This window comes from Myotis daubentonii, chromosome 12 (assembly GCF_963259705.1).
Source record: "Myotis daubentonii chromosome 12, mMyoDau2.1, whole genome shotgun sequence".
Lineage (NCBI taxonomy): Eukaryota > Metazoa > Chordata > Mammalia > Chiroptera > Vespertilionidae > Myotis > Myotis daubentonii.
In genome coordinates this window covers 60269534-60411260 of record NC_081851.1, presented here as the reverse complement: position 1 = coordinate 60411260, position 141727 = coordinate 60269534, and the positions used below count along the sequence as shown (strand labels likewise).

The window sequence follows — 141727 nt, the reverse complement described above, 5'->3', positions numbered from 1 at the left end:
TTACTGCAGTAAGTCAATAGGCTGATAAGACGGATGCTGTTATGTTTCAAAATTGTGCCAAGTTTATGTTGATAAAGTGACTTTCTTCTGGGAACCTGAAAAACATTGCCTATGGTTCTAATCCTGTGTGACTTGGACTTTGTCTTAGATTTACATAAAATGGGAAATTGGCCCAATGTGGCCTCATTCATCTTCATAACCTCTCTATTGATGGAATTTATAGTGAGGGTAGTGTTATTTTTCTTTCACTAGTGAGGTCTAGGGAGCTTAAGCCTTCAATCAAACTAGCAAATTCTGTGTTGGTTCCAGAACCAAGAGGAAAAGAATGGGTCTCTGGCTATATCTACATTAAAAAAGAAACTTAAAAATTGCTATTGTATGGTGGGAATGAGGACATTTTGTTAATCAAAGGCAGTTGAGTCTTACAGACTGAATCTATTCAGGGTATTAGTTAGAACTGACTTGTCAGTCCCATGGAACAACTGGTAAGTTCAACCTAACCACCACCTTGACAGATTTGAAAAAAAACCCCACAACTTAAAATATTTTTTTTAAATATGTTTTATTGATTTTCTACAGAGAGGAAGGGAGAGGGATAGAGAGTTAGAAATATCGATGAGAGAGAAACATCGATCAGCTGCCTCCTGCATGCCCCCCACTGGGGATGTGCCTGCAACCAAGGTACATGCCCCTGACCGGATTCGAACCCGGGACCCTTGAGTCCACAGGCCAACACTCTATCCACTGAGCCAAACCGGTTCTGGCACAACTTAAAATATTTGATTGATTTACCAAATTGACTGCATGTGGACCAACAGCATGTGAACTATTATAATTAAGTTAGTTTTTCTAGTAGCCTTTTAAATTTTATATATTTGACTTATTATGCTCTCTTCGTTATGATTTTCTTTTTTAAATTTTATTTTTATTGTTGACATTATTACAGAAGTCCCCACTTCCCCACTTTTGCCCACCTCCATCCAGCCCCTACCACCCGCTTCTGTCTTTCCCAAATAATACCCTGACTTGCATAGGAGATATCTACTTAGGATATGAATTCAACCTACTTTGAAATTCAGTAACTGCCCAGCTCTGGTTCTGCATTTGCTTTTTGTCCATGACAACCCTGTGACTATAAAATATTTTTTAAAATTATTTAAAATAGTGTGTCTCCTATGATCTCCCTGTTTCTCTAACAATACCTAGGTCTAAGAATTTAAATTCTCTAGTCTGTCTTTTTCTTTCATTTTTTTAAAATGTTTGTATTGATTTTAGAGAGAGAAGAAGGGAGAGGGAAAGAGAAGCATTGATCTGTTGCCTCCTGCACGCCCCCTACTGGGGATCAAGCACAAAACCCAGGATCAGGCCCACAACCCAGGCATGTGCCCTGACCAGGAGTCAAACTTGGGGGCATGTGCCCTGACTGGGAATCAAACCTGTGACCTCTCAGTGCATGGGACGATGCTTAACCAACAGAGCCACACCAGCCAGGGCTGTTCCCCCCCCCCCCCCCACCCCACACTTCTTGTATTCTTTAGCCCCAGTTAATGGTGTCTGTGGGGAAGCAATTAAAAGGGAAGCCAAAACTTTGGCTTCCGTAGACACTTTATTCCAAATGACAAAAGATAATAATTTAAGTTATAGTTTTGCCACCTTATATACCAGGGGTTACTAGTGTCTCCTCATTTAATATACCAGCTACTCACTCACTTTGAGCCCAACCTGGTCAGATAGCCAATCCTTAAAAGACAAGGTTCCATTCTTTGAAGTCTATTGTTTGCCATCACTTATTGTCCAGTTGTTATATTGATCATAATTCCTTAGTTGCAGTCAATGAATTTACTCTGGTTACTTTAAGCAGGAAGGAACTTATCCTATATAATAAAAGTGTAATATGCAAATTGACCGAATAGCGGGATGACCGGTTGCTATGAGGCACACTGACCACCAGGGGGAAGACGCTCAATGCAGGAGCTGCCCCCTGGTGGTCAGTGCGCTCCGACAGGGGGAGTGCCTCTCAGCCACAAGCTGGGCTGACAGCTGGTGAGCGCAGTGGCCTGCCTCTGCAGTAGCGCTAAGGATGGGCGCAGGCTGGGCTGAGTGACCCCCCTCCTGAGTGCACTAATGTCATGCACTGGGCCTCTAGTTAAAGGATAAAGAACTTAAAGAATTAATACAAAGGCTGAAGAAACAGACTCAAGATGAGCTTCTGAGAATAACCCCACTGTGCACTTCCACATTCCAAAATTACTTTCTAAGACAGCTACAGCATCTGCTATGATCAGGGAGCCACCACACTACTGGTTCCAGTTCATGCTAGAAATATGAGTGCCTCATATTCATACATCTGAATCGGTCTAAAATGGGTGCTGATTGATGGAATCACAATCACCCTAGCACAAAGAGGACTGAAAAATATAATTATTTATTTATTTGTTGTCGAGAAGATCTACAGAGTAGGGAACTATCAAAATGTTAAGAAGGTGTTCAAAATGTTTTTGGAGATCTGGTAAAAAGATTGGAGAAGAGAAAAGATGAGAGCAATAGCAATTTACTATTGGGATTGGGTGGGAGGATCACAATTGTGCATTTCTTTCTGGTATTTATATGGTCTTAGTTTGGGTTCTTCACAGTAACAAACCAATAAGATCTCTTTTCCTCTCTTCCTTTCCCTTTCCTTCCCTTCCCTTCTCTCCTTTCTCCCTCCTCCTCCCCCACTCCTCCTCCTCCTCCCCCACTCCTCCTCCTCCTCCTCCTCCTCCTCCTCCTTCTTCTTCTTCTTCTTCTTCTTTTCTCTCTCTCTCTCTCTCTCTCTCTCTCTCTCTCTCTCTCTCTCTCTCTCTCTCTTTCTCTCTCTACTATAAGAAATTGTCTCATGTAATTTTGGATGCCAAGAGGTCTCAAAAATCTATACTCAGCAATCTGGAGATCCAGGAGGGCCAATGGTATAGTTCAAATCCAAGTCCAAGTCTGAAGGCAGGAGAAGACCAAAGTCCCAGTTCAAGACAGTCAGGCAAAGAGAAAACATTCTTTCTTATCCAGCTTTTTATTCTAATCAGGCCTTTAAGGGATTGAGGGAGCCTCACCCACTTAGGGGAGGGCAGTATGCTTTACTCTGTCTATGGATTCAAATGCTATCCAATCTCATCCAGAAGCACCCTCACAGAACCTACCCCAAAATGGCATTTAACCAAAAATATCTGCGTACCCCATCACCTAGGCAAATCAACACAAAATTAACACAAAACAAAATGTTGCCTTCTTAAAAAAAATATATATATATATCAAATAATATATATTTTTTGGTATGAGATACAAAAAATATTTTGAGGCAACTATGAACAACTGATGTCTCCTACAGAATGTAATCCCTTTACTTAAGATTTTGATTGAGTCTAAGTGCAAATGCCTGTGAAAGGAGTAGTTGTTTAAGTTGCTATCAGTCATTTGTGTCTTGCTTTGCAGGAGAATGAGTAGGCTTTGAGTAGAGTTTGGAGGGAGAATTTAATCTAGGTATTGAAGGGTGGAGGGGTTGAGAGCACCAATTAGGAATAAAAGAATAAGAGTTTGAGAGCTCTAAGACAGATTTTTGCTTCTTCACATTTTGGTTGGAACAGCTCTCTTAGCACTTGCTTGATATCTTTTTTCTTTTTTCATCTTAAGGGATATTGAAATGTGCAGGTGCCTAGTAGATTAATTCCAATTTGTTAGGTATCTATCAATATGCCCAGCTTTCATCTTTTTACATACATGGCAGGATGCTGAATTAAAACCCACTCTTCCAACCTCTCTTTTTGGTTCTCTGGGCATTAGTTTACACCAGTGGTCGGCAAACTGGGGCTTGAGAGCCACATGTGGCTCTTTGGCCCCTTGAGTATGGCCACAAAGTTTCAATCGTACTGTACGTGTGCGCCCGCACATGGTAGTTTGTGGAAGAGCCACACTCAAAGGGCCGCAGTTTGCCCACCACTGGTTTACACAGTTTGAAAGCACAGGTTGGGCGATATACTTCATTATCTGCTGGTATTTATTTCAATCTTGGATTGGTGGAGCCAATGAGCAGAAATTGCACAGGGGAACTTTTTTCAAACCTAAAGTTCATGAATAATGCATAACTCTCTGTGACTCATCGAAAGCAATGGTAAACAAAACCCCAACATTTGGCCACCCCCTCCGCAATCCACAGAAAGTGGTCACACCCCTCACAAACTGTGAACAGTAATATTTGAAGGTAGCAATGGAAATAAGTGGTGCTGGTTTATCTTTAGCATCACCCATCTGCTTATTGGCACACAGTTAAGTCAGAAAAGTGAGTGCAAGCAAAGAGAAAAAGACGTCCCAACTCAACCGTACCTAGAGTCAGTGGAAATGGTAGGGCCATTCCCCCACCCCCACCCCTGGGTTCAAATTCTGCCTCTGCTACTTATGAGCTGTATGTCCTTGGGCAAGTGACTTGACTTTTCTTTTTTTTCATTTTAGTTTCTTGTGCTTCAGCTTTGGTTTCCATTCGGTAAGAAGGGATAGTTAGCAATATGTATCCCTATACACTCGGCGCTCTTAATTATAAGCAACAGCCGCTGATTTTAGCTGATTAAGCAAAAATGATATGGGGTAGCTCACAAAGCAGCGGGAGGGCCAGAGAGGCAGGTTTGAGGTTGAGCTTCTGAGGTCGAGGCCTGAAATTATGCTGCAGAAGTGACCCAGTAAGGCGTCTGCTGGCCCTCCTGTCCCCCAGAGTATGGGTTGGCTGCCAGGAGCTCACATTCCATTGCATCTCTGCCAGCACTGATACACTGAGCCAGGAACTGATCTTACAACTACTGGTACCTAGCAAAACAGATGCCTCTGTAACCACCCAGTCAGCAAACAGGTCCCAGGCATCTCCTCCTTCTGCCAGTTCATCATTTCTGACTAACCTGTTGCCTGAGGACATCTCTGCGGAAGCACATTTTCTGACTTTACTTTAGGGAGGCAGAACTTATCCGACAGGGAACTCCCCAAACACAGCAAAATGCACTAAGGTGCGAGGCAACCAGAAAGCATGACAGCGATTATCTCTCCAAGAGTTGTGAAAACTGAGTACCTCAAATGTTTGGGGTGCTTCTGGACTTCAATAATTTTTTATTTCCTTTTCTTCTTCCTTTATCAAAAATATTCATGTGCGCATGGGTTTGCTCACAGGATGGCTTCTACCTAGGCAGGAATTGCAAGTAAAGTGGATGAGACATTGCTTTCCCTGTTTTATATCTCTTATGTTTTACAAAGTGAAGGCCATAAAGTACAAATGTGCCAGAGTCCCTTTCTAGCATATAAGTTAACTAAGATTCATTAGTTTATTGGCCATAAAGGGCCTCAAAAAGGGGGGATGGGCAGAGAGAGGTAACTGCAAAGAAGGAACAGGGTTTTGGAAAGGTCTAGAGAGCGTGATACCATGGAAGTGGCCATTCTAGCCGAGTGCCTAGGTTGTGACCAGGGGGCAGCAGGAGTTAATTGGCACAGCCAAAATCATGGTGGGGTGCTCAAAGATAAGTGGTGGGAATCCCTCAGGCTAATTTCATCGACCATTAAATTTTTTCCCTACACTTTGCCCTGCTTAGCATAGTGGCAGATCAGAAAAAGTTCACTATTGATGGGAGTGGGAATGAACAAGTAAGTGTATTTCTAGCTAGTTCGTTTTATGCTAAAGGTATCCATATCCATAGCCCTGTTGAGAAAGGTGATCCATGCTGCAATATTAATTTGTGCATGAATTGGCAACAGAAGCAAGTAAAGCTATTGGATGAGGACCAGTTTGACAACAACCTCTCTGCCCCTTTATCCATGTCCAGTGTTTGGACAGTTGGTCTGGTTAATTTTGTCTGCTGGGCTCGTCAACCCAGCTTCTGGGAGTTCCAGGAACCCATCCCATTAATCTTGCTCTGGGTTTGTTACTGATGACAAGTTCTGAGAACAGCCTAAGACTAGTCAGAGCCCCAGTGCTGTGTTGAGCGTGTAGGTGAACTATTTCCATTATTCCATTTTCATAGAACTGAATGAAAGAACAGGAACGAGCTATTTAACTCACAAGTCCAGGAGAAGCCTCAGGTCTAGAGAGGCGCTGTGATTTGCCGGAGATCACCTGAAAAGTGTTCAGTGGAAATAGTAACTTTCCAAAAAGGAATTAAAACTTACCAGCGGGCATGGTAATTTCCTCTCACCATCAGGCAGAGTTTGTGCAGAAAACTATTATTAAAAAGCGAATAAATGTCTTTCACATATTTCAGGGTTTAATCCACTGACTGAGCAAAGACCATATTGCTAATATGAAATTTTACATGAATTATAGACAGTTATTTTACTAGTTTAACACAGTACTAGATTTCAGGGAAATACCCTTTGGCTTTGGAGGGACAGCAATGGCTGTTTATGCACAGCAAATTCTTGGGCCCTAAAATATTGCTTTGTACTTCCTGTCTTTCTAGGCTGGCTGTGACTCACAGTGTAAGAATCCTTTAATCATTCTCCAAAGGGCTGGCTAGCTGTGTTTTTCCTTGTGTCTTTCCATTTCTCTCTCCATACAGGGCTAGTTCTCTAGGTTTGAAGCTTCCCTTTCTCCCATCCCATGCAACTATGGGAGGTGCAGACATGGCGAGTCCCTCTGCCCCGAAACAGTGCAGGTTTCTCTCTGCAGGTCAGGGAGAGCCCCAGCCTCATTCCCAGGCCTCAGCGAAGACAGGGCCTCGGGGGACACAGAACCAGGGCCAGCCTGCCCCCTGGCTGTGGCCGTGTTTTATTGGCCCATCCTTCGCTTTTCTCCCTTAGATAAAGTCCATCAAGTCTATCGTGGTTCATCTTTACTTGTCAGTTTTTCTTTTCTCACTTAGGATCCGTTTTGAGGGACTTTCCTTATAGCCAAGAAGATGTTGTTCGCTGGCAAATCAGGCTTCTCACTGTTGACAAAAGGGGCCGGACCGCCCTTTCTCCCTCAGTGTCTCCCCTTCCCAGCAGGAGCCAACCACCTTTATGCAGAGAGCTCGTTTGGTGCTCAGGAGACAATCATTCACCGACTCAATACAAGCGTATTGAGAAAGGACAGCCGCCCAGTTTACTGGGAGTGTCCAGCTTTTAGAACAAAAAGTGCTGCATCCCGGAACCCCCTCAGTTTTGAAAAGACTCAGATAGCTGGTGGCCCTAACCCTAAGCTGAGCTCTGTCTAGGAGCTGGGTCTCTAACCGACCACCAGCTTCTCAGGGGCTCAGTGACTTTCTGTGGTTTCAGTTTTTTTCTTTCTTTCTCACAGAGCAAAGCCTATCGGTGATCAGGGTGCGTAGGTAGAATCAAGAACCCATGGATCTGGTCCCAGTTTGCCCGCCGAACAAGCAAAGGGCTCAAGGGCAGATCGCTGACCTTCAGTTTTCTTCTCTAAAGAGTAAAACAGTTGGATTATGTGTTCTTTGACTCTTTTACAACTCGGATTCCATAACTCTATTTCTAAAACAATGTAATAAACCACTTCACACTAACTAGGGTTCCTAGATAAGCGGTAGTAAGTAGCCAGGTTTTGCTGACATTTTCTGATGATGCTAAACTAACATTTACGGGTCCTTATTTTGTGCTAGACACATCCATTATTTTACTTTTTCTTTACAACTCTTGAGGTAGCTGCTTTCTTTATCTCCATTTACAGATGAGGGACTTAAGACCTCATCTTAGAGAGGGAGCGTGAGTAATTTGTCCCAAATCACACGGAAAGTTGTGGATCAAAGATCGGAACCTGGGAGGTCTGACTTCCAAGTCCAAACTTGAACTGGCAAGAGATAAGTCAACAGTTAAAATGAACGGGCTAATTGTTCCCCTTCAAAGGACTGGAAAAGGGAAACTGGCTGTTTGGAATGAGATCTTTGCATTCTGGGCTGCTGAAGGTTATCGTGAAAAACAGAGCACGGTATTTGGGAAATTAGCGTTCTTAGCTCATGTCTCGCCCCCTCCCTGCTCTTTAGTACAAGCCTAAGGATGGCAGAACCAATTGACAATTAGAGCATCCTTCACCCCGACCCCCCAACTTCCCCCTTCCCATTTCCCCCACCCCCCAACCTCCCCCTTCCCATTTCCCCCACCCCCAACCTCCCCCTTCCCATTTCCCCCACCCCCAACTTCCCCCTTCCCATTTCCCCCACCCCCAACTTCCCCCTTCCCATTTCCCCCACCCCCCAACTTCCCCCTTCCCATTTCCCCCACCCCCAACTTCCCCCTTCCCATTTCCCCCACCCCCCAACTTCCCCCTTCCCATTTCCCCCACCCCCCAACTTCCCCCTTCCCATTTCCCCCACCCCCCAACTTCCCCCTTCCCATTTCCCCCACCCCCCAACTTCCCCCTTCCCATTTCCCCCACCCCCCAACTTCCCCCTTCCCATTTCCCCCACCCCCCAACTTCCCCCTTCCCATTTCCCCCACCCCCCAACTTCCCCCTTCCCATTTCCCCCACCCCCCAACTTCCCCCTTCCCATTTCCCCCACCCCCCAACTTCCCCCTTCCCATTTCCCCCACCCCCCAACCTCCCCCTTCCCATTTCCCCCACCCCCCAACTTCCCCCTTCCCATTTCCCCCACCCCCCAACCTCCCCCTTCCCATTTCCCCCACCCCCCAACTTCCCCCTTCCCATTTCCCCCACCCCCCAACTTCCCCCTTCCCATTTCCCCCACCCCCCAACTTCCCCCTTCCCATTTCCCCCACCCCCCAACTTCCCCCTTCCCATTTCCCCCACCCCCCAACTTCCCCCTTCCCATTTTTGGAAGCTTTACGATATTCCCACTCCCTACAGCAGTGGCCGGCAAACTGTGGCCCCTTGAGTGTGGCTCTTCCACAAAATACCACGTGCGGGCGCACACGTACAGTGTGATGGAAAGTTCGTGGCCACACTCAAGGGGCCAAAGAGCCGTATGTGGCTCGCGAGCCAGTTTGCTGACCCCTGCCCTTCAGGATCCATGAAGTATTTTAGGTGCTGGTAGCACGGATCAGAGGGTCACCGCCAGCTCTCCCTTTGCCTCTGACTGTTGATCTGAAAAATGATTCCATGTCAATGCAGTTTGCCTAAACGTGTGAGAGTGAAGGAGTATAGAGAGATTCTTACTAGGCACACTTCTTCTCTTTCTTTACAAAGGATGATTTGAAATACAAACAAAATAAGGCTGTGGGTCACATTCACAACCGCTGGCAGAGTTTCACTTAATTAAACTACTCTGATTGCTTTATTCTTACAGTTCACTTGCTCCATTCCCTTCCTCTCTGACTCCTTATAAAGAAAATGCTATTTCTGGGGGGTGGGGGTGGGGGGGCGCGGAGGAGAGAAATTAAATGCTGTTAGTCTTTAGGACCAACACTAATTAACAACGTTGATTTTACTGTGCTTGCCTATGTGAAAGTATGCAAAAGTAAATTTATATTCTGAGACGGTGCCTTGTTTGTACTGAAGCATTAACAGGAATTAACGGTTCCTGGGCACTCACCATCATTTGCTCTAAATTTTCCAGAGTAGTGAAATAACCAGTGCCACGGGCAGGAAATGACAGCAAGGGCCAAAAGCTATGGTCATTTGAGCTGCCAGCTGCCAGCATGACCATTCTAAAACCCAGGTCTGATCCACTTTCTCTCCTGCTGCAGAACCTGAGGCAGGTCTCCTGCCTGCTGGGTCAAGTTCAAGTTCCTTATCTGGCATTGGAAATATTTCACAGTCTGGCTTCTTCTCTCTTCAGCCTATCCTCCTACACTCACCACTACATGCCAAATGCTCCGATCTCATACACCACACCACACCCCCAAACCATTATTTTTTCACACCTCTATGATTTTTTCCATAACCAAGTCTTTTTCCTTTTAATGCCTTCCACACCCACCCCAACCCTGGCACCTGGTGAAATTCTCTCAACCTTTAAGTTGAAGCCCAAGCTTGCTTCTTTTGGAAGGTTGTCTGGACTCCCTCCCTCTTTTGTGCTTTTATATTATTTTGAGTATTTTTATCCAGGCATTTATCACAACGTGTTGTAATCTTATGGCTGTCTCCTTCTAGGCCAGTGATGGCAAACCTTTTGAGCTCGGCGTGTCAGCATTTTGAAAAACCCTGACTTAACTCTGGTGCCGTGTCACATATAGAAATTTTTTGATATTTGCAACCATAGTAAAACAAAGACTTATATTTTTGATATTTATTTTATATATTTAAATGCCATTGAACAAAGAAAAATCAACCAAAAAAATGAGTTCGCGTGTCATAGGTTTGCCATCACGCTAGGCTATCTTTTTTTTTCTTATTATGATTTTATTTTTACATCTTTGGGTCTTTTTTAATATTAAATTTATTGGGGTGATGTTGGTTAATAAAATTATATAGGTTTCAAGTGTACAATTCTAGGGTCTGTATATTGCATTGTGTACCCACAACCCTAAGTTCAATTCTTCTCTCACCATATATTTGACCCCCTTGACCCTTCACTACCCACCCAGCCCCTTCCCTCTGATAAACACACTTTTGTCTGTGTCTATGAGTTTTTGTTTGTTTTCATTGTTTGTTCATTTGTTGCTTTCAGTTTTATATCCCACATACCAGTGAAATCATATGGTTTTTAACTTTTTCTATCTGACTTATTTTGTTTAGCATGATATTCTCAAGATTTATCCATGTTGTTGACCAGGGGTCCTCAAACTTTTTAAACAGGGGGCCAGTTCACTGTCTCTCAGACCGTTGGAGGGCCGGACTATATTTTTTTAAAAAAACTATGAACAAATTCCTATGCACACTGCACATATCTTATTTTGAAGTAAAAAAACAAAATGGGAACAAATACAATATTTGTATTTGCATGTGGCCCGCGGGCTGTAGTTTGAGGACCCCTGTTGTTGGCAGTGGCAGTATTTCACCTTTTCTTATCGCTGAGTAGTATTCCATTGTATATATTAGCATGTACCACATCTTCTTTATCCAATCATCCATTGATGGCTACTTAGGTAGCTTCCATTTCTTGGCTATTGTAAATAATGCTGCAATGAATATGGGGTGCATATATCTTTGCAAATAAATGTTTTCAGGTTTTTCAGATAGCTACCCAGAAGAGGGGTTGCTGGGTCATATGGTAACTCTATTCTTCATTTTTTTGGGAGCCTCCATACTGTTTTCCATAGTGGCTGTACCAGTTTACATTCCTACCAGCAGGGAATGAGGGTTCCTTTTTCTCCACAACCTCTCACTTGTTATTGCTTGTCTTGTTGATAATGGCCATTCTAACAGGTGTGAGGTGGTATCTCATTGTAGTTTTGATTGGCATTTCCCTAATAGCTACTGCAGTTGAGTATCTTTTATATCTGCTGGCCATCTGTATGGCTGGACTGTGTCTTATTTATCTGTTATCCCCATTCCAATTCAGAGTCTGGCACAGCCTGTCACATAGGAAGTCCTTAATAGATGCTTATTGAGTGAGTACATCATGGCTCTTATGATCTGTCAATTGATATTTGTTGTGTGTTTACTATGTGCAAAGCATCATGTGGGTGCTATATATGCATTTGTATTGAGAGAGAGAAATAGAGAGAGAGGGGGAGAGGGGGAGAGATCTCAAAGACATGGGTCATAGTCCTTTAACACACAAAATTCTGTGTGAGACAAAGAATTTAAAAGCAAAGGAGAATCAACATTATGCAGAGATACTGGTACTTGGTTATGAGAGCTTAGAAGGGAGGAATTGTGTTGGGATGGGAAGGAGGCATCCCAGAACAGGTAGCACATGAAAGGATTTAGACAGATGTGGAAATAGTGGAGGCGTGGAGGCATCCAGGCTTAGGAAACCGTCTGACAAAGCAATGTAGATGAGGATAGCAATTTCCTTGGGGGGAAAAGGAAAGTTCTCACTGTAACTGGAGAGGCTGCACACTTTTTAAAAAATTGGAAATAAATCCCATTAATATCAATAAATGCATTTTCCCTGGTTGCCTATATTTGTATCCTCTAAGCAGGAGTGATGGTTAATCATCTCCAAATTGCTCAGGGATATGAAGCAGAGTGCTCATAAGTCTTTAGCAGCAGGACATGCTTGTCGCAAATAAACTATTTACTACTTACTTTGTGAGCATCATTTCTGATGTGACAGCACAGCAGATAACAGTGATAGTAGGTGTTAGCTCAGTCTTAGCAGAAACACAAAAATGTTCATAAGTGGAAGCCATTTCCTGTTGCAAACGAAGTTTTAATGAGACTTTCAAAATATCTAGAGACTTTCACCCTGACCGGTTTGGCTCAGTGGATAGAGTGTTGGCCTGTGGACTGAAGGGTCCCAGGTTCAATTCCAGTCAAGGGCATGTACCTTGGTTGCGGGCACATCCCCAGTGGGAGGTGTGTAGGAGGCAGCTGATTGATGTTTCTCTCTCATCAATGTTTCTAGCTCTCTATCCCTCCCCCTTCCTCTCTGTAAAAAATCAATAAAATATATTTAAAAAAATGTTTAAAGACTTTCAAAATATCTCCAGAAAACGCAGTTGGTTAATAATTTATAAGTGTATTATTATTATTTTTGGTTAATCCTCACTGGAGGATATATATATATATAGTTTCATATATATATATGAAAGTGGATGTGGTGGGAGTGGGGAAGGGGAAGAGAGGAAAGAAAGAAACATTGATGTGAGAGAGCCACATCAATTGGTTGCCTCCCACACTCATCCAGACTGGGCAGGGAACCTGCAACCCAGGTACATGCTCTTGACTGGAATTGAACCTGAAACCCTTAGGTTTGCAGGCTGACACTCTAACCACTGAGCAATGCCACCCAGGGCTACAAGTATATTTTTATTTTTTTAAAATATATTTTATTCATTTTTTTTTAACAGAGAGGAGGGGAGAGGGATAAAGAGTTAGAAACATCAATGAGAGAGAAACATCGATCAGCTGCCTCCTGCACACCCCCTACTGGGGATGTGCCTGTAACCAAGGTACATGACCTTGACCGGAATTGAACCTGGGACCCTTCAGTCTGCAGGCTGACGCTCTAGCCACTGAGCCAAACCAGTTAGGGCTACAAGTATATTTTTTAAATAAAAAGAAACAAACTGAAAATTTATTCACCCCTTTGCATTCTTTTGTGGAAATAAAATACTTAAAATCAGATGCAAATGCTATAAAAGAGCCAACCAGAAACTGTGCATGGTCAGTTTCTAATTTTAGGAGAGAAGGCTTTTAATTTGCTAAATTTATATAATATGTGGCAGCAATGAGCAGTTTAAAGATAGAAATTATAGTTTATATTGAAAAGCTTTAAACTTTACTCGGGATCCACCATTATCAACAATACTTATGAAGTCCCTTATTATTACAATATGGATTTTATAACACGAGGCCTGTTAAAGCAGTATTATGTAGACGTACTTCCTGCATTCTGGGAGTTACCATGTTGGACGTTGCTGGCTTCATGCATTCAGGGACTTCAGCGTCAGAATAAAGATAATCAACCAACAATGGTCTCTTGCATTTCTTTTTCTCCTTACTCTTTGTAAGTCAACATTCGTTTTTCAGTTTTCATAACCCAGGGATGTAAAGAGAGCATGAAAAATGACCCTCACTTTTCAGATGAGGAAACCACAAGGCAGAAATAGTAAACAAATTGTTCACACACACAGCTGGTTATTTCCAGAGAAAGAAACAAAACCCTTGCCTTCTGTCTTCTTGTCTATTGCTACAATATTGTGCTCAAGATTAAATTTACCTCCTGTAGCATGTAGAGATGGGGAACAAGAATAAATATCTGATTGCCATGGAGATCAATATAGGGAAGAATGACAATTCTATGATAGATGGGAATGACTCGGAGGAAGAATGCCTCACCTTTAGGGCTAAAATTTTGATTTAAAATCTCCAAGTCCTTCATAGCAAACCGATTAGCATCACATAGCCAAGGCAGGAGACAGTAACAACCATAATCATAATGAACATCTGTAGAGTGCTTGATCTGTACCAGATACTGTGTTAAGAGCTTTATACGCATCATGTCCTTTAACAGCGACCCCATGAGGAAGGTGCCAGTACTGTTGTTGTGTTACAGGTGAGGAAATGGAAGGTTAAGTAGTTTGTTACGGTCTTACAACTAATAAGCCACGGAGCTAAGAACTGAACCCAAGCAGCCTGCCTCCAAAACCTGTGTGTTTGTGCTACATTATTCCAACTCCTAGGTGCCAACTGTAATGTCTGTGGGGTGGGGGCATAGGGAGTGTGCGGGGGTGCAGTTGAATCTGACCCTGAAGACTGAGTTCAGTGATAGATAACATCAGAGAAGGCACAACCTGCAGGGGAAGCTCTCAGTCACAGAAACCTGGAGCCAACCATCAGTTCTGTAGGCAGGCAAGGGAAGGGCACCAGTATGTCAAGGACCGGACTGGTTCCACGATTTTTCCACCTCTGTTTCCCTCTTGTTCTTCAGAAGTTTATTTCTGCTTTTTTTTTGGGGGGGGGGGGGGGGCGGAGTTTCATTTCAGGGGTAAATTTCTAGATCTTGGTGTGACTGCCAGAAGAATTAAATTCTCAGCCTCTTGAATCTTTGGCATATTCTCTACCTCTCAGAAGATTCACTGCTTCTGATGAGACAAAGAAAATATTTCTTAAACATGGACTGAATGTTCGTGTTCCTCCAAAATGCATATGTTGAAACCCCAATCCCAATGTGATGGTATTTGAAGGTGAGGCCTTTGGGAGGTAGTAATTAGGTCCTGGAAGTGGAGCCTTCAGAAGATGAGTGACCCTATTAGAAGAGGCAGCAGAGGTAGCTAGCTCTCTTTCCTGCCATGTGGGGACATGAGAAGTCAGCTGTCTGCAACCTGGACTCCCTCCTAGTGGCACCCTAACCTCGGGTTTCCAGCCTTCAGCACAGTGAGAAATTTCTGTGGTTGGTAAGCCATCCAGTCTGTAGTATTTTGAGTTAGCAGCCCGAACTGACTCAGACAATGGACTATGGAGAACCTTCCCTCTCCATGCCATGCCTTCTGTTCACCCGCCACGTCCTGCCTCTGCTCTCAGAGCTTGTTGAGAAGCGAAGCTGAGCTGTGCCCCCCGAGAACCCATCATTTACTCTCTAGGGGCCTGACCCATTCCTAGTGAATCTCAAAAGAAATGCTGTACAGCGGCCCTTTGAAATGAAATGCTTTTCTATTGAACCAGAAAATAATTGCATCCTCCCATTTACTCTTTAGGGTACAAATTGATCTGACTTGATTTGTCAGAGAGCCAGACCTGCAGGCAAGTAGACGCAGGAGAAATCAACCAATCTTTTAAGCCAGCAGTAATTGTTCCTCCTGTCAGCTGGCTAAATGACTTGTATCTGGAGGAGATGCTCCGAATGAATCAGAATGCCCGAGGTGACAGAAACACAGAGCATTCCAAAGTGGGTTCTAGCAGAGTAAGTGTTTCTTCATGTTTTACAAGGGTTTGGTTTCATGTTTTCCACCTTTCTCTCTTATCTTGTCTCCTGGGGCTAGTGTCGTCGGACAGAAACCAAAGGCGGAGCATGTGTGTAATGGCGAGGAAAAAAGCTTGTGTGGGGATGAGGAGAGATGACTATTAGCATTTAATCTGAGGATGTGCTTACGTGTTCCTTGTCATTAATCAACCCAGGTAGTTCCTACAGAATAGGCACGACAGCAGAGGGAGTGAAGTCCCTTTGCTGGTGAGCTGTCCATAATTTTTAAATAATAATAAAAAAGTAAATAATTTAAACATAAAACTTTGAAAAGGAATATAATTGACACTCATGCACCAACCAAAATATTAAGAATTGCCATTTTGCCATATTAGCACTGGTTCCCTCCGTTGCCTTCTCCCTGCTTTCCTTAGAAATAAAATGTTGCAGTATAGCTAAATCTCCGTATTTCTACCCCACTATTTATTCCTTTCTCTTTCTGTCCAGAGAGAACTGCTATCATAGCATTAGAATTTATCTTCCTTATTTGTTAAAATTCCTTTTACTATGTAGACATATATTCAGAAAGAATATGTAGTACTTTTGGGGGAGGTGGGTGCCGGGAGCCGGTCCATCCTTGCTGTTTCAAGGGACCTGGCATATATGGCATACTGTTCTTAAGATGTTTGCTCACCTTCTTGGCATTATGTGTTTTAACCAAGGTCTCCTCTCTGAGAAAAGTTGTTTCCCCAGGTAGGGATTTTCCCCTGAAGTTAGGGAGGGAATAAAACCCCTCAACTAAGTGCCAGGCGGGTAATTAATCACTTTAACTACGAACAATCATGCTTAAGCTACATAATCTTTACTCCCTGGAATGGAGATAAGAAACGCCCTAACCTTTGTAATAGAGATTGATAGGATTGAATCAACTGGTATAAATACAGATGTAACAAGACAGCAAGAGAACAGAACTTAGAACACAGAACTAAGAAGAGAGAACCTACAGACAGAACCTACACAGAACCTACAGACAGAAGAACTTCGCTGGAGAGAACATGGCAAAAGATCCTGGACTGAACCTGACTACAGAAATTGGCAAGAGAACCTGACTAGAACCTGGTGACTGAACCTGGCTGGAGAACCTGGACAGAACCTGGCTGGAGAACCTAGTGAGGGAACATGGCTACAGAACCTGGCTGGAGATCCTAAGCAGAACCTCTCTGGAGATCCAGACCAGAACTTGGCTGGAGATCCTGGCTAGGCTGCTGATCAACTGAACACTGTCCCCGTGTCATTCCTTCTTCGCCGACTCCGTCCACACCTTTGGGGACCCCTGGACCCGCTGGGGTTGGACCCCGGCAGGTGGGCTTTTAATTTTAACTCTTGTAGTATACTAGTATTCTACATGTATCCTTTTAAAACTTTATTACATTGGACATTATGTTGTGACTTACCCATGTTGATACTAATAGATCTCATTCAGTTATTTTAACTGCTGCATCATACTGCTTTGGATGAATAACTGAAAATGTATTTCACTCTACTCTATTGATAAACATGTTTTTCAAGGCTACAAGTTATGCTGCAACACATATTCTTGTTGACGTCTCCTTAGGCGCCTGTATGAAGTTTTCCTTTCTGAGTCTACACTTACTAGTAAGAATAGAATTATTGAGTTACAGGTAAACTTTCCTTCAATCTTGCTAGCTTTTGTCAAATTATTAAACTGTGCATTTAAAAATAGTTTATAGCATTCCCTTAATGGTTAGACTAAAAAGGAATAAGTTGTAGAAGACCAATAGCAACAAGATGTTATAAAAAAAATCTAGCTGAATCAGGCAAATTGTGTCTATTTCCTGTAACCAGGCCCATGATACCCGTGGTTGTATTTCCCTTCTTGAAATAAGAATAGAATGCAATCTCTAGACTACTTGAGGTGAAACAGTGCCTGGACCAGCATCTCTAGATTATTCCACCATACACGGACAAAAGGCGGGTAAGCTGGATGCGAGGCCTAACTTACCCCTCTGAGCTCCAAACGTTCATTCCATAGCTTTAGCTTCAAGCTTAGTTGAAATATACACCCAAGTTGGGAAAGTAGCTTCATTTTTCAAATAACCTAAAACACTTGGAGAAAACCAGCTCTTGAAAAATGAAGAATGTGCAAAGCAGCTGGATGCTATCGGAGCATGTGGTGTGGGTCATGGGGATCTCTGCTACCAGAAAGAGAAATGGGAAAAGACATTTCAAGGTGTCACCAGTTTGTGGGTACATGTTTGGACACATGCACGGCGATGCTTTAGACAGACGTCTTTCTGCTCAGGCTGAACCTCTGACACCTTCCCCCTGGGCCTCCTTTAGTTATCTCAGAGCGTCCTTAAGGTGTTGGCATGTCACACGTGCTCAGAAACATGAGTTTGGCTCATGTTCTGGGCCTCCTTTGTCAGGGGACTTTATCCCTATGTTGGATGACTGAGCCCTCAGTGATAACGGGACCCCATGAAACACATCCACCGTCTTTTCTTCTTAGGAAGCGCAAGGTGCTTTGTGTGCCTGGCAGTGAGAAGGCTGAAAGGCGAATTCCAATGTAACCCTGATGTTTGGGGGCTAGCAGTAACCTAATGTGCATTCTTGATAACCTATACTTAAGTCACTGCCCCTTTCTCCACAATCTGGTCTTGCAAGACCTGTGACCCCAATGCTCACATTTTACAGGGGCCATAGCCATGAACAACACACAACCCCCAGAGGGGGTTATCAGCCCTGGCGCCAGGCCAGGCCCTTAGATATGGTCTCAAGGCCCCCACCCCAACACACGGGGCTTTTAGCAAAGCCCATGAAAGGTCCGGAAGTCCCATCCATATTTGGAGGACAAAGAAACCAAAGAGGATAAAAGAAGAGCTTCCACCATATTGGTTTGCTCAGACTTTGGAGGCAACTCCTCTGACACCGCTGTAATAAAGCTGTGTAACTCCATTTCTCTAAGCATTGCTTGGGTTTCTTCAGTCTTCTACAACAGCAGAGCTGGCCAGGGTGAGGAAGGGAACCCTGTTGCCAGCTCTATCCCTGGGCTCCAAAGCAGCTGTGTGCCTAGATTTCCCAAAGGTCTTCCTTCAGCTTTTGGTGTAATTCCTCTTTTCTTTGAGATTCATAATCAGTCCTTTGTGATGGGGTTGAGGTCAGGGTGGGGGGAAAACATTACTCCATCCTCACCCATTGTTATCCTGTTTTCCCTTCTCTCCCTCTAGGCACCCCATATCAGGACTACCCAACTTTGTCCAATCTAACTCCAAAGGCCTCAGGCATAACACTTCATGCAGCGGGGAGGTGTGACCTAACTCTAATAGCTGCAAACATATCTAAGTCCGCCCCGCCCCCCATAGTTCAAGCAAGGCACCCTGTTACAATAGAGTCACTAAGGTGTGAAAGAGGCCCTTCATTGTTTTCCTCACATGGCAAACCAGCAACAAAAGCACATGCAGAAACCAGACTTATAAATGGAGCACGGAGCTGTGATGTATAGAAGAAAAAGCTTGATAGAGGCTTAATCAACTCCTTCCCTCCCCCGCCTCCTACTAACATTTCTTTTTTTAAAATATATTTTGTATTGATTTCAGAGAGGAAGGGAGAGAGAGAGAGATAGAAACATCAATGAAAGAAACATCAACGATGAGAGAGAATCATTGATAGGCTGCCTCCTGCACGCTCCCTACTGGAGATTGAGCCCACAACCCGGGCATGTCCCCTGACTGGGAAATGAACCGTGACCTTGGATTACTAGGTTGATGCTCGACCCCTGAGCCACACCAGCCAGGCACTACTAACATTTCTTAAAACACAGAATCATGTTTGAAGAGTTTTTAGATGTTACCTAGTTTGCCATCCTATCTACCTCTGTTATCTATTGTTATGTAACAAACCACCTCAGATTTTAGAGATAAAAAAACAACAGAAATTTCTCACAATTATTTGGGTTGGCTGAGTGGTTCCTCTGCTATTTTATTTTTATTTTTAAAAAATCTTTATTGAAAGTATTACATATGTCCCCCTCTTCCCCCATTGACCTCTTCTAGCCCTCTACCCACTCCTCCCCAGGCCTTCATCATCTGCTATTTTCATCTGGACTCGTGTGTGTGTGTGTGTGTGTGTGTGTGTGTGTGTGTGTGTGTGTGTGTTGGCGGGGGTGGGGGGTGGTGTGGGGATCCAACATGGCCTCATTCACTGGTCTGGTAGTGGTACTGACGGTCAGCAGGGGTGCCTTGTTCATCTCATGCAGCCTCTCATCCTAGTTGGCTAGACTGGGTTCCTTACATGGTGTTCTCAGGGCAGCATTTCAAGAGGGAAGAAGCTGCAAGGTCTCTTGGAACTGGGCTCTGGAACTTATACAACATTTCTGCCACATTTGACTGGTGAAGACAAGTCACAGGGCCAGCCTAGATTCAAGGTGGAGAAGTGAACTCCACCCCTTGATGGGAGTTGTTGCAAAATACTGTGGCCGTATTTTCAATCTACTATACCACTCAGTCCTTGCTACAGCATGTGTGATATTGTTCTACTTGAATAAGGCTGATGAAGGAGTCCTTACTCTTTTTTGAGGCAATCTGCTTTATATTGACCACCATCTCCCCTTAGAGGAATACTCCCTTGGTTCAAAATCAGCATCAGGGTGCCAACTTCCTTATCCACTACCGGGGAAGTAAAATGTTTAGTGGGATGAGTAAAACATTTACATTTAGGACACATAGATGAAATAACTATTTTGCGTGTGTCTAAGTTGTATTTGAGCTAGGTGTGCCTTTTATGGGATGCAACCTCATGCTGAAGGGCTAAACTGGGCCAGCGTGGGGCTGAGGGGAAATAAAACTAATGAACTGATTGGCCTGTTTCTGGCTTAGACTTTAAGGGAGAAGGATAAAGGGGGCATTTGAGGTTTCCAAGCTGTTCATTAGAGCAAGGGAGCAGAGAATTTAGCTGGGGAAAGAGCTCTAGACAGAAAGAGTGTATCCAGAGCTGTATATCTCAGGAAATTACATTGTTATACGTAGCTGGGTGGCATGAAGATCCATGGGAGGTGAGAGGATGTGAACATAGTTTTGGTCTAGTGCCTTCTTACAGTGTTCCTTGGATCACCAGGAGAACCTTGTCCCGCCCTTTAACTACTGAATCAGAATCTGAATTTTAAAAAGATCACTGAGTAACTCGTATGCTTGTTAAAGTTTGAGAAGTATTGGCGTAGAGAGCCTTCCTGATACTATGGAACCATACCCCTTGGGAGGCCCCACATAAAGCAGGCCTTTCTTCTAATAAAGACCTGTGTTTGGTACCACCCAAGGCTTTCTGAGAGAAAACAGGTCCCAGCCGCACTGTCTGTGGGTACCCACAGTCTACAGCCCCCTTTTCAAAGCAGGGGTTCTTAGCCATTTTTAAAAACAGTCTTATCCTATATAATAAAGAGGTAATGTGCAAATTGACCATCACTCCAACATACAAGATGGCCACCCCCATGTGGACACAAGATGGCTGGCAGGGGAGGGCAGTTGGGAGGGACCAGGCCTGCAGGGGAGGGCAGTTAGGAGTGACCAGGCTGGCAGAGGAGGGCAGTTGGGGGCGACCAGGCCTGCAGGGGAAGGCAGTTGCGGGGGACCAGGCCGGCAGGGGATGGCAGTTAGGGGTGACCAGACTGGCAGGGGAGGGCAATTAGGGGCAATTGGGCCAGCAGGGGAGCAGTTAGGTGTCAATCAGGATGGCAGGGGAGTGGTTAGGGGGTGATCAGGCTGGCAGGCAGAAGCAGTTAGGGGCAATCAGGCAGGCAGGCAGGCAGGTGAGTGGTTGGGAGCCAGCAGTCCTGGATTGTGAGAGGGATGTCCGACTGCCACTGGGATTGGGCCTAAATGGGCACTTGGACATCCCTCGAGGGGTCCCAGATTGGATAGGGTGCAGGCTGGGCTGAGGGACACCTCCCCCGCCCCCTGCCTGTGCACAAATTTCATGCATCAGGCCTCTAGTTGAGATATAATTTGCATACCATGCAATTTACCCATGTGAAATTCAGTGTTTATTTTTGAGTATATTCACAGATATGGGTAACCATCAGAGCCAATTTTAGAACATTTGCACCACCTCAAGAAGAAACCTTGTATCCTTTAGCTATCACCCTCGTCCTCTTATTTGTACCCCCATCCATCCCTGACATAAGTAACCACTAATCTACTTTCTATCTCTATAGATGTACCTATTCTCACCTTCATATAAATGGAAGCAGATAATATGTTTCTTAATTATTTTTTGGATCATAGACAACCATTGAAACTCTAATGGAAGCCATGAACCTTCTCCCTAGAACATACATGTACAAGTATATTTACCCAGCATTTTATATAATTTCATGAATCCTCTAAAACGTTGATGTAGGAAACCGAGAGTAAGAACTCATGCTCTGTGGCCAGTCAAAATGGGTAGTTGTTGCAGGCAAGTCCTAGTCTGGTTTGAGTGCCATTGGCAGAAGGGATGGGACTGTGCAGAAATAGGTCACCCAGGGTCATCACCATCCCCAGGCAGAAATTGACTAACGCAACAAGCAAAGGACTGGCACCAAGTGTTTACCAAGCTGAAGAAACGTTGTTTATAACACACACTTTGCCAAGGAGGGGGTGATGGTGAACAGATGTGTCATTTGCAATTACTCCTAAAGACGTTAATTATGGAAATGGAATCTCTGATTAGGGTTCTAAAAAAAGAACCCTATATATTATGGGGTGTTGGATGTGCACAATCAAGCATGTTTGCTTGACTGTTCCTCCAGGTAATCACGGTGAGTGCCAGACTCATCACCTGGGACTCTTGTTTTCAATGTGCCACCTTGAGAGCCAGAGCAGGTGGGGAACCTTAGAGCTGGAGTCATGGGGTAGAGCTCCGTCCTTGAACAAAGGCAGAAGCTGGGGCTCAGAGAAGTTATTGTCACTTGTCACAGCAGAGTGAGGAGAAGAGCTCATGTCTTTCATATTATTGATTCACTTTCCCTTGCCTTCTTGCATCAAAGAGGGCATAGTCAACTATCAATTTTGTAGTCAGGGTCTACTTTAACTTTACATGGAGTAAGGATCCCTAACCCACCCAGGGTGTGCATGTGAGTCTGTGTGTGGGGAAAGGAAAAGCAGGTAGCTAGAATCCCACAGGGGTTATGTTCTAAGTCATGCTGTTCAAGTAACCACTAGTCATCTGTGGCTATTTAAATAAAATAAATAAAAATGACATCAAATGAAAACTTTAGTGGCAGTAGTCACATTTCAAATACTCAGTAGCTACTTAAAGCTAGTACCCACTATATTGGATGATGCAGAATATTTCCGTGACTGCGGAAAGTCCTATGAAACAGAGCTTTTTAGAGTCCAGAGCCAAATGTTCTGAGTCTGAATCCCAGTTCTGCAACTGAGAGTAAAAGCCTGAGTGCATTACTTAATGTTTCCAGACCTCAGTTCCTTCATCTGTCAAATGGACAGAAGCACAGTATCGGGTTTACTGAGAAGATTATGAGCATAAACAAGATAATGGGTATCAAATGCTTAGTGAAAGGAGCCTACATTATTAAGCACTAAATAAATATTATTATTATCATGAAGCATCTCAGCATCCGGCTTCCAACGGTGTGGTCTCTCTTTATTGGGATGATGCAACTTGTTCCCTGGAGGAGTGAGGACTTGCTTGCCTGGAACTCCAGGAGGCCTAAGTCTTGGTTGGTTTATAGCGGAAGCAGGTCAGGAACATGGAGATGGAGGTTGAAAGAGGTTGGGGTGGAGGGGGGGTAGGGGGATGATCAAGGTTCTGGGAATAAGGAGAAGACAAAGTGGTATGAGTTGTGAGAAGTGATGGAGGGCAGCGAAGATCACCCCTCTTCACTAATCTGTCACGGGCTGGCCTGGCAAGTGCTGTGTGTGGCAGAGACATCCGTCTGTGAGGCTGTTTAAGGACTCTTCACCTGCTCATGTCCGTTGCACTAACTGCTTGCCTGCTTGTCCACAAGAGGGAGGCAAGGGAAGGAGTGAAAGGAAGCCTACATGTCCAGCTGGTTCTTTGCTGGCAGCTCTAGTCAAAGGTTTGCCGTGGAGGAAGCTGAAATTCCTGATTAAAATAAGGCTTCCTTTCATGCAAAAGCTCACAGGTCTCAGCTGTGTTTTCCTCGAACCCATTACCCCAGTAGAAAGGATGCTTCCCAGAGGCGCTGTGTTATTCAGAAACTCATACCTCATGGCCTCTCAGGAGGGCTAGGACATGTCTCACACCTGGCTAGAGGCCGTGCCAACCTTCTAGCAACCGCCCCCAAAACGGGTTTACAAAAATAGGACACAGAAGGTCTGAGTGAAGTGGAAAGATGTGGCAGTTATCCAGGTAATTCAGCCACATGGCCTGCCACTCCACAATATCGATTGTGCTGCCAGGGCTCATAAAGCATTGTGTTAGGCATTGGGAGAAAGTATTAAAAAATAATTCCCTTTGCCCTTAGGGAATTTTCATGTAATTTAGGAGCTAGGGAGCCAAGGGGAAGAAAGGGCTTAGGGAGGCAGAGAGGGAAGAACACCACAATAGAAAATGCAAATGTATTTTGTTCCTTGGTCTGCCATGAATAGTAGCATGACTATGGGCCCTGGCTGGTGGGCTCAGTGGTTAGAGCATTGGCCCTCAGACAGAAGCATCTTGGGTTTAATTCCCGCTCAAGGGCACAGACCTGGGTTGCAGGTTCCATCCTTGGCCCTTGTCAGATTACGTTCAGGAGGCAACCAACTGGTGTGTCTCTCTCACATGCATGTTTCCCTCCCTCTCTCCCTCCTTTCTTCCCTCCCTCCCTCCCTCTCTTCCTCCCATTGTCTCTAAAAATCAATGGGAAACTAGCTAAGGGGTGAGTATTAACAACAAACAAACAAATAATAGCATGACTTTGGGCCAGTTATTGCAGTTGTCTGGGCTCCTCATTTTCATCATGAGAGAATTTAAGCTGATGGACTGGATGATTTATAAGTTCTCCATTCTAGAAGTCAGATGTGGGGATGTGAGTATCTATGCCATGGGGGGAAGATTCTTCCACTAGTGACGTCAAATTTATCAAATAAAAGTATAGGATGCTCAGTTTCATTTGGATTTCAGATAAGCAATGAATAATTTTTTAGTGCATATCCCATGCAATATTTTGGGCATATGTATACTATAAGATTATTTGTTGTTTACCTGAAATTCAACTCTTAACTGGGCATTCTGTACATCATTTGTCAACCTCTGCCTATTACCAAACATATCTGTCCCTCCCTCCATGTGGGGAGGATGTTTCTGCCTCTCTTCATCCTCTTACTGGGACCTTCTGATCAGTCTGATTGGTCAGAATGAGCAACTGTTCCTTTGCCACGTTTGACTGACAGGGATGACTGGCTTCCACTTTGGCTTTCACTACCTGGACCCGAGAGCTAAGAGCTCTCTTCCTTTCCCTCTCCCCTGAGAAAGCCCCTGAGCAGGGCTGCTCATGGGACAGAGGCTAGGAGCTCTCCCTTTGTCCTAGTGCCCACTTCAGACCTCAGCCATTCTGATGGCTGAGTGAGTGGGCTTGTAGCTTGTAGTCGGTCCTGAGTGCCCTTCATCAGAGGCATGTCTGAGCGCTCAGGCCTCACGGTATAGATTTGTGATGGGAGCAAAAGCCACATTTATCCTTAAACTTAATCTTTTCCCCTCCAATCTAGCTTTTACCAGTGAACTCTGCATCTGGGGACTTACTGGACACTCACTGGCCTACTAACAAGTTGACACTTTTGTTCCCATTGGGCCAATGCATTTCTGTGTTTTCCTGTTTGACCTAGAAGGGAGGAGCTTTGAGTCTTAGGTCCCCAGCCTCTCACATCATTGTCACTTCTATGAATCAGACTTATTGGCCCATCTAGATTCAGCCTCATTGATTGCAAAAAAAAATAGTAAGCAACATGTGATGTCATTAGGCTGGAGTAGGAGGAAAGGATCAGATATAGGTCATCCTGAGACATGTTTTGTTCTCATGTAGAAATGATCTGGCAACTTTATGTTGTGAGGAACTGCTTGCTGTATGAAAGAAGATGGGGAGGGCTCTAGTCTGGTTATTCAGCTCTGACATTGCTCATTACAGACTTTTACAATGAGATGGTCATTGAAAGATACCTCTTGAGATCCTTTGCCAGTGGATGTTGTCATCATAGTCATTGAGATTTTCATAGCTCAGGGTCTTGTTTATTACCTAGACCTTTGCCACACACAAAGGTCCTTGTAACTCCTTGACTCCTATACTTGGCTTTCCTAAACACAGATCTGATGATGTCACTATGCTGTTTCGAAGCTGCTCTTTCCTACAGAAGCAAGTCCAAACTCCTTAGCCTGGTACCCAAATCCTTGCCAGACTGATATGACACTCTGCATTTCAGCTCTTCTCCTGCTACCACCCTCCCTGCTCCCCAGCGCTCTAAGTTGTAGCCAAAATTAATTGTTAGTGGTCTCCTAAACATTCTCCTTCACATCTCCAAACCTTTGCATATATTGGTCCTGCTTCTAATGCCCGTCCTCTTTCCTCTCTAGGGAACGTTTTCTTGTGAGAATTAATTCAAGTGTCAGCTCTCCAAAACCTGCTTGAGTTCCCTGGCTGAATGACTGTTCCCTGCCTCTGCTCTCAGACTCTACCATATTGCATTGTGGCCACTGGGCCAGGTACCTATTCCTCCCCCTTGTCTAGGAGCTCCATGAGGGCAAACATCTTATATTATTCACTGTTGTATCTCATCTTCAGTGTCACATGCTTCTCCTATTTCCTCTATTACAGTATAGAAATGACACATCGGGCATTTAAGAAATGATTTTAGTATGCATGAGGACAATAGAATGGGGCCGAGATAACTGATATTTAAGTTGATTTAATTGTGTGATGTGGGTGAACTTTCAGATGAAATAAATCTTCCGGGTGGAAGTGACTGCATTGAAATGTTAGTATAGGAACATACTGCAGCCCATAAAAACCCAGTATGTGGATACTGTCATTCAAATGAGGGATATGAAATCTTTATCTCAAGCCACAAATCAGAATAAAGCCACAGCATGAGACACTTGTAATAGGCTAACATTAGCATTAGTATTAGCACTTAGTAATTTTTTTCTTCTTTTGGATAGAGGATGTCTATTTGGATACCAAACCAAATCTCAACATATGCGTTACACATTATGACTTATGAAAGGGATGTTTTTCCCCCTTTGTTGGGTAAGATTCAATGCATCAGCAAAATATCTCTGTTGACAAGTACTCTGTGAGAGGCTGTGAGACTGATCACAGGGATAAAAGGTATTTATTTGGTACTTTGCCTAAATGAAATTTGGAGTGACACCTCTTCTAAACACTTTATTTTCTTCAATATACACTGAGCTGAAATTGAGCTCTCAGAGTCTAAAGATCTTAAGGGAAAAAACCACAAAGCTTGAAGCAATCTACAGAGCGCTGGAGTTAGTGCCACGATTCCAGTCCCAGCTCTGTCACTAACCATATTTGTGACTATGGGGATGTCACACAACCTCTGAGGGCCTCAGTTTTCCCACTGTTGTGTACCAAGGGAGTTCTACTAATGATCCCTGAAGATGTTTCTCTGCTCTATCATTTGGATCCTGTGTGCCCCTCTGCAGGGACAAATTGACTGTGAACTTATTGTAGCTTAAGCTTCTTGAATCCTTGCTTGTACGGCTCTTTCCAAAAACCCTAGGAGGAGGCCCATCAATATCTTTTATTTTTACTTTGTAAAATATGTTTGTATTGATTTCAGAGAAGAAGGGAGAGGGAGATAGAAACATCAGTGATGAGAATCATTGATCATCTACCTCCTGCACGCCCCCTACTGGGGATTGAGCCTGCAACCCTGGGCATGTGCCCTGACTAGGAATGTGCCCTGACCTCCTGGTTCATAGGTTGACGCTCAACCACTGAGCCACACTGACCAGGCAATATCTTTTATAGGTTCATATATTTTTGGAAAGATTGAAAGTAAGATTTTTATTTTAAAAAATCTGTTTTTATTGATTTAGTGAGAGAGGAAGGGAGAGGGAGAGGGAGGGAGGGAGGGAGAGAGAGAGAGAGAGAGAGAGAGAGAGAGAGAGAGAGAGAGAGAGAAAGAGAAAGAGAAACATCGATGATGAAAGAGAAAAACATCCATCAATTGGCTGCCTCCTGCAAGGCCCCCTACTGGGGATCGAACCTGCAATCCACCTGGGCATGTGCCTTAACTGGAAAATGGAACCAGTGACCTCTTGGTGTACAGAGTGATGCTCAACCAATTGAGCCACACCAGCTGGGCCAAAGTAAGATATTTTGACCAAAATTGTTAAGACAGCTGTCTCTTTCTATTCCCCCTTTCCCTTCATTACATTCCCCAAGTGTGGGGTGGCCTTAACGTAACTGCAGGCATATTTGGGATCCAGATAAAAGGAAATTGAGTTGGGGATATGTTGACTTTGAGTTTAATGACATATCTTTATGTAGTTGATAAAGCCCCAAATAAAAGACTTTTAAACAGGCTATCAGAATTATTGCTTTTGCCTGCTGTGGATTCAGCACTAAACTGTCCGGATATTGTCCAGCAGGGGCTAATGCTGCTGTGTCACAAGTGAACACAGCAAAGGGGTTAACCAATAGTAAGAGGGATTAGCAGAAGCTTCATTTTCAGAAGTGCTGGCTGTCCTCGGGTGGGCACAGCAGGTGAGGACTCCAGCCATTCGCACCAATCTTCTGGCCTCCGTGTTTAAAAGCTCTCAGCTCTGGAAGCCTGCAGGTATGAATGCCAAGCCTTCACCCACAGACTTGAGCTTTCTCATCAGAGCCTCTGCCTGTCACCTTGGGGAAGAAACACTGCAAGAGTTGGCTTCACGTTTCTTAAATTAGAGAAATAATCTGGCTTTTGGAAAATGATCTGATAGCACTTTCTGGAAATTGTGGGAGGTAGGCACACCCTGAGTGCACTAAGCACCATGCAGACACCGGCTCTTTCATTTTTTACTTGGTGTTTACCCACTCCCCCGCTATGTTCCCTGCACTCGCCAGAAAGCATAGATTCTTAGCTTAGTATAGATCAGATTGTATAAAGTTGGGCCTTATGAGGATCTGCCTTTATCTCTGGCCACACACTCCCTACATACCAGGGAACCCACTTAATCATTTCTGAAATATGCCTCATTTGCCGGCGTAAGGCAGCCCATCACCTAAGATAAGGATGGCAAATTTATTTCCGTGCATATTCCAGCTCTGATTAATTGCCGGTGTATGCCTGAGAGATCTCTATGGCAAAGGATTTTGAGGCCTCAGAGGGGCTCAGTAGGAAAGGGTGCTGTGATTCATTAGAGATGTCTGCAATGAGCATAGAAGGGAAGAATGAGGTAAATGGACGTCATAGTTGCCTTCCCTATCCTATGATTTAACCGCATGTTCCATCAGAAGATAGGTAAGACAGTCTTGCCTAAGGTAGTTAGTGATTATCTTAATTTCAAAACTGTCTGACTGGCAGTATCTCACATCTGTTGTTCTTATGTATTCTAATAATATTCGGGACATATATGCTCCCTGACTAATGATAAGAAAACAACAAAGGAAAAATAATGAATACTTATTGAGCATCTACTAATTGCCAGTTTCTTTTTTTAGGAGTTTTAATAAATATATCTCAAATATATTCAAATCCTATAAATTCAGAATATTATTCCCCATTGTTAAAATAATAAAAAAGTTAAGCCTCAGATAAGTAAAATATTTGCCTAAACCAAAATAGAAAATTTCAAATACAAAAATGATATTCATTCTGATATACTTGGGCAGTGGTTCTGAGTCTTAGAAACATATTAGAATCTCTTGGGAGGGTCTTAAAGACATTTGAAAATACTGATCACTGAATCTTGTCCCACATCAATTACATTTAGGATCTCTGGGGCAGGGGAGGCTCAGGCATAGTAGTGGTTTCAAAAATTCCCCGGCGATTCTAATCTGCAGCCAAGGGCAAGAACCACTGGGTCAAGGGAGCAGGGAGCAGGATAGTTAACATTTACAGAATGCCACTCTGAGCCTAGCTTTTTCTTTTTTTACCCCTCCCCATAGTCTTTCTAATTTAATTCTCATACAATTCCTTTAAAAAAAAAAAAAGCATTATTAGGCCCATTTTCTATGAGGGAAACAGAGGCCCAGAGAAGACAAGGAAATTGCTGGAACTCTTGCAGTGGAACTGGGATTTGAATGCAAATCTGTTTGCTTCCAAAGCACTTGCTCTTCCAGGGCGCCATGCTCCTTCCATTTGGTTTCGGAACCCAGGCCCCACCCCTTCAATTTTCTGTTGAGTAAATCTGGATGCCACCTTGTTTCCCCCAGATCTGACCCTCATCTGTCATTCCCTTACAGGACTTCAGTGGGAAGGGCCATTCATAGTCTTCGCATTTGGTTTCATGGCACTCCCGGTGCTTCTGATATCGCCTCCTGGCGGGGATACCTGACTCTTCAAGGATGCCTGCCCTACATCTCTGCCTTGGGGCTGCTGCCTGGTCTGATGATGCTCTCCACTCTGTGAACACTGGGAAGATGGGTTGAGGCATAGGGAGGTTTAGGGACCTGTGTTATTTGAGGCCAAAGTGCAATAGGAAGTAGCCAGTTGGCTAAAATTAAGGTCCTGTAAAATTTGAATAGCCGCTCTGGTCTGCTTTATTTCATTTTATTTTTCTAAAATCTATTTTATTGATTTTTTACAGAGAGGAAAGGAGAGGGATAGAGAGTTAGAAACATCGATGAGAGAAACATCAATCAGCTGCCTGCTGCACACCTCCTACTGGGGATGTGCCCACAACCAAGGTACATGCCCTTGACCGGAATCGAACCTGGAACCCTTCAGTCCACAGGCCAATGCTCTATCCACTGAGCCAAACCGGTTAGGGCCACCCTGGTCAGCTCTAATTCTCTTCTCAAAGACGCACCTCCAACAGTGCAGTCTCTGCTCCACCACTCCTGCTGCCAGAACAGGAGTCAGTGATCTCTTGGAGGAAGTTTTCCTCCGAGCACATGGCTGTGTCTCCACGCAGGGCACAGGCATTCCTTGAAAGGCTTCCTCTTGGAAACAGGCAAGGTCCCAGCCCGCCTTCCTTTCAGAGATGAAAATATCACAGCTCGCAGTGGTTGAAGGCGTCCTGGAAATAAAAATCCTTAGCCCCGAGAAACAGGAATGGGGGTGTGTGCTTTATTTATTATTTACTGAGAAACCTGTCCAAACACTGCATTTTCGGAACTGGTAGGAAACACTGATGAAAATATAAGCACCTGAGGCATAAAAGAGCCTTTGGAATGAGGACAGACTTTCATGGGCGCCTGCCTTGGTGTCTGTGGGCAAGGCAGTTTGCATGCACTACCGTCTCATCCTCATAAATCAATTTTTAAACTTGGTTTAGGCTCTAGAAAACAGTGAATTTGGGGATTTCAAATGAGCCTCTCAGTCCAGATGTGTCCATAATAGAAACCACTGGGCAGGAGGGCATAATTAACCATCTCTCCTTCCCTGGGACCGCAGAATAGCATTCATTTGCCAACTGGGCTTGGTGTGAATCGGCTAGAATGTCTGAGTAGATTTCCAGCTGCTGCTCCTGTAGCTCTGGCTTCCAGCAGAATTTGCATTCCAAATAAAACGAGGCCTGAAATAGATGTGTGATACATGTTCAAAGCTATTTTTAATCAATGATCACTTGATTCGCTGTGAAAGATTACCAGCAGGTCACAGTCCATTTCGGATTTTGCTGTGTCCTGCAGAACTGATGTAAACGCACAGATTTCAGCCCCCCTTTGCTCCCCCCACCCCGCCCCCCTCCCCCGGCCAGGTCCTTGTGCTTCGTCAGCTCTGTGGATAAAAGGGAGGAGGGCAGTTGAGTGGATAGGAGCAACACAGGCGTGCTCATAGTTACAAGTACCAGAGCTGAAGGGCCACTTACTTGGGCTAAGTCCCTGTTTACGTTTGCCCGGGTTCCACAGAGAAACTTGAGCAATCTGAAGCTTGAGGATTCCGTCCCCTGAATATTCATCCTGAAAGTCACCATGTTACTGTCCAGCAAGCCAATCAATTTCAATTCATGGGAGAACTCAGAGCGGAATGTTTAGTTCTCCTTTGCTGTCTCCCATCTAGCTGTGGGGATGCTGTGTGCAGTGCATGTTTCTTTATAGATAGCATCTTCCTGGAAGCCTGAGATTTCTGCAAGGATTGCTGCCAATATCATCCACTGGTTGTTGTTGTTGTTTTAAATAATAGCACCTTACCTTTATTTAGCATGCTTTCTGTTTGCAAGCAAATCTATAATCTCATTTGCAAAAGGCATTTATACAGTATGAATACTTAAATGTTTACAATTACATATTAACTTTGTTTAGCAGAATGTGCTAATATTATTTCTCCCTTTTCTTTTTCTATAAGGTGTTTTCCTTCCTTTTTTGGTTAATTCTCACTCAATTAATGATCTCTCATTAGTGAAGATGATGATATTGTTTATATAACTCTGTCTTTGAGGGAAAGAAAAACTTTTAGTTAGTAATTTTCCCAGCCCCATAAATAGTTTAGACACTGGTAACAAAAGCCAGCATAGAAAAACACCAACTATTGTTTTTAACTTTTTATTTTGAGATAAGCTTAGACTTACAGAAGAGTTACGAAAATAGTACAGAGACTTTCCATATGCCTTCCACTCAATTTCCTCTAATGTCTTACATAACCACAATACAATTATGAAAATTACACAAAACAATTAAGCATACTGCAGACTTCATTCAGATTCCATCAGTTTTCCTCCCACTGCTGTCCCTTGTCTGGCCCAGGAGCCAGCCATGATCTCCTTGAGTTTAGTCCTCCCCAATGTCACAGCACCTCAGCCTTTCCTTGTCTCCCATGACCTGGATGCTGTTGAAGAGTCTGATCAGGTATTTTATAGAATGCCCCTCTATTTGGGTTTTCCTGATGTTTTCTCATAATTAGATGTGACTATACATTTTTGGGAAGGATGCTATATACCCTTCTCAATGCATCATCCGGGTGGATACATGATTCAATATATTTTATTACTTGTGATGGTAACCTTGGTCACTCGGTTAAGGTGGTGTCTGCCAGGTTTCTCCACCATACGGTTATTATTTTCCCGTTGCAATTAATAAACTTTGTAGACAGTATTTTGAGACCATGAAAATATCCTATTTTTCTTCAAGTTTCCATGAATTTGCACATTCATGTTGCAATTATTACTGTAGTGTTCTGGTGATTTTCTGTTTTCCTCATGCCTCTGTATTTATCAATTGGAATTCGTCTGTAAGGAAGAGTGGTCCCTTCTTTGTTTACTTATTTGTTTATTTATATCAGATGGACTTGTGGATATTTGTTTTATTCTTTGGATTATAACCCCATGACATCATTATTTATTTGTTATACAAGTCAATCCAGCTTTGGCTACTGGGAACTCTTTTATTTTTTTAAAAAATATATTGTATTGATTTTCTACAGAGAGGAAGGGAGAGGGATAGAAAGTTAGAAACATCGATCAGCTGCCTCCTACACACCCCCCACTGGGGATGTGCCCGCAACCAAGGTACATGCCCTTGACCGGAATTGAACCTGGGACCCCTCAGTCCGCAGGCCAACGCTCCATCCACTGAGCCAAACCGGTTAGGGCAACTGGGGACTCTTTTAGATTGGCTCCTGTGTGCTTCTGACATACCCACATATTGTTTTTGAGCACTTCCTTATTTCTGGCACTAAAAGATGCTTCAGCCAAGTATGTGGTGTTTTTTTTTTATTATTATTAGACTTTATTTATTTTTATTTAAATTTTTTGTTATTCTTCACCTGAGGATACTTTCCCATTGATTTGTAGAGAGAGTGGAGGGGGGGGGGGGAAGACAGAGAGAAACATCAGTGTGAGAGAGACACATGAATTTGTTGTCTCCTGCATGCACACTGACCAGTGCTGGGGGTTGAGCCTGCAACCGAGGTACGTGCCCTTGACCGGAATCGAACCTGGGACCCTTCAGTTTGTGGGCTGACACTCTATTCACTGAACCAAACTGGCTAGACTTTATTTTAAGAACAGTTTTAGGTTTACAAAAAGAGTGAGCAAAAAGTACTGAGAGTTCCCATAAAACTCCCTCAGTTTCCCCTATTGTTAACATCTTGCATTCATATGGCTTATTTGATACAATTGATAAGCCAATATTGACATGTTATTATTAAAGTCCATAGTTTAAATTAGGGTTCACTCTTTCTGTTGTACAGCTCTGTGGGTTTTGACAAATGAATAATGTCATGTATCCACAATTACAGTAGCATACAGAAAAATTTCATTGCCCTAAAAAATCTCCTATGCTATTCACCCTCTTTCCCCCCACACAAACTGCTGGTAACCACTGATCTTTTCACTGCCCTATAGAGTTGCCTTTTCCAGAATGTCATATAGTTGGAATCATATAATATGCTGCTCTTTTAGACTGGCTTCTTCCATTTTGCAACAAGCATTTAATGTTCTTCCATATGTTTTTATGGCCTTCATAACTCATTTCTTTCTTTCTCTTTTTTTTGCAATTAAGAAGTTTTATTTCATGAAATATATGAATTCCCACATGTCATGCAATATTTACAAAAACTGCCCATATACCAACTATAAAACAAGTCTCAATAAATTCAAGAATTGATCATCTACAGGCCACATACACATACAATACAGTCAAATAACAAATCAATAACAAAGGGTAGCTAAAGGATAGCTAAAAGAAAGACAGGCTGGAAAGAGAAGGATTTGGAAAAATGAAATATCAAATGGCAGTGTTTCTGAGAAGCTGTATCTAAACAAGCTCAATATCGATAGTATACTTGTGGGATGGTCTTTATGTCTTGCCTGGTTCTTGGCCAGGCGTTCCCTTGAACTAGGCCAGTGGTCGGCAAACTCATTAGTCAACAGAGCCAAATATCAACAGTACAACGATTGAAATTTCTTTTGAGAGCCAAATTTTTTAAACTTAAACGAAATAGGTAGGTACATTGTTATTAATTTAATTAGGGTACTCCTAAACTGGCCTTTACTAAAAACATCCTCAATCTGATTGAGGTACGTTCACTGAGGTTGACCCCTTCCAACTCTCCCATCCACACTCGTGTTGTATACTTGTTTCATCTATCTCCTTTCCGAAAACCGACTCCTGCACATGGGCCACGAAGTTTCAATCGCATTGTACGTGCACGCCTGCACATAGTATTTTGTGGAAGAGCCACACTCAAGGGGCCAAAGAGCTGCATGTGGCTCGCGAGCCGCGGTTTGCTGACCACTGAACTAGGCTAATTTTGGTCCTCTCTATGAACTTCTGAGAATTTCTTGTAACTTGGGCAAATTACTGAAGGGTGACTCTTTCTTTGGAATCAGTACATCTCAGCACTTTCTTTTTCTTTCTTCTTGTCCTAAAATCCACATCCTTTTAGCTTCCAGAAAGTAGCGATCGCCATTGGGCCTGCCAAGCTTGTTCTGGTCAGGAAGGAATCTGGGTGGACCTTGGGATGCTGGAACTGTCCTGAATTTAATGTTATGGCAGGAAACAGGGAGCCCCTTGCGTAGCCTGGTCTGGGTGTTAGTGACTTATACTTCTCTACTGTGGAGCTGGCTCACATGGTTGTGTTAGGGAACCAGAAACGGGCCCCTGAATTAAATTACACGTATGGATTGTGAACTGTATGGATGTAGGGTTGGGATGCCAATGGCCATGTTTCCTGTCATGTGAACACAGTCCATCTATGGCGAGAGGGAATGAGGCCAACATAAATAAAATGAAACAAACAAAACAGAAACAAGCAGGTCTGAGAGATGGAGGGAGAAAGAGCTGGAGAGTACAGAATGAGAAAATGAGAGTGGGTCCAGGTGAATTGTTTGAGATCTTTCATCCAGCTGTTATTGAATTCTCACTTTTGAACTTTCCAGTCATACAATTCAATAAATTTCCTTCGTTTTTTTTCTTAAGATAGATTGGGTTGGTTTTCTATCCTTTACAACTGAAAAGAAGAAAAAAAGAAGTCTAGAATTGATGCTAGGAGCAGGCCATTGCTAGAGACAGACTCTACAATGAGGGTTTGGTTGAGGCTAAGCATGGAGGGGATGGAGACACCCCCATACCAAGGGCAGGAAAGTTGACAATCTTTGTTATGCTGTTCTGAGATGTATGACTGAAGGGTCACCTGTTGTTTCTTTTGACTCAGACCATGCACCTGCTGAGATTGGAGTATTAGAGAAATCATCAAAATTTTAGGATGTTTTCTGCTTCTTGATGTGTTTCAGGAAAAGAAAAAGTTTCAAGAATAAATTGGTCCCACTGAAAGCATGAAGGGAATAATATATAACTTAGTTAAGAGCTATCTTTTCCCCATTTGGATGTGAGCAGTAATTTAAGACTCTGTGGGTCAGAGAATCATATACCTCATGGAACTACAAAAACCAATATTGCTGCCCCAAGCTGAAATTAGTATTGGCACAGGTTGAGAGATGGAAGACACAGTAGGGGATATGATTTGGACTCAGAAAAAATATAAGAAATCTTTAAACCTTATCCTTTAAGCCCCTTCCCAAATTATCCTGCTTAGCATTTGCTGGTGTTGAGGATAACACTTCATTCTCTAGTAAATAGTCAACCAACGTGAGTTCAGCTAGGACCCAGCACTGATTATTAGTTCTGCCTCAATACCTCAGCCTGAGTCATTCAGGAGGCATTTAGCTGAAGGCTAAGACCCGCTGCTAAGGGACAGCAATGCAAAAGAGTCTGGCCTATAATCCAGGACACCGCTCTTCACTTCCAGATGTAGGCACAATCGGTAGATGACTAGGGGTTTCAAAGTATTAAATTGAGAAATGACAACCCAAAGGAACTAGTGATTGCCAGGTTTCTAAGGCAATCTCCAGGTCCTTGTAACAACATCAAGTGTAAGAGGGATGCTAAGGGGCAGGGCCTCTAGAAAAATGTATGCACTGCATTTATTTTAAGCACAGCCTTGAAAAATGATGAATTTGGTCCATCTGTGCACAGGGAAAAGCTTGGGGCAGTCAGATTGGTTCTACTGCCAAGATGTACATCCTTGCTATGTTATTCTTTGGGGTATGTTATATGCTATGGCATATGTGATGCCACCTTTTCTGAATTTAGTTTTAATTGAAGATATGTATCCTGTTTCCCTCCTCTACTGTGTAATGGAAGTATAGGTGATTATTACATTAATCATTTAATCTGCAGGTTTGGGGATCAAGAGGAGACATATGTGGATGTCAGAAATGTGTGCATCATCCAGAGATCCCGGGCATGAAGATGGGCTGGTAACTGGATGTGATTCTGAGTTGTCTATCTTTGAAGTAAGTGTGATTTTAGTTATACGTTAGTTGGATAAACATTAGGTGGAGGCACTTATGGAATTATAAATGCAGAAATGCATATGAATATGTGCTTAATAGGCATGGAGGAAATGTAGTTGATATTTGCTCTTATTGTCTGTGCCTACCTCTTTTTCTGTGAAGGACATGCTTCTCTCCCATTTCATTAGGTTCTTGTGAGACTGTTAATCACAGTGTAGCCTCTGGCTACAGGAGCAGCAAGTGACCCAGGCCTTCAAAATAATGGACCAATCTCTCATCCAGGGTGACTAGACATGGTCTGAGTACAAATAACCAAAGTATTTTTATAAAATTAAAAATCTCATGGATGTAGAGTCTATCTTTCATTTGCTAAGACAATGTGGGCCTGCAATTGTCTCCTTGGCCATGATTCCTGGGATAGGGAAAGAGTATCTTTATTGTGGGATAAAATGAGGTCAATATTGAAATAAAGAAGACCTAAGATGAAGCAGAAGATGGTGGGGAGAAAGAGAGAGAGAAAGAATGACTTTATTTGAGGCCCTGGGTCCCGCTGTACCTAAAGTTACCTTGGAAGTTTTGCGAGCCAATAGATTCATTTATTTACCCCTTAAGCTAGGTTGAACTAGACTTCCTCTCACTTGCAAGTAAAAGGGTCATAAAAACTGGGTATAAAATTTTGGATTGCAATGTTCTCCACAAAATTCTGTTTAATTTTCTTCCAACATCTAATAATACAGAGAAGAAGTCTAAGACCAGTATGACATTTCCCTCTTTAAATGCAATTTACTATTCCTGTCTGGATTCTTGAAGAATATTTTCTTCACATTTATATTAAAATCTCTTCCAAGAATGCACTTAGTTGTGGATTTGATACATATATGTATAGTCCTCTGAAACATTGTGGGCTCCTTAAATCTGTATATTTAAGACATTTTTTCAATTTGTGACTTCCAGTTATGTCATTGATTATAATTTCTATTCCACCTGCTTTAGTTTCTTTTACCTATAATTCATAAATTGAATCTTTATAAGTTGCAGGGGAGGGGGGGCAGTGGGATATAATATTTTGACAGCCTTAAAAAGCAGCAGCTAGTCAAAAAAGGTCAGTTATCTGGTTCTGGGTTGGGACAGATCTTGTATTCTTATTCCAAGGAACCAGACAATTTGGGAGAAATGTAACTTTGTGACTTTTTCCAGGTGGGCAGTCTTTCTATTCAGGCAGCAGCAAAACACAAGGGTTTACCGATTGCAGTCTTCAGCACAGTTCCGTTAGTATCACGGCTAATGAAAATGTCTTACTTTTCAGAGTGGGATATTTTAATCCTCCATATTCATGGCTATTTTGAAAGAAATTTTAGGGACACTGTGTCAGATGCCATTTAAAGTCAGAAGTCTTTTCTCTTGACCTATGAACTAGCTTCTATGATGCACTTTGCATTTTCAATATTCAATTAATTAACTCAATTTACAAACTAGCATTATTGAACACATTTTATGGCTCAGACCCTGTGATTTGCCTGGCTATAAACTTGGATAAGACATTATTCTAATTCTTAAGTATCTAGCAATGTAGGGTGTAGGTAGATGTGAAAAATAACCAAGGATAAATGACTGGTAAGCCTACGATATACCCAGTGCTTGATGAGCAATTTGGGAAAGGGAGGTGACAGACTTTTGGATGGAGCTTTGTAGAATCATTAGGAGTTGACCAAATAAATGGAAAGGTGGCATTGCTATGTGATTCTGTTATTGGCATTTGACCTTTTAATGGAATGTGACGGGGCTCTGCCTACATATTAATCTTTATTTTCAAAATTTTACTATACTGCTTTTAAATCTTACAAGTGTTTTCTTACAACTGGTAAATCTGCATGCTACACACAATGTATGGGATTGGATGGGCAGTTTTGCTCTCTCCTTGTCAGTTTAATTTCTCTTTCTCTCTACCCACTGGGTATGGGGGTGGTATGTTCTTATGCATTTTAATTGCTTATCTGTTACAAAGTATACTTATGTATTTTTGAAGAGGAAATAATGATTTATATAAGCATAGACAGTGAGAGTTTAAAGGGGTCATCTGGTCTAACCTCCTCATCTCCCCTCTTCCATTTAAGGTCACACAACTTAAGTAGGACTAGAGCTGGAATAATAATGATGATGCTAAAGATTGAATAATACTGACAATTTTCACAAACATCATTGCATTTAATGTTCACAAAGATCTTCTGAGTCTCAAAGTATTATTATACCTTGCTTATGAGTGAGGAAATAAAATTATAGCAATGCAAAGATATTTGTTTAGAAATACAGGGTGGGGTAAAAGTAGGTTTATAGTTCATATGGAAAATAATACAATAATTAATAAATAATAATACAAGAATAAACTGTGTTTCATATATTCACAGCTGTAAACCTACTTTTCCAAACCCTGCATTCTGTTAAATCTCTAGACTTCCATCAATATTTTCTCAATTACTCAATGAAACCTCACTGGTTTTTATTTGTTTCATTGACTTATAATTAAAAATACTTTCCCAAGCTAAGATCTGGGATTTTTCTTTTTAAAGAATTAAGATAAAAGGCACACATGGTATCTAGCACTAATCTATGATTTTTCTATATTTCTTATAGTCTGTATTACAAGTAATATTTCCTATGCTCCTTGATCTTAAACTGCTTTGTATTATTGTCTAGTCTGTGTATACATGATTGGTGTTGTCTGAGCAAAAAGCTTTTACCCTGCTCAAAACCTAGTAAATTTCTTTTGCACCACTCTTTGTGACTTCTCTTAAGTTCATCAAACTGTCAGCTCTTTCCCGCCTTTCCATGGCAGACTGCCAGATTCATGCCTTTAGCTGTTCTTGTCAGCTGTTGCAGCAGAATTTTTGCAAAAATCTTGTAAACAGTGTGTTGCAATGTCAGTGGCCTCTGCCTCTAATGCCTTCTTTCTCTTCCTTTTAAAGAAGTGCTTAGGCCCACCCCACATGGCTCAGTGGTTGAGCATCAACCTAAGAACCAGGAGGTCACAGTTCAATTCCCAGTCAGGGCACATGCCCAGGTTGCAGGCTCAGTTCCCAGTGTGTGGCGTGCAGGAGGCAGCCAATCAATAATTCTCTCCCATCATTGATGTTTCTATCTCTCTCTCCCTTCTTCTCTGAAATCAACACAAATATGCTTTTAAAAGAGAAATGCCCAGTCCCTTGTTTTAGGGGGTGGACCATTTCACCTTTCTTCTATGTGCAGCCAGGCTTTTCTTGTGCATTTAGTAGAAGCTGACCCTGAACTTTCCACAGACAAAGGCACTTCTCCTCATGCTCCCTAAATCTCTTGCTTTCTTAGTTTCCATTAGGATCCCTAAAGGGAGTGGTTTAATGTTGAGATGGATCATGGGCCTCAGAGTCGAAGTCCTATCTTTGAATCCCGGTCGTGCCACATTTTGGATGGGTCATGTTGGGTAAAATTCTCTAGCCTCCTCTGTGAAATGGGGTCACACTGCCTATCCAGTGGTCGGCAAACTCATTAGCCACCAGAGCCAAATACCAACAGTACAACGATTGAAATTTCTTTTGAGAGCCAAATTTTTTAAACTTAAACTGTATAGGCAGGTACATTGTTATTAACTTAATTAGGGTACTCCTAAGGCTTAGGAAGAGCCACACTCAAGGGGCCAAAGAGCCACATGTGGCTCACGAGCCGCAGTTTGCCGACCATGGGCCTATACCTGCCTGGCAGAAGAGGGAAGATGAAATTAGATGAGAAAGTAATTAGAATAGCACCAGATACAGGTAGTTACTAAAAAAAAAAAAAAAAAAAGTTGATTTCCACTTTTATTATTCCGGTCAATTTTCTTTCTTTGGTTGATCTTTCTCTTTGTTGCCATATTAAACATCTAGTCACATGTCACAAATTCACCAGTGGCTTCTCTCTTTTGAAACAGTTTAAGTTAGCTGTGTTGTTTGTTTTTGTCTAAACTAAGAGTTTTGGTATATACTACTCTTTGACTTCTTTAGGTTAGAGTAAATAGTCCCTCGGGTTATTCTGCTGACCTGTTTAGTTACTTCATATTCTCATACAGTCTCACATATTCCAACTCCATATGTAACCTGATAAATCACTCCCAAAGAAGTTAATTTTATTATCACTTTGCAGAGATATGTTCTGGTAGTTCTATTGGCTCATTTCCCATTTTTTTCTCAAGCTCTTAGAAAATACATCCACATAAATAATTCTCTCATTCTGTATTATTCATATTAACTTCATAGACTGTGATTGATTGTTTCCAATCCTATCCCCTTTAGTTGAAGGTTAGTCAAGATCCTTTTCCAATTCTAATGCTTCTTTTTATATTCAGGAAATTTGCCACTTAAAAAATATTTATTAATAACACCCACCATAAACAAATGCAAGGGACACAAAGGCATATAAAAGATTGTCTATCATTTAAGGAACTCAAATAAATAAGTTGTTCTTATTTCTTTAAAATATATTTAACTCCTTATATTTTTATGATCATTAAACTTGGCTTCTTACATAAATGAACATATAGTCCTACGTTCTTGGAATAATTCTTACCATCAGGATTTTCACCTGCAGTAAGGTGGGAAACAATTTTAGATGGTTTCCAAGAGAAGTGGTTTGTGGTTTGGGTATAATTTGCTTAATACTTACACATGCCTATTTTGAAAGTAGTTGTTTCAACTTAAAACACTGCGGCTATAAATGAGAGTGGACTACTTGCTTCATGCTTAACTGCCATAATTGGTATAGAGAGCGCCTATTCCAGAAGCATACAGCCAGCAGGGAGTCAATAGTTAAATGGAACAGAGAGGAGGTGGGGAAAATGTCTCAAGAAATCTTTGAATACACTAATAGCCTTCACCTGGAATGTTCCCCTCTTCTACAAGAGCTTTTGCAGTTAGAGTGCAGTGGGACCAGTCTTCACAATGCGAGTGGATGATTTCTCCATGACTGCCCCATGCTCAGCCATTTCCCTACTGGCCTTTGGAGTATGGAAAGTTCATTCAATTAGATTCAGCAGTGTTTTAAGAAGTTCAAGGCTGCTTATTTAGATGTTATTATGTATGTCTATTGTCCATAGATAGAGAATCTATCCTATGAGCAAAGTTTGCTATCTCATCCCAACTAATTGATTCAAAACTAAGAGTTTATAAGGAATCTTAGGGAGGATAGGGCTGGACATGAGCACATCCATTCCCAACACGGGAAGATGTAATTCACCCTGCCTTGTCTTTGGGGGACAGCACATTTGAGTCTTAGAGAAGCGAGAGTAGATATAATTGATGTTGACAGAAAAGCTGTACAAACAAATCATGATTGATTAGGTAGTCCCCTACAGCTGAAGAGAATAAAACGGGGGTCCATGGAGTGTTGCTTTGCATCTGTGGTCTCCTACCCTCTCTCACCCAAGACTCTCAGGCATGATAGGGAGGGACCCGTGTTTGCCATGGAGCATTATCTTTTCTCTTCCCATTAACTCTCCTGTTAGAGCTGCAGTGCTGGCAGTGGTCCTGAGCCCGGCTTTGGAAAGTGGGCTGGTTAGCAGGAGCATTTTCCCCGCAGGCAGATTCGGTTGCCTTGGTGAAGTCCCCATGAATCTGAAGAGTGGCTCATCTGTTTCCAGCTGGGGATCACTGGTGCTCACCCAGGCGTGGTCCCAGGAAACCAGAGGGTGGGGGGAACTGGTGGACTGACTGGTACCAGCAGAACTGTGAACCCTTAAGAAGAAGCAAATAAGATAGATAATTTTATTCATTACAATTCTAGGATAACATATTATTGGCGGGGGAAAGGCATTCAGAAAGGGTTTTCAGTGTCAGGGGCCTGGGGTAGAAATGGCAAGATGAGAGGGAGGAGGATAAAGAGAAAGTGAGACAGAGAGTAAAGGGACTGAAGGTAAGTGGGATAAGAGATTCTTAACAATTGCCTTGGGTGCAGAGAGCTGTTTAAAAAAGACCTTAAGGCCCAGCTGGCCTGGCTCAGTGGTTGAGCATTGACCTTTGAACCAGGAGGTCACAATCAAGGCTGGGGAGGGACTGTGGGAGGATTCCAGGTTTGATTCCCGGTCAGGGCACATGCCTGGATTGCAGGCTCAGTACCCAGTGTGGGGCCTGCAGGAGGAAGCCAATCAATGATTCTCTCTCATCATTGATGTTTCTATCTCTCTCCCCCTCTCCCTTCCTCTCTGAAATCAATAATCTATCATATATAATAAAAACCTAATATGCTAAATGTCAGGTCGTCTGTTCAACCAATCAAAGCATAATATCCTAATGATATGCTAAGGCCGCTCAACCACTTGCTATGATGTGCACTGACCATCAGGGGACAGATGCTCCAACTGGTAGGTTAGCTTGCTGCTGGGGTCTGGCCAATCGGGACTGAGCGACACAGGCTGGACATGCCCTGGAGCCCTCCCGCGGCCCCTCCCTGGCTGGACAACCTCCCATGTCCCTCCCCGGCCCCAATTATGCACTGGTGAGGCCCCTTGGCCTGGCCTGCACTCTCTTGCAATCTGGGACTCCTCAGGGGATGTCAGAGAGCCAGTTTCGGCTGATCCTACAGGCCAGTCCGAGGGACCCCACTGGTGCATAAATTCGTGCACCAGGCCTCTAGTATCCTATATAATAAAGAGGTAATATGCAAATTGACCATCACACGCTTACACAAGATGGTCACCCCATGTGGTCACAAGATGGCCACCACAAGATGGCCGGCAGGGGAGGGCAGTTGGGGACAATCAGCTGGCAGGGGAGCAGTTAGGCATCGATCAGGCTGGCAGGGGAGTGGTTAGGGGGTGATCAGGCTGACAAGCAGAAGCGATTAGGGGCAATCAGGCAGGCAGGCAGGCGAGCAGTTGGAAGCCAGCTGTGCCAGATTGTGAGAGGGATGTCCAACTGCCAGTTTAGGCCTGATCCCACATGGACATCCCCTGAGGGGTCCCAGATTGGAGAGGGTGCAGACTGGGCTGAGGGACAACCCCTCCCCCCCAGTGCAGAATTTCATGCACTGGGCCTCTAGTATATATATATATGTAAAAGCCTAAGCAACCGTTATGACCGAATGACTGAAACAACCGGGCAACCAGTTGGTAGCTATGATGCACACTGACCCAGACCTTGCTGCTGGGGCCCTGACAGCCCCGAATCTGGTTCTCCCACACCCCGGACCCAGACAGGAGGGAGGAGGGAGCCCAATTCCTCATGGGAAGGCCATTGGTTAGCTTGCTACTGGAGCCCTGACAGCCTTGAATCTAACTTACCTGCACCCCAGACCCAGACAGAAGGGAGGAGGGAGCCTGATTCCTTGTGGAATCGACTGTGGGTTAGCTGGCTCTGGGGCGAACCTCCCGCGGTTCCTCCCCTGTCCAGCTGGCACCCACATCGGCCCCAATCGCCGGCCTGGCTAAGGGACCCCACCCATGTACAAATTCATGCACCAGGCCTCTTTTTTCTTATTTTTAAAGACTTTATGCCTTTACAATTTGCTGTATAAAACTTCTTGCCCTTCTACTTTAAATAAGAAATTCACAATAAAGATCTATATTCTGCTCTTTCCAGTGTGGGAGTCAGTAGCCATATGTGGCTGTTGAGCCCTTAAAGTGTGGCTTGTTCAAATTGAGATGTGTGGTAAGTTATCATACACACTGGATTGCAAAGACTTGGTATGCAAAGGAGAATGTAAAATAACTCACCGATGATTGTTTAAATTGAATACTTGTTGAAACAATAATATTTTAAATATATTGGGTTAAAGTATATTAAAATTAATTTTACCTGTTCCTTTTTATTTAAAAAAAAGTGTGGTTACCAGAAAACTTAAAATTGTTGATGTGGCTCACATTATGTTTCTATTGGACAGGACTGATCTGTACCATTCTTCCGAGCTTCTGGAGTTAGGTTTCTGTCTACTGTGGATTGATATGGGGGTGCCACAGGGTTGTGCAAGCAGACACGGACACCCATGTCTATTGATGGCCAAAATGGAAGGGAGGGTCAGACTTGATATATCTCATGCCCCCAAGGGAACACTTGCCAGCAGCCTTTGGTAAGTATGCGTGTGTGCTGAGACCTGCAGACATTCAGAAAGATTCAGAACCAGAGAAACATCTGGGAGAAATGGTGCCTGGCTTAAATATCTCAAAAGGAGACCAAGTTTTCCTATAAGAAACCTCAGAGGGCAAGGATTGGAAACAAACAGTGAGGATCCGAGGGAGACTGTGGCCCTCTGTTGGGCGTAACCAACCGGGTTATTATGCCTACGTAAGAACGCCTGGGAGGGAGGAGCGAGAGGGAAGGAAGGCCAAGTGTAGGAGAAAGGAGAGGAAGAAGGAAACACAGAACCAAATTGAGAAAAACAGCTTGGCAAGGCTAGACATGGTTCACGTGGGTTCTGATAGGTCTTGTGAGTTTGAAACAGCCTGAGGAACAACCACTCCATGGAAAGAAACCCTGTGTAAAAGCAACACAAGCTAAAGGAAAGTTCAGCTTTCGTGAGTGTCCAGGAGCAGCAGTCTTGAGTTTGCTTGTTTTGAAGCTGCCCTCATCTTGGTTAAGAAGGGATTGAGGAGAAAGGAACATTTGCATACGTGATGAGATAAAGTGGCTCAGGAGGTCCTCAAGGTCTGGGCATTGCCTTTCGCCCTCTTTATCGAAGGTCGGGGTGTCTGGTCTGAAGGCATCCCCGGCTACATGCCTGGAATGGTATTATCATATAGAATTGTAAGTAATTTAACTATCCAGAGCATAATTGGGCCCTTGCACTAACCAGAATAGCATCCTTCATGTCACTTTAAGGCAAGAAAAGACACACATTCTAAAGTTAATAGAAACACGTAAGACCCAGAGCAGAGTTCTGAGCAAATTCAGTGCAGTTTCTTATCCTGTAACTCCTGTGTCTATGGAACTGGGCAACGAAACGAATGTTCTAAAAAATGACCTGAGGCACCGCGAGGGTTTGAAGTGCCTCACAAATCATCAAAGAAAGATTAAATTATGTCCTGTCCTTCCCAAAGCCAAAAAGTGAACTACTCGTATCTTCTAGAAATACTAGTAGTTGCTCCGGGAGCTAAAACTAAAAACATGGCAGTTTAACCCCACATCCACGTAACCAAAAGGCCCCTCTCTTAAAGTTTTTCAGTTCAGTGAGGGTTCTTTTGCTTGTATGTGTTAGATATCCTCTGAGGAGAAAGTTAACTCACACCAGTGGCATTGGTCTACCTGGGACTAATTAGAAATACAAGTTCTCAGGTTCCACCCCAAACCTACTGAAAGGAATTGCACTTTAGCGATATCTCCAGGAGATTCATGGGCACAGTGACGTCTGAAGCACTGGCGTAGGGGAGTGACAATCTCTTGGAAAGGGAGGAACACCTTTTCCCTGAACAAGACCTCTGGGCACCACAACAATTTCTTCCATATGTGTTTTATGTTCTAGGCACGGGTGGGGATCGTGGGGCCTGCGGGTTGTACTAGTATAAGGCCCTCAGTCTGGATGTTCGCACCCCTGCAGGTACTTTACATTAACATCTCATTTAATAGTCCCGTCGAGGCAGAATAAAAATTAATCCCATTTTACAGATATGGAAACTGAGATACAAAACCATTAAGCAATTTGTCCAAATCCACAAACACTAAGTAGTTAAACTAGGATTCACATCTAGGCTGCCATTTGTTGGCCTTATGTGACAGGACATTATTTAGCCTTTCATACTGAGGTGTTGAGCCATTTACAAGGTGAGTAGATATGTTCTGTGGGTCTTACCACCATGAGTTTTATCTTCTCTAGAAGGCCTGGAATTTCCTGAGAAATACAGGCTATTAACTGGTTCCTCACATCAGTCAGCCAAAATCCAGTTGTAATTAATACAGCCAGGAAGTCCCCCTTTTTGGTAGTGATTATGGGTGGGGTAATTCCAAATAATGGATTGTGTACTAGGCAATGTCCAAATGTGTCTACTATAATTTTTAATATAAAAATGAGATCATCCCTCCTGTAACTATTTCCCCCCCACTTAATATTTTGCCAATATACTTCGCTGTCTATTAACACTACTGTACCTCATCAGTGTAGTACCCATTGTATGCATCTGCCTGTTTGCTCAACCATTTATTATTGCTGGTTATTCTTTCCTCCGGGTATTAGACAATATGGTCAATGTTGTTATAAACAGCCTTGTCATAAATCTGTGTGCCCAGTCTTAATCATTTTTTTGGGATAGATTCTTAAAAAGCAAAATTGTTAGGTTAAGAAGTTTGAACATTTTAAAGCTTTAGAAATGCATTCCTTCTGGAAAAGCTGTACCTGTTCATACTCCTACCAGCAGTGTAGAGTGCTTGTCTTCCCACACCCGCCCCAGAACTGGGAGTTATTCTTTTTTATCTTTGTCAATTTGATAGGCAAAACCCAAGCTTACTGTCCTTTTAATTTCTATTCTTTTACTGAGGGAGAACAATTTTTCATGTTCATTGGCCTTTTGTATCTCTTCTTGGGCAACATACTTCTTTTTAAAAACTCAACTGTACTTTACACAGGAAAAATATTTCAGCAGTTGTCATTAGTTGTCTACTTGATCCTTACTTTAGTTGCAACTTGTGACTTACTTTATTTGATTACCCCCACATAAAGATAAACCCCCATTACCCTCTCCCTTAGGATAGTATTATTTGAGTCTTTTGTCTGTTTTTAAAATCTTTATTGTTGGAAGTATTACTAGTACATATGCCCCCCCCCCATTGACTCCTTATAGCCTGCCCCCTTCCCCTTCCCCTTCCCCAGACCTTTGCCACACTATTGTCTATGTCCATGGGTTATGCATACTAGTATATGAATACAATTGTTTTGGTTAATTTCTTCCCACCCACTCATCCATCCCTACCTTCCCTCTGAGATTCATCAATCTGTTCCATGCTTCTGTGTTATTTGAGTCTTAAAACAACACATAAGAATAAGCCTTTAGTTTGGTATACATCACTGTCCCATCAAACCTTTATAGGGATATTCTAGAAGTGGGGAACTGATCTTCCAAGTGATGTGATAAAATGCCTGGACACCTATGTATGTTGGATTGGTGGGGTTGGGGCGAGGAGAGAATGTGAGAGGTGTCAAGTTTATCCACTCCCAAGGCAGTTGAAGTTCTTAAAGGAAGAGAGTTTTTCTTACCACCCTGGTCTCAGGGAAAGGGGGAGAAATCTGCATGGGAAGTTGACTGCTTCTTTTTAATCCTTGCTTTACATTTAGCATTGAAAGGATGGACCCCTATCTGCTATTAAAGTTGAAGTGTGGGTAATTTTGAGTCTCCTCACAATTATTTCCTGAGATTTTTAAATGATTCCGGATAGAAGACTCCCCAGATATCAGATTGAGGAGAGTTTAGGCTCACAGAGAATCACAGGCAAAAGCATTTTGAGGAATGCACGATGGTACAGCCTGGCTGCACAGCGCAGATGTCCTTCTGTGTAGGCAGTAGCCTCTGTGATTTGATTCAGTGGGGTTTCCCAAGCTCCTCTTATGATAAAGACCATCTGATGCATTTACTAAAAATAGACATTCCCAGGCTCCACTTCATCCAAGACCCACTAATTTAGACTCTTCAGGAGAGGGTCTGATGATTCTACACCAGGGAAGTTGGGAAAATACCAATTTAAAAGGTCTGTGGGGAGACCTCTTGTAGGAGTCAGCTTTTAGGATGTCCATGCAGCCTGTAAGATCCTCACCAACACAACTCCCACCCCTAGGTAGGACCCTAGCATTGATGTGTGAACTATGTCACCTCTAAGTCCCTGGCCATGCTAGGAGCCAGGCTGTACCAGTCAGATGATCTCTCCACAAACTAAAAAACAAAACAAAAAACAAAAACTACACTTTACTAGACCCTTTAGGTTGAAGATCAATTGATGTTAGTAGGTCTTCTATTTTTAAAATGCAAATTCTTCTGGAAAGATTAAGGCTATCAAACATTTATAACAATATAAATTACTTCAGCCAGATTGGTGCAAACTGAGGGAAATAGGAGTGTTATTTGTAGGGAAAATTTGGTCAGTGGACTGAGTCACAGTAATGGTTTTAGAGACCAGTTGGGGAGCGTGAAGATTGGATATTATTTCTATGTGGTGTGTACACGTTTTCTCCTTGTGATAGTGAGTGTGCAAGTATTTTCTATTTCAGCTGATCTGTCCACCGTCTGTGACATAGTGTGGATGTCAACATGGCATTTAGGATCTGCCGGATTGTTTTTGTTGCTGTAAATAGTACCTGGTTAGGATTCTGGAATCAAGGTTTAAAAGCATGGATGGGTTATTTGAAGATAACTCCATGGTCTCAGTTGATAGACACAGTGTTCATTCACCTAGTTAATTCATTGCACATTGTATGTTCAGGTCTTGTTCATCACACAAGGACAAGACAAATTCCTCCACAGAGATTTGGCAACAGTTCCCTAACTCTTAGGGCGGCATGCGTATCTCATCTGGGTATCTTGATCCTTTGTCCCTTTTTGTTCATGATTAAAGGGCTAATGGACTCTTCCAGGAGGTTGTCTCAGTGTTCCGGTATTATCACAATTTCTAGACTTCCCTACAGAGTCAAAAAGTTGCTAAAAGCTTACCTCTGGTTCCTGAAATTTCTCTTCTGCTTCCTGGACATTTAGTCCTTTTTTACTTTACTATCTTTTTTTCCCCTCACTCTTCTCTTTATTTTTTCACTAGAGGCCCCTTGCAAGAAATTCATGCAAGAGTAGGCCTTCCTTCCCCCGGCTGCCGGCGCTGGCTTCCCTCTGACACCCAGAACCCGGGCTTTCCTTGCAGCCCCAGCTTCGTCCGGAAGATCGCCTGGAAGGACTCCGGAAGGATGTCCAGTCTAATTAGCATATTATGCTTTTATTACTATAGATATGTGGAGCATGTGAGAAGGGAGATTTTATTATCTCCCAGGAAGGCTTGCTGTTGAACAGGGAAATACCCGACTTCCCAGGAAAAGGTTCTTCACATTGCTCTTCTTTAAAGAAAGCCTGAAAAACTTGGAAGGAGTTGAAACCACTGAACTTTGAAGATGTTGGCAAACCTTTTAGGATCTGATACATATCTACCTTTCACCTTTTATTGCCATGTCAAGGATTCATTTCATCATTTTAAGGGAGCTTCCCTTCCTTTGCCAGGGAGATAATTTTGAATTTCACTCTAAAATCCCCAGAAAGCTAAAAGTATGAGCTTACTCTAGGTTGTTTGATACAATTACCATTTTGTTGGATGGTCTGTGTGATACATTTAGAAAAGGCATGTCTGAGGGCCGGTCTTGGGAGTCCACTCCTAGATCCCTGGCTGAGCTCACAGGGAAAACACACTGCAAGGAGGACATGACTAATCTCTTGGAGCCAAAAGGACCCCGAGGCTGCATTTGGCCTGAGAATGGCTGGCCGTGGGCCCCTGACATTGCGTGGTTCTTCTGCTGTGGCTTGGGAAGGCATGTGAAAATGAAACTTAGAAAATCTGTGCTTTATGATACCTTCTTGATGTGGGGTGAACATGTGCAGAGATTTGCATGTATAATGAATTCCTGTTTAGTAACCCTACGGAGATTTTTAGGATATTTTGCAGATGTGAACTCCCAATTCTCACTACATCTATGCATTTATTTTTCTAATAGATGGCTGGGCAGACATAAAGAGAGGCAATGACTTGTCTGAGATCACCAAGTTAGTGCAGTCGGCAGAGCTGACAGACTGCTTAACCCTGCCCCATCCCTTGCCCAGCCAGCCTACCCCCACACGTTGTCTTCCATGACAACTGCCATTCATCGTTCCTGAGGATAACGGAAATTCAAACGCAGATGAAGGAAAAAGAAATAGTTTCAATCCAGTGTTCTCTTAACATTTAATTCCAAACCTATGCTGTTGGATTAGCAGCACCCTCGAGACCTAATAGCGTCATGATTAAATCAAGTCTAAAGACAAAAAGGATATGTGCAGCATAGTAACACCAATGCATATTTGGGTAGAAAACTACCGACTCGAGTGCAATATACATTTATTTCAACTACATGAGCTATAGCGGCTGCTATTTGTTTCTTTCTGTTCACTCAGGGATTAAATTGAGTTTAAGCAGCTTGGAACAGTTTGATGACTCCTTCTTCAGCCACGGAAGGTGCCGGGTGTCCTGCCTTCAGAACCTGACAGCCTATCTGTGAGGATAACAATCCACAACTGAGGTCCTTTGGCTCTTTTTAGGCCAACCTACAGGCTGACTTATGCTAGACTTGGCAGTGACTTGAGAATCAGAATGATGCAGAGCTAAGAACATGAGCTTTGGAGTCAAATGGTCTTAGGTCCCAAAGCTGCCACTTCACAATGGTGTGATTGGGAACTTCCTGAGCAGTCTCTTTCAGGTGAGGATTAAACAGCATATGACAGGTGGATAATAATAATGATAGTAGTAATGATGATAATTATTAAAGCAGCTACCATGAAGTGAGTGCCTATTACACACCAACCACTGTGCCAAGTTTCACTTAATCTTTGCAACAGGAGGAAGGAGGTGCTACTAATTGATGTATACCTAATCAACGTCAGTTGCTTTCTTCCTTGACTGAGCAAGGATTTACTGAGTGTAGGTTAGATGCAGATATTAGGTGCTGGTGGTTCACCATCAAATAGGCCATAATCCTAGGGGAATGAGAGAAAAGACAAAGGAAATACAAGGACAATGGTTATCCAGGGCATGATGGCAGCAAATGGAGAGGAGACGATAAAACAGACGGGGAGTCAGGAAATGCTGAATCCCTGTGTAGCCAGGCTGTGTAGCCAGAGAGATTGCTGACTTCTAGAGGTCATGGGCTCTGAGTTCAAGTCCAGTGCCCTCTACTAACCCCTGCTTCCTGGAAGAGTATCGTCCTAAGACAAGGCTCTGTGAAGCTTCTTCCCAAGGAAAAGATTACTTTAAGAAAAAAAACAACAAACAGAACATGCTAATGGTGAAAGTTTTCAAATTCATAAAAAAAACTGAAAATAGAACAATAGACCCCTTTGCTAATCCCCCAGAGCTGACAGTTATCTACATTTTGCCACATAAACTATGTGAAAAGGACACTGTCATTGGGGCGACGCATACACTGGATCCTCTCCCCTCCCTCTGTCATAGAGACACTCCCCGATTGTAACAGGGGTGTGAGTGTGGATCCTGTGATCCAACCTCCGGCACTGCTAGAGTAAAGCAGCCCATACATATGCTGGAGGAGCATCTCCTTTGAACCAAAAGAAAGCATTCTTCGTGCTGTAATCAGATTTGCATTCTACATATATGGTGCCTTTTTTTTTTCATCATTCGTAATGCCTGGTTTGGTGAACAATGCCTTAAGTCATCATGTGGTCAGTGTAGTATGGACATCTTTAACAAATGGGTTGGACACAATGGGCATCTTAGTTAAGATGCTGGACCTCATAAGGTAACTGTTGTCACCCACATCTATTGCTTGACAACTATCTGATGAATGCTAGATCTGATTGTGATATAGACTTTGTCTTTTTTTTCTTCTCCTCTTTCTCCTTCAGTCTCCATCCCAGGAGAGGAGTCTGTGTCAGACAGCATGCCCTGAGTGGCGATTCTGAAGGCAGGGGGAAAAAATAGTGCTTAGACTACTAAACCATGGAATTTATTTGTGATTTTTTTTTTTTTTGGATTACAAAAGAATTGATTGAGCTTATGAAACAAGAGTAAGTCATTTCTGGAAGGGGAATCCTTTTTAGCATTCAGTAAAGAGACCTACTGAAGTGTACTAAGGTTAGATAGAATAGGGTTGCTTTTGTTAAAAAAAAAAAAAAGAAGAAGAAGAAGAAGAAGTAACAGGAGGAAGCATTTTGGATTGTCAGACAGGAGTCTTAAGTTCAAGTCCCAGGCTATACTTTTAATGAGGTAGGCATTTGGCAAGGCACTTTACTTATACCTCTGAATCTCGGTTTACTTACTTATAAAATATGCAAGATCTTTTAGCCTCTGATATTTTGTGATTTTTTAAGAGGCTTTAATGCAATGCAGTGGTTAAAAGCAGAGTCTTTTAAAATCAGATAAAGCTGGGTGTTAGGCCTGTGTCAGCTGCTTGTTAGCTGTGTGATCTTGCAAAACTTGGGCTTTCTTTTCTCCAATTTTGTCATCTGTAAAGCTAGTACAACAGTCATAGCTGCAGCCCAAACTTCTTATAAGATTAGCATAATGACTGGCACATTTATACTCTCAATAAACGGGATCTATTATAAGTATGTCTTCTTGTTACCCTTAATAACCAAATAGAGATACAGGCAGAAAAACAAAGCGTTTGACAAAATTTTATAGAAAAATGAAGCAAAATACTTATCTTCAGGTAACATTATTTTCAAAAGTACTTTGCTCTGATGTCATGCTAACATACATGAGGAAATGATGCATTAATAGCTCAGTGCCAAGACTATGGTTTATTTCTAATTTCATTCAGCATTCACTGAATGTCTTCTAGGTTCTGGACATTCTCCTGGCCTCAAAGATAACAAGGCAAATATGACATCTTTATTGCTATTACAGGGCTTATAGTAGAGAAGGCAGAAGTGGACTTAAATGATATTGTCACATGACCGTGTTCACCAGGTCTTTCTTTCCTTGTGCTTTGTGGAAATCTACTCAAATTTGGAACTCAGAGGCTGGTGCCAGTTTTTAAGGTTGCCCCAAAGTCAGATTTCTCTGTGATCGCCTTTGGTTCAGATGTGTCACTGCTTATATTGTCAGTCCACACAACTTCAGATCTCCTGTGTTGAAGTTTAAAATTGGTAGAATTCTTCTCTTTCAAAAAAGAGTTAATTTGAAATAATATTTGGAACAAACCTGGGGAATGTGCAGATGTCTGTACAGTTTTTTGAAACAAGCATGCAAACAAACAAAAGGAGAGGGAGCCATTGGGTTTCACTTTTAAAAATAAAATGTAGTTAAGTCCACTTCTGCCCTCTCTACTATAAGCCCTGTAATAGCAAGAAAGATGTCATATTTGCCTTGTTATCTTTAAGGCCAGGAGAATGTCCAGAACCTGAGCACTCACTATGTGTAAAAATTCCTTAATCCTCACAACAGCCATAGTAAGTGGATTCTAGGATAATTTTCCTGGCGAGGAAAACCAAGGGACAGATAGGTTGAGTAATTTGCCAGTCAAACAACCAGTACATGGCTAAGTTGGGATTTAATCTCTTGCAATCTGACCAGAATCAGGCTCATATCCAGTAGTTTCTGAATGGCATGAGATACTTGTAGGCTCTTTCTGGGTAGTTCAGTTGATTAGAACATCATCCCGAGACACCAAAGTTGCAGGTTCAATCCCCGGTCAAGGCACATACAAGAAGCAACCAATGAATGAATAAATAAGTGGAAGACAAATTATTGCTTCTCTCTTCTCTCTCTCTTTTTCACTTTCCCTTCCTCTCTCTCTCTCTTTAAAATCAATTAAAAAGAGATACTTGTAATAATTTTCTATTGTTTTATTAAATATTGAACTCAAGAAAATTAAATCATGGCAGACTGCAAATATAATTCAAACTTTTATTAAATGTCAGAATATTGGATCTTTGGAAGCATTTCACTGCTGGGCAATTATCCAGGTTTGAAGCATATATTTTCGTATTTGCTGCTATGATTATTGCATTGAGTTATAGTGACAAATCAGATTACACAGTGGGAAGAATCTCATTACTGACACTCACTCTGAGGAGGACACCTTTTGATCTTGGTTTGTGAGTTCAGATGTTGCCTTATAACCAGCAGGCCTTCTCCAAGCCTGAATATTTCTTTTGAACTACCTGCTCTGTTGAGAGAGCTGTCATTTCACTTGGAACTGGTGAGTTCTGAAGGGAAATTTATCCTTTTTTCCTTCACCGAGGTGCATGCCCACTGTAAATAAATGCTCTTGGTTTGTGAGTAAACCTGGAGATCCTATCTTAACAATTTTCTGTTTTGTTTGGAAAACCTACAATTGCTAACTATTCCACCATTTTTTCTTCTGGTCCCGGACTTAGGCTCAGGCAGAGGTCAGAGCTATCAGGGTCGACCAATTGGGGCGCCCACCAGGTGGGAACGTCGTAGCGAGGCTTGACAAAGGTTGCCCAGGGTCGCAGGGAGTTCGGGAAATAAAAGCTCTTTTACTGTTGGTCTTACTATATTACAAAGAGTAATCTTTCAGTCTCTGTCTCCTCCAAGACATCCACATCACCTACTTCTTGTACCTATCTTTCTTTTTCTGACGTTGTCCCCCCTGACTCCTTTAAGCTGGATTTTAAATGGTACCAATTCCAACCTCGTGCTCACTTCAGTTCCAAAATCAATTCTGGCAGGAAGTGTATCAGCCTTGCTTTCAAATTAGTTCATCTCCAGCCGGGATGTCCAGGGACAGGCCACAGAGGCTAGGCTCTGGTGTTGGCTCTGAATTCTTCCTCCTCGCCCAGTACCAAGCAGCAACCTCCTGCCTGGCCTCACCGCTGAGCCTGCCCTAGGAATCTCTTGCTACTGTGTTCCTCCATTCGGGCTGAAGTTCCACGTGGCCACAAACTCTGACCTGTGCCTGACTTCATTATGGCCTTGGATGATTACGCCTCAAGAACGACTCTCACTGCCGAGAGCCAAGGGCCCAGTGTAAGCTGGGAAGGTTGGGCTGAATGCTCTGCTGCCAATGGGGGAAGTTACAGGAGTGAGTTCCGAAGACAGGCTTGAGGGACCACGATGCTCACAATTCTAGAAAAGTCGTTGAAGCATCACCAAATGAGGGAGAAGAAATGCCATCAGCCTAGAGGTGAAGGGGTGGGTTGCTATACAAAAGAACAGGTGCCCAGAGGTGCCCAGATTGAACCCGGGACTGGAGTGAATGGCTGGCGAGCACAGAGGGCAGTGAGGGATCTGGCGGGAGGTGGGGTGGGGTGGAGATGAGTGGGAAGAGTGAATCTTGCAGCTCTTTGACCCTTTACATGTGGGCAAGTGTGCACCTGTCAGACTGGACTCAGGATCATCACGTTTGCAGCTGGCCCTCCTTGTACTCTGGCTCATGATGCCCATTCCTGCCTGCCCTTTGCTGCCAAGGTCTCAGCGAGCCTCTTGCCTGCCAGAGTCTGGGCTCTGTCCCATTTTCAGTTTAATAGAATTGATGTTACCCAGTGCTCCCAGGACACATGGCATTGCTGTGTTTGGCTCTGGCCCTGATTACAACAGAAGGGAAAAAGAAAAGAGGACTGCCAACAAGGCCATTTCCTTCAACTGTAAGTCCCACTGAGCCTCCTGCTTCTTATGAGTGACAAGCCTGAAAAGATTCTGAGTAGGATCTTTGAATTAAAAGATTTTATTTTATGTAGTCTATCAGAGAACATAGGTAGCAGAGGGATGAGATAATCTTTAATTGAATTCAGCAAGTGTTTATTAAATGTCTAGTATTTATCTGTATTACTTACATCTATAACCCTATTATAGAAGTCACAGAAGCAAAAATAATATAAAATGTGGCTCCAAACTTCAAAGGTATACCCAAAAGTCATTATAACTTACAATCATCTGATGCATATGAAATGTAACTCATATTTCAATATGGTTCAAAGATGTTGGCATACCATGACTCCAAGGGAAGTCCTGCCTGACTATATATATATATATATATATATATATATATATATATATATATATGTATATGGGATTTTTTCTTTCTTTATTGATTAAGGTATTACATATGTGTCCTTATCCCCCCATTGAGCGCCCCCCACTCATGCCCTCACCCCCTGGTGTCTGTGTGAGAACCTTTGTTTTAGTCTTACTTTCCAGTATCAGCCTTTACAAGAACTCTAAAGTTCAACGAGTCCTTACACACACACACACACACACACACACACACACACACACACACACACACACTTCTAACAAGTCTGATCGGCCATAAAACTGGCCAATGAATAGCTACTGACTAGCTGGATGATCAGCCCATACATTGTTTGGCAAATTGGATCAAGTCACAGAAAAGTAGTCTCAGATAAAGCGAATGATTTAACATAATTTACTTTCTCATAGTGAGAGGCTCTATTTAACTTTCACACCCCTGTGTCTGATGTCTTTTCAGGAAATATTGTAGTCTCCTTTTCAAAACTTCCCTGCTGGTGAAAGACATGCCTTTATTTTTTAATACATTCTTAATTTCCGATCTATTGGAGTAAACCAGGCCTGTGGGAAAGAAATGCATCGCATGAATACACTTTGTGAAGGTAAACACACAGAGGCATTCTGCTTTCTGTTAATTAATGACAGCGATGCCAAGCTTTTATAGGAAACCAATTTTACTTTGAACACCAGGGAGATCTTTGAACATAAGGAACATTTCAATTTAGAAAAACTACAGCACAGCCAAAAGTCCAAATGTAACAGGTGAATTACAGTTGGTCTAGAAAACTGAATGCATCGGAATTGGTCCATGAATGTTCAGTAAATACAAATGGACTCCTGAAAATATTTTCTTGAAGCTGAAGAATACTCTAAAAGTTGGGAATTGTTCCAGCATTTTCCCAGGCATTAGAGTTCAGATAAATAGGCTTGGACTGTGGGAGCTGAGAGGCTGGAGTTGGAGCAGCCCACGGGGCGGATGAGTGATCGATATTCTCTGTCTCCAAATAGACTGAGTTTGACATTTTTGCAGAATGGGAGTTTTGTCTTCCTCTTATTTTTATTCATTAGAGAGTTATTTATGAATGCGCTCTAACTGTGACATGACCTCCATGGTATATTTAAAGCAACTTAGGCTAGTGTTGTCAAAAGTTTCATTGTACACACAGATGCCCCAAGTCAGCAGGAATGCGGAGTTGGACAGGGTGAGAGGCAAACGATGTGAAGGTTGAGTCATTCTGCAGAGCCTGCTGGATAACCCCTCTTATGCAACGGGTTCTATTCTAGTGCCATTACCGACTCCGCACCATCCAGACTGCATCTGCCTTGGGCTTGTGCGTAATTGTCTGCCTGGAGGCGCAGTGGGTGGGAAAAGACTGATACAAGTCAGGCAGGACAGTTTCTTAAAATGAAAACAAATGTCTAGGCTCTCTGAGCCTTCCCAAAGGTGTCTACCCTCCGACTTCCAGGAATCAATTCTACAGAAATGCCCAAACACGTGTCCACTAATACATAACAGTGAAGTTAATTATCGCACCACATATAAGAATGATAAATTGGAAACAGCCTAAATGGGAGGGGGCCATAATGATGATTCATTCATGCAATGGAATATTATATAAATGGAAAAACAGCTAGACAGTTCTCTACAGATAAAGTTGTCCATCATAGATTGCTGAGGCAGAAACATTAAATTACATATATGAAATGTGATCCCATTCCTCTGTGTTAAAAACTGTATATGTAGCCCAGCTGGCATTGCTTAGTGGTTGAGCATTGACCTATAAACCAGGAGGTGATGGTTCAATTCCTGGTCAGGGCACATGCCTGGGTTGTGGGCTCGATCCTCAGTGTGAGGTGTGCAGGAGGCAGCCAATCGATGATTCTCTCTCATCATTGATGTTTCTATCTCTCCCTCCCTCTCCCTTCCTCTCTGAAATCAATAAAATATATTGTTAAAAAACTGTGTATTGTAACAGTGCTACCTTTGGGGTTTGGAGTTGGGGAAGTTGAGGGAAGGATCTGGCTTTCCATGTTTGTGTGACTGGAAAGTTTGCAATTAATATGTATTACTTCTGTAACTAAATATATATTTGCAAAAGGAGATAAAAATACTTTAAATGCTTTCCATTCAAGATTCCCACAGTAATTCCGGGATTACACAGTAGCCAAAAGGAATAAATCCATAATTACAAACAGAGGTTCTCTAGTAGCTCTAGGCTACTGGATGAAACTTTTTTCCAAGTGTATTTCTAGGATATGTGTTCTGTCTCCTGAAAGAAAGTAGGACTATAAGTCTGCATTGTTTATTGGGGGATCCTTTATTCTAGTGGCTTCATGATACTATTAATAATATACATTATTCATTTTCTATTTTGTAGTTTACAAAGCACTTTTTGCTTGAATCTTGAATAATACAACAAAGCTGTGAAGGGGTACTATTATCCTCATTTTCAGGAAAAGTAATTGAGGTTTAGGGAAATTAGTCGATGTGCTCTAAATCACACAACTCGTTGGGGCGGAACTGCAGTAGAAGGCAGACAGGGATTCCACCCCCAATTAGCCATTAATTCTAGATACATTACTGTTTTTCTAGGTCTCAGGATCCTCAACTATAAAACTGGGATGGGGAAGTTTTCTAAGGATAAAAGTTTGCAATTATGTAAATGAAACCTTTTAGGTACTTTCTATCCCCCACTGAACTTTGGGACAATTCCATGGACGTGTTTAAAAATACTTACGCTGTCACTAAAAAAAAAAAATGCTTATGTTGTAAAGACAGGGCAGACATTCTTTCTTTTAACACATTTATGTGTAAGGTAAAAGTCTGTATATTTGTGGAGTGATTTAAAGGACAGATTATTGCAGATTGGTTGAAAGGAAGCCAAGGTGATATGGTCACATCATTCCTGCTGTGGCACAGACAGGAACCTGGGAAGCTCCCCGACATGGTCCATCTGGACTAACTCAGGTGGTCATGGCCACCAGAGGTGGATTGTGGTTCTTCTTTCCTGGCCTTGGTGGTTTCAGCTTGCTTATATGAAGATTCCATTTTAATTAGAGAGATGGCTTTACGCAGATCTAGTTGGTACATGGTAGCTCTAAAACGTTTGCCAAACAGCTGAATTTGCAGTGTGAATATTTGGCAATGGGTAAATTGAGTTTAAAAAAGAAGAAGAAGCTTTTCTTATGACATCACGTAGGCTTTCTTAGTAATCTCCCAAACAACTAAATCCTAATCTTTAATCAACACAATTTTCTTGAACCTACCCCCGCAGAGCTGTGTTTCAAGATGTTTAAGAGGTTTTGTTTTTATTCAGGTATGCTAAGGCCCATAGATCAAGACATGACTGTCATGGAAAAGACAGTTTGTTGCTCACAGTTCCCAAGGGGAGGGCCTATGCCATGCCTTGGGGTGGATGTGGAGCATATAGTGCAGCACCAGGATCAGCCAGAAGGTAGAGGAAGCAAAGGGAAAACTTGGGCAAGAGTCCTTGTTGTGGTTTCCAGGAAAGAAACAGGTGAGGCAGGGATACAAGTTTAGGATTGGCTAGTTTGAATAATACCAGTGGGTTCTGGGGAATAAGGGCTGTCTATTGGGTGATACATAGCCCTTAAAGCAGAGTGATAGTGGCTCAGGATGTGAAAGCTCAATAAAGGACTGGGTTGGACTGGGATCTGGATTGGTTGGTTTGCATATGAAAGGTGTGCTCCCTGGGGAGTTCTGTACCATCGCTAGGAATTGATTAGCCATGGGAAGGGCAGTCAGCCCCATCCAGAGTCAAAGGCCCTAGATGTCAAAGCATCAGAATAAAAAGACCTGCTTAATACTGGCCGATATAAATGCAGTTAGACTTAAAAGAAAGCAAAGAATTGGCAAGCAGGAGAGTTCATAAAAATTGGATTGCCCTGACTGGTTTGGCTCAGTGGATAGAGCGTTGGCCTGTGGACTGAAAGGTCCCAGGTTCAATTCCAGTCAAGGGCATGTACCTTGGTTGCAGGCACATCCCCAGTAGGGAGTGTGCAGAAGGCAGCTGATCGATGTTTCTCTCTCATCGATGTTTCTAACTCTCTAACCCTCTCCCTTCCTCTCTGTAAAAAGTCAATAAAATATATATTTTTTAAAATTGGATATATAACCTATTAGCCTGTATAATATGTGAACTAATGTATCACACTTATACTGCAGATCACTGGTTTGGCATTAATAAGTATGGGAACATTTATATGTCTTTTTTTCCCTCTGAAATCACTAGATTATCATTTGAAACAGTTTTTTTTTTTTTGGTTTTCCTGAAATTAAGCTATACAATTCTCAGATGGCAGTGCGTTCCTAATGGTGGGATTTCCTAAACCCCTCCCATCATATATATATATATATATATATATATATATATATATATATATATATATGACATATGTTTACATATATAAAATATGTAACTCACTTGTCAAGTTGAGAAGCAGTATATATTTACAAATGTGTATAACTGAGTGCAAGTTGATATAAACACACAAGTTTCATTGCCTACCTTTCCTTAAGGGACAGAAAGGTACCATGGAATTTCAACAAAAACGCATCTTACAGTTGAAAAAGATATATCACATTATTGCCCCTCCAACCCCACCCCATGCCTGCCCCTTCCCTTGTTTAGTTAGAGAGAAAAGGTCCCTGAAAAATGTACAGATAAGCACACATCTTTCATTTTTTTCAGGGATGATTTATTTTAAGATATCATTGGGATCAATAGATTTGTTTGCTATACCTTATGGTACCCTTAAGCAAGTCTCCATCAAAAATTAGACAATGGAAGATTGGTTTTGTTTTTACAATGAATGATGATTGCCATTGACTCTGTTCTCTTCTATAGGCAAGTGCCTGGGTGGGGGCATCCTCCTGAACACCAGTGAGGCAGGGCAAGCCAGAGGCTGCCACCAATGCTTTGTTCCTGGGCTGGACTCTGCCAAGCACTAGGGCATTGAACAGCTTCTTGGCCTGTGTGCCAAGGATTTCCTTCCATGCAGGATGGGCAAGACAAGGCTTATATACAAAAACATTTTTTAATGCCTGTACCCATTTGCTTGTTCAACTTGAGAAGTAATAGGTCTCCAGGCCAGAAGCTCTCTCTGCTGGAAGGTTCCGAATTAATCCTTTATTTATTTCTAATATATTTTTATTGATTTCAGAGAGGAAGGGAGAGGGAGAGAGAGAGATAGAAACATCAGTGATAACAGAGAACCATTGATCAGCTGCCTCCTGCATGTGCCCCCCCCCCCCCATGACTTCCTGGTTCATAGGTCAATGCTCAGCCATCTGAGCCACATATGCTGGCCCATGTTAACCTTTAGATGTAACTGATTTCTTTCTCTCATGACCATATGCAATTCATCCCAAACCCTACTCAGATCTCCTCTCAGAATGGTGTTAGATACATGTAGCTCAACTTCTAAAAACAAATGTACTTTTTTCTTATCAGAACATCATTAACAAGGGGAATAAGACCCAATGCTGGGGCGACAGAGACTAGGGCAGGTGTAACTCAGCTTAAGTTGAACCTCTATGGTCTATGCTTAAACCTCAGTGGTGTTCTTGACACCTTTCACCTTTATGATGCTAAGAATATAAACATTCTTCAGTTTCTCCTTTTTGTGTGTGCACGTGTTTTTGGCTGTTTCTCCATAAGGCATTCATGACCTCTCCACATTCCCCTAAATTTATTAACTTAGCTCCTTTTATTTCTACTAGTTAACCTTGATGTCTTTTCTTCCTCCTGTACAATAAATTCCTCCTCTGATCAATACACTCACTCAGTATGTACCTGCCTTAAGTAACTCTCAGAGAACTTGGTGTTGGTTTTTTTTTTGTTGTTGTTGTTTTTTGTCCAAGTCCATCTTCAGAGTTTAAAGGCGATCTCTAGGGCCATGATAACTTGGGTTCAGGTTAGTAGGGCGACAGCCACATATGCTTCATTCTGTTAACTGCCAGGTGGAAATTCATTCTGATTGAATTCAAAGTGAAGATGAAAGAAAAAAAACACAATCTTCTCAGCTCATTGTTATAGGAAACAGCTCATGGTTCTGCACATCTGAAGAACGCACCGAAGGCACCTTTCCTGTGACTGTAACAGACACAGTCACTGCACTCAGGCTTCTCTGTGGCGTCCTGGAGCATCCACCGCAAGCATTTCTATTCCTGGATGGCAGATAGAGTAGCACCTTGGGCGAGGGAAGAGTGCTCGGCTGAACTAAATGCCTGAAGAAAGAGAAAGCCTGGAGTTCAGGAGGACTGGCTCAGACATTCACTCTCCAGCTGTTAGGAATTTTAATTGTCCTATCTTTTGGAACTCAGTAGACCCTTGGAGCATGATTAAAGAGGGAGGAGGGGAAGTAGTGGTGAGCTGTCTGGGAAAGGAAGCAGCTTAACCACTGTATTTGTTTCTGATTGCCGCTATAACAAATTACCACCACCTTAGGGACTTTCAAGACAATTTATTATCTTATAGTTCTGTAGGTCAGAAGTTCAAAATTAGTCTCACTGGGCTAAAGGCAAGATACTGGCAGGGTTGAATTCCTTTCTAAAAGCTCTAGGGGAGAATCTGTTTCCTTGCCTGTTCCAGTTTCTAGAGGGTTCTGTATTCCTCAGCTTACTTCCTCTATTTTCAAAGCCAGCAACAATGCATTTCTACCCGTTTTCCCATTGTACACCTCTCTCTGACTATAGCCAGGGAGGAGGTTCTCTATTTGATTTATTTGTATGTAGAATCTAATGAACAAAATAAACTGATGAACAAAATAGAACCAGATGCATGGATACATGGAACAGACTGACAGAGGTGGGGAGGTGGGGATGGGAGGGACTGAATAAAAGAACATATTAGCCAAAGAACATATATGCCTAGCCCATGGACACAGACAACAGTGTGGTGATGGCCAGAGGGAGGTGGAGATGGGGTCTGGGTGGAGGTAGGTAAAGGGTGTGGGATGAGAAACATCTGTAATAGTGTCAACAATAAAATAATACAAAATAAACAAACAAATAAATAAATGCTTGGGATTAGATTGGCCCTACCTGGATAATCCAATATAATCTCCTCATTTCAAAATTGTTAATCACATTTGCATAGTTCCTTTTGCCATCCTATATGATAAAATGCTAATATGCAAATCGACCGAACAGAGAAACGACTGGTCTCTATGATGTGCACTAACGACCAGGAAGCAGATGCTCAACACAGGAGCTGCTCCCTGGTGGTCAGTGTGCTCCCACAGGGGGAGCTCCACTCAGCCAGAAGCCGGGCTCACCACTAGCAAGTGCAGTGGCAGTGGCGGGAGCCTCTCCTGCCTCCACAGCAGCACTAAGGACTGCGAGAGGGCTGAGGGACACCCCCTCCTACCTCCCCCCCCCCATGCACGAATGTCGTGCACCAGGCCTCTAGTATAACATTTTCACCAATTGAGAGATGAGGGGAATTATTCTATCCTACCACAAGCACAAAGTTGATGTCCTCACTGAGATAGAAAATAGAAGCTTCTACATTTAGACCTATCTTTTTTGTTTCCCTCATATCTAATGAGATATCCATAGATTTTTTTTTAAATTATCTATTTGACAGCAAATCAGTCTGTGACAATGAAATTTGATTAAAGGCAAATAATAACATTAATGATACCATACTTTTTCTTTATTCAAATTATTTAATTTCAGTTTTAGGGGTAACTTTGGTCTTTCCTTCTCTGTGTCTCTTCTTCAAACATACATGACCTTTCTCTTAAAAATATTTTTTTTATCTTCCTGACCTCTCTAGGTATAGAATGAGTCCTCTCCTTTCTTTGACTGCCAAAGTTCTCAATAAATTAATCAACATGTATTACCTTTTATCCCCCTCACCTTCTGGTCATCCCTCAGACACTGGAAGTTTGATGTGTCCTAATCTCTCTCTTGGCACTGACCTGCTGAAGGTCCCAGGGGTCATGTCACTAAGACCCCGTCTCTCCCTTCTGCTGCCAGTTGGATGTTCCTACAATTCTCAATACATTGACCAGGCCCATCTTGAAACTCCCCATTGCTGCCCTGTGTGGCTCTCCTGATTCACTCTCAAAATGCTGCCAGACCCTGGTTCCCCATCCTCCTCCTAGCTAGCCCTTGCCTCCACACATGGCCTCTGCTCTTCTCTTCTACACTAACTTTCACAGACTTCTCTACATAGCTGCCTCTATGTGGATATCTACCAAATCTACTTTTCTAACTATCTGGTGTTAGCTTAAATTTCCAAATTTGTTCTCTTCTGTTTTATTTACATACTTGCTTATATGAAGGTTATTTATTTATTTATTTATTTTTGTCAACAAACCCGCCATCGTCTTAGTTGTCTTGTCTGAATCTCCAGCATTTGAGTCTGACTCTTTTTTCCCCCTTTAGTTGACCTATTCACTATTTTCATTCAAACTGTTTCTGGCAGCTTTTCCTTTCCTTGCAATGCTGCCATCATGACTCTCATCATCCAGGCCTGGGTGATCTCAAGTTCTCCTCACCAATTACCGTATCTCCACTGCTAGATTAATTCCCAATCTCTCTTATTCTGTTATGTCATTCTTCTTTTCTTCATTGCCTAAGACCCAGTAATGTTTAAACTCTCTGCAGTCTGAATCTAATCAATATTTCCAAATTTATCCTAAACTTTTCAATTTCTCCAAACTCTCTGTGCTCACTGTCTTGTGAACATGCCTTGTTCATTACTATCTCTGGGTTCACATGGTTTTCCATTCCTGAAATACTTTCTTTCTCTCTACCAATTTACTCTCATAAATCTTTCAAAGCTCGAGTTCCAATTTCCCCAATCAATACTTTTTTGGCCATCTCTACTTATAAAATTTCTCCTTCCTTTGAACACATTAACATTTGCTACACACATTATAGACTAGCAGAGAATTTCTAGAAGGTCTAGTCATCTACCCAACCATCTTCCTGCAACTGTCACAATGTCCTCAATTCTTTCCACTGTTACTACAGAGAAACTCTGCCTAAGACAACTTCTCCACTAGTCTACCAGATCCCTTCCTTCTTGCCCATTCACCAAAGACCTCCACCTTGCTGAATTCAATGCTTAATTCTCATTTCTTACTTTGTTTGACCAATCAGAAACTTTGAGACCTTGATGACCCTCTCCTATTTGAAACCCTTTCTTCACTTGGCTTCCAGGACTCCCATCTCTCTGGCCACTCACCCTCAACTTCTTTTGCTGGTTCCTACTCATCTCATAGATCTCAACTAGTAGCAGTTCCATGTCTCAGTCCTTGGCCCTCTTCTCTTTTCTATAATCAGTTACTCCCTGGGTGACATCATCCAGTCTCAGGGTTTAGAGTACCATTTATATGTAGATTCTGTTGGCATTCAAATTTATACCTTTAGCCTGAACTTCTACCCTGCTCACTCAGCATCTCCACTTAGATATTCAATAGGCACCTCAAATCTAGTGCACCCCTACTGAGCTTCTGTACTTTATAGAGTCTTCCCCATGTCCACGGAAGATACTCTATCCAGTCCCCTTTTTTTCCTCTCTCACCACGCATTGTACATATCAGAAAATCTTGTTGGCTCTACTTTCAATATATATCCAGAATCCAAACCACTGTTGTCACTCCACTATTATCATCTGATCTCTGCCATCTCTGTATAAATGATGCAAATAACAGTAAGAGTGTAGGCCCTGAAGTCACATCTTGTAGGCTTCAATCCCCCATCTGACACTTCCTAAGAGTATAACCTTGGGCAAGTTATTTATCCTCTCTATGCTTCAGTTTCATCATTTGTAAAATAATATTAATGATAATAATAATAATAATAATAATAATAATAATAATAATAATACCACTATGGTTGTTACAAGTGTTAAATGAGAAAAACATAAAGTGCTTAGTAGAGTGCCTGGCAAAAGTATGTGATCAGCAGTAGAGTGCCTGGCAAAAGTACTCAGCAAATGTGATCAGCAAATGTTAGCCACATGCTATTAGTCTATAAAGCTATAAAAACTCCATGACAATAGGTGGAAAGTAGTAGACAAGAAGATCGGGGTAATGTGAAATGGCCATTCTCCTAAGCATAAGCCATCCAAATCTTTCAATACCCAAACCCACACTGAACCAGGTATGGAATTATCTTTCCAACCCATTCTGATCTGTGCCTACTGCTTAGTATGTTGCTTATTTTTCACAGCTTTTACTTATAGATTTAGAGAATAATACAGTTGACCCTTGAAGAACCCAAGAGTTAGGGGCAACAACCCCTGAGCAGTCAAAAATTCACATATAACTTTTGACTCCCCCAAAAGTTAACTACAGTTATCCCTTGATAGGGTTCTAGTACTCCTGTAGATACCAAAATCCGCAGGTGCTCAAGTCCCTTAAATAAAATGGCGTAGAACAATGCATATAGTTTGACCCTCTTTATCCATAGACTCTTAACTGTGGATTGAAAATACTATTTTCAAACCGTGATTGGTTGAACCTGCAGGTGCAAGAACCAGGGATAAGGAAGGCCATCTGTATATTTATTTTAAAAAATCCCCATTGTTTTCCAACTTGTGTTGTTCAAGGGTCAACTGTAGTGTAGCTCACATTTCTTGATCATGTATTATTTGCTATTGTCTCCTCTTTTTCCTTTGTCTTAGGAGCAATTTCTATAGCTCCTCTTCTCTAAAGTTCCTTTCAAGTCCCAGGAACCTCAGACAATCGTCTTCCTGATTCTGGCTATCTTCTGGGCTGACCTCCCACTTTCAGGATTCCATATTGAGTTTGCTGTCATTGTTACAAATATATTATTTAAACGAGTACTCTATAAACCCAGTTAACAATACTGGTGTGAGAGCTGTTTTAAGTTCTTACTTTATTGACACAAAGAAACTGGGTTTCTTGGCAAAAGTGGTTGATCTGGAATAGAAAAGGGTAAACTGCTGAGTGAGAATGGAAAAAGCAAGTAATTAAAATTATACCCTGCCCTGGCTGGTTTGGCTCAGTGGATAGAGTGTTAGCCCGTGGACTAAAGGGTTTTGGGTTCAGTTCCTGGTCAAGGGCACATACCTAGGTTGCAGGTTCAATCCCTGGCCCTGGTCAGGGCACAAATGGGAGGCAACCAGTCAATGTTTCTCTCTCTCTCCCCCCTCCTCCCTTACACACCCTCTGAAAATCAATGGAAAAAATATCTTTACTCCTAAGGTGCGAAATTTAAAAAAAAAAAAAAGCGTAAAACCATGCCCACAAAATGTAGGACAAAAAAGAGTCAGACAGCTTCCAGAAAAGGAAATTGAGAAACTAAATAATTTCCCTAAATATCCAGAAAGTAACCTCTTGAAATTAGGATAAAACTTCAATGTTTAAAACTTTGGGGATTTATTTTGGCTAAATCCAAGGATCCTTAGGAGAAAATCCCTTTTTGTTGTACTTTTGTTTCAGCAGGATTCATAAGGGCATATGGTGATCTGGTTGGAAAACACTAAGAGACATCTCCCCCACTGCCAGCCCCTTCTCTGACTTGCCACTCAAATGATCTAAGGCTCTTGATCACATACAGATTGCAGACACCAGATAAATTAGGCAGATGAAACTCATACATCAAAGCCACCTACTTGGATTCCTTTTTGGCCATTGGTGCATTTCCTGTCTCTCTCTCTCTTTTAATTAGCCTCATAAATCTGACCCTGACAAGGTCCTACCTCTCCATACCAATAGAGGAGGTGAGATGGTAATTTGTCCTCAAGCTTTCATTTACTTCTCCACTTGAGTGACTATCAATGCCCTGTGGCACCCATTCATTACAGGGGCTCAGGTGCAGCTGTGGGGAGGTGTGTGCCAAGTCCTGCCAAACTGGATACTCCTTCCAAAAGAGCAGGATGGGGTCTCCAAGCACTGTGCACATCAGATGATCACACTCCACTAGGCCTGCTGAAACCCTGGCATGCTGAGAGCTGTAAACAACATAACACATTGTTACGTATTCTTCAGAGTATTTGACTTGCAATGGCTATTCACATACTGATGAATGATAACCTGGACTCAAGTAATTTTTCAAGAGGTTGATCCAAATCAAGCATTGAAGATAAAAACAGAGTTGTCCAGGTTGGGGGCCTGGCTGTGATGGGGGACCTGTGTTGAATTCATCATTTTTAGGGACATCTGACTCAATCTTTGTCTCCTGGTCTTGACAATGGGAATCTGGAATGTTGACCTAGCTCATGTGGGCCAAGTTTGAATTTCTCATTATTCCTGGAGAGCTGCCTTCTATGTTCTAGTAGCTGCATCTTGGCTGAGTCTTGGGTCATTCCTGAGTCTTTCCCTTTCTCCCTGCCCTTGTAAGAAGGAAGCTATCTCTTTTTCTTCTCTCAGGTGGATGCTATCCACAGTTGGCTTGGTGTCTCCTTGTCCTCTCAGGGCTTCCCCAACCCCTTGCATGGGGAGGGGAAGGTCAGGCACTCCCTATATTCCCCTAACATGATTTGCATCCCCCAAATGCAGTAACTAGGAGCAGGCATTCTCTGCAGAGGCTTTTCTATCTAGTCCATTTAAAGTCCTTGAGAAATGGAGATACCTCATCGCACTCTGACAGCTTATTTCGGCTATTCACAAAGCAGTATTAAACCTCTTTTATGGGCTCATAACAGCCTATTGAGAGAGCATAATGGTTTCTCATACTTTAGAATGCCCACCATTCCACCAATACTATAGACAATTTATGTTTTTAGGGGCCTTATGGTAGGCCTTCATGCTTTTCATTAGGGCATAATTCTTGGGAGAATAATGTTCTATACTGCACCTGAGATCATGGCTGGCACATGTGAGCAGTCACCAGATATTGTTGATGATGATAAATGACAGCAATGATAACAGCTGCCATTTATATATGGAGCACTTATATGTCAGCCTTTACAGTCACTCTGTGCTAAGTGCTCTATATTGATTCTCACAGAAACTTTAAGAAGGGTAGTATTACTCTTATCCCCATTTCACAGACAAGAAAACAGAGTCTTGGAGAGACTAAGTAAATCCCTCTCCCCACACTTAAATTTGAACTAAACTCTCTATGACTCCACATCCCAGACTTTACATTGTCTTGTCGCTGTCATTATTGTATATCCTTAGACTCCCCTGTCTTGGCTTTGGGTACATGCATTTTCTTGGTTTTCCTCCTACCTTTCTTCCCAATCTCCTCTTGCGATAGAGTTCTAAGTGCCTCAGAGCCAGCCTTGACCTGAACCTCTTCGTTTTCTAGCTACACTTTCCCCTAAGCCAGTGGTCAGCAAACTCATTAGTCAACAGAGCCAAATTATCAACAGTACAATGATTGAAATTTCTTTTGAGAGCCAAATTTTTTAAACTTAAACTATATAGGTAGGTACATTGTTATTAACTTAATTAGGGTGCTCCTAAGGCTTAGGAAGAGCCACACTCAAGGGGCCAAAAAGCCGCATGTGGCTCGAGAGCTGAGAGCCTCAGTTTGCCGACCATGGCCCTAAGCAATCTCATCTAGTCCCGTGAATTTAAATATCAAGATATATATAACACCTTTACGCTGACATCTCTAAAATCTAATCTTCATTCCAGACTGCTTCCCTCACTCTCAGTTTCATAATTCCAATTGAGATTTCTAAATGGCATCTCAAACTTAAATTCAAAACAGATTTTCTTTTTTACTTCTCCTCCAAGCACGTTCCACTTCTCAGTGCATGATACCACCATGCAAGCACTCAAACCTGAGGTGTAGGCATGGTTCTTCATTTCTCCTTTCCCTTATGTGGAGTCACAGTAATTCTGATTTCGATCTCTACACCTCTCTGTTTCTGATGCAGGCTCTTTAGTCTAAACAATTAATACCCCTGTCTGGACTATTACAGTAGCCTCCTGACTGGTGTTCCTGCTCTCCACCCCTAGTCCCAATCCATTTTCCACATAGTCTCCTAAGTGACATTTAAAACATGACTCAACTCATTCCCTTCCCCTGCTTAAAACTCTTCAAAGATTTTCTTTTGACTAAAGTCCAACTCCATCAGATGGCCTTCAAGACCGTGTATGATCTGGCCATTGGCTGACTCTGCAACGGAATCTCATACCACTTGCTGCCTCGCTCACTGCTCTCTGCCTATGGGGGTCTCTTTTCAGTTCCCAGTGGCACAGAGCTCCATGCCTCAGGACCTTTGTACAGGAGGTTTTCTCTGCCTGGAGTAGAACTCCCTGGCCCATGAGTGCTCAAATGTTAGTTGAACAATTGAGAATAGTAGATTGCCTATCCTTATATGAATAATCAACACTAATAAAAGAGAAAAATGGTAATTGGCGTACGAGCTACCCTTTTCATTGGCTAATCAGGGCTATATGCAAATTAACTGCCAACTAAGATTGGCAGTTAACTGCCAACAAGATGGCGGTTAATTTGCATACGTAGGCACAATGCAGGGAGGCGAAAGGGAAAGCAGGAAGAAGCCCCCTGCCACTGACAGTGATCAGAAACCCAGGGGGGAGCTAAGAGCTGGGGGGAAGGGCAAAGGCGGCCCTGGGGCCGCCTTTGCCCTGCCCCCCAGCCATGATCGGAGAATCAGGTACCTTTGCCGCCCTGGCCAGTGATAGCAGGAAGTAGGGGTGGAGCCAGCGATGGGAGCTGGGCACGGCCGAAGCTGGCAGTCCCAGGAGCTAGGGGTCCCTTGCCTGGGCCTAAAGCGAAGCCCACAATCGTGGGGCCGCTGCAGCTGCGGGTCCCCGCTGCCCGGGCCGGACGCCTAGGTCAGAGGTGTCAGGCCTGGGCAAGGGGCCGATCCTGCGATTGGAGGGTGATGGGGGTCAACGCCTGAGGGCTCCCAGTATGTGAGAGGGGGCAGGCTGGGCTGAGGGACACTCCCCCCCCACACACACCCAGTGCACGAATTTCATGCACCAGGCCCCTAGTATAAATAATAAGCACATTAAAAATGTTATTATCAACTTATTTAGCCATTTGTATTTATGACATTTAAATTATATGGGGTTGATATAATTAAGCAATGAGTTTTCTAAAGCATGTTTATATGTTTACATGAATGGAGTAGGGACAGGAAGGGAGCAGGAGTGGGAATGGGAGGAAATGTCAATTAGCATGCGATAATCATGAATCATTAATCCTGTGAGACAGATGTTAATATCCATGTTTTTCAGAACCGAGGCGATTAGAAGAGGTTAGGTAAGTAACTGGCTAGGGGTGAGCAGGTCGGAAGCAGTGGGTCTGGAATTTACAGGTGGTCTGACTCCAGCAAACATGTTGGTCCCCAGGTCCTGGAGCCTTGGAGCAGACACAGCTGAGAGCTGAGGTTTGAGGGTGAGAAAAAGGACACGTACCTGGAAACACTGGCTTTTTTGTTCACATGGGAAGCATCACCGGCTGCGGTGAGTTGGAGGGACTGGACATCTTAGTTATATCCAATTCTGCCTTGGTTGTCAAACACGGCCTCCATGAGCTGAATCAGGCCGCACCTTCAAAACACGGTATCCATACACACAGATAAGGTGGGAATACAGTTAGGTATGACAATTAATAAGCCACCATCTGCTAAACATCACACTCTGAGTGGGACTTAACATGGTTATGGGTTTCTTTGAACATTTTTTTTTTCCCACCATATGTGCTTAAAGTCTCTAAAAAGGAAACAGCTTAATCCAGGAATGTGAAAAAGAATGGTGACATTCTGTAGTGTGTCAGTGAAATGAGAAACTTATCAGGCACTGTCTATTTCGGGGGAGTTTGTGGTATTTTATGGTTCCAGGCTTCCAGTTAGTGACAAAATGGCACTGCCAAGATGACTTAGCACATGTGTGGGGTGGAGAAGAGCACTGCGGTAGGTGCTACTTCTAAAAGTTACTTTTGGCTTTGTCCTGAACTAATTTTGACACACGTACAGAAAGCCCCTTTTCCTCCAAAGCCTAACTGAAATAACATCTAATCGGCTTGGCTTACACATATTCTTCCTGATGGATAGTATCTCTCTGTTGCATTGTGTTTGCACCTCTGTGCTAGCACTCATCCCAGGCCATCTCTCTTTTAGCCACTTGCATTTCTATCTTCCTCCTCCACTAACCCACAGCTCCTGAGGGCACAAACCATGCTTTTTTTCATCTTTGCATACTTCAGTGGGACTTAGCACAATCACTTACACTGGAGGTACTCAATATGCTTTGTTGAATTAAAAAATAAAATTATTTTAGGAAAAATAATTTAGAATCATGACTGCAACACAACATACCTCAATTATTTACAGATATGACACACTGTAGATCAAGAACATAATGGACTATATCCTTACATTAAATGCTAAAAAAATTTTACCAAGAAAAAAAAAATCTCCACTCATTATGAAAGCCGGTGTGTGGTTTAGGTTAAGTTGCATTGAGTAAATTTTGTGGAATCCAAATGTTTGAAATAAAGAGTGATGTTGCTTTTGGTCTTGGCCCTGGGGCAAAGGGTGAAAGCCTTTTAGAATATTCATGGTTAGCTTAGCATAAGTATGTCAATAAATCATGGCCATAGCTCTCTGATAATGAGGTCTCTCTCTCTCTCTCTCTCTCTCTCTCTCTCTCTCTCTCTCTCTCTCTCTCGACATTTTTATAGAGAAATTATTTTAAAACTTCCTGACTGTAAAGAGAAATACAATGAATGTCATAAAGCACCTATATATTATGATAAGTGTGTTTAGAGCAGGCAAAGTATTTTGTTTTCTAAATATTTAAACATAGCCAACACATCAGTTGGGATGTTAAAATGCCATGGGAATACTGACAGCAACAAAGAAGGACTTTAGAGCAAGATAGCAGATAATTCTCTCTAACCTAGAAAGGAGAGTGGAAGATGAGGGATTACATAATCAAAGTCACATCTGAAGAAGATGCATTTGGCAACAGTATACAGGATAACTGCAGGCAGGGTTGCTCCTGGAAGGGTGGGGACCAGGAGGAAGCTGTAATAAGAATGCAGATGTGAGGTGAGAGGGGCATAATGACAGCAAGTAGTAGATACGTAGAGGAAAATTTGGCTATAAAAGACTCGTGAAAGAAAAAATCCCCACGACTTTGTGAATGTGATAGATATTTCTAAAATAGTGAGCCTGAGTGACTTGAAGGATTTGTCAATACAGGAAGTAGGGAGGGGTAGCTGAACCACAGGGAAATATGAGTTTACTTTTGGACATGTTGAGTTCAGTCGTACAGTGAGACACCCAGATGGAAATTCTCTGGCTCTATCCTGTCATTTTAGGACACTGTTGTTCTCAGAGGGATGCATGGGGGATATCAGATCTGCAGGCAGCAAAGAGAAATTTAGGACAAGTGAAGAACAAGCTAAGTTTGAAAACGTTGAGGTCACAGCACAGCCACGGCTGAGACATGCTACAGTGGTCTGGCTGGATATTTGATGTCACAGCATGCTGCCTCCCTGCCAGGCTAAATGCCCTCATACATTGACTGTATTCTGGGCCAGACTTCTGTTTCTACTCGTCTATAAGTACTTAGCTTGTAGTCAGGCATTAGAACATGATAACTTTAGAATTTTTTAAATGTAGGAAAAAAATCCTTATTTTACAGTGGCCCGAAATATGGAAGCCTCCAAATTTGCGAGGTAGACATGTAAATCAGAGAGTTAATATTCTGGCTGTAATGACAAGATGCCTGATCTAATCCTCCTGGTAAAGTTTAATTCATCCTTCGAGAACTAACTCAAAGGTTACTGTCTCTAAGCAGTTTCTCCACTCCCCCAACAGTTAATTTTTTTCCTTGTCCATAGTCCCACAGCTCTTGGTTCCTATCTCTACCAGAGCACATAGAACAGTCTATGTCTATGGGTTGCCACTGGACTGGTTGCATCTTGAAGATGGGAACTATTTATCTGTGTATTTCCCACTTCCCTAACAGAGTGGGGTTAGTGGGTGGCATTTCATTGTTGGAAATACCCAAAAGAGAAATTTTAAGGACACGGATGGAGCCATGTGCAGCTGCCGTAGCAAAGCCTGTGTACGCATCATATGTCACATCCCCGCTGATGGCGTTAATGCTGCACCAGCAGAGGCAGTGCGCGCATTACATGCTGCTGGCCCATATTTGTAATGTGTGACATTTTTTAATGAAATACTGTCAAGGGTAATTCATCATATAGTAACTTTTGGATTATATGCTGAGACGGGTCTTACACATAGACACATTGCACTTGGAGGATAATGCTGTTTTCAAAGGAGGGTATGATCTTAAGGTTCTGGCTAGGAAAACGCGGCTGAATATTAGGCTCTTTTAAGTTCATCAGATGTGCCTCAAAAAGAGGTTTCCTTTTGTCTACTCCAGTTCAGGACGGTCATTGTGTAAAGAGAATCAGGTGACTCTGAAATGGGGCAGACTATTTTTTTACTGCAGAACATCAGTGTTTGAAAAGGGAGTGAAAGCTTGCTACAGGTTTGTAATCACTTTATCTCAAGAGGCATTTTAAAAAAATAAAAGGACTCATGACAACTTGAGTGAATTTCAGATGTCAACCGTTAAAGGTGTTCTCTCTGCGTATCCACCAAGATCTAGGATTTTACACCTATTACAGAGAATAAATAAAAGGAAGTTTCTAAGTCTCATCATTTTTGTGTAAGTCCAGATAAGACGCCTTTGATGAGCTTAGCATTTCCTTTTAAGGGAGAGCTTATAGGTGAGAGGAACACTAAAATTATAATTCTTTGTCTTCCTTAATTAGACTGGAGCTTACCATAGATCTTGCTGAAGCTGTGAGGAAATCCAAGCAATAATTCACATGGTCAGGCCAGCAGAAATGGGCACGGGGGTCCAATATGACTGAAAGATTTGCTTAAGTGATTTGTCTGTTAACGGAACAGCTCAGAAGGGGTACAAGTCTTCATTGGAAATATACCCTCTGAAGATAGTACAAAGAGCAATGAAAAAAATCTGAGCAAGATTCTTATACCACCTTTACAGATGTCATTCCAGAGGAACTGTGTAAATCACATTAATACCAATTGATGTGGGGGCACTAATTAATAAGTCCCATTAAATGGTGGAGTAATGACATTTAGCATCTAATGATTGCCTCATAATCTTTTGATCATTAATATTTCATAGCATAAGAACACAAGAACTGGCATCCCTGGGTTCATGCAGCATGGCTCTCCAATCTCTGACATGGCCCCAAGAGGACTAAGTGGCACAAGGACTAAGGGTATTGCACCTCTGATGTAAGGATGCACAACACAAGCAATTAACTCTTTAAGTTCCGTGGGTCCTAACATTTCCTCATGTGAGAAAACTATGCATCTGCCTGCCATTCTCAGAATTAACATCTGTGACTACTGGGTGCCCTGAAGAACAGCAGGGAGCTGACATGTGGACTTTGGGGTGTAGCATTGCTCTGTTGCTGACCCTCCCAGCTCATGCAAGACACTGCACAGGAGAAAAAGGCATTACTTTGATTTATTACCAGGGCTTTCTTTATTCAAAGGCAATGATCACCTCACAGAGCAGGTGCCATAGCAAGGGTTTATCGATCCGATGCCCTCCTAGAAATAACCAGGAGGATGCCACTCTGGCAAGAGATGGAGATGGTTAAGGAAAAGGAAGCCCTTCTCGGAGCAGGCTGCAGTGAAGGGGAAGAAACTCTCTGGCCATGGGTCTACCGCTCCAGGGACACCCGGGCTCTTTCACAAGAGGGGCTGGAGCAGAGAGAACTCAGAGCTTGCAGTGGGCAAGTGAGAGGGAAGGAGGAAGGCGACAGAGCTGCCAGGGGCAGGAGAAAGGGTCTTCAGCTCCAGATCAAGATCCCAAAGAGTTAAATGCTACCAAGCAGCGCGACCTGGGTGGGATTTGCTTCTGGGTATAAAACAGGACGCTGATCGAAATCAAGTGGGACAAGTGACAAGGCTGAGTCTGATGTTGGTGGATGTCTTTTCACGTCGTTGGAGGGCAGAGGACCGGAGGCAGGCAGTGGGCTCAGCCAGTCCAGGGCAGGGACCAAAAGGGACGCGGAGCCGGTGAAAAGAGGGACACATGGGAGGAGAGAAGAGGGAATGAGTTGAAGAAAAGTAAGGGGAAAGTGGGAACGAGGGTAAGGGTGGGGGGAGGAGGATGTGAGAGAGAAAAGCGAGGGCGGCGAGGAGGCATTAAGAAGGGAAGGGGGGTCGCTGGAGAGAAGGGCCGACAGTTCGATCTGGAGGAGGGGAGAGGGGCGAGGGGCGTGAGCGCGGGGTGGGCGCAGAGAGTGAGCAGAGGGGCTGGAGGAGGAGGGCGAGAAAGTGCGATCGGCTCGGCACGGCGCGGGGAGGGGGTGGGGGCGAGGATTCTGGGCGGGGAAGGGGACAGGAGGGTGGTGGGGAGGAGAGATAAGAAGGGGAAGAGGGAGAGCGCGGGGCCAGCAGCCGGGTGGGCGGGGAGGCCGCGGGAGGGAGCGCGGAGGAGAGCCGAGGCCAAGTGCATTGTGTCTGGCGGCGGCGCGCGAGCCCACCGGCGGCGGCGGGGCTGCGGCGGGGCGGGGAGCCATGGAGCCGCGGGCGCTCGTCACGGCGCTCAGCCTCGGCCTCAGCCTCTGCTCCCTGGGGCTGCTGGTCACGGCCATCTTCACCGACCACTGGTACGAGACGGACCCCCGGCGCCACAAGGAGAGCTGCGAGCGCAGCCGCGCGGGCGCCGACCCCCCGGACCAGAAGAACCGCCTGATGCCGCTGTCGCACCTGCCGCTCCGGGACGCGCCCCCGCTCCGGCGCCGGCTGCTCCCCGGCCGCCCCGGGCACGCGGACCCCGAGTCCTGGCGCTCGCTGCTGGGGCTCGGGGGGCCGGACGCCGAGTGCGGCCGGCCCCTCTTCGCCACCTACTCCGGCCTCTGGAGGAAGTGCTACTTCCTGGGCATCGACCGGGACATAGACACCCTCATCCTCAAAGGTGAGCGGCGCGCCTCGCTCCCGGGCGCCCACCCGAGCGCGCCGTGCAGCCCGCGCCTCCCGGGGTCACCTCCCCACCGCCCCGCGTCCCGGTGCCCGGGCTCCCTCCCGGCACATTCTTTCCTCCTCCCCAGCCGCCTCCTCTCTAGAACCTTTCCCCCTTCTTCCCCGTTCTCCTTCCTTCTCCCACTCCCGCACTTGATTCTTCCAGAACTCTCTTCTTTCCTCCCCATCCTGTTCTTCCTTTCCCCCTTCCCTCGGGTCCGTGCGTTAGCCGCCCCCAACGCCTTTCTCTGCCGCTTTCCTCCTTTGCCCTCTGAGTTCCCTCCGCTTTCCCTCTCCTCCTCCTCCCTGTCTCGTGCACCTGCCGCACTTGGAACGCATGTCCATTTTCTTGAAGCGGCTCCCCACTGGGCTCCCAATAGGCTCCTTCCCTCAAGTTGTGCTTTCCTTTTTGAAATAACGGTTGGAAGAAACGTGGTGCAAACCTGGGGAGGCGGGGAGAGGGGCTTTTTCCGTACGGAGCTGATGCTGGTGGCGGAAGGAACTGACGTGGTAGCTGCCAGGCTAGTGGGGAGCTCAGGAGGCCCGAGGAACCGGCCCCCAAACCTCCTAAACTGCCGGGTTCTTAGGGATTAGACCTCAACGACAGCCTCAAGGCGTTGGTGGAACTCAGCCGAGCACAGATCGGACATCTGCTAGTGCTTTTTCCACCTCCATGAGGACACTGCACACCATCCTCAGTGTCTACTCTAGACACACCTGGGTGAGGAGAGGAGAGAACCTGCCCAAACCCTTGCAAGTAGAGCTTTCCGGATTCGCGCGTGGAATCTCTGCATGATCACTCTCTGTTACTTTTGTGCCAGCTTGTAAGGCTGCTTTGGTCGTTGTTTTGTCATTTGGCACTGAGTTGTAGAGCATCAGTTTGCTCTTCTGAAATCTATGCATCACCTGGGTCCTATGCATGGCATCACATAGTTTAAAAAAATAATCTCGTTTATTCAATGTGACGATCCTATTGGGGAAGCTCATTTCTAATTTCCAGAGCTCCGGCCTTAATACAACATTTTTGGAGATGCAATAAATAAATAAATAAACCTTTCTCTTGGACTAGCAAAAAAAAAAAAAACAAAAAAAAGAAAAAGAAAGAAAGAAAGAAGACAAAAGAAAGAAAGAAAGAAAAGAAAAGAAAGAAAGAAAAAGAAAAAGTCTAAAATCAGTACATGTTTGTATTTAGTAGCCATTCGGGAAAACAAATGAACAGACTTGTGTTGAATTCCACTTTGGAATGGAATTGCTTAGAAAGGAGGAGGTTAATAATATTTTGGCCTTCAGAACCTTGTTAGTTGGCATATTCTTCATTTCTCAAATGTGTTGACTTCCAGCTTCCCATGGCTCGCTCAGCTGGGGTCTGCCATCTGAAACCTGTCTGTTCATGGAGGGACTCCAGAGCTTTGGGGGATCAGACACAGGAGCCTTCCCTTGGAGAGTGCACCTTTTTCTTTCCCCTCCTAACTTGCATCCTAATCTTATTTCTCCTCATGACGATGCTGCATAATTAATTCTGATAGTAGCACAGCACATGAACAAACTGTAAACGCTGGATTTGGAGGCTCAGTTGTGGAATGCTCATTTAGGCAAGGCAATTTAGAAAGATAAGCGGTGTAGTCTGTCTTTGGAAATGACAGAGCTGCACTTCCTCGCACTCTTTCTATGCCTAGAGTATCTGGTTGCAAGTAGATTGCATATAGAGTAATGCCTGTACCGTCAGGCAGAGTTCAACCCAACTGCAGCAGAGGGACCCCTCCAGGACACTGCACATTCCCGCCTCTGCAGGTGCCCTGGCTCACTGAGGTGCTTAGCTCCTGGGTAGTCCAGAATCAATAATCCTAGAGACAGAGGGACGTTAGAGGTCATTGAATTCTACCTCCCATCCATTGTTCAAACTCCCTTCTTCAGCCATCTTTCTGACAAATGGTTGTCTAGCCTAGTGCTTTCATAAGACAGAATTTATGTACTTTAAAGAATTTTATTGTTCTTGGTATGATTGTTTTAGGTTAAAACAATCTCGGGTTTACAGTATTGATGGTGTGTAGCTAATCCTTTATGCAGAACCCTAAAAAGTCCTAGTTTGTAATTGAAGATATGGGCTCAATTGCTGACTCTGCTGTTAAATTGCAGTATAGCCTCCAACAGGTGGCCTGGCCTCCTTGGTCTTCAGTTTCTCGTCTATAGTATTAGGAAGGTTGTCTATTCTTTAGGTCACTTTCTAGTTCTGAAAGCTATCACTGATGTAATAATAACAATGTAAATTTAGTTTCCTGGGAAATTAATGAGCTGACATTATTAAGACATGAGGAGTTTGGAGAAAATGACAAGACATCAGTACATTATAGAATCGTAATTCATTGTTTGGGAGATGGCCAAAAATGCCTCAAGGACTTTCAACATTGCTACTAACCTACCTTAGGTAACCTAAGTCTTCTGGATCTCAGGCTCATCTGTGAAGTGAATGGGTAAAATGAGCGGCTTTAACATTATATGAATATTTTGAGAAAGGAAAATGTTGCTGACATTTTCCTTTCTCAAACAGATGATTTTGGCACCTGTATTAGGTAAACAGTATTACCTTTGTTTTGACATCTGACATTAGTGGCTGTGGTATGAATTTCTTTAAATGAGTCATATATAATTAGAAATTGACATCACATCCAATTAAAAAGTTGGATAAGTAGGGTCTCAAGTTCCATTCTTATTTTCTTCTCTGAAGTACCTTGTTTATGAGTTCTAATATTTAAACATTTTAATAATAGGAATTCAGAAGAAATAGACTCAGATGGCAGAGTGGGGAGGGGTGGGAAAGGGCTTCAATAACCACCTGGAATATTTAGTGAGCTTTTGAGATAAAAGGAGATCAGCCTTTCCTCATTTGGACTCAGAGGGCACTGCCAGGAGGTGAGTGAACATTGCAGAGGAAACTGCTGAGTTGATACTATGGAAAACATTCTCACAATTGGAATTGGTTGCATTTCCTGTTACTGGAGGCAAGTATTTTTGAGAGATGTATAGTAGAGTAGATACAAATAGTCAATATGGACAGTGAGAGGTTAGTTTAGAAAGGAAATGTGGAGACTCTATAGCAGCGGTTCTCAACCTGTGGGTCGACCCTTTCACAGGGTTCGCCTAAATACATCCTGCATATCAGATATTTACATGACGATTCATAACAGTAGCAACATGACATGACATAACATGACGATTCATAACAGTAGCAACATTACAGTTGTGAAGTAGCAACGAAAATAATTTTATGGTTGGGGGTCACCACAACATGAGGAACTGTATTTAAGGGTCGCGGCATTAGGAAGGTTGAGAACCACTACTCTATAGTCTTAATCCACCTAAGAGAAATCACATGAGCCAGAAAAGCATTGATCTTAATGGGACAAATACAGTAGTTGGGAAAAATCATCAAATCCTGATTGTTAGCCTTTCATTATGATTCCTGTTCACCTCTAGCCCAGAGTGACCCTCGAAGGTCTAGATTGGGCCTTCACCCAGGACCTTCAATAAGAATAGAGGTGAAGTTATTGATAAACCCATAAAGAACCAAGACTAGAACCCTATGTTACTCTACCAGGCTGAGTTTTGGTGCTAAGGAAGTTTTGCTGGTCAAAGTAAGGACTGTCTCTGATAAGTATGCAAATGAAGTTATCCTCTACTCAGCAAGAAAAGGGTAGAAAAGTTGAGGGAGCCTAATGGTAGGAACTTGAGAGAATGGACTTTGGAGCCACAGGCCCCTCAGTGCTTCTGGGGCTGTCAGGGGTTTGAAAGAAGCCTTTACTTTAAAAGCTCAGAAAGGCAGACAAGTAGGAAGGTGGTATGGATTGTATAAGGAGCCTAGGATATGAGAAGAGGTGACCTAAAATTAGGTTCTTTATTCCACATCACTTCCCTATCCTGGAGGTCGGGTTAACATTAAATTATGGCCTTTTCTTTATGAAATTCCTTGAGTCTTTGTTAATCTGTAAACTGGGACTGATAATACTTATTTTATTTCATTCATTCACTCACTCAATTTAGTTACTCAACAAATATATATTGAGTGTCAGGAATTGTTCTAGGCATAAAAGATACAGGAGTGAACAAAATGGATAAAAATCCCTGCCCTCATAGAGTTTATGTCAGGTAGTGGAGTTATTATACTGTAACTACTCTTAGTAGGTTATTGGATGAGCACTTTGGGAAGGCTGCTAGCACTGGTAGGCAACTGACAGAAAATACAGTGCAAAATGATGGAGTGCTTTGAGGGACGCTCAGTCATTCTGTTCCAAGTGCAATTCTTATGTTTAAACTACTGGATAAACAGTAAAACAAGAGGACAGATGGAAAGAGACTCAAATGGAAACATTATATAATGCTTCTTTCAGTTACTGAAAACACTGGCTTTAATAAATAAACATCGATGAGACTAGTGAGTAAAGAAATTAATTTTGAATAGGAATTTGTCATTGAAATTATATCAAAAGTTCCAACTGTTCTTGCTAGCCTTAATATTAGACTTTAAAAATTTTTTAATTAAAATTTTTCATTAAAACAATTAACATTACTTTTCAAATATATGTACCTTATTTATATAATTCAAATTCTAATATTACATATTGCCTGCAATAAACAAGAGGAAAATTAATGCTGTAGTATTTTGTTTTTATGAAGTTTAAAATGAAAGCATTCCAGAAATGTGAAAATTGTAATTCTGTATGCCTCATGTTAACTTGTATAAATCATTTGGGATTGAATTCTTGAAACTTGAAATAAAACATGTCCTTGTAGTTTCCGAAGCATTTTTCCTCTAATGAGATAAACAGAGATGTCAAAGACAGTGGGACATGAATACTTTGTCATTTTGCTCTCTGCAAGAAAAGGAAAGGGAAATTGGTAGGAATTCACTGGGTCTGCTCTTCACTCTGCTAATGATTTATCTGTTTCCCCTGTTGCTTATTTTCCATGAAATTAATAGTCTGTACAGGACCCACCAAGTTCTACCTGACATGGAAATAGATGGATGATTTTCTTCAACTCATTTGTAGACCAAAGTCTCATTTGTGTTGGAATAATTATCTTCTAAGAGCAGATCTATCTGAGAGGCGAGGCACTGTTTCTCCTTTCTGATCCCCTCGTTCATGTACTGTTCTCTAACCTTCTCTTGGACCAGAAGATGCTGCTGACAACGGTGCTGGGAATACCATTCAGACTTCCTTTTTATTTCTTTACTTCTTAAGGCAAGTGGTCTCTGAAATTATTATTATTTTTAATATATATAGTTAATTGATTTCAGAGAGGAAGGGAGAGGGAGAGAGAGATAGAAACATCAACGATGAGAGAGAATCACTGATCGTCTGCCTCCCACACACCGCCTATTGGGGATCGAGCCTGCAACCCAGGCATATTCCCTGACTGGGAATCGAACCGTGACCTCCTGGTTCATAGGTAGATACTCAACGACTGAGCCATACCAGAAGGGCTCTCTGAAATAATTTTGAATATCATTTCTTATGTTTAATTTATATTTATTCATTTTTAAATCATGTGTATAGACTGTGCTAACAGAGACATCATTAAACAGAAACAAAAGCAAATTTTGAAGGGATGTGGTCATAAATAGATATAAGTGGCAGTTCAACTATCTCACCCCCATTCCAAAGGATTGCTTGTGTACTCTCGGGCAGGTACACACTTTGAAGATGGCTTCTCTCACTGCTTATTAGAAGAGCCAAGTTCTCATCTGAGCAGAGGAAGGAGTGATTGTTCCTATCATGGCTGAAATTTATAGTGGGTCCCCCAGTGCACAGTTACATCATACACATTTATCTTGCACAGGGGAGAGAAGAAGATGCATTTTATTTCTGTATCCTTTCTGACACTGGACACAGGATTAAATGAACCCTTTTCATTTAAACAACTGCCAGCTCATAGTACAAATGATTAGATTTGTAGCTTTGTCCCGCCGTGTTTTGAGGCTCACTATACCCATGTGTGATACTCTGTGTTTCAACACATTCTATTGTTACCACTCCTGAAGGTTATGTTGAACAGAAATTAAATTCTTACTTGCCATTCTGTGCTCAGAAGACAATACTTGCTCCCATTCTTTCCATCTGAATACAAGAATTGTCTTTTAAAAGTAATTCATAAACACAAAAGTGAGTGGTGCTTTAAGTGGTTTGTGATCTCAATTGCCAGAATAAATGACATTTGTATCCTGCATGGATAACACTCAACCATGGCCTTGAGGGGAAAAGACGAAGAGTTTTTGCTATGTCATAGAAAGTTCACATCCAATTATACCCAAGTTGCTATGTGTTTTTTCCCCCTAGCTACTGATTTTTCTTCTTCAAAGCTCAAAAAAGAGCCCTCAAACTCCATCAGGCAGACTGCTCATAATTGCAAGTGTTCTTGATTGCCATAGAAGATAGGCTTTTGTTGGGGGAGCATCTGGATGTTACATTCCATTGAAGGAATGACCCAGACTCCCAATGTCAGTGCAAAGTGGGAGATCGTGAGGAGTGGGAATGTTGAACGAATTTAGGCTGGTCATAGGGTTTTCACACTAGTGACCAAGAGTCTTTGAGTGCACCTGCAGTATACCCCAGATTACTGATCTGTGACCTCTGCCAAGGAAACCTTGCTTGACCTCAGATGGGCTGTCTCCTTATTTCATGAGCTGGTCTTTCTGTGCCCACCTATGTTTCAGGGATAATCCACTCTCCTTTTTTAATACTCAATTGTGTGAACATCTGGGGCTCTTTTTCTTGTATTTTTTGCTGGTTAAAAAGAATAAAAATAATCAGATTTGGTCATCCTCCTCAATTCCCACCCTCTTGCAAAAACAACTGGTGAAATGGAAGGAAATAGTTGAAGACAACCAAACTGGAGGATCGGCAAATATACCTATGTTGGAGTAAATCATTAGCTCACTGTTTTGGAGGAAATTCAGATGAAATCATTTTAACCATGTAGACGTGCTTTAAGCTAAAAAAAAAATTGTTTTCCTACAGTTATTATTTTTTAAAACCATCACACCATTGATATACAGCTTTGCACAACTGGTTGTAAAGATTGTTATCAAAATAAAGAGATTTGTAAATAGAAAATGGTCTTTATCTTCAAAACCTGGTAAAATTCGTGACAGTTCATTTTTCCCCCCCGCTCTTTTATAGTGTTTCCCTGTGGTTAAAAGTGATTGCAGTGATTAATCTGTTTTACAGCAAGTTTTAACTAAAAGGAAGTAACTGAACTTGGAGCATGAGCGAGCCAGCATGAAGCTGACAGCCTTTGTTTGCTGCAGAGTACTGGGAAACTGCATGCTGCACTCCATCTTTCTTGTGACTCAGCCAGATAAGCTGATTGCAGACCAAACAATAATGTCATGGGGACACCCATCAGGGAATTCATTAGCAAGTGAAAAAAGGGGAACACTGCAAACCAGATTTTAGTTCCCATTATTTGAATTACTGACAACACACTGAATTATTTTCTATAACTTGCAGGATGTCCCCCAGTGTTTAGACTTCTTATTATTTTGTTCATTGGTATAAAAATCAATCAATTCATTCCTCCTCGAAGGACCTAAAGGATGTAATATGTTCCCTTTGGGTTCTCCAAGTTATTTGACACTATGCAGGTAGACAGGGAAGAGATTCCAGAAATACAAGTGTATCGGTAATTCCAGAAGGCTTAACTGTCCCTTTAGAACAGGTCGCTCAACTACAAATTAACTCTGATGCTTCCATCTGCCTTGCCAATAAGCATTGATTTGCAGACTTAGGGTGCATAACATCTGAACCGGTAGGGTAAAGGGAACTGGGGGGAAGGAGAGGCTATACTTGATTTGGATCTCTTTGGGCTGCATTTTAAGGAATTTTTGTTTGGTATAGGGCAGTGGTTGGCAAACTGTGGCTCGTGAGCCACATGCGGCTCTTTGGCCCCTTGAGTGTGGCTCTTCCACAAAAATACCACGTGCGGGCGCGTACGTACAGTACGATTGAAACTTTGTGGCCCATGCGCAGAAGTCGGTATTTTGTGGAAGAGCCACACTCAAGGGGCCAAAGAGCCGCCTGTGGCTCACGAGCCGCAGTTTGCCGACCACTGGAGAGGATGCAAGCCTTTGCTTCACTCAGCAATCAGCCAACCAGTGTTACTGCTGGGTGTTGGAAAAGAAATGTTTTTGAAAATAAAAGGCTGTGTAGTGAAAAACGTGGGTGCCCTGTCCTTCCCCTGACCATACACAGAGCAGTGAGGAGGGGGGTCTGAGTAGGTGGCAGAGGGCTGTTGGTCAGTTTGAGTTTGAATGCCATTTCTTAACTTCTCACAACTTTAAAAGCTGCTTACAGTAATGGGTACAGTTGTCATGGACTTTCAAGTATGTGCATCCTGTTAAAAGGTACTCAATAAAATTATCCTGAAAAACAACAGATCATTTTCCATGTGATTGAAAAATTATGGAGCAGATCATCAGAGTGACAATTTGACATAGAAGATAAACTGTGGGGGGAAGTAACAAAGAATATAATGGCCAATGGGAATAATTGAGTCTAGGCCAATTGAAGCGCAGTGTTTGTTTTATGGCATTGGTATTTAAATATCACTTATCTCAGGTGACTTAATCCTTAGCATCTAACATATTGTAGGAAAAACTTTTGTTTGGTGTTCAGAGAGCCAGGGTAGGCTTGACCAGGTAACTCAGGGAGTTAGAGCATTGTCCAAGTATGCCATGGCTGTGGGTTTGATCCCTGGTCAGGGCACATATAAGAAACAACCAATGAATGCATAAATAAGTGGAACAACAAATCAATGTGCCCCGCCCCTCCCCTCTAAAATAAATATATATAGACAGCAGGGGTATTGATTGAAGGAATCTAAAACTAACAAGTACTAGCAAATAAAAGCTAAGCTGAACTAAAGAGTGACAGGAAAAACAACAACTACTCACATGAACATTTCTGAAAAATGCTATCTTTTTGTTCAGGTGTTTGAAATAAACCAAAAGACACAAGGAAACTGTTTACTATTCAGCAATAACAGATAAAATACAGCCAGAAGATGCCCACCAAAGAAGCATCGAAGTCATGCTATATTTCTTTCCTCTATTTTCTCAAGGGTTACCTTTTCTTCCTGAAACTTAAATTGGTAGGAGGAAAATGGGTAAGCATATATAAAATCAAAGATTTATGCAGTGATCCCTACCTGATTTTAATTGATAAAACAGAGTCCATCATTTGGACAGGGGTGGCCCTTGAATCTTGCACAGAAGGGGCTGAGAGACAGCAGTCTGATTGGCAGTGTGGATGGGACTTTATCCAGACTGTGTCTTTTTTGGGGGTGGAGGTTGTAAGGGGGGTTGATGGGTATTGTGAGTATGGGTGCTTCACAGCCCAAAGTCATCCTCAGGTACCATTGATTTGGGAAATTGGAAGCTATACAAAATAACTTATTACCTATTAGACTTCTGATCCCAACATAACTGATTTGGGGGTGGGGGATAGGAGAAATCATAAAAGGTCACAATTCTGTATGCCCCCCAAACATGACAGAGTTATTGAACTAACTGTGTGTGAGAGGCATTAAACAGAGTAGTTCAGTCATATTTTGATTATGCCATGAGGGAAATTGCTTCTTACTAATAGGCTCCAGATTTTCATCTTGGAAATTTGTGGCATGGGTGTTCTTTAAGAGCATGTTTTTATTTCTAAATTGTCACGGAGTCCTTGCTTTAGCGCTCTTCTAGTTCTGTTTGCAGGTTGAAATGGTAGGCTTGTTTTCTTCCTGCTCCCCCCTCCCCCCCCCCCCCAGGTATTCTGTATATGTAGGTTTCTGGAGTTGTTATTATTTCTGGAAAAGTCAGGTACAGTAGCATTTCTGATTAGGTATGAAACATTATAATTTGGGTTGTGGGTCTAACTTTTTTTTTAAAAATATATTTTATTGATATTTTTACAGAGAGGAAGGGAGAGGGATAGACAGTTAGAACATCGATGAGAGAGAAACATCGATCAGCTGCCTTCTGCACACCCCCTAACTGGGGATGTGCCCGCAACCAAGGTACATGCCCTTGACCGGAATCAAACCTGGGACCCTTCAGTCCATAGGCCGACGCTCTATACACTGAGCCAAACCGGTTAGGGCTGGGTCTAACTTTTTAAATGCAATTAATAGAGTGCTTGATAAACACTTACCCACTCATGTGGGTGAGTTTATCAGTGAAGGATCTTTTAATGCCAAATAACAGAAAACCCAAATAAAAATGGGCTTACAAGGAAAATGTATTGTCTCCCATAGCAAGAAGTCTGGAGGAAGCCTGCTCTCGGGCTGATTAAAGATGCGATGCTGTTGGGCTTCAGTAGTCCCAACATGGGTGATTTGCCTTCAGGCTTGTCTCTTCCTGTTCACAGCAGTGCCATGAGCCCCTGCCTCACGCAGCAACAGTGCAAAGGCTAGGAAGCCAGCGAGGCCATGCCCCCTTTTTTGTGAACCTGTTTTATAGCGAATCTAATTTCCCAGAAGTCTCCCAGCAAACATCCCATTGGTCAGAATTATGTCACAGGACCTCTCCTAAACCAATCCCTGATGAGTGGAATGGAATCATCATAATTCCCTCATACCCATCAAGCTTCCCTCCTAGTGCTGGGGAAGGGCCCTGTCTCCCCAGGAAGCACTTGGCTGGCTGCCTGACACCTGAACAAAGTCTGGTTTCTGTTGGCTAAGGAAGGGAAGCATGTCTATTGTGTGCAGAGCCCTGGTGCTGCCTCCGCAGGGAAGCCCTCATGGCAGTCCTGTCCTTCCTGTGTGATTCCACAGGTAAAACAGGACTGAGAGGAGAACCCAGATTTCCTGCCACCTATTCCAGATTTACTATGTTCTTTCTCCTCTCCACATCCTGCCCTGATACAGGGGAGGAAAAACATATTTTCCCTCCATACTCCCAGGTTCCCTGGCTGGAACCCTATACTTTATAGACTGACAAAAAGCAGATTAACAAGAGGAAAACAAGACACGTGTATAGGGGAGCGGTCAGAGATGAGTACCTCAAAGAGGTGGTTAAAGCGTGGGCTTTGTAGCATCTTAACAAAAGACCAATACATTTTTAGAGAAGTGACAAGGCAAAGGAAAAGGACTTTGAGTGTCTAGGGCTGGCCAGTTTTGGGAAGGTAAATCTATGGGGGAAACTAATAGTATAGGTAAGGGTGAATTTCAGCAATGTTTTTTATGTGGATTCCTCTGGTACTCTCTCTGGGCTGATAAGGGTCTAGAGTTGTCTCCAATGATTAACTTCTATCTTTACTGTAGAGAGAGGAGGTGGGGCACCTTTTCAAATTTATGTCCTGCTTTTAGCCAAGTAGGAGTGGGGCAGAGAGCTTTTGTACCTACTTCTCAGTCGCTTTCAGCTCACAATAACACTTATGTCAAAATGGCCTATTTTGGGGTGGCATATTCTGCTACCCTTCGTGGGTACATGGACGTTCCCTGAAAGTCCTGTGCTTTGCTTTTGTGACTCTGTAATCTCTAGTGACCCAGAGGCTGCATGGCTGTTTCTAAGGAGGCTTATTTATAACTGTACTTTTAAATTTAAATGGAACGTAAATTGTTCTAAATTGTGCATTTTAAGGGATATCAATGTACTCTACGATTTGGTAGTGCAGCTACTGTAAATTTAATACACCCTGGTTTGGTGAGCTTACATCCAGTGCGCCCTGGTTTGGTGAGCTCACATCCCAGGTGCACATCCAGTGTCCCCTGACCTTCAGGGGCAGGGCAGTGCACTCCAGGGACAGCTTCGTGGAAATGATTATTCTAAACATGCCCCCCGCCCCCCCCGCCTCAAGCCAGCTTATAAAATCTGTTTACCCCACAATAAGACTTGTTTTAGTTTTTTTTGTAGGAAAACAACAGTGACAACACCATATTCATTCCCATCCCTTGACTGGTAACTGAGTGACCATCATTATGACTTCCAAGTGCACCTATAACTGTAACAACGTTGAGATAGAACATTAGCAAATCGCTCTTTGCTATTGCCTGATGTGTGGACAGAGGCACATATTCAAAATCTGAGAAACTAACCAATTCTAGTTGGAAGGAAAGCCACTTCACTTGTGTCTGTGTTGGGCTTGAACGATACTTGAAATTTCTGTAAAGAACTGTTTGCTTTCGAAATTACAAACCTGAAAGGCCACCTGAGAAAGTGGTTGTTTAGCAGTGTCTGATTCTGTGTTTGGAGCAGTGGGCTGGAGGGGGAAGGCGTTAAGATGAAGCCCAGACAGCTCAGCAGGAATGCGCATGTTAGACCAGTCCGGGGCGCCTCACGTTCCCTGATGGGACCTCCATTTGAAACTCAGAGGCCTATTTATTAAAGCTTGATGCCTCTTTAGAGCAGGGATATCAAAGCAAGAAAACAATCTGAACGGCTGCAGATGGGCTGAGCAAGCAGGACTTTAGCACAGAAGCCTCAGAAGATGGTGTAGAGCCACAAGGTATGTGGGTGGACATATATTTGGGCCACCAGATTGCATGCCAATTTGAAGGTTCAAATAGAAAAAAAAAACACCAAGAAGAAAACAAGAGAGCAGGCAGGAAAGAAAGGAAAGCAGGAAGGAGCAAACGAGCAACTATTTGGTGGATATTTGGGGCACCATTTCTGTGGGATCTTATTTCTTTAACATCTATTCAGTACATTTATATTTGTAAAATACAATCAAATCTTTCCTTCCATTATAAATCTATCTGATGGTTTCCTCAGTAAGTTAAACAGAGGGTTACCAAGTGATTGAGCAATTCCATCCCTAGGAATATACCTAAAAGAATTAAAAACAGAAACTCAAACAATATCTACATAAATGTTCATAGCAGCACTGTTCACATTTGCCAAAAGGTGGATACAACCCAAATGTCCAGCAACAGATGAATGGATAAACCGAGTGTGGTATATCTATAGAATGGAACATTATTCACCCATGAAAAGGAATGGTGTGCTGACACAGGCTACAACATGCATGAACCTTGAAAACATTATACTAAGTGAAAGAAGCCAGACACAAAAGGCAATGTGTTATAAGATTCCATTCATAGGAATATCCAGAATAGACCAAAGCATAGAGGCAGAAAACAAGGCGGGAGGAATGGGAAGTGACTGCTTAATGGGTACAAGGTTTTCTTTTGGGTTGATAAAAAAATGTTCTGAAAATAGATAGTGGGAATGGCTGCACAGTGCACTAAATAAAATTGAAATGTACACTTTAAAATGGCTAAAAGGGTAAAAATAAAAAAATAAGTCTGTAATGATTTCCCACTGCCTACAGCTACAAGTGTAACTTTCTCAACAGGTCATAAAATAGCCTTCACTGTGTGGCTATAGCTACCTTCCTGGTTATATACACCAGTCACTTTTCCATGACATCTAGGATCAGGCTACACCAGCCCATTTGCCATTCCCTCAGAGCATATGCCCTTCACTCTCTATGTCATGTGTGTTCTATTTCCTCTGTCTGGAATTACCCTCCCCCCCGCCCCCGGCCCTTGTCCATCTGGGCACTCTTCCTTGAAAGCTTAGTTCTATTGTTATTTTCTCTCTAAATTTCCTTGACTCGCTCCTTAGCCCCTCATTCCCTGCAGAATTAATTGCTTTATTAGCTGGGATCCCAGTGTGCCTTATATATACTTCTATTACAGTATTTTCTACATTGTACTGTGGTTTGTTTTCTTGTCCATTTTCCTCGCTTAAGGCCAGGGACAGATGCCAGTATCAGACACATGGCTATCTTTCTATAGATTGGCTGCTGAAAAAATTACATTGGATTGATTCAAATCACAGTCATACCTGGTCCATTTTCTTCTCACTCACTTCAGTTTTTGGTTCAATTCCAGAGCAAGGAGATGATAGAATTATTCTGTTTTCAAAGAGTAGGCCATTAATAATTAATTCAAAAAAGATAAAGTGCTTGGCATTTGAAAAAAATGTAGCAATAATAGTAGAAATAAAAAAAACACACAGTTGGGTATACTTTTAGTTTTGCAGTATTAAAAAAAAATTGGTGTAAAATTAACAGAGTGCTTCTTAATGGGGGATTTTCCTCATACAATGTTCTGAATCCTTAACTAAAGGATTACATTCTTACTGAGGTTTTCTTGTCTTCCTGCTTATCTCCATAGGAAGTCCCTGCCTTGAAGGAACTGCTCCTTTGTCTCTATTCTCTCACAAGCCCTAGTGGGGTGGTTTTTCAAATATTAGTAATTCAATACATAGGTGGTGTTTTGTCAGGTTCATGCTAAGTATTTTCATGTGCAGTTTTGGCATATTAAATAGTCTCTATTTTCAATAAAATTGTTGCACTTCCAATGGCAACCTTTGGCCAGAGAGCAGCGTCGCTGGGAGGAATGCCGGAAGCCTCGGGTAGCTGCCTTCCTCGGGCTCTTCCCTGAGCTGTTCTGCGGGGTCAGCCTTGTTTCTGGGGAGGCTCTCCTATGCTGAGAAGGCCTGGAGAGTCACGTGGGGAGCCAGAGTGCTCTTCAGCCTCTTCCAACAGAGCCAGCTCTCCAAGAGACCCGTGACTTTGCTGGCCTTCTGAAGTGACCTCCCTCCCAGCATGTTTATTTTGCAGTTTATTGAGGTGACAGAAATCAGCAGACTTGGGGCATCTTCATCCCTCGGCTATTAACTAGCTCTGTGACCTTGGGCACGTCCCCTCCCCTCTCCAGATCTTCGTTTTCTCATTTGTAAATATAGAGGTTGGATCCGAGTAACCTGTTGGGTCTCTGGCAGCATTAACCAGCTGTAATTATAGGATGCCCAGAAAACAGCAGCTTAATTAACTCTGCAAAATGTAAGGAGAGAAAAAGGTCAGTTCTCTGTCGGAGCAGGTAAGCATTAGCACAGTCCAAGTTTGAGAGTCCTTTCCTGTTTTCAAATTGTTCACCCCCATGCCTTTCCTTTGCCCTTTCAAATGTGACATGATTTCTTATTGCTAGTTTTCTTTTTCATTTCCTGAGGGTGTCCAAGGAGAAAGCAGGACTCTCTACATTATTCCAGCAATTCTCAAGGTTTGCCATTTAGTTGGAAGGACTCAACTGTATAATTTTTTTTTTCTTCTGAGATGATTTCACAGGGAATCAGTAATAGTAAGTTATGTCTGGTTTTAGGAACTGGAGTTAGAGTTTATAATAGAGAGCAAAAAGGAGTATCCTTTAGAAAATTGCATAGTATGATTTACATTTTGCCTTACTTGCTCATTTTAAATTTCTTTGAAGAAGTTTTGAAAAGATCTTGATGAAAGAAAGAAATCATATACTTTTTTGTTACTACAGGAAACAAAATTCTAGGTTTACTTCTTCTTTCCTTCATCAGAGTATTTAATACGCACAATCTACGTGAGGTAAATGTGAAGTCTACAATTATGTGTCAGGCTTCAGTTTGTTCAAAAGTTTCAGAGATGTGCCTTCTGAAGGTAATAATCCATTAGAAGTTATATTTGATCACTTTCCATTTAATTCGTATTGTGAATCTGGATTATTCATCTTAGTTTTTTCTTTGTTTCCTTAAATGGTATTTTAGGTGGCTTGCCCCATAGTGTAATTGGCATAATCGTTAATTTTATTGAAAGCCCTATTTAAAAATTTTGAACATGCTATGTCTTTCTTGACCCCAAATTTCCTCCTTTATGCAGAGGGAAGGATTTAACCCAGGTAGCCTCTTCAGTCATCGCTGGTGATGATCATCATGTTAGATCTTTTGCACAACTTCTGATTCTTGAGAGGACCAGCTGTTTTCACTTCAATCCCTCCACACGAAGCAGATTCAGGAGACCAGTCAGTCATCTGCATCATCCCCATCAGGGCTGGGCTGGCTCTTACTGAGAGAGCAAGAGTGTGACTCTCAGAAGACAGACTGAATAGGGTCAAGGTTTTGAGTCTTTGCCTGTCATAAGCATTTTGGTCATTTGGAAAACTTATTTAGAAGACTATCGAAGAGAAGGAAATAAACACGTTTAAAGAAGATTAGCTAACCTACACTGAACAGTGATGGGAAAGATGGAGAGAGGCAACTCCATGGAGAATGAGAGGAGAACATCACATAATGGTCTTAACTTTGGTCTCTCGATATGGAATATATTTTTCTTACAAAGTTTCTTCATTCTCGAGGGATTTTGTTTGTTTGCTTCCTTTTACAAACAGTAATAATAGGGAAGAGCCTTACAAAATCCATGGGAGATTATGAACTAGGGAAGTGAAATTGTTCTAGAGTGGCCATATGACCAGGAGTGCAATACTCATGGAATATAAGAAGAGCACCTTACATGCACACAGCACATTTCTTCTGCACAACTCAACCCAGTTTTTACAAAGAGGAAAAGGAGCCCTGCTCCCTGACTAAGCCTGTGTGATGGAGAAGAATAACATGGAAACTGCTAGTAATTACCATTTTTATACAGAGGGTCATGTGTCCATGTGGTAGGGTGGGGGGACATGAGGCACCCTGGGCACCAGGAGCTACAGGCCTGGTCCTGGCTCTTCGTGCTACAGATAGGAGCTTGGCAAATCATTTAAACCTCTCTAGATCTCAGTTTCTCATTGTAAAAGTGGAAGGTCCGACTTCACGATTTCTAAGAATTTTCCAAATGATTACAGTGATGATTTATGGAGAGCATCAGGAAGTAAAGGGTGAGTTTTCCAGATAGATAAAACCTACCTTTCTCTGTGTCAAAACTTGTCATTGCCTGAGGCCTTTGGGGTGTTCTTCTGTGTTGCAATAAGTTGTATCAAGGAATATGGCACTTCCGATTTACCGAATGATGTCAAGTTTGTGACCATCTTTACTAAAGGAGAAAATGAGAGAGCAGGGTAAGAATGACTTTGCCTAAGGGACTACAAGGAGGCTCAGAAGTAGAGAGGGGTCACCAGGAGGGCAGATGGGCGTGTCTGTGAGAGTGCCCGGGTGATTGACAGGCACAGCCAGGTCTCATTTGCAGGGCATCCCACTCAGTCATCCTGTTCATGGCCTTGGCAGACTGTCCCATGACAGCCTGTTACTCCCTCCTTTAGAAAAAGCAAATAGGAGGGATTGGCTGTAGCCAGGTTGAATTAGAACCCATGGACGCTGAACTTCTAGTTAATTGTTATCCTATTGATCCTCAGGGCCACTTGCAGTAGATTAAGAACATGAACATTGGTTATTCATTTTCTGTGTATTTACATGTAAATGCCACTTTATTGACTTGCAAAATACAGTATTGTCCATTTCAGCATAAATTTGGACACTGACTAATTTGCACTTGTTTAATCTGCAAGCTTGGCAATTTGGGGAAGCCTCCTACCTCCTCCTTTCTTCCTCCCCATAGTCTCACCTCACCCATGCAACAAAGCCAAGAGTGGTATTTTAGGCTATAAAAATACCACTAGATTCCTCTCTAAGCTTTTCTGAAGTTTTAAAATAAGTAAATAAAAATAAGTATCACATAGTTCAGCCTCCCAGGGGGGCCATCTTTGCTGTGTTTTCTGGGTACACATGGAAGAAAAGCCTTGTGCTCTCCTGGGACCACAGCTTCCTTGTCCAGGAGGGAGAGGAGCTCATCTGGACAGGAGGGAGCCAGGAGGGTCTAATATCTGTGAATGCGGCCTCATCTGGGATTGTGTTTATGCAGCTCTTGAGGGTGGTGGCAAGATGTGGGGAAATGGCCAGGAAGTACAGAAGCAGGGCTGTGTGTACTGCGGCTTTTGTCATGGGAGTGAAGTGTGCCACGACTAGCCTCTCTTTGCACACGATCACCATGGGTGAGGATGGGCAGGCACAGGTGGAAGCAACTTCTGCTTTCTTATCTTCTCATGCTGGCCGCTCTTCGCGCCTATAAAAATGCTGTCATAATTGAGCTGGGGATTCTGGAATTACAGTCCCCATAGCAGTGTAGCCTGCGGCCTTATTTATCCAAGGCTGTGGATTGACTTCTTTTTTATTGATCTAGGCCGATAATCAGGCAGTCTGTTGGGTTGTCTCTAATTATTTTGGCTCTCTTAATTATGGGATTGTACATGATCTGTTCTGTTCAAATAATTTCTCAGCAAAAAGAATTGACCCAGCTGAGGAGTGCATGCATCCACCCAGTTCCTATCTGCTCTGCCTTAGCCCTTCGTGTCATGTTAAATGAATCATTTTGCTTCCCTGTTTTTCATTTTCCTCTCTGTGAACACAGGGAGGATGATATTTATCTTGTGGCTTAAGATTTAGGGTCACTAAATATCAGGCACTAGCAAAATGTGAAATTGTTGCTATCAGTTCGATAGGGCCATTCATGCTGACTTCATGTAGTTCAGATCTTTATTTTTTCTAATTATGAACTTTCATAAACACATGCTCATTGTAGAAAAATGCAGAAAACTGCAGAGAAGAAAACAAAAATCATCTAAAACCCTGCAAATTAGTTATATAACTCCGTTAAAAGTTTGATTTATTTTCATCCAGTCTTTATGCAAATATATACACAAACACTTATTTGAGACAATACAATATATGCTGCTTTGAATCTAGGATTGCTCCAAAAGAATTTTCCAGTTTTAATCATGTAGCCACTTGCATAATATTTTAACTGTGGATGCATAGCCTTCTCGTTAACAAATCTTTCCTGCTTCCATATCTCCTCATAGGCCTCTTTTTTGCCCAACTGACAGAACATCTATCTGAAATGAAACTTGATCTTATCACTTCTCTGCTAAACCCTTCTGTGGCTCCTGATAACTTCCTGGATGAGGCCTTGTAGTGTAGGGGAAGGGGCTCTTCCTGCCTGGTCTCTGCCCGCCTTCCCTCTTAGAGCTTTAGTTCTTGCCACTTTCCCTCTAATACTTTATGTACCTGTGCCAGCCATACCAAACCTCCTGCCGCCAGTCCCTGTAAACACTCTTTCTATGCCTTCCCTTTTGCTGTTCTTCTGTCTGGAATGACCCTTCCTTCCCCAAACACCTCCCACCTCCTGCCCCAGACCTAGCTAATGACTCAAATTTCAAATTCAGAGGCCTCCTCTGACCCCCCTCACTGGGAACCCTGCTCTCAGGGATTGCTGTTCAGGAGGTGATGGTCTGCTTGGATCCCCATCACTTAAATGACTTCCAGCCCTCTCCAATCTGTTCTCCATGCTGGGGCAAGAACGAAGTGTCTTATATGTGTGTGTGTTTCTAAAATTCAATTTTGATCATGTCTTCTCCTCGCTAACAATCTGTGGCGACCTCCATTGAGGCTCACAAGAGAGACCAAGTCTCACCCTACCTTCAGGCCCTCTGTGGTCTAGCCCTCATTTCCCTCTCTAGCACACATCTTCCCTGACACCCCCTCATTCTCTGTCCCCCAGTTCTGCAGGCCTTCCTCTTCAAAGCCCTGTACCTGCCCTTCCTCCTGCCCCTCAAGGATAATCCTGTACATCCGAGGGACCTCTGCCTTCTTGCATTGACTCCTGTTGTGTGGTCTGCTTCCCATCAGAGCTGTAATTTTACATCTAATATTGCTATTATTTCAATAATGCCACTGTCCTTCACTAGACTACGCTCTCTGAGGGCAGAGAGTTCCTTTTTCATTCGATTTGTAGGTGGGACTGGATGGGGGGAAATGATAAGATCCAATAACTGCGGTTAGACAAGCGCTTCAACCAATCAGGCTGGAGAAGACCCGTTAGTTCAAGTGCGGTGATACAGGAAGCCTGACTAAAGGTGATCACGCATAAAGAGTGCCTGGTCTCTCATGGTCCCCGGAGAAATTAGTATCACCAGCCCCATTTTACAGATTAACTAAGAGAGAGTTTCATAAAGGTAGCAGTGGTCGGGCCACAATTTAATGTTAAACCAAGCTCCAGGATAGGGAGGCGATGTGGAATGAAGAACAAGCTGGTCCAGACTGTTTATTAGGAGGTGGTGGGCCTCCTGGTGTGGGGCTTGTAGAGTCCCACATGTTCATTTTTGTGTCTCGGGATGTATTTTGGCAGCTGGTTGGCTCATTGCATGGCCTTAAACCAGCCAGGCAGCCAAGTGGTGCAGCCAGAAGCAGAGAGCACTGCGGAGGCTGACTTCATCTCTGCATATTTGTGCTCTTGCTAATTAATGGCGCTCCCTGAGACCTTTTGCGTTGCTCTGCACAAGTGGGGACAGCTGCTGGCCGGAGTGCCAGGGTCCTCAGAGGGCACTGTGCTCAGTCCCTAGCGGTCACCAGGTGCTCAGACGTCAGAAACCCCGGGAACTTGAGCTCTGCAAGGAAATGGAGGTGCCCTTTGCCTTCCAGTCCAGGGCTTTTTAAGTTACTCCCAGAGTTGGCCCAGGACTGTGGGATGCCCTGGAACATCAGATATCTAGCCCCAGGCTTTGAAAACCAAACAAAGCAAAACAAAAGTCGCTGGTGAAAGAGAATAATCCATAAAGGATGTTGCCAGAGAGCTTAAAAGAATTTCTTCAGAAGTTTCTTAAATTAGATTTTTTCTTTTAATTACCTAGTTATCCTTCGGAAACTTGGAACAGTCCCATTTCTTATCAACATATTCCTTGTCAATTATGCACAGGCTCAGGCTTATGGTGCCGAGGGTGATGCTTAAGTACAAGGCAGCTGGAAGTTTTCCCCCTTGGGTTGAGGGGAGTGATAAGAATGCTAATGGGCTATGCTGGGCTGAGCTGGTGGCACAGAGCCTGGGGGCTGCGTGGGGAGCAGATGGGGGGCACCTGAGGGGCCGCTGGGGCAGGGCTGCTACCCCACAAGGTGAATGGGCGCTGGGTGAATCTTAAATTTTTGTGATTTTGTCTGCCCTCAGTTCTTTGCCCTGTATCCCCAAATAGCTGATTTATTACTAAGTGATGCTGAGTAAAACTGCTTATTGGCACTTTCTCTTCTTTCTGCTCAGTTGCCTATATCATTCGTGCTGCTTGATGTAAAATTAGGGCTGGAAAACATTTTGTGGGCACTTTCTGATGAGATGTGGGCTGAAATGTGGTGGTGGTGGTGGTGTGTGTGTTATAAGATGCAATGAGCGGTAGACAGTATAGCTCTGAACCATATGCATGTTATACCGTGCTCTCTTTGTCCTCCAGCAAGGATGTGATACGCACAGGAGGTAAACAGAAAGCGGATTACAGCTCCCCTTCATGCTGTCCTTGGAACCGGACCAGGAGTACATTTGTATTTCAGGCTCCAGCACCTGATGGTTATTTTGACTGTTTGAACGATGTGGTTAGGTTAGTAGGAAGAATGGGGACTTCAGTTTAGAGTATGCAGTTGTGTGGGTGGGGGGAGGAGGTTCTTTCCCCACGCATGGTGAGATCTCCACCAGAGATGGCAGCTCCAATTGGTCAATGGTGAGGTTTCCCCTTCCTGTCCTCACTTCAGGGTTAACCACTTACCCATCCCACCTCTCCCCCAGCCTGCCATCTGGGGCTCATGTGTGTCCAGGGCTCTGGGGTTACAGAGAGGTGGAATCTCTTCCCCTTGTGTCCCTCTCCCTGCTCCATTCTTCCAGCACCTCCTTCTCTTTCCAGAGCCTTTCCTCTGCCCCTTCTGGTTTTCCTTGGCCTCAGTCAGGGATTTAGGCACCTGAAAACCTGTTCAGCCAGCAGGAAAGGAAATCTGCTTTCCTGGAGTCTGTTTCTGCTTCCTGGTGGGTGGAGGGCAGTGTGAGCACTGGAAATCCACAGACTGATATGATAGAAGCAATGCCACATGTCAATCCATGCCTGCCTGCTCTGTCCTTGTCCATTTAAAGGGACTAATTAGGCATGATCAGATACAGTCATAGTGATTCTCATCTGACAAAGTCTGATAAGACAACTGCGAATTGGTTTTTGGAGGCAGATGCAAGTTCAGTGCCAGCTCAGTCACTTGTTAGCCGTGGAAGCTCAGGCAGATTATTTGACCTCTCTGAGCCTGTTTCCTCCTCTGCAAAACAGAGGTAATGACAGAACCTGTCTCGGAGGGGAAATGGGAATAAAGCTTTCGGCACAGAGTCCGGCATGTGGCGCGCCCTCAGTGAATTATCATTACTATTCAGATCAGCTCTGGCCAACCGGTGGTCCTTGGACCACTGGTGGTCCCTGAGGTCCGAAAGGTTGGTGCCCGCTGATTTAATAACTTTTTAAAAATATATATATATTTTATTGATTTTTACAGAGAAGAAGGGAGAAGGATAGAGAGAAACACATCGATCAGCTGCCTCCTGCACACTCCCTACTGGGGATGTGCCCGCAACCAAGGTACATGCCCTTGATCGGAATCGAACCTGGGACCCTTCAGTCCGCAGGTCAATGCTCTATCCACTGAGCCAAACCGGTTAGGGCGGCGCCCGCTGATTTAGATCACTCAAGAGGTCGGTACCTTGTTTTCCTTCTATGTAAAAAGGGAAGAATGTCTGCCTTTTGTAACTTACAGAATGTGTGAGAAGGCACTTTGAATACAGCCTACGAGGCTATGTAATAAATAAAAGTGTGATTATCCTTTTCCTAGAACTACACTAATGCAATTCTGGTGGTCTCCAAAGTGTGCTTATCTGCTGCAGATTTCTGTCATGATTTAGCGATGCCCGTGGATCAGTTGGAGGAAGCAGAGCACATGGGAAATAGTGGTAAAGGCTGCCAAAGACAGAGGGCCCTGCCCTGGAATCTTTTGCAGCTGCTACAAATGGCTTTGGGATCTGGCTTCTTCCTGCCATAAGGGTCTTGCCATGGGAAGGTGGTGAGTGCCGTCCTCTGCTCTTGTTGGAGTGAATTCTTGGTCAGCCATCCAATTTGGCAGTTTTACTTCTTGTCTCTGGAACCTGTCAGACCACCTAATCATGAGAGAGTAAGCTGAAGAAGCTAAAGAAAATGAAATTCGGACTTGTCAGTTTTGCTTGTTGATGGCTTAGCCTTTATCATGACTTAGAAAAAGTAGGGAATATTGTTTAAAATCCGTTTATATTTCTTTAAATGGATTTCCATAACCTGTCAAAGCCCAGGGGTACGACTCTATCAATTATGGAGCCAACTACCACACAGGCTCTCTCCTTAGATCCTGCAGACTGCCTTAAAGGGCTCCCAGTTTCCATTTATCTTGATATGTATCTGTGACACGTCCCCTCATAAATCCAGCAGCCCATCTGGTGAAGGGGACATGAGAACATTGTTCACAGGAGCAAATGTGTTTACGTTTTTTCCCCAGTCTGAGCAGAGCCGTTGCCCTTGCCTCTATTTTCATGCATTAGCTCTACCAAACATTGCTTTCCCAATCTCTCTCTACAGGAGTAATTAGTCAATTCAACTTGATCCAGGGCTCATTCTCATAAAGGGAACAAACTTCTGAAAGTGCAGCTCAATTAGAAGGATTCTATCAAGATAACCTGGAAGGGGCTAACAGTGCATTGTTTTTAAGGATAATTGGCCCGGAACACTGCCAGCCCATTCTGAAAGGGGCAGCCTTTCTCCACTAAGTTGCTCTTTTTTGAGTGTTTGGGAAATTGCTAACTCCCTCAGTGTTTATAGGTCATCAAGACGCAGGTGGGACACCCTCTCCATCTCTCTCCCTCCCTTCTTCCCATTTCAGAGTTACAGTTTTTGTTTTGTTTTGTTTTTGTGGTGTCATAATCTAGATGCGGAAAGTATGTCCTCTGTCTAAAAGGCACTTGCTAAATAAATGTTTGTTGAACAAATGAATAAATGAATGCGTGAAAGAAAATAAATGATTGACTTTTGATGGCAAAGAGTAGTGGTTGAGACCTGGCAAATTACTTCCTCCCAAATGCTGGAGGTGAGGATGAAATTACAAGTACAGTTGACCCATGAACAACTCAGATTTGAACTGCTCGGGTCCACTTATATGTGGGTCCCCCCCCCATATGTACATTTGGCCCTGCGACCCATGGGTTTCCCATCTGCAAATTCAACCAGCCTTAGATCGAAAACAATATTTTCACATTCTCAAACGTGGGTTCCCAACTGCAGGTGGAAAATACTGTTTTCCCTTGGGTCTGAGGTTGTTTGACTCAGGGATTTTAAAGGCCCATGGAGAGTCAACAGTTAAAAGAGGATTTTCAAATGGGAGGGGATCAGAGCCCTAACCTCCCCGCCTCCCGCTCCCCCACAACATTGTTCAAAGGTCGACTGTATATTCGATCCTCATGACAATTCTGTGAGCTTGTATTACCCTTATTTTACAAATGTGGAAATGCAGGCTCAGAGTGGTTGAGTTTAGTGCTCTAAGTGTTTCAAAGCCAATATTGTAGTTTATACCTTTGCCTGCTGCTTCTTATACACACATATTACATGCAGGAGAAAAAAAACCATATTGCCAAGTTTCTTCTAGTGTTGGAGGGTATACAGGCTTAATTTTTTTATTCAAAAAACAGCCTATATTCACTGATGGTCACATTCATTGAAAAAGTCATGCTGGAGAGAGAGGACAGCTTAGATTTGTTTCCCACGCTGACTAGATGCCTCCCTGAATCCAGGAGATTTGAACATCAGGTGTGTATTAATAGCAGCTTTAGACCCGTGTACGATTAAGACAGCTTTTGTTCAGACTGTATCGATCTCTCTGAGGCCAGCATGTTGTGACCAGACCTAGAGTAACCAACAGCCACTGTGGGTCTGTCCCTGTAACTTGGTATCCCCTATGGGAGGGAAATACCACAATGTGTTGTGGTTGAGCATCCACCGAGTCGATGACTGTATTCGATTTCACGTGGGTTGGGGCTGAGGGAACAAGGTATGGGATGGGGTGTCTGTCTGTTCCTGCCTGTGTCTGCCTCCCACAGAAGGGATGACGTAATCCAATGCCATAATTATATCCCCTTCCCCACATTGGCAACTTTGAGATGGAGAAAAAGAATAGGAATTGTCTCCACACTGTGGTTCTCCCATCTCCAGCTAGAGAGGGAAGGCAAAAGGAAGGAGAAAAAAATAATGGGGAGGGAGGAAGAAGCAGAGAGCAATCTGCAGAGCTGAAATCCCCCATAGGCCACATAAAATCACATCCTCTCTAGTCAAGAATACCCATCCCACCAGCTACGTCGCCGACTGTATGTGCCGTGATGGTTCTGAGAAGCGGAGAATCTCTGGTTTTAAATCTTTTATTATGTTTCAGTGTAGATACAAAAAAGTACATTAAAGGAAATGTGTAAAACTTAATTCAGGGAAACCAGTAGTCATCCAGAGAAGAGAGAGTGAATGTAGATACTAAAGCTCCACATTACTAAGAAGCTGGTTCTGCATTAGTAATACGAGACAATTATTGACAATTCTTGAACAAGATAATATATTGTGGAGAATCTAAATAAAGAATAACTTTCACATTTTTCAGGTACTTCTTATACCAAACATTCTTGCTTTTCATTGCTTTTACTTGAACACCTTCTCCTGGAAATCTCTCCTTTCGTACAATAGCCACCAGCCACATGAGACTACTGAGCACCTGAAATGTGACTTATCCAAGAGATGCACTATAATTGGAAAACACACACTCAATTTCGAAGGCCTCGTATGAAAAAGGGATATAGAATATCTCAACAATTTTCAAAATATTGATTGCATGTCAAATGAAACTATATGAAACTTAATCTCACTTGGCTTTTTTTAGTGTGACATTTAGAATATCTAAATGTGACTTGCACTGTATTTCTACTGGACAGCGCCATCCTAGAGTTACTCATTTTGTACCTCTCCCCTTTCATTTTTGGAAACTTGATGATGGGTTTGCCCTTAGGGGTCTTCACCTTCAGGACTCATTTCAGTCACTTGAGGCTTAAAAGACAGCACTAAGCCAAGTACACTGACTGCACTTGGTTTGTTTATTTTAAGTGTGGGCTGTTCATACCCATGAAAGGAGATGATGAGGAAAACATTTTGTTTTGCCTGCTTAGCACTGGATTCCTCTGAAATCAAATCTTTCTGGCCAGAGCATGGCAGCTACTTTGCCCTGTGACCCCCACGACTGAGCTTTCCTTTTAAACTGGGGGGTTTGCAGACAGAGCTGGTGGGGAAAGCGTTCTTTACTCTTCTGCCCACGGGTCAGTTCTGGAGTTCCCAGTCCCCTTTGAAATGTTTAGGAAACTGTTCACTGACCCTTCCATCTGCCGGAGAACCCGGAGCCTCGGTTACCCTGCTGTTGTCAGCAACTGTTGTTGACATGTCTCTGAACTGTCACGAACCCAGGGAAAGGTCACAGTCTCAACTCTTAAGGAATCTGGGAACTCCAAAGGGAGGCCGACTTTCTGATCTATGAGGAAATGACCGACCCTGAGTGCCTAAGCCAGAAGGTGTGGCTCAGCCTCTAACAGCAAACTCAAGCCAGAGAAGGGAGAAGCTGCATGGGCTGCTGTGTTTGGGGAAGGCTTTTTGAATGTAGACAGTGGGCCTGGAGGGACAGTGGGTTTTGGATTGTTCTAAGGTGTGGGTGTAGGTAGAGGAAGAAATGGGCACCACCTGGCCAGGGCAGGGGTCTGGGAGGTGTGGGGTAGCCCCTGGGGATCAGTCACAAGTAAGTGTAAGGGAAGGGGGCGCAGGGCAGGGACAGATGCTAGGTACCTGCAGCCTGGGTTTGATTCAGGAGGAAGCCAATGGTGTGTTCTTCATCAGGGGTGGGGCCGAGCTGGACGATGCAAACCCAGGCTTACTGCTCCCAGGGGCCAGCAGAGAAGTCCTCATCTTCTCTTTGCCTAAGTGTGGAAACTGGCACATTGGCAGGACATTAAACCATTCAATGAACCATTATGTAGCACTTACTCGGTGGCACTTTATTTTTAAAAAAATACATAATTCTAAAATAAATACATAATCACATATGGCGAGAAAACTATTTCCCACTTGTAGTAGCCAATTTAAAGAAACATGGGAAGTTAATGATACTGGACAAGGCGGGTGGATGTTGTAAAGCCTAATGGTGCTCCCGCTGCACATAGCAGACGAGTGACGGAGGCTCCAGAGGCCCCAAGTCTGCACACAGCAGATTTATGAAGCAGAGGCACTGCAGGGTGGCCGGAGGGCGGGGAGAACAGTGGCAAGGAGGCCAGTTAGCCAACTTCCAGGAGTGAGGATGGAGCGGGAACAGGAGAGGGAGGCATTGGTTGGGCCATTGTTCAGGCGGCGGTTGCATGTGTCTGCCTGGGTTCATCTGTGATGCCCATTTCAGGTACAGGCACCTAGTGTGTGGCAATGGTTCTGTACAGTGAACATGGGCAGGTCCCACGAGCTAACTCATGATTTGAAGCTGACACTTATTTGACGGTGGACCACACCCTATATACTAAGTCCTTGCATTACCTCTCATTCCTCACAATAACCCTGTAAAGTGTCTGCCATTATTCCCGCTCTTTTACAGATGAGGGCACTGAGGCTCCGAGAGGTGAAATGTGCCCAAAGCCACACAGGCAGGCGGGACTCAAACCCAAGTGTGTCTGACGGCAAGGCCTTTCGCTAGCACATATACCGACTCCTTCTTGATGGGCACTAACGACGTTTTACGGCATGCCCCGTTTCTCACATTTCTCCCTCACTTAACCTAGAATATGGGTTCCTATGACTAAGCTTGGAATTGGATTCATACCTCTAAGCACCAGAAACAACAGAAATTCTCCAGCCCATAAACCCCGTTCCTAACCCCTGTGCAGCATATTAATAGATCTGATTCTATGGTTAATATCGTCATTAAAGTGGCTCTCCTTGGCCCTTTAAGAAGCTCATTAATCACTAAATATAGACCACAACTCGTTCTTTTCCACCCTCCGCATGCTGCTTCCCCCCATTGTGTGATGCCATCTGGTGCTATGAGATCATGCTTTTTGTGTTCCTTTTCAGAGAGCCAGATTCATTGCTCTCTACACCCGGAAAGCCAGTTAATTCCAACTGCACGCATGGCTTTGAAAAAATTTGAATCTAATGCCTCCTTGTGGATTTTCACAGTATCACTCTTGACCGTAACATCACATGGAACTTCTGTCTTTACCACCATCCATGTACAAGTGTACGCTCGTCTTTTTATCAAAAGGACCTAATTTGTCTTGGGTAAGCCATCAAGAAACTACAGGTCTTTTCCTGTGTGATTGGTGTCAAGCTTCATGTGTCAGTTGTGCGTGTGTGCTGGAGGAGGCCAGACCTTAATCATATGCTTTCCTCCTGTAATCTGTTAGACTTTCGGCTATGACAGTGGAACAAGCTTTTCAGAACAAGGAACTAAAACAGAGAATGGCAGGCCTCTGACGCTGCTGATCTGTCCTTCACTCCCACTTTCTCTTCTAATTCTGCCCGAAGTCTCTAATAGTCTCCAAGGGAGGGGAGCATCAGGGCTGTAGAACATTTTCTTGCAAACTCAGCTGAGGAGCCGTGGGCTCGCCACCAGACTCCCAGTCTTAGGGGTCTTTGAGGACTGCTTGTTACTTCTGTCCAGGGCAGACCTTGCCACTCTCCTCACCTCATTTCTCTTCTCACTTCAGGGGATCCTGGCAGTTTAAATTTAGCCTGTGGGCCTGGTGGAAGAAGGAACGGGAATGGTAACGTGGTGATATGTGCACTGCTTACCTCATTCCTGGCACCGGCTGGACACCCCTGGGAGAGTGGAGGGGGGCGGGCTGGGCAGGCTGCTTCCTTCGTTTCTGCTACTCTCCCTGCCCACTGGGGTTGTGCCTGTTCCCAGCAAGGGTCAGAGGAGAAGATGGGCCCTGAGGATATTTGCAATGATGTAAAAGGGACCCACTCGTTTCCTTCCCTAGCACAGGAGTTGTTCCAGAACCAGCCCCGCTGAGTCTAGAACAATTTCTCCCCAGTCCACACCCATCGCCAGCATTAAGTATTATACTTACTGAAATTCCACTGATTATTTTGCATTTATAAGGATTTTTTTTTAAAAAAACAAACAAACAGCTGCCAGGATTAAAAGATGAACATTCATTCACATCTCTTTTAAGGTTAATCTAATTGGATTGCATTTATCCCAACGACTGATCAAGATGATTTACAATGGAAGAAGGAAGTCCTGTTGTGTTTTAATTTGAAGGGAGGGTAGATACTTTTATAGGATTCAGAAGACTTTAGGGGGGGAAATAGGCCCATATTATTTTATGCCGTAAAAGTATGGGTTGGAAGGGAGGATAGTAGAAGGTACTAGATAAAGTAATGGATACGCTTGCCCATTTCAAAATATTGTGCCTCAGGCAGGGAATTTTTCAATATCACCCTTTCTCCCAGGACCCAGAGCTCAGGTCAGTGAAATTCGTGTGTAGGAATTACATCAGGTGGCCTGGGGTTAAACAGGCTCTTGTGGTTGCCTGGAGACCTAACCACCACCTCCACCTCCTCACAGAAGGTTGTCTTTATGGAAAAATGTCTTCTGGTTTCTAAAAAACACACTTCCTAATGAACTCTTCGATGCAACCCATTTGAGAGTCAGAGGTTGGACCAGATTCAGACCTATGCAGTTTATCTGTGTTAACTTACTATTTCAAGCTGATTTCTCCCAACCATCTGTGTACTTTTAGGCCATTTCCCCTGGAGGAGTTTTGCATTTAGTCAACACAAACTCAGTGTTGAAATGCAATAAACGGAGTTTAGATCTTTATCCAATTGAATACATTCAAAAGTGAAACGTGGATTTTTTTTTTAAAGGTAGCACACTGTAAAAAAAAAAAAAAAAGAAACACGATTTTTAAAAATTATTTCATGTTTTAGGTTTTTACTGCTCTGACTGGCCTCTATTAATGAAAATAATCAAGACATTCCTACGCCCTCCCCATCCCACTCAGTTTGGAAGACGTTATTCGGCCTCGGGCCTCCCGAACTCTATTATAGATGCAACTAGTAAATCACATCTCTTGTTTGCCTCAAGGTATTGCGCAGCGGTGCACGGCGATCAAGTACCACTTTTCTCAGCCAATCCGCTTACGAAACATTCCTTTCAATTTAACGAAGACAATACAGCAAGATGAATGGCATCTGCTTCGTGAGTATTTCTGGGAAAGGGCCAGAGAGGAAATGGTGTCTTTCTGAACAACAAGTATTTGTAGGGTTGGGCTGAAAGATGCTGTGTGGATCCTACATGGGCCTCGGGGCCCAACTCGACTTGGTCAGAGACTCAGGGAGTCATTTCCCTGTGCCGTGGTCACAACTCGTTGACACATCAAATGTGTGAAAACCGGGCACAAGGCTTCGTAAGACGGTGCGGCATGCGTGGTGCCCGGGTGGCTTCCTGAGTCCTTTCCTTCCCGAGTCATCAGGTATAAGGACCTGCAGGTAGAAGGCCACTTGTCTTGGTAAACCAAGGCGGTTACACCTTAGGTCCTATTTTTGTTTTGCTTGTACGCTGTGCATTGTAGCTACTGTGTCTGCCTTAGACCTTGGTGTTTGTGCTGCACCATTTTTATGAGCATATGTCATCATCTTCTCAGAGGGTATCTGTTACCTCTACATTTCAATGGCAGATGCTACCCCTTTTCACTGTTAGGGAAATGTGGAACTCTAGAAAGGATCATGCAATGTGATGCTTCAGAGGGCTGATGTTTACTTGATAACTGTTGATTTAGGCTGCCTGGTGATAGATAACCTGGGAAAGCAAAAACCAACGCATCTAACAGTGGGGTGTGCCCCTCATCCGGGCTCCATGTGTGCACAGGTGTGCAGACCTGTTGCCTGGCCCCAAGGGCTGCAGACCTATCTTTGGGGCCTATTGTTTTAAGAAGCTAACAATTTTAAAAAATTGGCTTTGTTTAAAAAAAAAAAAAAAGAGAGAGAGCAGAGGGAAGGAAGGAAGAAAACAGAAAGAAGCAAAGCTAGCAGGACAATCCAAGTGCTGCTTTAGGGTAGCAACCAGAGTGGAAAGGGGTCCAGGTACATGTAGACAGTCCGTCCCTTGGTTTTCCCCAGAAGGTGGGGGAGGGGCTGTGTTCCTGGCCCAGTGATCTCAATTGTGTTTTTGTGAGAGACCAAACCTGACAGTTGTGGATACAGTGGGAATAGTCCCTCCTTAACCTGGGGCAGTGGGTGCTTGGGTTGCAGGGCCTGTGTTTAAGGGGGGAGGGTGGCTATGAACAGATGTCTCCTATGTGCACTTTGGGCCCTATTTCAGTCACCACAATGGCCTTCCCTTTCTCCAGTCCTTTTTGAAAACAGGCAGGAATCGATATAAATGAAAAAGAAAATAGCTGGCATCCGTAGTGCTCGGGTGAAACCGTATTTCACTGTAACTCGCTTTTTAGGCTCTTTCTCCAAAGTCAGATTAATCACAGCCATGGCCATGGTGGTAACCTGCATTCCTGTCGCGCTTGTAAAGATAATGAAGATATTTTGCACACCTGCCTTGCTCTCAGTGTACTAAGTGACTTGCTATCTGTTATCCAAGTTGACCCTGGCGCTGTCCTCTGGCCCATTCTCTACTTGGTATGGACTTCTCTACAGCCTCTCAGAGGGTAACTCCGAGCCCTCGGGGTGTTACACCCCATCTGTCCTCTTATGAAATAGGAAGGAAGTGCCCTAAGCCTCGATCTTGTAGGCCCTAAGCCTGTCTGTGCAACTTACTAATTTTCATAACATATACAAAGCTCTTCTTTCTCTAATTTTCAAGGACTCTCCTTCTGCTTATTATGTTGATGTCTGTTTGTGTTTCGAGATTAGATTTGAGAAGAATCACAGCCGGCTTCCTGGGCATGGCCGTGGCCGTCCTGCTCTGCGGCTGCATCGTGGCCACGGTCAGTTTCTTCTGGGAGGAGAGCCTGACCCAGCACGTGGCCGGCCTCCTGTTCCTCATGACAGGTACGTGAGCCCCTCAGACGCCTCTCCCAGCCAAGGTGAAGGCTGCTCTGGAAGCAGCTGTCTTCCCTTTGTTATCTCTTCATTTGTTCTGTTTTCACTTGTGAGACAAGTGGCCAGAAGAAGGTTCATTTGGCATTGGTGGGTCATACGGAATTTAAAGAAACAACAGTGTCCAAAAGGCACCCCGGTTTCTTCATTGTGGCCCATTAGAAGGTTGGATGGAAATATCTTGGGTTTTAACTCCGTATCAGTCAGCTCTGATTTTTCTATCCCATTTTTGCATACTGCACCCCAGCCCTGGCCGGACTCAGCAAACAGGGAGCCCTGAGAAGAGAGAGCGTCATAGAGCAGCACAGCCCATCCTCCAGGCTGAAAGTCAACTCTGGTGACATCCCTTAGTGATGGGGTCATCGGCGTCATGTTTCACACGAATCCTTCATTCATTGCATCCCACGCATGGTTTTTGAGGACTCACTATGTACCACACACTGCTCTAGGTACTAGCGCACACAGTGAACTAGGCAGACAAAATCCTTCTCCATTGTTGTTGTGGGGAGACAGAAACTATTTGTGAGAGTGATGAAAGCTAGGAGGAAAGTAAACAGGGTGGAAGAGGGGAACCCGGAAGGCCTTGCCGAGGCAGCGATTTCTGAGCTGAATTGTGAGGCGCACCCTTGGTCAGGAGGGTGCTGCCGCTGAGGAGAGCGGGGTGGGCGGGTGTATTTTGTGCTACAGAAAGCACACTGGTGTGGCTGGGGCAGGGAAAGAAAGGGGAGGATCACATGAAAAGCAGGCGGTGGCTTGGAATTTAACCTACCGGTGATGGAAGACACCAGAAGGTTTTAGGCAGAGGAGTGACTTGATCTTAAAGCAGGAGATTGGATGCCGGTGGGGTGGAGGGTGGAGGGTATCAAAGGACTATGGCCTTTTTGATAAGCAGGGGAAGGACATTTTTGTCTAAAAAGGAGTCAGGATGTAAGTTGATGGCGAACACTGAGTGCAGGGAAGAAATCTTTCCTTCTGTTCCTTATCCTATATAATAAAGAGCTAATATGCTAATTAGACCGAACAGCAGAACCACCATCCCGACGACTGTCCAGACGCTGTTCCGGACGAAGCTGGGGCTGTGAGGGCCAAGCCCCTTGCACGAATTTCGTGCATCGGGCCTCTAGTTATAGAATAAGTGGGCTAGGACAGCAAAGAATCACAAAAAAATTAGTGTATGTGTGATTCGTGAATGCCAAATTAACAGTTTCACAAAGGATGCTCAGTCTTAGAACCAGTATTACTCTAGATAAGTGGCCATCTATAATAATAAAAGCGTAATATGCAAATCGACTGAACAGCCAAACAGTGGAACGACCGTCCGGATGTCCTTCCAGATGACCTTCCATACGAAGCTGGGGCTGCAGCCACAGGATTGAGGCAGCTGCTGCGGCTGTGAGGGAAAGATCGAGGCAGCCACCCCTACTGCAAAGGCCTACTCTTACACGAATTTCGTGCATCGGGCCTCTAGTTTCAAACAAGCTTATTTCTATTAACCTGGAGTTCTGTTACTCAAGTGGCCACGACTGGGTTTTCTAGCACTTCTCAGGGTAGTGGTCACCCACCCAAGCCTTGTTAACTGGAGGCAGCAGCGCCCTCTGTGGCTGACACTGGTTTCTTTCTGTCTGTCTTCCAGGGCTGACGGGTAGGTGGCGCTTTGCTTTCTGGTGTGCTCCACCAATCAGCCTAGGAACCCCCACCTACCCCTTTTCCCGCCCTGTCAGTAATGGGGGTCATCATTCAACACCCTGACGGAGCATTCAGAAGTCACTTGGCCCCTGACTAGTTGTGAGCAGAAGACCAACCTAGGTTTTCCCGATTTTGTTGAATACACAGCAGAGCACAGGGGCTAAAAGTCTAGTTCCTGCGGTTTTGGAGGAGGGTTTGAACCCTCAAGACCAGTCATCGGGTGCCTGCCTGAGGGATTCATTTAAAATCCAAATTATAGAATAAGATTCAGAGGCCCGTGCTACCCAGAGAATTCCTTTATGCCTCTGCTGCGGCTCACTGGTCGTAAAAAAAAATCTTCCCCATTTTCTTCCTTCCCTTTATTAGTTGAGCCCCCATTTTCCTGACTCTAGTCCCCATATACATGAAATAAATGCAAATTACCTCCCTCCTCTCCCCAACCCCGGGAAGGCCCACATCACATACCCTGGTCAGGAAAATGAGGGATGCCTGAGTAGTAGTCCAGGCATACCTCGTTTTATTGTCTGTCACTTTATTGTACTTCATGGATGTTGCTTTTCTTATAAATTGAAGGCAAGACCCTCCACTAGCAAAGATGACTCACTTTATTGTGGCACTCACTTCATTGTGATGCTCACTTTATTGCGGTGGTCTGGAACTAACCTGCAATATCTCAGAGGTATGCCTGCAGTTTTTAAAGGACACTTTTAATATGGGTGATACATGGATAATTTAGCATATAAAACAACTATTAGCAATAAGATAAATCACAGGGACATAAAAGCCAGGCCCAGTGAATTTTCCTTGGGAGACTGAGGGGCTGGTTTGGTTTAAATGAAAAAAGGGTAGGAGTTCAGTATTGGGTTGACTCAGAGGAGAGCTAGGAGCCAAGTTTCCTGAGCCGGCTCCCCCTGTCCCTGCTCCGCCCTTATTTCTGATCCACATGTGGACTGTAACTTGGGGCCCAGTGAGTGACTAGCTCACGGATCCTCTGGCTTTGTTATGGAAAGCCCCTGTGCAATTGTTAAATAAAAACAAAACAACAGCCACAATAATAAAAAGCCATAATAACCAAAACAACAACAACAAACATATAAACTTGAAGTTTGATTGCCATTCCTGAAGGACAAAGAGACACAACACAACACAACATTGTTTTCCTCCTTGTGCTTTGGGTTGCCCAAACAACATTTTTGGAATAAAGGGAAAATTCACTTGTAGATCCCATCCCCTCAAAAATTAGATTGTTTAATTATTTTTCTTGCTCATGAGTTTGCCTCATTAGAGAGAGAGAGAGAGAGAGAGAGAGAGAGAGAGAGAGGAACGTTTGTGACCATCATCACATGGGAAGTATTTAGTCCTCTGGGCTACCACTTAACATCATACCCTCACCATTCCCCATGTCGCTACATCGTCCTCTACTCAGTGTTTAATAGCTGCATGTTCTTCCATGGAGTGGCTATGCTGTATTGTAGTCATCTGCTTCTTTACTGTGGGATTCCTGGAGGTTTGTTTTATTTTTCTACTACAAATGCCTCTTTGTTATCTTTGTGAACACCCAGATAACTATGTGAATCCACTGCAGAAGATATATTAGTCACAGCGGGACAGGAGAGCCCTAAGGGTTAAAAGAAAAAATTGATTTTAATTAAGCAGAAGTGTCTTCAGCAGCCCTTGTCAGAATCACCCCCACAGATTTTTGATGCTAAACTTAGCCCCTTCTAATGTGCTGGCGTCTTCATTTTCCACCTGAACTTATTAGCCAAGCCTTCAATGAGGAACATCAGCCATGTGACAGTTTGCCTATTGCATACAGACAGTCCTCGATTCCCCACAAGTGGAACAGCAGTGCTGCCGGCTGTCAGCTCTCCCCGGGGAGCCAGTTCTCCCCCTTCCTCTTTCCTGGGGCCCCTCAGGGGGTGCTGCAGAAGGACCAGGGCCAGGCCTCACTCTCCCAAGGGCTTCAAATGTAGCCCTTTGACTTCATGTCCTGTGAGGCGACACACGTGGTCACAGAGGCATCGAGGACGGAGGGAGTAAGACACACGCCTTCTAGCTGTGAACCGCTGCCCATCATTAGAACACACTGCTTCCAGGGCGCTGGGAAGCAATATTTCCCTCCACATTAAAGGATGCCTTCCATTCGGTAGCCATAGTCACATTATTATGAGGATAAGTTGTTATAAATATTTTAAAGGCTTCATTTGTTCAATGCAAACATTTCTTAATTTTTCAATTACAGTTATATTCCGGATTACTTTGTATTGGCTTCAGGTGTACGATATAGTGCTTAGAGTAGTAGACAGCCATATGCTTTACAAAGTGTTTTCCCCAATACGTCCAGTATCCACCTGGCACCACGCATAGTTATTACAATATTAGTGACTATATTTCCTCTGTTGTACTTTATATCCCCAAGACTGTTTTGTTATTACCAGTTTGGACTTCTTAATACCTTCCCCTTTTTCACCCATTTCCCAACCCTCCTCCCTTTTGGCAACATCAGGTTGTTCTCTGTATCTACGAGTGTTTCCATGTCAATGCCAACATTTTTAAATACAATTTTTAAAAAATACGTTTTTATTGATTTTTAGAAAGAGAGGAAGGGAGAGGGATAGAGAGAAACATCATCGATAGGGTGCCTCCTGCACACCCTCTACTGGGGATCAAGCCCCAAATCCCATCATGTGTCCTGACCGGGAATCACCGGTGACCTCTTGGTTCATGGGTCGATGCTCAACCATTGAGCCACACCGGCCAGGCTCAATACAATTTTTGTGTCTTGTTGTTGGGTCCTTATTATCTTCTAATGTACTGGTCCTCCCTTGATGGGGGTCTCATTGCCCCACTGCGTCCATTTTATGCCCTGAGTGACCACAGTAACAGCAGATAAAGGGGAGACAGAGCCCAGGCTGCCCCAGCAAAGCTCAGGAACAATTAAAACCCCCATTAAGCTATTCATTGCTTTGCTTCAATGTATTGAAATAAGAATAATTTTAAAAGACTAATTCATTCAAATCAAAAAAAAGACTTGACTGCAGTGGCCGTATTGAATTATCTAGGTTATCCATTGATTATAACAAAACTATAAGTTTTCAATGCCTTATCTGGAACCCTTGGGGCCAGGTAGTTTCTGGAATTCCGGATGTTAAAGTCTTCCTGTAGAAAGGTAACATGGTGCATATGTTATCTAACACCTTCAGCAAGGCCTGTAATCAAATACATTAACATGTCTGCAGCAAAACATATCCTGAGCTGGATCGATGTGGACTATAAATAGCCTTATGTCCCATCAGGTCAGGCTTTGCCTTTAAATGAGATTGCTGCAATCTTTCAGGAAAAGAGTGGGTGTTTGGGGGATTTAATAATTGCAGATTGTGGATTTTTTATTTACTTTTGTGGGGTTTTTTGTAAAGTTTTGTCTCTATTACTCCTGCCCAGTCATTCAATCTGTGTGAAAAGTAGCATGAGGCATTTTTTTTTCTGCTTTCTGGAAATTGCAAAGAGACCAGGATGATGGGCAGGTCATTCTTTGAAGAAAGGGTGGGGGGAGGGCAGGGAGGAGGGCAGGGGAGTCAGTGTTTATGCCTTTGGGCATTTCAGTTATGTTATTTATCAAGCAGGCTAACAAGGGTGAAGTAACTTCTACTTCTTTCAGCCTTTTAAGCACATCAAAGGAGGATGGTCCAAAGAATGGCCCCAGTTACCCTAATTACATCTTACCAGCTGGCCACAGGCACCATGAAAATGTTAGGGAAGGAAATTAGGTTGATGATCTGGGATGGCCGCATACATTTTCTCTGTCTCAACCCGAAAATATCCCTTCCAGCCCTATAATTTTGTGATATCATGGTATTTTCTAATTAAGAATATTGGCAGAAACCCTTTTAATATTTTATAAGAAAAGTAGCTGCATGCAGGGCTTTTCAGAACCAGTAATTATTCACCCTTTTGAAGATGCTCTCGGCAATAGCCAGGACTGAGCTTGGGACTCTCTCCCTGGGCGCCACCAGCTGGGCTGAAGGGTATCGGGGTAGCCACAGGTCACTCCCAGCTGGTCAGGGGAGAAGGAAAAGGGAAGGGAAAACCTACGAGAAGAATGGAGGAGAGGCCACTTCTCTCCTCATGGATTTTAGGAAGGACCATTAGATTTGGACTTTTGAATGCAGGGATGGTCCTTATCTTCTCATGCCCCTGTCCCATTAACTAGATTGCTACTGACAAAAAGGCAGCATTATTTAAAACTACAGCCCGATGCACGAAATTCATGCAAGGGGCTCGGCCCTTGCAGCCCCAGCTTTGTCCAGAAGGTCATCCGGAAGGATGTCCTGAAGGTCGTTCGGCTGTCTGGTCTAATTAGCATATTATGCTTTTATTATTATAGATATGGAACCAAAATGGAATTCCACAGTATAAAAACTGACCTAGGACTAACAATCCAGGTACAACAAAGGTGTTTTCATCATTAAAACAACACTTTTTCTTGGTGTCTTTTAAGTTAGATGGTTTTATTTTTACTTTTTAAAATGCCTAGAATGGGTCAGGCCTCTTTTTACAAAAGCTTTGGAAACTTTGGAAACAATGCTTTGTCTAGTCTCAGTACCTTTTCTTGTAATATTCAGAAACAGTCCTGCCCATCCCACAAACGATATATTTGGGGACTTCTTAGAGATGTGAGCCTCTGAAAAGGAGGAACTCTTAGATACACTCTTTTGTTAATCTTGGCGTTCTTCTCACTCAGAACAACTTCAAGGACACCTTGGAAAGATTAAAAAGTGTCACTAAAGACCAGCCTGGGGGGCATTTGTGGGAAGGGGGAAGGCCAGGCGGAGGCATACTTGTGGGCTCATGGTAACCCTTTCTACCACTGTCAGCTGAGTGAGTAAAGGCCTCGGAAAATAAAGCAGGCTTTCACCAAGGTTTGAGGAGTGCCCTAGTCCACAAAGAACTTAAATGGAACAGAAATGCATATAACATTTTATGATAAAATAAATACAACTAAGTCACAAAAATAGGATGAGCAATCAGGTTCGCAAGGCACAACGGATCCAAGGGTGAGCTTAGTAGAAAGAAAGCATGCCATGAAGTCCCCAACTTTGGCTTGTGGTGGGCCCCTGATTTAGTTTTAGGGAGTGTCAGCTTTCTGGCAACTCAGTCCAAGAATTTATTAGTGTCACATTCACAGTGTCCATGAAGTAAGCACAAACCAAGTGCCAGGGAGAGCACAGCCACTCCGGACACTGAGGGCAGAGAAAACCAGCCTCCGTTAAATCTGCAGGTTAGATGGTTTCTGATCATCCCTTTCTGTTCAGTGTGAACTGGAGGTGTTAATGCTAAACTTCATTTCACCAAACACAATTTTATGGAGTTGGCAGGGGAGAGGTGCTAAAAAAAAAATCAACCTTTAGTGCAAAATCAAAGGGAGTAAATACAGAAAGAAAAATCCATGACAATCTCTTTTTTATGTAGGTGCACATTACCAGATACTAGATTCGCTAGGACGTTTTGGGAACTGCGCCACATTTTGGAATAACTGAATTACAGAAATTTGACACTGTAAGGGACTTCAGTAACCAGCTCCCTTCCCTAACCCCTCCTTTTTTTCCTAGATGAAGAAACGAAGGCTCAGCCAGGCTAGGTAATTTCAAGGTTGCACAGTGATTAGCAGTAGGTCTGCAGACCAGAAAATGCATTTCCTGCATCTCAGCCTATTGCATTTCGACATCAAAGGATGCTTAAAAGTCTAAGTTTGGACTCAAGTTTTCAGAGGTCATTAAAACCATGTTACTTATAAAAAAGACTTTTTTAAAAAAATCCTCATGCAAGGATATATATATATATTTTATATATATTTTATTGATTTCTTACAGAGAGGAAGGGAGAGAGATAGAGAGTTAGAAACATCGATGAGAGAGAAACTTCGATCAGCTGCCTCCTGCACATCTCCCACTGGGGATGTGCCCGCAACCCAGGTACATGCCCTTGACCGGAATCGAACCTGGGACCCTTCAGTCCGCAGGCCGACGCTCTATCCACTGAGCCAAACCGGTTTCGGCAAGATATATATTTTTTAGAAGTCCAATGCGCTATCCATTGCGCCACGGAGCCACCTAAGATATATATTTTTTATTGATTTTGTGTGTGTGTGTGAGAGAGGAAGGGAGAGCGAGAGAGAAAGAGAGAGAGAGAGAGAGAGAGACACACATAGATGTGAGAGAGACATCCATTGGTTGCCTCCCTTATGAGCCCTGACCAGGGATCAAACCTGCAACCTAGGTATGTGCCCTGAACAGTCACCTAGTCACTTGAGCCACCCAGCCAGGGCAAAAAGCTTTGTTTTAAGCATTCAGCTGGGTGCAGACAGTTAAATGCAGAATGGAGTTGCTTTTCCTGCGAACAGGTCATTTTTCTATTATTATCTTGTACCTATTGAAGATCAGACTTTTTCTAACTGCCTTATTGTTCTATTCCCAGAATTGGTTAGAAGGACCTTGTTATATATAAACACTGTCTTTGTGTTGGTGCCAGGAAGAACATTCTTGTAGATGTAAGGGCATTTGCTCTTCACAAGATTTGAAAAGAGCAGAGGAATATTCTTTTTTGCCTGGTTCATTCCTTTATGAAAGAATTATTTCTATGATGATCTTTCTTTGGAGAACTCAAAGTGACATGTTTGCCTTTATATTCCGGAGCAAGGACTCGGAAGACAAGATTTTATCCTTTGTAGAAAAGCAATCACTTTAGAGTTCAAAAACAGAATTAGGCCGGGTAGAAAATATCAAATTATCTCAGATCACGCATCCTTTTAATTGAAAACATTTCTTTTCTAAATGAACATTTGGAAAAGGATTCAGGCGATGTGCTCTTACATGATTTGAGTGGAGGCAGAATTGCAGCACTTACAAAAAATTGCATTCAGGTGATCTTTTTTTCTTCCCTCTTGCTGCCGGCTCTGAGCTTATTTTTCTGGTAGTGTTTCTGATCCCCAAGGCTCTGTTTAAAAGGGGGCGTTATCTTATTCCCAAATCTGTGTCTCTGTTTCCTATGGAGAGGCTGCATAGATCCCTAAAGCCACCAAAACAATTTCCCAGCAAATAGGTGTGACCTCCACTGTACACAGGATAAACCAAAGAATGAAGGAGAGCCGCGTAAGACTTGGACCACGGTGGCATTCCCGTAGGTCAGAGGGGACCAGATCTGGTTTTTATTGCCCATCTTCAGCTCAGCAACAGTCCCATTCTGATCCCCTGCCCACCCAAAGGAGCATCCTTGGGGTCCATCGTGGTGAATGGGAGCATCACTTGATCACAGGCTCCTAAAAAGCCTGTGTTTGGGGGATTTTTATCTGAGCCCCGATTTTAGTGGAAGGACAATGATACATGCGTTGGTATAAAAAAGTAAAATCTCAGGTCTGTCCATTTATATCACCCAAATCGCCTACATTCGGAATGGTTGAGGTATATGACCTGCTTACTCAGCTATTTTTACATCATTTCCAATTTCCTGGATTTAATTATATTGTTTAAAAGTTTTTATTCATTCATTTTTTTAAAAAAAAACACCAAAAAAAAAAAATCCCCACATGATCTGTTGAGGCCCTAGTATGTACCAGGCTCTGTAACTTAAGAAATGATTTAGCACTTGTAAAAATTAATTTAAAATCTTATTTACAGGCAACATGACAAGCAGTAATGCTGGTGGTAATTCAAAGAGAAAGCAGGCTTGTAGGATGATTGCAACTATATAAAAATGTGGCAAACCTAGATATGGAACAAGGGAAATGAAAACTTTTACATTAGGTTTGAGTGGTTATAGAAGAGTTTTAAAAATAATTACAATTTTTATTAACTTTTAAAGGAAACAAATATAAATTTAAACATACATACCATTCAAGCAAGGTAATTCTGAATAATTCAAATTATTAGAATTCTCCCCAGTGTTCTTCATTGCTATATCTCCACTGCCTAGCTTACAGTCTGGCACATAAAGGTTTTGCCAATCTTTGTTGAATGAAGTAATTCAAGTCAAAAAAAAATTATAGATCCTTTCTTAATTTGGAGTGATCGCCTCATCGGTTGGTCTGATTTTCACAAAGGCCAGTCTGGCATTTGCCTTGCATGTCGCCGGCAACACTGTAACTGATCCTTCGTTCTCTTTGTATTATTTATAGGAATATTTTGCACCATTTCCCTCTGCACTTACGCCGCCAGCATCTCCTATGACTTGCACCGCCTCCCGAAGCTCATTTACAGCCTGCCCGATGATGTGGAACACGGCTACAGCTGGTCTATCTTTTGCGCCTGGTGCAGTTTAGGCTTCACTGTGGCAGCTGGAGGTCTCTGCATCGCTTACCCATTTATTAGCCGGACCAAGATTGCACAGCTAAAGTCTGGCAGGGACTCCACGGTATGACTGTCCACACTCAAGTTCACTGCTCGGTGGCCCGTCCACAGTGCAGACGACTCCTGAGGGGAACGGAGTGGAGTTCGCATCAGGATCCCAAGCACAAAGCGGTCTTTTACATTCCAGCCTGCTGCCTGCCAGCCGTTTCTGGATGACCGATATACAGTCATGCAAAACCTCCCCACCTTCCTAAGGACAAGACTACTGTGGGTTCAAGTGCTTTAATGACTACGTATGCTTTGACTGTGAGGAGTAGGGAGCCAGTGCCATGGAACACTTCTAGGTTTTAGACACAGAGGAGGTGGCAGTGGGAGAATGTGTCTGATTGCCACTTATTGCAGAAAGTTTGTATATAACAATTACCTGAGAGTCATTTCTATTTGCAAAGGGATTCGTAACAAAGCAAGTATCATTTTTTTTGTCCTCGGACCATGCTTGTTAAATTTTCATACAGCATCTTCAGAACTTGTCCTGATGGTGTCTCGTTGTGTCAGCACCAAATGTCTGTGGATGTTCCTTGTCACAGGAGGATTCTTCTTCTGTTGCCTTATTTATTTTTTAATTGAAGTTTCTTCTCCGCCTTTGTACTGGAATCAAATCCATAAGGAAAACAGATCAGCTGTGTAAGAGCTATTCCGTGACACTATGCAGTATTGTTTGAAGTCCTATCTGTTGTCCACCCGCGCGGTCTCTTCACCTTAACTGATTTCTGCATTAAATGACTGCCCCCTTGTTAATCTGGGCGTGTTTTCCAGTTTTTCCGCCGCGGCAGCACGCTTCCCAGCCAAACAGACAGAGGTGAACCTTGTTTTAATAAGACTGTCACTAAGCCTTTCTAATCACTCCATTTCCATTAGGTTGGCTATTGTGATTTATCTTTTGTATGTAGCAACCACGCACTTGTTATGGAAAAAAGATGTCATTAAAAATATTTTTTAAATATGTTTTTTATTGAGTTCAGAGAGGAAGGGAGAGGGAGAGGGAGGGAGAAACATCAATGATGAGAATCATCGATTGTCTGCCTCCTGCAAGCCCCCTACTGGGGATGGAGCCCAAAACCTGGGCATGTGCCCTGACCAAGAACTGAACTGTGATTTCCTGGTTCATAGGTCGACACTCAACCCATTGAGTCACATCAGCTGGGCTGAATTTTTTTTTAAAAAACCTTACCATAGTATTTTAAATCACCACCCCCCCGTCCACCCCCTTTACTCTCTCCCTCTCTCTTCCTTTACCATCTGCCTGGTATTTGGCCAGTATGGAGGCTACAAGGTCTCTGCCTTTCTCCCTGGACCACCTAGGCCATTAGATTTCAACCTTGGCCGCTCATCAGAGTCATCTATCCTTCACCTGCACCTACTCTGGACCCCACCCCAGACCAATTGACTCAGAATGTCTGCAGCTGGGCTTGAGTATGATTGAAAAACATCGCAGATAATTCTGACGTGCAGGTGGGATTGAGAGCTACTGTTCTGTGCCAGCCGCTGACATTCATTTACCTCTTACGCAGTGCTAGTAACCGGGCTTTGTTTTTTCCAGGCGTAACTTCATGTAATCCTCTCCATCTCTAAGGTAGGTTTACTCTTATTCCATTTTCCTAGTAAGGATGCTGAGGATCAGACTCAGAACACGTGCTCCATTTTTTTCCTCAGTCCTCCCCCTCCGTGTGGATGTAGGACAAACAGTTTAAGTCCTTCCATTGTGTTTCCTTATCTTTAGCTGGAAGGGTGGGCACTAGCTCACGTCTAAGCTTTTCCTCTGAACTCCCACATTATCCTCTAGGCTATACACAATGGGTAATAAAAATGCTCTTTAAAATAGGAGAAGTAAGACACTCTGAGCTTTTAATTTCAGAAAAGATACATGTTTTTCCAAAAAACTGATTGGGTGCTCATAAAAGGCTAACGATGATCTACCCTCCTCCCCTGACAAATACAGCCTGGTTTTCAAGCGGCAGTGTCTGGAAGAGGTTAGAGGACCCCAGCAACGGCACGCGCGCTCGCGAGGCCTGTGGGTATGCTCCCTGGCCATCTTGCAGGCCTGTTTAATAAACCCGTCCCTGGGTGAGATCAGAGATACACAGCACGGGGCAATATTTTTCTTTATGGCTTCTATGGGAAATCTCAAAGCAGGAGAGCTGCTTCTTTGAAGTCTTCTTTACAGATCCCCTCGAAGATGTCGAGACTCTTGAACATTTATATTCCAACCGCTGAGGCAGTGTCTGAGTGACTGACTTTTGAAGTGTCTGAGGAGCTTCCTAGGGGCTGGGGGTGAGGATGGAAGAAAGCCTCGCGGGGACAGGAGGTTGAAGGGTTCACGCACCAGAAAGACGTGCCCAGAAGCGGGGAGAGTTCAGTTAGGATTCAAACGTGCGCTGGCATGAACAGAGCCTCCCGCCTTCCAGCCAGAGCGAGCTCCGAGCGAGGAGCGGCGTGCCCACGGTTTCTGCCTCTCTATTCACTGTCAGGAAGTGTGACCAAATGTTGCCAAAGTCTAGCGTTTGGCCCCCCTGTCCTTGGGCTTCTCTTAGGGTCATTTTCTTAACTAGCTTTCGAATGAAGACGATTGAAATGGCTGCTGCGGTCCTGCGTGGGGCAGAATAATTTATTGAGACGATTTGTTTTTCTCCTTCTGTTCTCTCTGTCCCACCGCTAGTTGCATGCCTGTAGCCAGACTGTGTTTCTTTGCCTAGCGGTTTTTTGGTGTGTGTGTGTGTGTGTGTGTGTGTGTGTGTGTGTGTGTGTGTGTGTTTGCCGGATAGAAAGCTGAGGCAGCTGAGTTCATTGAAGTGAGGATACAGTGGGTCCGGGAGGGTGGCCAGGCCAGAGGACTGACTGTGGGCTAGCAGAGCTCAAGGGCATCCCAGAGACTGGAAAGAGAAAAGGGTGGCAACCCCGTGACTAGGTGGGCCTCACGCCCTGTGACCTGATGGTATCATCAGGTTAGATTCTAGGAGAACTTTTGACAAGTCAGAAAAGGGTAACTGAGACAGATGGTTAGACAAATGGAGCCAAACAAGTCAAATAATTGACAGCCAGTTAGTAAATCACAAGATCTTATCTTCCCTAAACCAAGAACACTTGAGAGCAAATAATTTGCACTTCTCCTCCCTAATCAGAGCATAAATAGCTTAAATCACCCAGTCAGGGACATAGATAACAGAGACCTAATTAGTGCCATTCATGGCAGCCAAACCCATGGACTTCTAAAGACAGGGGGAAAATAATAAACAAAAAAAAATAGAACCAAACAAATTCAAGATACAGGCAAAGCTGACCAGAAAATGACCCTGGTCCCTCTATGCATGCATTTTGGTACATCGACATATTATTCAAAAACACACCTGGAAAACTGATGAATAATCTGCCAAAACTCTGCCCTGAGACTCCCCCTAGGGTTCCTGACCAAAAAAGAAAGATAAAAGCCCTCAAAACAAAGGATGCCAGTGTGGGCTTTCTCTGGAGCATGCCCACACCTTTTCTTTCTCCTAAACTCTAAGGGTCCCCATGAGACTTGCAACCAGGGGAGCAATAGGCAGTGGTAGCTTGTCCCGGACTAACCCCCTGAACCTGTCTTCCAGGCCCTCTTCTCTGACGTTTCTAGAGAGCCAAAGCAGCCCCCCCTAGGCTCTCTCGTGTTGCTTCTTCTATCTCAGGCCCTTCCTTTGTTTCCCCCTCGCCCACTTTAATAAAGGGACTCTCCAAATCACCTGGACTTGCGTTGTAAATCTTTCCTGCACACAGTCAAGAACCTACACATCACAGGCCAGCCCTAGGCATACCCGCTCTGGGCCTGGTCCCTTTCTGGGGATGTCAGGACCTCAGAGAGAATGGCTGTGTGGGGTGTCCAGGGATGCTGGGCTTTTGGTACAAGGGCTCTCATGCCCCAACCGTGAGCAGTGAGTTGGGAGGAACCAAGCCTTGGAATAAAGGGTTTCTCAGTGATAGCCAGTCTGATCTTTAGAAGGCCCGGCTCTGTGTGTGTCCTTAATGATAATTGAGGGCAAATTCCCCCAGTGCTGCAAGACAGAGCTTTGACTAGAAAGTGGATTTACAGAACTCCTGGGATTGTAAACTAAGAATCATGTCCATCTGCCATATATAGACAACATTTACCAAAAAAAAAAAAAAGGGTGAGGGGGCTTTCCTATAGGCCCACAGGCCCCTCCTTTTAACAATGTCATTCTTGATTTGTTTGCAATGTTAGAACCATTGCTACCTACTCTGAGGGAACCCTACGACCTCCTTCTTTGGAGCACATGGACCTTTGATAGTCCAGAGTCCAGGATGTGGGAAACCTACATAGAATGTCATTTCTCCATAAAAGTTACTGTATCTTTCAACAAATATTTACTGAATGCCTACTATGTGCCAGGCACTTGGGAAATTGCCAAGAAGCAAAACAGATAAGGGTTCTTGCCCTAGTGAAGTTTATTCTAATATCAAATGCACCAAAGGACAGGTGAAAAATGAGATCTTTCAAGCCCTAAATGTTTTCATAAATCCAGTATTCAAGTAAATTGACATAGTGAAATGTTTCTTTTGAATGACATTTTTAGTGGCTGTGCCTTTTATTTCATGTATCCTCAGCAACATAAAAAGTACATGAACTTTTTTTTTTCTCATTACTCTTTTAAAGACTTCCCATTTGAAACTTAAACCTGAGAATGACAAAGGTATACTGCACAGGTAAGCCTCAGTTACCTGAGCTAAAGGTGAAGAGGAACATGGGATCCTGGAAGCTCAGGAGGTCACAAGGTAAAGATCAACAACCCTGCCTCCAGGGCGTTGCTCAGGCTGTCTCTGCCGCTGGGGTCCTCCACCTCTCCTCTGCCTGGCTCATGCTGACTTTCCCTTGTGCCTCAGCTTCAGCACAACCTCAGCCTCAGCTCCTGGAAGCCTGCCTTAAACATGCTACACTATGTCCTAACCACCTGTTCACCCCTAACTGGGTCAAAGTCCCTTGTAAGGTGGAAACTCTCTTGTTCAGATATTGTCTCCAGAGCTTAGCTCTGGAAATCAGTAGGTGCTCAGACATCTTTGTGGAACAAGCGCATGAATTCAGAGTCACAGAGATAAACTCTCCTCTTCCCTGGGCAGAGCTCACTCCCTTAGCACCGATTTTAGGGAGCCCATAAAAAAATATACAGAAGTAAAATAGGCTAAATGGAATGAGAATATAGCTCGGGAAGCAAGCAAGCTTCGTTGGAATAATTAAAGGGGCTATTAACCCAAACTAACCCAGATATAACTTGAAATGTGTTATGAACTAAGCACTATGGAACATTTATTTGATGGCTCAAACAGCATTAAGTTAGTAACCCCGGTGTGGTTTTACACCTCAATTGAAAAGCTTTCCCATTTATGTTCGGGTCTGTTTGAAATCTCTAATTGGAATTCTGAAAGGACTGCTTCAAAAATGACTGCCTTTAAATGCAAAAAGCTCTTCTGACCAAGAACTCATTTAAATGGAATTATTTGAATTTCTCCGGGCCCCTGTCCTTTGACCAGAAAGAGAGGAACGTCTCCTTGCTGCAGGGCAATCACCAATGCTCGAAGACACTCGGGGCACCCCATTGCATACCGGGAACATGGCTAGCCAATATATTTCCTCTCTATATACAACCTATATTTTGCCAGCCTTCAAAGCAAGATTTCTAATTGTTCTGAAAACTATTGGAATATGTTTTCTTGAAGCTTCCGAGAGGAAAAAAAAATTTCTTGGCTATAAAATAAGATAATTTTCTGTCTTTATTGCCTAATTCCCCCCCATTAGCATGTAAGTTTTGTAAAATACTCCCTGCTATGTGTAAGGCCTTGGGCTACTCGTGGGTTGCCCCCGCCGCTCTCCTAGGGTCTCTCTACAGAAACTCAGAGGAGACCATGGGCCTGGAGTGGAGAGAGCAGGGGCAGTGGAACAGGTGAGGTTGCCAAGATAGGCCGAGCCTTGCTGACTGCTGTAAGAAAGCTGGGTTTTATTCTGGCAATGGAAAGCAGTGAAAGTGTTTAAAGAAGGACCATGATGTGATCTGATTTCCACTTTAAGAAAGTCAATGTTGCCTGACTGGTGTGGCTCTGTGGTTGAGAGTTGACCCATGAATCAGGAGGTCACAGTTTAATTTATGGTCAGGGCACATGCCTGCGTTGTGGGCTCTATTCCAAGTAGGGAACATGTAGTAGGCAGCTGATCTTTGAATCTCTCTCATCATTGATGTCTCTCTCTCTCTTTCTCCTCTTCCTTTCCTCTCTCTGAAATTAAAAAATCCTATATAATAAAAGGGTAATATACAAATCGACCGAACGGCAGAATGACCTATTGCTGTGATGCACACTGACCACCAGGGGGCAGATGCTCAATGCAGGAGCTTCCCCCAGCCCACAGGCTCCAATTGCCAGATTGGGGCCTGCTGGTCAACCTCTCGGTCCTTTCCCCTGGCCGGCAGGCTCCAATCGCCCAATGGTGAATGGGGAACCGGGGTTGGGTGGCGGCAGACGCAGGCAGCGCCAGGCCAAAGCCCCTGCCCGCCGGTTGCCCCATGCACAGTGGGCGACTGGCAGCGGGGGGCGGGGCTGGCGAATGGGCAGGAATGGCCAACCTCTCGGTCCCTCCCCCCAGCCAGCAGGCTCCAGTTGCCTGATAGGGAATGGGGAACCCAGGGTGGGTGGCGGCTGGGGGCAGGGTCAGCTGCTGGCAGTTGGGGAAGATGGCCCTGATCGCAGGCCAGGCCTAGGGACTATACCTGTGCATGAATTTCATGCGGTGGGTCTCTATATGTGTGTGTGTGTGTGTGTGTGTGTGTTTAAAAAAGAATGTCAGTGTTGCACTGGATAGAGAATGGATTGGAAGAAGACAAGAATGGAGGTGAACAAGCTAGGTAGGAAGAGGGTGTTATAGAAATCCAGGCAACACAACTGGACCGAGAAGGTAGAGAGGAAGTGGAGAGAAGTGGTGGATATATTTTCTAGATGGAATTGACAAGACCTGCTGGAAAATTAGAGGGAGAGATGGGGAGAAGGGTAGGGACATGATTAAAAATGACAACTAAGCAATTTTTAGAGTTAGGTTATTTACTAAGGCAATTATGGCTCTTGTATAAAAGAGGGAATAAGATAACTTGAAAAAAAAAGGAAAAAAATACTAAGTTGCATGGTAAATCCAGTGTCTCATAGGATGACATTTATCCTTACTGAATGGAGCTCAGGGTTGAAAAGACGTAGTTGAGAATATGGTCCAATGATCCCAATGCTCCTTCTCTCTCACTTTTCCAACTGCCAGCCTCACCCTCTTTGGTTTCTAGTTGTTTTCCAGAAGCTGCCTCTACCAGGGTTGGCAAATAGGATTCAGCTTGCATGTGAATTTGGTCAGTTACTGGTGACTGGGAAGATTTCAGCCCAGGCCTAGGGGGAAAAGAATGTAGTAATTATGAGTGAATGGGAAAGGCAGATGCCACACGCTGCCCAGCCCCAGCTTAAATCCACCTGATAGACTATTGCCTGCTTTCATTAAGCCCCAATCATGTCTTAGGGCTGGTGTTGCCAACACTCACAAGATGCACAGACCACTTGCCTTATGATCTACTTCACTTGCATGGCCAAGACTCTGATGATGCCACCGCGGTGAGCATGGGCTGAGAGGGGGCAGGAACTGTATCCTCAGGCTCTTTAGGAAATGTTCTATCTGTGGAGTGACATCCTCTGGGAATTCTGGAAAGTGCATTGAAGCCTTGCTATAAGGGCTCATGGGGGCCTTGTTAAATCTTGTCCCAGACAAGGAGGGCTGGGACTCATGCTCCCAGAACACAATAGGGCCCTCATACTCACAACCAGATGTCAAACTCAGGATCTTTAGTCCTTGAATCATAAAACACCTTTTATTTTTATCCCAAGGCTTTGCCTGTCAGTCATGTTGACTGTGATGATAGCACAAATACCTGCTTTAGAAACTTGGCCATGACTGAACTGAACTTCACTCAGCTGTGTGGCTTCAGTGGGCCTCAAACGCATCCCTCACATGTAATTCACATCACATCTTATCACACCGATTGAAGCTGTTAAACATAAGAATGCAAAAGGAATCCAGAGACCAGCATTAATTGTTAAGGACTTTTCATTTCTCCCTAAGCCTTAGTTTTCCATGTTAGTTCTAGACTCTATTGGGTGATCAAAACAAACACACAACACGCATCTCCCTTTTAAAGCACTTGATTCTAAGAGGATGGTGCTAGAGTCCCATTCCTGTCCATTCCTAGGTCTGCTTCATTCTTGTAAAGGTTAGATACAAAGAAATGGAAAAGAAAGCCCTCATTCTCAAGTCCTCTCCGGTTCTGTTCCTCGGCATTGATGAGAAGCCAAAGGGGCTGACTACGCATTTCCCCTGTGACTCTCCTAAGCCAAGCTCTTTACACACTCCCCTATTTTATGGATGGAGAACTAAGGCTCAGAGAGGTTAAATCACCTTCCCTCAGGCACTAAGTGGCAGAGCCAAGGCTTGGATTCTGGCCTGTTCACTCCAATCGCTCCACTTTCTCAGGTAAAAGATATGGATCAATTACCCGAGACCCAGGAAAAATACCAACAGTGCATTTTAAAACAATATCTGAGCTTATTTCTCAAAATTTTATACATCTAGATAGTTTCACATTCCTCTTCATTTTTCATGGTTCCCCTTAGAAGTTACTGCTTTGCAGCTTTTAATCAAGCTGCTATGTTTCTAAACCAGAGCACACACCACCCTTTGGAATTCTGTAAAGAATGCCAGACCTATTTTTATAAGCACAGAACCTCTCCTTATGTGGCTGACCTTCAGGAGACCCTGTATTCTGCAGTCGCCTAAAGGTATGACAGCAATTTTAATTAACTTCTTGGCACTCCCCCTCCAGAGCATTTTAAGAAATTCCCATGTCACCAGGGCTGCTGAAAGATTAATATTTAAGTGGGTAGGTCTTCCTTACTTTGCCCTGTGAAAGCATTCCCTTTGGCTTTTAAAAAATTATTAAATGAAAGCTATTATTCAAAAAAGGAGGCTAGATCACTTTGTGGTTAGAGAGAGAATGAGAACTCAGAGACTCATGGATGTTAGTCCTGGTTTGTGACTGTCTTCCTGCGTGGCCCGCAAGTCAATCATCTCTTCCTTATCTCTGGAGACGATCTGATGTGCCTTCCAGGGGCGTTGGTGATCATCCTACATTTAAAAAGCCCACAAAATACTTTGAACACCTCTATATAAACTTTCTATTTTTTTCCTCCAAATTGCACATGAACTAATTTTTATTAAAAAAAAATGCAGTATGTAAATTACACACACATTGTAATAAAGCCATCTGATGTTGAGTCGATGCAAGGCATCAAGGAGACTACTTCGTTTTATATTTTCTCGTTGAGAGGTGGGTTGCGAATGCAGTGACTTAAGGACAAAACAAAACAAAACCTCAAGACAGGGAGGTATCTGAAGGTTCTGACTGTCATTCCTGTCAACAAGGGAGTACACTGAGACAGCATTAGGCAGGGCCTCTCAGCCTGTCTCTAGAAGGTGTCTAACTCCCCAGCCAATGCGCTAACCGGGGTTTGAGGTCCACATAAATGAGAAAGTATCTGCACTCCTGCAAACATGTCAATGGAGCATCGGCCCTGCTTTATGTGCCTCCACTGTGACTACAGTAAATCACTCGCATGCCAACACGTCTCTCACATAAAATGGACTCGGGAATTGAAACTAAACCAACTGTGAAAAGTAAACCGGGGGAGATAAAACACGGGATTAATGCAGTATTGATTTAAAGAATGGGCCAGTCCTTAAACAAAGAATTTTCCAAATAAAGTAACAGTTTTAAGGGTGTTCACAGGAGTGGAGAATGGTTTTTAAGAGAATTGAAGTGAAAGTGAGGGAAGGAAGAGGGTGAGCTGGACTGAGGCTGCTCAGGGGCAGAGAGCCACCTGGGGCCACATGGGACCACGTGGAGCGGGACTCGTGGACTCCCTCACACAAACTTGTCAAAAAACCCCCCAGAAAAACAGTTACTGCAGGAAGCCAGAGGAGTGAAGAATGAAACGGGTTAAGCTGAAATTGAGTACAATTTCATTAGTTTTTAAAGCAATCAGCCTGTGGGTCTGTGATACGCCTACACAATCACAAAGGGTGTCACAGAAAATGTCAAGCTTTTACCTAGTGACGACTGAGCAGCTGGTTCTCTGCTGCATGATTCCATAGGTTCCAATGTCACAAAGGAAAAAAGGAAAAAGAAATCTTCCTTTGGGGATTAACAGTTGAAAATGTTTTATTTTTTCCTTTGTGACACTGGAATGAATAAATTTGATCAAAACGAGAGGGAACTCCGTCTGGCATCCTGGGACTTTCTGTCTCTGTTCATCTGGTTGGCAGGAGACCATGAGAAGTAATCTGCATGTGGTCACTTGTTTATCTGATCTATACTGAGTGCCTAGTATATGCCAGAGACTGACTTCAATGCAGGGGACCATCAGTGAGCAAACCAAGAAAGCCATTCCCCTTAAGAGCTATCATTGTAATGCAAAGAGACAGACAATAAGCAAACATTTGTGCTGGTGATAGGTGCTAGTGGGAGAAATGGAGACTACTAGAATAGCATGTGAAGGGTGAGGGGATGGTTCATTTAGATTGGGAGGCCAGGGATGGCCTTGCTAATATGGGGACCTTTGAGCAGAGAGCCTGAGCAATGCAGGCATGTGGAAAAATGTCCAGGGGAGAGGGGACAGCAAGGACAAAGGCCTGAGATGAGTCTGAACTCTGTATATTCCATGGTCAGCAAGTGGGCAGCACAAAACGGTGTGTCAGAGATGAAATTAGAGGGGGATCAAGAGCCAGATCAAGACTTTGAGTTTTATTCTGAGTAGAATGGAAAGTGATTGGAGGGTTTTGAGCAGGAAAGTGATATGACTTACAGAAAAACAATAACTAAAAATCCTCTGGCCCAGTGAATTAATTTTTCCCAGTTCCCCTGTTAATACCCAGTGTTAGGGTTTTGGCTGGTGATGTGGGCTATGAAAGAATTCACAACTGAGAGAAGAGATAGATACGGAGAGGAAGTTTATTTTACTTTCCCCAAAGGGAGAAGGCCTGTGCATTGCTAATCAATACAAGGGCAAGAAAACAAAGGGCAGCTTCCCCTTTTAAGCCCTGGTTGTTGCTAAGCAACAAGGAAAAGATGGGAACCCTGGGCTGAAGCTGAGCCGACATCAGGGGGGTTGTCTTGAAAAGTTAGTTTGCTTTGTAGGAAACAGTCCAGGAAGATGTCCTAGGGCGGCGTCTTATCAGTGTTTTTCCCAAGCTCGTAAAACATGCTTAGAGCAAAAGTTATGAAGAGTTCAAAAGCTGCTTGTTTGAAGGGGAGAGGTAAAGGAACTTTTTACTAACTAGAGAGACTCCTTGGTGTGAATTATCCCGGAGTTGTTAAAACAGCAGGGGGAAGGGGTATGCAAGAATGTAGCCTTGAAAGTAGTTTAACTTGTCTTGCTGTTTGAACAGAGGGGCTGTTTGAGTCAGAGAAGCTAAAGATCTTGGGGTTTAATTACCAGGTGCTTGTGGAAGGCCTCAGCAAAGAAAGAAAGGCCCCTTTTTCCTGTCCTAACACCCAGAGTCCAGGACTGGGCATTTGGGGCCCCTTGACAGAATACATGGTTAATATGCATGCTCTTCCAAGCTGAACTCAATCTCAAACAGTATAGACATCTCAAGGGTAGGAGTCACAAAAGGGCAGCCAGAGGGATGACCATTAAAAGGTAGAGATAAAGTGTAAGAGACAGGGGGGCAGGCAGAAAGGGGACCCAGAGTAATTGCTCTCATTTGTCACACCCTTGAGAAGGCAGTTCCTGCTGAAGGAACTTGATGAAAACTGACAATATTAAATGACTGGCACTCAGGTGGCAAAACTATACTTCCGACCTCCTGGTTCTCTTGAATGAGCTTGATTTAAAGCTAAGCTCTTCAAGTACCTAGGTAAGCTTTCAGTTGTTTCTTTAAACTCCCAACAAGTCCCTTACTTTTTACTCTTAAATATTTTTCCTGGGCTCTGCTCATCTTTCTCTGGCAAGTTTTTTTTTTTTTTTTTTTGAGAGGGGTTTCATCCCTCCATTTCCAGAAGTTAGAAATAATCCTCTCGCTCACAAACTTGTACTTCTGACGGGCACCTTCCGATCCCCACTTTCCTCTTCCTAGAAAGCCAACACAGCAGCATTTCCACCAAGACCTGTTCACCAAAGAGCATCCCTAGTAAATGCTTGACAGCTGAATGAATGAAGGAGTAAATGAATGAGTGAAAGAATGAGAGAATGGAAAAGGCCAGAAAGGGTAAGGGAAAGTGGTGTTTGCATAAGCATAAAAATACATACCTGCGATTTCTCAATTACCAGGATATCTGAAGACCTTGTATCTCACCAAAGGCTTTCTTTCACAGCTCCTTGAACAATCATATTTCTCTGGTGTCTAAGTGAGGGGCTCCTCTTGCAAATCAATGTATTTTGAATCCTTGATGAGGCTTGGCATTCTTATGGAGAAAGTAGCTATCTCCTTGACAGCTCTCTCTAGCGTGACTTTCTTCCGAGTGTCACTTTGATTCACTGTCCTCAGATCGACAGGCATTGGTTCTCTTCTAACAGGAGCTGGTTTTAGTTTGAAAAATACTAATTGTTCTTATGTGTCACACACACCTGGTGCCAAAGGAAAAAATATTATAAAATACTCCAACTAGAAGATAACCTTAAATTTTGGAACATTGTCCCAAAGTTTTTTAGTCTCATGCACTTGATATTAAAGATATTCCAGCCGAAACTGAAACCATGACAATTCTGTGAAATACACTGAGATAATTAGAACCACTGCCTCTTACTGTCATTTAAGTCACTGAAGAAACATGTTTTTCTACCTGCCGTTTGCTGGCTCTTGGTTACATACACAAAAGTGTTCATCCCCATACATATTATTTCTTCTTAAAGATGTAAGGGTTAGACACAGAATTAAGAAAATAATGTATTGTTCAAAGTCTTTGTAAGATCAAAACATTCAAAGTACTTTGGAGGGGGCACTCCATGGAAGAGGCCTGCACAACAGGAGTGTGGTTCAGTGACCCAGGCGTGCGGGACAGGGTGTCCAGTTACAATGAACAGAATCTACTCCAGGAAGTTTAGCAACGAAGGGGTTTATCTAAAAATATGTTAAGATTTTCAAGAGGGCCAGAAAACTAGTCTGGGTGGCTATCTGAGCAGGAACACCATCCAACCATGTGGCCCATTGCATCCTCCGCTAGGCACTCACACCATAGCTTGCACCATTGATAGTGAGCCCCAAACGCTGCTCTGTCCCTGCTGACCCAGAAGCCAGATGCTTTGGCCGTCACCCTTCCAGAAAGTAGGTCCCGTTATGGTGCCCACTGAGAGGTGATCTGGTAACAGGTACCGCTCCCACTTTCACCCATCGGCCCTTTATTCTGACTTTGAGAGAAAGAGCACCATCTATTGGTCGCTGGGTCACAGTACACCTCGCATCTTGTAGGGAGGCATCTCACCCTCAAGGAATTCTCTCTCTGCTGGAACAATAATGGAGTGCTTAATGGGCTGTTCCATCAAGCCACAGGGCCCTTTGTTGCAGGCAAGCCTATCTATTGTCTCACTTCACTGTAGGTCAGTGATGGGGAACCTTTTGAGCTCAGTGTGTCAGCATTTTGAAAAACCCTAACTTAACTCTGGTGCCGTGTCACATATAGAAATTTTTTGATATTTGCAACCATAGTAAAACAAAGACTTATATTTTTTTTATTTACTTTATATATTTAAAGGCCATTTAACAAAGAAAAATCAACCAAAAAAGTGAGTTTGCGTGTCACCTCTGACACGCGTGTCAAAGGTTCGCCATCACTGCTGTTGGTTAACTTTGGTGAGAAGCATTGTTGCGTGGAAAGAAATGATAGTGAATAAGGCAATTTGGTAAGTCCATGAAAGGCGTTGCTGACCTGAGAATCCAAATCAAGAGAGAGCAGTTTTTTCCAGTGAGGACAAATCATTGCCCTCCATTACAATTTCCCTCCTGGCTGTGGTGTTATAACAAGTCTCAGGGGTAGTTACTGCTGCTGAAAACTAACCAGCCTTGCCGAGGAGAAGTCCCTATTGTGCCAAAGCATTATCTCTGTCCCTGAAACCGTGGCCACTTTGTTCCATGAGACCACTGAGCGAGGTTGGCTGGGGAAAGGGAAAGACAGGCAGGCAATCTTCCTCCTGCCCACTCAGACCTCCCCCACAGTGGGAACTCCTAACAATTTCAGTGGGACACAAAAATCCTTCCATACTTGGGCCTGTCCTGAGATGGCCACTCATAAGTCCTCCTCCTCAGCCATCCTTTATGTTGCTGACCATCCTTCCAAATAGGTAGCTAGTGTCATGACCTGGAGAGCATCCGCCTCTCAGGCCTTCTCTCCTTCAGCAAAGTGTACAGTGTGGACCCCTCTCAGTCCTGCTCCCTGGGGAGGTTTCATTTCCCCACTGTCCCTCAGCCCCAGTGGGGCCGAAATGCCCCAGCAGTTAAATTCTAGCAAAACTTGCAGAGCTATCTGTAAACCAGATTTGACTTTTTACTTCCTTGGCAAACTGCTCATTGGGATTTCCCCATGAGACAATGGTCGTGAGGGAGCGTAGCACACAGGCAGGCAGGAGGCACATCACAGGATACCATGCTGACTGCTGCAGCATATCACCAGGACCCTCGGGCACTTGGAGCTCTGTGCTGGCATGTTCCATTTCCACCTGAAGGGGGCATGATGCAGGGCTGGGCCCACTAAACTTGGCTTGGTAGATCAAGTCACTCCCAGTTCAAGATGGGTAGTTCAGTGTCCTGTGGTTAAACTCTCAGTAGCAAGTCAAGAATTATTTCCAAAAGGAGAATAATTACTTGCATAAGAGAGCTTGGCTTTGCTCCAAAAGCTGAGGCTGCAGCTGTACTTCCTCTATTACAGCCGTTCTCAGCCTGTGGATCGCGACCCCTTTGGCGGTCGAACGACCCTTTCACAGGGGTTGCCTAAGACCATCCTGCATATCAGATATTTACATTACAATTTATAACAGTAGCAACATTACAGTTATGAAATAGCAACAAAAATAATTTTATAGTTGGGTCACAACATGAGGAACTGTATTTAAAGGGCCAGAAGGTTGAGAACCACTGCTCTACTAGGACACACTGCAGGTTCCACACAGCATTCACGGTGAGCCACAGACATTCTGAGACCTCCCAGGTCATAAGGGCAGAAATGCAGAGCTGCTTACAATAGGCCTGGACCAGCTGGAGAGCCCTCTCTGGCCCAGGCCTCCATTAAAAGTGAGTCAGAGCAGTGTTATGCCCAGATTTCAGGATCCCCAAAAGACCACCAGGGAGCCAGCCGAGTCTGATGCAAAAGCAGAGTCTTTATTTGAGCTAGCTCGGCTCCCTGACCACACTCACCGACGCAGCGGCAAGCAGCAGAGAGAGAGCTAGCCCTGTGCGAAGAGGGGTTTTATGGGGGGGGGGGGAGTAAGGGGAGGAAAGAGGACTATGGGCCCTGCCGATTGGCCGCGCACAAGTCGGTGTCTTGTTACACAGGATGTGGTCATATCTATGGTGCGTACTTTCCTTGATTGTCATTGGTTAGTTTAAAGAAATCCTGGGTGTGGCTAGCAGAGGCTTGGGCTTCCGGGAAGAAGCTCCTTGCCGAGCACATGGCTGCCCCAAAATGGAGGATCCAGGGTAAGATGGAGGGCGTAGCCCTTACCCTGGGGCAAGATGGAGGGCATAGCCCTCGCCCTTTCAAGCAGCAAACCCAAAGGTGACAGAGGTTGACTTTCAAATGCCAAAGAGTTCCATTAAGCATCTACGGTGGCACTAAGAGCTGCAGTTCCTACAAAGATATGGTATTGCTTTTGTTTGGCTATTTTGGTTGCAAGCAGAGCCTAAGGAGGATGACCTTGACCCTCCAGTCATGGACATCCTTCCTCTATGGGTCGGAAGCTACTGTGGGGATTCTGCAATTGCTGAGGGGAGCTGTTCCCACTTAGACTCGGGAACTGGGGGAATTACCACATAATTTTTCACTGAGAAGATGGAAGCAGCCAGAAGAGAAGTTGCACAGTCTACCTTCACCACATCTGCCCACCTTCCAGCATCTGCTCCCACTTGTGGTCTGTTCTAGAATGCATGTTTCTGTAATGTTAACTCATATATTATGGCTCAGTTGGGGGATGATGTCACTGTCATGTGGAAATTGAGTGGGTTCCTAAGTGACTTTTCCCCCCAGTACAATTAATGTTTTGTGCCACCGGATAGGAGCAGCTGAATGTGAAGGACACCAGTGGGATAATTCAAATGAACAAGCTATAGAATGAGGTACTTTACACGATGCCTATTCGCCGCACCTTCCTCTTCTTGGGTCAGGGTGGCCACAGGTTCTGTCTTGGAAGTGCTTATAGTATAACTCGGCAGCTTCTACCCTTCCATCAGATTCTATCAAGCTGTCTTTGCCCTTTTCTTGGGAGTGAAATTCTTTATTTACTGATGTATTTATTATAAATATATCTGTTTTTAAATAACTATGGTGATTGGTGTTTTTGTTAGTACGCAGGTTGCAAAGTTAGATAGGTTTGGAACAGTTGGCTCCAACCGGATTTTTTCCCATAAATTGTTATTTTTAGTGCATGAATTTGAGAATAAAAAAATTTTCAGGAGCACATTTATCATGTTATTGCAGAAATGCCTGTATACTGCCTTTCCACTCGTAACCATGGAGAAATTATTCATGCTCTTATCGAAAGCTTATTCCTCCTTGTGCAAACTGTTTTCTTCTTATTCAAGGACACTTCTCCAGTATTTATCCCTTTTTCCTACTTCATCAGTTTTTCATCTTTTCTGGAACAGTTTGTCAACATTAAAAAACAAAAAATCATTGTCTTGATTCCACACACCCTACTAACATACTACCCCCATTTTCTCCCTTTTTAACAAAACTAGGTGAATGAGTTGTCTGTACTACCTCCAGCTCTTTTCCTGTTTTGTTAAGCCTAATCAGGTCTGGTTTTTGTTTCTTCTCCACTCCACCAAAACTCCCATTGTCAGGAATGACTTTCCCATTGTTTACATCAATGGTCAATTTCCTGTCCTTATGTGACTTGGCTAGCTAGCAGTATTTAATAGTTCATCACTGTCTCTACCATATGCCTTGTTCATTTGCCTTCTAGGCAACCATTCTTGTTTTCCTCAAGCCTCAATCATTCCTCCTCTACTCCCAACCTCTTAGTGTTGGAGACACCAACTCTACTCCCCTTCCTTTCTCTCCCACACACAGTCCTGGGGGGTGATCCGATTCAGCTTTATGGCACCTAGGCGCTGAAAATCCCCAAATTTGTATCTCCAGAGCAGACTTTTTCTTAAACTGCATCCTCATATATTCAACTGCCTACTCAACATCTCCACTTGGTGTAATACATGTCTCAAAACAGCAAGTCTAAAACTGTACTTCTGGTATTTCCCACCTAACCTGTCCTTCTTGTGGCCTTTCCCCTCTCATTTGGTGGAAACTCCATTATTCCAGGTATTTGGCCAAAATTTTGCAGTCATTTCTGTCTCTTCTCCATCTATCACACCACACACACATCAGTAGATCCTGTTGGTTCTACCTTGAAAATACATTCAGAATTCAGCTGCCTCTTACACCTTTATTGCTACTATCCTGGGGCAAGCTACTGTTTTCCCATGCCTGGATTATTGCAAAAACCTCTCAACGGGCCTCTCTATTTCTACTCTTGCCCCTCTACAATTGATTCACAATACAGCAGTCATAGTGATCCTGTAAAATGTATGTTAGATTGCTACCTGTTCAAAACTCTCCAGTGGCTTTGAGTCCAAGTCAAAATAATAGCCTTCAAGGCCTTAAATCTAACCTGCCACCCCCAACTGCCACTCACGTAGTCTTTAAGCTCTCGTTCTCCAGCTCACTCTGTAAGGCCCTAAGACCCCTGGAGAGTCCGGCGGAGGAGGCGACGACCCCAAGTCAAACGCAGAGACCGAAACTTGATGCAAAAGCAAGAGGTTCTTTATTACAAGCGCAGCGCAGGGGCTCTCAGGCAGGCAGACAACAACACAAGGGAAGTGCTGGCTGACTGGAGCCCTGAGCAATTGCAGAGCAGGAGTTTATAAAGGCAAAAACCACACGCAGGTGGCCAGGGAAACAGGGAATGGGGTTAACAGTTAACTCATAACTCATCTCTTACAGGGACAGGCCTTTGTTATTAGTTGACTCATTTCCTAGGGGGTCAGGGTGGTCTGGTATGCGCAGACCGATCCCAGGGAGCGATAAGATAGCTATGCTATGACCAAACCAGGGCACCAGAGCTTTACGGGAAGGGTCAGTTGAGACACAGGAGGGGGGAGGTCTTCTCTTTAATCTTACATTAACCAGAGCTTACTGGAAAAGTTGGTTAAGGGAAAAGGGAGGTTTCAGCGGCCTTACATTCCCCCCTTTTCTTTTGGAGAGTTCCAATCATGGAACTAGAGGTCCTTCGTCTAGGGGTACAGTTTGATACCGTTGCTGAAGGACCATCACCTGGACCGCACTGATCCGATCCCGGATGAAGGCGATTAGGCGATTTAATATGCACGGCCCGAATGTTAACAGGAGGAGTAGAATAATTAGGGGCCCTAACAGTGAGGATATTAGGGTTGTGAACCAAGGTGAGCTGTTAAACCAACTTTCAAACCAGCCCTGTTTGGCTTCTCGCTCTCTTTTGCGAGTCTCTAACCTTTCCCTAAGTTTTGACATGGAATCCTTTATCACCCCTGAATGATCAGCATAGAAACAGCATTGTTCTTTGAGGGCTGCACACAGCCCTCCCTCCTTTAAGAACAGGAGATCAAGACCCCTCCTATTTTGTAGGACTACCTCAGACAGGGAGGTCAGAGACTCCTCAAGTTTGGTAATGGAGTGCTCTATATGTTTGAGGTCTTCATCTATAGCAGCTCTGAGTTCTTCAGTGTAAGTGGGGCCTTTAATGAGGGCTGTCGCCCCTGTCCCAACTCCTGCCGCGACCCCCAAACCCAAGAGAGCGGCTAAGGTCAGTGACACAAGTTCCCGCTTATCTCGATGGGAGGGAGGATAGAAGTCAAATTCCTTTTCAAACGCATTCGCTTGATAATACATGATTCTGGGGACTAACTGGACAAGGATGCAATAATCTTGAGAGCGGTTGAAGGCCTGGGCTGCTAAACACGGTGTAAGCCCTGTACTACAGGCCCACCATCCCCCTGTCGGGGGCACTAAGTAATAGCTTGCGGGAGAAGGGTATGCTAAGTTCTCGCTGCAGAGATGCTGGCGGTCTTTTGGCACTTGTCCTATACATGTGCCTTGCCCCGAGACCTCAGTAAGGGTCAGCTTCCCCTGCTGTCCCCATGAACAATGGTCGTGGCTTGTGGTGTTGGTATAGTTTCCCCGGAAGGCTATTCCTTCATAGTAGGGGGGCCTTATAGTTAAGCAGAGCCAGCAAGACTCAGTTAGGTTAGACCTGGACATATTTAAAGAACTAAAGGCCCCCTCCACTAAGCCTAACAGTCTCTGACCAGAGTTTACCTCCGGGTCTATGGGGCCGGCCAGTTCCTCCCAGGAGGCTGGGCTGGTCTCTGCCACTGGAGTAGTGGTAAAAGGCTTTCCTTTCGTGGGGAGCTGCCGGCTGGACAAGACGGGGTTGGGACCTACTGCAACTGGTGGTCTGTAATCGTCTACATCTAATTTTATCTTAAAAAGGAAGCCATCATATTTCCGGGTCTTATCATACAACCGTAGCCCCCATGTTAGTCCCCAGCACCATTTGTTTAGCTCATATGACCGGCCAGCTGGGGTAAAAGAGATATTTAGAGTATTAATCCATCCCCTATGACCGGAGGATTTGCTCTTATTTCTCTGAACTTGGATGAGATCCCATGCAGGGGGCTCTTTGATCCAATATGCAGTACCAGTTGTCTCACACCCCCATTCTGCACAAAAGTATTCATGTTCAGATCCACAATTTTTCCCGTGTCCCTGCCTATCTTTGGGGCACACATAGAATTGGGACTCCGAAAGAGCCTCGCGGGCTTCGGAATAACTGCAGAGTCTAGGATAGCCATCTTTTCCCTTTCCTATGTAAGTTCGGGACTCTACACCTGACTTGGTTTCCTCTACCGATTCATATGGGAGGTCCCATAGTCTATGTCCGGCTGCCATGGCACAGAGGTCCGGCGTTAGGTCCGGCCACCATGTCCCTTTAGGTGCAATATTGGTGATTGACCAAGCCGTCTGCCCAGTATGGGGGGACAGCACCCTCCAGGTTAGTCTCTTTGGGGCATGGGGGTTGCTACTTATCAGTGGCAGGCTCAGCAAGAGGAGGAGGGCGGTGGTGAATCCGCAGCTTGAGAGGGTTGTCAGTTTTCTCCACAGTCCATCCATGGCCGTCATCATCTGGTGGAGGTGCTCGCTTAACGTGGGAGGCGTGGATCCAAGCGGCTACGCCGTCTACCTTGACCGCTGTCGGGGTTGTCAGCAATACCAGATGGGGTCCTTTCCACCTCGGCTCGAGATTAGCAGCTCGATGGCGTCTGATGTAGACGAAGTCTCCGACCTGGAACTGGTGGGGGACCTGCAACTCCCCCGGTTGGTAGAGGGCAGCCAGGGGAGTCCACACCTCCTTCTGGACAGTCTCGAGCGCCTTCAGCCTGGCAAGCAGGGATTGAGGGGTGTGAGTATCTGTGGGCACAGACCAAGGGTCAGCGGCTAGGGGCGGAGGGGCCCCAAACAGAACCTCGAATGGTGTCACCCCCAAGGGGCCTGGGGTGTTTCGCGCGCGGAAAAGGGCAAAGGGAAGGAGGACCGTCCAGTCCGCCACGCCAGTCTCTAAGGATAATTTAGTCATAGCCTCTTTTAATGTCCTATTCATTCTTTCTACCTGACCTGAACTCTGGGGCCTGTAAGCACAATGCAATTTCCAATCCGCCCCTAGTATCTTGGCCATTCCCTGACTTACCTGGGCAACGAAAGCCAGACCGTTGTCTGATCCAATTACCTTAGGAATTCCAAACCGCGGAAAGATGTCTTCTAAGATCTTCTTGGCGACCACGGTTGCAGTTTCTCTTTTGGTAGGGAAGGCTTCTACCCAACCTGAGAAGGTATCTATGAAAACTAAGAGATATTTATAACCGTATCGGGCGGGCTTCACCTCTGTAAAATCTACCTCCCAGTAACTCCCGGGCCGGTCTCCCCTGAGTCTCTGTCCGGTCCCGACCTGGGATGAATGTATGTTCACCAGCTGACACGCCTTGCATTGCTTAACTACTTCTTCTGAAAGGCGATCAAGTCCTTTGACATAGTGTCCAGTTGCCCGGCTGGTGGAGCTGAGGTGTTTGGCCCCCAGGTGAGTAAGGCGGTGCAGTTGTTGGAGGTAGGCAGTGGCTGCCTCCCTTGGTACTACCATCTTTTCCCTTGTGGTCCTCCACACCCCGAGTTTGTCCTTATGGTACTTTTCTGGCCTTTTAAGCAGGTCTTCTTCCTCCTCTAGGGTGTAGTGGAGGGTCTCTGGCTGTGGTACCGCGGGACCAGCAGCGAGGGCGAGTAGCCGGGGTCCGAGAGCTGCCTGTCTCGCCTCGGCGTCCGCTTTCCTGTTGCCTATAGCTATTTCCGAGGTCCCTTTCTGGTGCCCGGGACAATGAATGATAGCTACTTCCCGAGGGGCATGGACGGCTTCTAGGAGGTCGAGGATTTCCTTTTTATTCTTAATCTCCTTTCCTGCTGAAGTGAGGAGACCTCTCTGACGGTATATGGCCCCGTGCACATGAGCAGTGGCAAAAGCATAACGACTGTCAGTATAAATATTGGCCCGGCTGCTCTCTGCCAGCCTGAGAGCCTGTGTCAGGGCAATTAATTCGGCCTTCTGGGCCGAAGTCCCTTCGGGCAAGCTACTAGCCCAAATAGTCCGGTCCTTGCTGACCACAGCCGCTCCCGCCACCCTCTTACCTTCATGGAGGTAGCTGCTTCCGTCCGTGAACCAGGTGAGTTGAGGCTCCGGCAAGGGAGAATCTCTGAGGTCTCTCCTCGGCCCTGTTTCCTCTGCCAGAATGTCACGGCATGAGTGTAGGACTTCTTTGCTCTCAGGATTTACTTCCGGTAGTAGGGTTGCTGGGTTGAGAACTACCGGAGCCCCGAAGTGGATTCGATCTTCATTTAGCAGGAGACTCTGGTAGTGAGTCATCCGAGCGTTGGATAGCCACCGGTCTGGTGGCTGCCGAATAACACTCTCGAGAGTGTGTGGGGCCACCACAGTCAGTTTCTGCCCCAGGGTAAGTTTGTCCGCATCTCTTACGAGCAGGGCAGTAGCTGCAATTGCTCTCAAGCAGCCTGGCCACCCTCTAGCCACTGGGT

At 43.7% G+C, this 141727-nt stretch overlaps 2 protein-coding genes across 4 annotated transcripts in view; one reads left to right on the top strand and one right to left on the bottom strand.

Annotated features, from left to right (window-relative positions):
- The first annotated feature begins 36796 nt into the window (after positions 1-36796).
- TMEM178A (transmembrane protein 178A) lies at positions 36797-120035 on the top strand. 3 transcript variants are annotated; one of them, XM_059660029.1, is made up of 4 exons: positions 36797-36818; positions 107243-107356; positions 109019-109161; positions 119066-120035. In XM_059660029.1, exons 2-4 carry the CDS (start codon positions 107343-107345, stop codon positions 119305-119307), a joined length of 399 nt encoding a protein of 132 aa, XP_059516012.1. In that variant the 5' UTR covers positions 36797-36818; positions 107243-107342; the 3' UTR covers positions 119308-120035. The 3 variants fall into 3 exon arrangements, with proteins under 3 accessions (XP_059516012.1, XP_059516009.1, XP_059516010.1); XM_059660026.1 differs by lacking the exon at positions 36797-36818 and adding an exon at positions 76759-77392 and having other exon boundaries at positions 109024-109161; XM_059660027.1 differs by lacking the exon at positions 36797-36818 and adding an exon at positions 77255-77392.
- Positions 120036-139361: 19326 nt separating this feature from the next.
- The window catches only part of LOC132213442 (uncharacterized), a 5562-nt gene continuing 3196 nt past the window's right edge, over positions 139362-141727 (bottom strand). The window contains 2 exon segments of the mRNA XM_059660025.1: positions 139362-140414; positions 140417-141727. The exon segment at positions 140417-141727 is cut by the window's right edge and continues 3196 nt beyond it. Of these exon segments, the coding sequence (XP_059516008.1) occupies positions 140377-140414; positions 140417-141727 (1349 nt within the window). The 3' untranslated portion in view covers positions 139362-140376.

Bases quoted from the DNA above. Each gene is read 5' to 3' on its own strand.
- TMEM178A (XM_059660026.1), top strand. From the start codon at position 76,993: ATGGAGCCGCGGGCGCTCGTCACGGCGCTCAGCCTCGGCCTCAGCCTC. The intron at 107,357-109,023 runs GTGAGTATTTCT...TTTCGAGATTAG, and splicing joins AGATGAATGGCATCTGCTTC to ATTTGAGAAGAATCACAGCC. The intron at 109,162-119,065 runs GTACGTGAGCCC...TATTATTTATAG, and splicing joins CCTCCTGTTCCTCATGACAG to GAATATTTTGCACCATTTCC.